The 125,056-nt window shown below is 34.8% G+C and overlaps 2 protein-coding genes across 3 annotated transcripts; one reads left to right on the forward strand and one right to left on the reverse strand.

The window, feature by feature from the left end:
* Window positions 1–30,545: 30,545 nt before the first annotated feature.
* LOC150102332 (retinol dehydrogenase 12-like) lies at window positions 30,546–109,904 on the forward strand. 2 transcript variants are annotated; one of them, XM_090399518.1, is made up of 7 exons: window positions 30,546–30,627; window positions 99,380–99,529; window positions 102,377–102,568; window positions 103,405–103,563; window positions 107,176–107,295; window positions 108,112–108,319; window positions 109,485–109,904. In XM_090399518.1, exons 2-7 carry the CDS (start codon window positions 99,403–99,405, stop codon window positions 109,603–109,605), a joined length of 927 nt encoding a protein of 308 aa, XP_090255644.1. In that variant the 5' UTR covers window positions 30,546–30,627; window positions 99,380–99,402; the 3' UTR covers window positions 109,606–109,904. The 2 variants fall into 2 exon arrangements, with proteins under 2 accessions (XP_090255644.1, XP_090255643.1); XM_090399517.1 differs by lacking the exon at window positions 30,546–30,627 and adding an exon at window positions 97,879–97,911.
* On the reverse strand, window positions 36,100–66,266 carry bs (serum response factor blistered). Its single transcript, XM_090398917.1, has 3 exons — window positions 65,858–66,266; window positions 40,855–41,115; window positions 36,100–39,245 (listed from the first exon to the last, which is right to left on the reverse strand). The coding sequence occupies exons 1-3, from the start codon at window positions 66,191–66,193 to the stop codon at window positions 39,171–39,173; spliced, it is 672 nt and encodes a 223-aa protein (XP_090255043.1). The 5' UTR covers window positions 66,194–66,266; the 3' UTR covers window positions 36,100–39,170.
* Window positions 109,905–125,056: the final 15,152 nt, after the last annotated feature.

The raw sequence follows: 125,056 nt of genomic DNA on the forward strand, positions 1-125,056 counted from the left end.
TCGTAGTCAACTCTTCTTTGCAAGTAGCCGAGGATATCAGACCACTTCCTGCGTAATTTTTCCCAAGTGGTCCGGGATAAATACATCACAATGTACGTGTCTTCTAAAATAATAATCGGTTTCCATCCTTTTAGAGCTAGGTGAAGAGTTTTGTCTCATGCTATTTTCCTGAAGAAAGAAAATTTCAATGACTTTTGTGGCTCACCCATTATTTTACTTTACTTTACTTTCCTGGATACCAATCACCACAACACAATACGATAACTTCAGAGGATGAACGAATTGTCGTAACTGCAAAGACACTTGACTCGTTTATTTTTCCTTATAGTACTGTTTACCTGACCCTTAACCCTGACCGTTCCTTCCAAAATGAAACTTTTGCGCAGATGATTCACGGACATGTTTCTACATGGTGTTGGATAAACCATGACGACAATGACGGATGTGTGTCACCCTGGGAAAATTCCAAGATATCTTATCTCAAAAACATCACCCACAATTCCATAGCCAAACAAAACATGACAACAATGTCGTTATGTGTTTGGATATTTCTGGGGAACATATGTCTCTCATTCTGTGATATCACAGAGGGTGACAGATGTCTTCCCTGCAATGCTCCCCCCCACCTAACCTCATCACCCTAGTCTCTCACCATCCCCTCTCCTCCAGAAGATGTCTGCTCAGCCTAGTGAAGATAAGTGAGCTCATCGTTTGCGGATATCTTTTAGTGATGTCACCTCCAATTGATACTGATATCTTTTTTGGGGAAAAAAAATTTAAAAAACTGGTTTTTTATGATAACTTTTTAGGAAAAAACGCGTTTTTTATGAAAACTTTTTTGAAAAAAAAATAAAAAAACGCGTTTTTCTATTTTTTTTTCAAAATAATATTATCAAATATATAATAAGAATTATATATATCTTATTTCTATTATATATAGAATTATATATAATAGAAATAAGAATATTATATATCAAAATATATAATAAGAATCAAAATTTCTTATAATTTAATTAAAATTTGCAGCAAGTGCATTTGTTCTGCTTTTGACAAGTCTTCGCTTGATTTTAATTACCCATGCAGATGCACATTTTCAGAACAAAATCCCACTGTTAAAGGGTTAATTGTCTCTCTCTTTCTGTTAAAAATATAGTCCATGATAATTTTTCGTTAACTTATGAATTTTCATTAGCTAATGCTACTATTCAGAATTTATTATTATTATTGTTATTATTATTATTATTATTATTATTATTATTATCATTATTATTATTATTATTATTATTATTAAGAGAGACCTCCAGGGAGTCAGAAACTCATCGAGGGAGGCCACATACTACACACCAGCTATCATACTTATTCTTGAATTCATTCACACTGCTTGCATTCAATTTGTAGCATCATCAAATAGCTGTATGTCGCTTGTCAAAACTTCCCAATATTATTCAACCTGCACATTAATGATCCTTGTGGTACACTACTTGTTATTATTATTATTATTTTATTAATCTTTGTACTGGTTATGGAAAGTACTACCCTTACATCACGTCCAGACATCTCATCCAAACTTGATATAGGCCTAAACCTTAACAAGTGTTTTACCCTATGCCTGTTCTAGTTATCATTGTAGTCATTCTCTGGTGGCAACGCCATGCCACCAGTGTGCCCTGTAGGGTCCTCAAGGAAAGAACTTTTATAACTGCGTAAGCCCAAGCTGCATAAGTCCTTAAACCTTGTAGGCTCAGATCCTCCGTATACCACTTTTTGATACCTGTCAGTCAGCCATCAGCCATCCTCTTATCCATGCTAATATTGTATAATCCAAACCCATTTTCTCCAATTTATGCAACAGTCTACCATGATGTATTCTGTCAAAAGCCTTAGCAAAATCCAACAATATCATGGTGTATCCATTTCCCTTGTCTAGTTCAATGGTAACATTGTTATAGAATGTGAGCAAGTTGCTAAAACTGACCTACCCTCAGTAAACCATTGTTGTTCATTGCAAAGTAGAGATTCCCTGTCAACTCATTTCTGAATGCGGACCGTAATTCACCAATTTTTCCAAAATCTTCACCACCACTCCTGAGATACTAATTGGTCGATAGTTGGATACATCGGTCTTTGCACCACCCTTGTGCAATGGAATTACCATATATTCCTTCCATTTCTGTGGAATCTTCCCTGTTCTGAGACTTATATTAAACATCCTGGTCAAAGGAATGGCCAGTTCAGCTCAACACTCTTTTAGCACACGTGCTGATATTCCATCAGTCCCTATTGCTGAATTCTTATTTAATTTGTGCAATAGCACTAAAACCTCGACTTCACACATCTGTGTTTCTTTATCTAGTGAAGAGGTAACAGTGAGCTCAATGTTGTGTTCACCAGGTTGATAGCTTTTAACGAAATGGGCACTCATTAACTGAACAACCTCTTCTGCATCTGTAACCCTCACGCCATCTGGATTTAGAACAATTATTCTTTCATATTCATTCTTTCTTTTACTTGCACCATATCGATAGAATTCTTGTGAGTTGTCTTTAGAACGTAGAGCCAGTTTCTTTTCATACTCAGACATTACTTTCCGTACAACAGTTGTGACTATTCTAGTCTGTTGCTTATAACGTTCATAACGGACGTCATCCTTATGCAAACGGTATTCCTTTCACATCGTCCTTTTCTTACGAATTTCTTGCTTAATAAGACTACACATCTATTTGACTCCTACTGTATTTATTCTTCGAATTCTCGGGACACATTCTGATATCGCACCATTTAAATATTACTTAAATGCTTCCCATACACTGTCGATATTCTTTCCATCTAGCAACCGATCCCATTCCACCGAACTCAGTATACTCCTAAGTTGGTTATTATTTCCTGCTTTGTAGTTCAGCATGTAACCTTTTCTGAATGGAACATTCATAAACTTAGTCTCTTCCCAAGTGAATACCGCATGATCACTGTCACCAACCGGGGGGGGGGAAGAATAGTTACGTCTTTAACTGAAACGCCCTCTGATATTACAATCAAATCTTTGACCTCGAGTTTCTTCTATCACATGCTGCTTGAGGAAGTTGTCCCGCAACAGCTCAATGAATGCATTTTCATTCTTCTTAGGAGATTCTACTGCTATCCAATCAATATTTGGATAATTAAAGTCTCCCATTATGATTACTCTTTTCGCGCTCATCTTTTCTATTTGGTGTTGCATTTCTTCGTCACTAGCAACCGATCCACCAGATCAGTAACAACAACACTATGTAATTGATCTTGTTAGATTCCACCCTCACACCAGCTGGCTTCAAACTCACCACTACATGAAATATTGTTAGTAGTATTATTACAATCATAGGTCTCAACTCTAACTGGATTTAAGTCATCCGATATCACTAGCAGCATGCCCCCTCCTCTCCTATCCTCTCTGTCCTTCCTAAAAATACTATACCCATGACACTCGATACCAGTTAGTAGGTCTGTTTCTGATGGCTAGGTCTCACTAATACCCACAATCTGCGGTCGCAACATATTGACCAAGACAACAAACTCTATCCCTTTGTTTCTGATACTCTTAGCATTCGTGTACAGACATAATAATCTACCTGTTTGTTCTTTTGTATTGTCTGCAGTCTGCCTGACAGAGTTGGACAACTTGCAGATCTCTATTATTCTCTAATGCCTTACACATGTAGACATCTTTGCACACATACGATGGGTCCGAACCGGACGAACACAAACCCGAAATCGTTCTCGACTTGTCAGCATTTCCATGACAAAGCCCATTCCCGTCATTAACGCAGTTATATAACATTAACATTGTTGCTCTTACACTCACATTCACACCATTTCTCCCATTATAATTTAGTTTCCTTGACTCTCTGTGTTAGGTCTCATACCAGTTATTAGTTTTTCTAGACTCCTGATACCAAACTCATTCAAGTGTAGACCGTCCCTCTTATACAAATCCAACTTCCCTCAAACTCACTCCACACATCCAAATACTCTCATCCATTCCTTCTACATAGCCTACGCATCGAATCGTTTGCCATCATTGCCCTTCTTTTTAATTCATTTTTATCTGAGAGAGGTAAAATACTAACGATTTTCACTTTCTTACTCTTCACTCTCGCCTCTTCCAACAACCCTTTCATATCCTCTCTCATACTGAACTTATCGCCAGTTAAATCGTTCGTACCTAGATGAGACATGTTTAAGCCTAGCCTAACATCATGGCTTCCAAAACATCATTAAAATATTTTTTTAGAGGGAAGGGCGGCAAAATATGGTATTGCATGGGATGACAAAGTTCCTAGGGATGTCCCTGACAACACATGTCAGAAATATTCACAATTTATCAGTGTGGTTAATGATAGCACATTAGATAATTTTTTCATTTTCACTAATTAAAAAGAAAGAAGTGTTGAAGCAGAGGAGTATTGTCATGAGGATTATGGACATCATAAAAATGTTAGACAAGCAAGATTCCTTTTCGAGGTCACAGAAATGAATCGGCCAACACTCTGGTTAATGAGGTTCTGAATCATGGCAATTTTTAGCTAGAGTTGCAATTGATGGCAAAATTCGACCCCATTATGGCAGCTCACGTTTCCGCAGTACAAAACAAGTCTAACAAACAAGATTTCACAGTAGAATATGGGTGGAAATCAGACATTGGAAACTGACTCTTTGGAAACAGCATTGTCAGTTTAAGAGGCAGAGGAAAAAGAAAAGAATGGCAGATGAGCTTATAGATGATGAAGGAAATTCCTCAGATTCTTTAGCTGATTTTCGAGTAAATGTGTTTAACCTAATAATGGACCGCATTGTCCAGTCACTAGCTGCACGCTTTGTACAACACAAAAAGTTGTATAAAGATTTATCTTGGTTGCACCGAGCAAAGTTTAAAACTGTTGCAGAGAAGGGCCTTGAAGATGAAGCATTGGAAGATATTATTAAGCTGTCTCCACAAATCAGCAAAGATCAAGTAATATTGGAATTGTTTTCTTTTGCTTCGAACTTTGCTTAATGATGGCGAGAATATGGATTCCAGTTGCAGCAACAAGGCTTCATGACAAGGCATATGATAACTTTTATGAACTTTATAAAGTCATCTGCACACTATCAGTTACTCAGTCCAATGTGAGAGGACATTTTCAAAGCTAAAGAATCGTAAAGACAAGGCTAAGAATTTCACTGTCTGAGGAGAACTTGGACTCATTCATGTTGATATCCATTGAAAAGGAATTGTTAGATGAATTGGGTGCAGACGCAATTATTGACAGATTCGCATAATCATCTAGTGAATTCAAACGATTGCGCATAATATAGTGGACTGCATGAAATATGCTTTTGAACCACCTGTTAATGTGTAAAATGTTCAGTACAAACAAACTATTTAAAAATATTCACTATTTAATTAAAATTTAAAAAAAAATAAAAATTCAGTTATAACAATCTGTACTTACATTTACTATATACTCTTTACTGCCAGTAATATGTACAATATATGTACACTGTAATTATTAAAAATTATACATTTATTTCGCAAAAAAATTTAATTGTGCCTTTTTTCCAGTTATGTATTTTTTGAAAATTACATTTATTTCTTAAAAAAATTAAATGATAGCCTTATAGTTGTGGGTGGGCCCCCCCCTTGTCTCCTGGCAACCAATATTTTAGATACAGTCCGCCATTGCATACACCATACTGCATAAATTTGCCTAAACAACCTGGGGGGGGGGGCTTGCGCTCCCACATTAAGGACATCTGCTCTGGGCTTCGTCTACTCAACTGTTGAATACTGCAAAGCTGTCTGGCTGAACAGTGCACACTTTAAATTAATTGATACTGTCCTGAATCAGACAATGCATATCATTTCTGGAACAATAAAGACTACCCATCATGTTGGCTACCAGTTCCGAGCCGTATACAACCGCCACAACTATGACACCAAGACAACTTGATTCGGGAATATAACAAAATTTGCCACAACCCACTGCTTCCTATACACTCTGATATTGAGAGCTTTACATCACAGAGGCTTAAGTCAAGACACCCGCCTATTATAATGGCACAACACTTGTCACTGAGGGCCATGATGCAACAATAGCATGGCACACGGAATGGACAGCCCAAGCCCCAGTAATCTGGCAGACTGTCTTTAACCCAAACAGCCCTCATCAGAGTTCGACCTACCTCGAAAAACATGGACCTCCTTGTTTATTTGAGGGATAAGACCAAACTCATCTTGTGACTGTGACGAGGATAACCAAACTATACAACATATCACGTTTGACTGTCCTCACAAGAGCCTACATGGGACCAATATCTGACTTTATAACAGTTTCTACAGATGCTGTTGATTGGCTTTCGAACTTAGACATTCAATTTTGATTTTATGTTTACTTTGTATGTTTTATACGTATATATGACTATAGTGTCGTCTCACACTATTGTATCCTTTTATACATCTCTTATATGCTTTATTGTCTTGTATATCCTTCTTTTGTGTTTCTGTGTGGTGGCATATGCATGTATTCGTCTTAGCCAAACGCTAAATGAATACTACACAAATTACTACTTCTACTACTTACGATTAGAAACATTGGCTTTTGCTTAATTACGTTATTCGAATGGAATCCACCTTGATGATGATGAAATGAGACCGATATGCTTACCGATTTTTAAAAATTAAGGATAAATTATTGCCAGTTAATATCCTGGAGATTTTGATAAACAAACGTTAGCAGAAATGGACGGCGATCAGTTTATTTATTTATTTTTATAATACTATATAAGTTTATTTGATGTCATATGTAATTATGCATATTTTTGTCTCGTTTTGCCCATAAAAATGATCCGATTTAAACTGAAATTAACATTTAAGGTTTAAATGAACGTACCCAATACAAGTTCATACAAATCTGTCCACTCAGAATAGAGATTTATATGTGTATCAATTTTTTTTTAAAACGCTATATATTTCTATTTTTTTTTTGGTCACAAAGAAAGGAGTACAAACGTTCAGAAAAAAAAAAAAGTATCATTATAGAATAACTCCGTATTTCATAAAAAAGCATATAATAATCATATAATGATTTTTATAGGCCTTTTTCTCATCTCATTTACCAATCCGAATACCCGACAATCCCCTCCACTTATCCAACACTCAGGATCCTTTTTTTTTTTTTAAAAAAAAAAAAAACTAGTTCTTCCCTGCATATACTGTTGAGGTGACCATGGTAATTCGGATCAAGTCGCATCCAAGTCTCGTCTCATATCGGCCATTCACAACCTTCTATCCTTTGACCCTACAGTAATGACGAGGAGGATCTCTGAGACCTCTTTTCATGACCAGACTACCGTTTCCATTCCCTATATCCAGATATTATTATGATATTGTGTGAAATTATCCATGGAAAGCAGGCCTTCATTCCCGACTCTATTCAAAATCCCCGCATGGTACCCAAACCATGGTTTTCCAAGAAGTGTGCTACGGCAATCCAAGAAAAAAGTGTTTATCCTAAGTGGCTTGATACACAAAAACTCCAGTATTATTCAGAAGTCCCACAGAACTTGCCAAATCCATCATTAAACAGCCAGTTCCAACGAAAGGTGATAAGCGTCTATCATCAATCTGTAGCATTCACCTCAGACCTCAATGCTGTCCAAAATAATGGAAAACCTCATCAACAGTCAACTTTTTCAGCACTTAGAGAAATGTCACCAAATCAGTGACCAGTGATATGGATTCTGTCAATCAAGATCCGAAGCTGATTGCCTCGCATACACCACCCAACTCTGGACACGCGGCATGAAAAGGTTTGAAGAAACCTGTGTTGCTGTTGCATTCGATATTTCTAAAACATTTGATAGAGTTTGGCACCGAGAGCTTCTCAGCAAATTGCCATCCCATGAAGAACCTTCTTTGCTTTGTAATTGGATTGTCAGTTTTCCGACTAATGCAGCTATTCCTCACGGCTATTTTATTCAACCTACTATCTTCCTTGTATAAATAAACGATCTTCTTTAACTGACTTCAAATCCTAGCCACAGTTTTGCTGATGAGAGCGGTATTCTCCACTTATGATATTCCTATGACACACCTTGTGGTGTTCAAACATTTTGGGGTTCAAGATCATCTAGAATAAGTGCAAAACCGTTTGTCCTTTTTTTTTCTCGCAAAAATAAAACAGTTCTTCCCCTCTTACGTTTGATATTGCCAAACTTAAAGGCTAAGACCAGATCCGTCCTCAGACTGACACTTACTCCTAGCCCTTCCTGAGATAAAATCATTTGTAGCTACCTACAAATCCAAACCTGGAATACTGGCCGCATATTTGTGATGAGATACCTAAAATCTCCCTAAAATACTTTATGCTATTCAGAAGAAGGCATTTCTGCTAATTGACTTCTCTCACAGACTGTCTTCAGGTACAGTGTCATAGACGGTCAGTTTTCTGCATTGTGTACTCTATACATACATTTCCATGAGCGCTGTTCAGCAGAACTGGCATCCATCATGCTCCCACCCACCCCCACTTCTGCTAAACCTATAATAATAAAAGTAATAGCAGACTCCCAGCATCCTTTTACATTTGAATCGCTGACTCGCCGATCTACCTCGGCTTTGTATAATTATAAAATAATTTCCCCCCCCAAATATATTTCTTCTAGACATAACTTTTCTACACACATATTTATATACGTGTGTAGAAAAGTAATGTGTCTCTTTTATTTTTATATATTTTATTTATTTATTTTATGGATTTTATCATAATTTCCTCACACACACACACACACACACACACACACACACACACACACACACACACACACACACACACACACACACACACACACACACACACACACACACATAAAGTTTTTTTACCTTGGGTATAATGCATGTTAAAGATACCAAGTTATTTTAAATATAAACCTGTTTTTTTTTTTTTTTAATCCACTTTCCAAGTAAGCAAACAGACAAGTCAGTCATGTTTGCGCCTGCAAGAAAATTTACTTGGGAAATGGAGTAAAAAAAAAACAAAAAAAAAACAGGTTTATATTTAAAATAGCTTGGCATCTTTAACATATATTATACCCAAGGTAAAAAACTTTCTACATATCCCTCATCCTGAGATTTTTATTTAATAAGGTCAAAGCACCTTATGGTAACTTGTGTTGGTAAAATATTTATAAGCTCTGTATTACTTAAATCCTGGTATTTCTAAGCCTGGCTCCCACTGATGAGACCTCAATAAAGGTCGAAACCGGTCTGGGTAGTGGCCCCCTTGCCTTTAATACAAAATATCATACATCTCCTCCAAGAGATGTGCTTTGCATTAAGCGTAAATATTAAGAATAATGATCAGAGCTTATTCCACCTTTACCACGAGTTGCCTTGACTTGCACTACTTTGCGGGTCAGCTAGACTTGCATTATGTGCAGGCGCAAACTTGACTTTTTGTCTGTTTGCTTACTTGGGAAATGGAGTAAATAATATAAAAAAAAAACCAGGTTTATATTTAAAATAACTTGGTATCTTTAACACACACACACACACACACACACACACACACATATATATATATATATATGGTACATACAACATACAACATTACTGACCTAAGGGGGTGAAGCAAATGCTTTTCATATTCCCACTATCTTGAGAGAAACTGTGAGTGGAGTAAACCTGAGCTAATTGCTCGCCCCGAGTATATATATATATATATATATATGTTTACATATAATTTTATTTATAATCAAGTTAAGGAGATAATAAATCCCTCATTATTTTAAAGCCGGATACGTCTTTATTTATAATCATTATTTGTGTGGAATGGTATATTTTAGACAAGTTTTTTTATTATTATTTTATCTTAATAACAAACGTTTAGACTTGCACATACGGGAAAGAACGAAAAAAAGTTAATTATTTATATATACAAAAGTTATTTTGTAGTCATGATTTGTAGTTATTAAAACTGTGAAGTAGGAACGAGAAAAAGCAAGTCATCATCCATCTCACAACAGTATCATGAGGGTTATGACTGCGTGAAAAACACTTCACTAGAACAGTTTGGCCTCGTGCTAACAATAAGCAGAAAAACGTAGCACGTGTTAAAATCATGATAATAAGGAAAAGCGGTCCGATTGGCTGGCGCCATTGTGATAGGTTTTCGGCGGCAGTCGACTCCACCTACTTAACCGTAGCTGCAAGCAATGGCGGGTGGTATAAAGGGTGCAGACAACGCTGATATTTCTCGAAAAGACAAGCCTCTGGAAAAGGTCACATGGGATGCTGTGTCAGGGCAACGTGGGACAATTTTTTTTCACCACTTTGAAACGTGTGTGTGTGGCCGCAATCCAGATTTGGCCCCTCAGGTGCTAGCTAACATTTAATGACTCATACTCAACAAACGTGCTTAGATTACTAAGTTAGCTTGTGGTGATCCACGATGTCTCTTTGCCTTGGGCAAGGCCGCCATATTCCCCAAACGCTTGCTTTCCTTATATAGGCTATTATACACATCCGCATGGTGACTAATGGGAAGGCTATTAGCCATCCCTCTCGTACTTGAAGCCCCCGCCAGGTAGGATCGCACGCTGAGGTAACCCAAACCATGAAATGTCAAATTTTACACTGTGGAAATTCATCGAATCAAGTTGCGTTCCTAGTGAACACCGTTGACTGTGAAGGTTCAAGGGTGAGCAAGATGAAATACGTATCAATGAAGGACTGGAGATTCAGTGAATATTTTAGATGCAGATTTGAATGGATGGTGTGTTCATGCGTGGCAATTCCGATCAAAGAAACGTGGTAATAATCCACACACTCTGTTCCATTCTTGCATTATTTATGTGTTTATTGTTTGCTACATTGGAATTAAACTATCAAAATGTCCAGTTTGTTCTTGGAAAATACCAAGAATTCTGATTTTTCTGGTATTCTCAACTGTTCAAAAGTACAATTAATCGAATTGAAAATAACCCAAAATATCCTCATAGTTCATTCTATAATATTACGATATTAAACTTTTAAAGGTATATGAACGCTATTTATAATTTTAGAAAATATTTTTGTATTTTTTGAATACTGAATTAAGAGTTTTAAATAAAGTTACAGTATTATTTCTAAGATAAATTATACAGTCATTAAAGAATGCATAATGTCACATCCGTCTTGAATTGTTAAATAAGAAAAAAGAAACATGAAGTAAATGTTCTCCTTCCATAATTTTTTAAATATACTTTTTTTTGATACTTTTTCCCCCCGGTTATATCAAAGTTAATCAAAATTGGTTTTAGTCACATTCATGAGGTGAGTGGCATCTGAGAAATAGACTTCAGAAAAGTTAGCAACTTTCAATTTCATGTCATCAGACTACGTTACACCAGGTGGCAAAATACTCTCGAACTGAGACAAAAATGATAGTTTGCATCCTTTTGCATGGATAACTGCCTAATGCTATTTGGTTAATTTCAGAATATGTACGAATTAGCATGTTTAAAAGATAAAATAAAATGCCAGTTTATCACATAGCTCCAATTCAAGCTGCTTAATTTTGGTTTATTTTATTTTACTTTTTTAAATAAAAGGTTTACTATTCAAAGAAACAAACAAAAAAAATAATAATTTAAATGTCAATTTACTTTCCGTCTATACAAATACAGTTTGTGAGCTGACTTTTTATCTGTTTGGGTTTTCGATGCATATTTTCAGTCGAAAATTCTTGAGCTAAAGAATTTCTCGAAGTAATGCTCGAAATCGTGCGATACACTCAAAATTTTGTGCACGCATGAACAGTCCTAGTTCAAATTTCAATATCGTTAAATGTTTCTAAGACGGATTTGCCGAGTTTAAAATAAAATTTTGTTCTTTGTTCCATTTTGGAATTTTCGACACGAGGCTCGGACGATATCTCTCACTCAAACATCATTTACAGAGAACTAATGAAGCTATCGCAACGCGCATATCCTCGTTGGAAAGAGCACACTCTAGCGGTCAAAACGATATACTGTTTTTTTTTTTTTTTTGCAAAGCTGGGTTTGTATGGAAGAACAACTACACAAAAATCAAAAACCTACCACGACAAATCCGCAGATCAGGCTACACCAAACTTCAGGCACCCGAGCACAAGACAACTATGTCGGGTGCTTGAAGTTTGGTAGCAGAGGTATAATAGGGCAGAATTTTAACTCCAGTATGGACCAGGATCTTTGATTGTATAGCTTAAAAGCATCAATGCTAATTGATATTCAAAACTTTTTGAATAACAAAATGCTTCCTATGTTACCGCAGATTTATGGAAGAGACCCACTCTCTCAACTCGGCAATGTATCTTGCCATTCTACAGGGGATTTTCAGACATAATTTGGAAAAAAACATGTGGAAAAACTTGATCCATCAGAGTTGTAATTTCAACCCAACAGAACACCTTTGGGACTAACTAAAACATCAGTGGAGACCACACTAGTGCACCGTTTGGCGATACATGGACTGTAGAAAGCTTTTCACTTGGTTATAAAGTAAAGTACACCAAAGAATATATTATATTATTGTTATGTATAAGTAGAAAGTAGTGTGGCTTAGTAATTGGATATGGAAATATGACATCTCGTTTAGCTCTCAGTATCTCTACGGATCTAGCTTCTGCTAATGAGTCCTCAGAAAGATCAAAACAGTATCTGAGTGAAAAAAAACTTTAGGTTTTTTCCTTCTTCACTCAGATGCAAATACTGAGCAAGCAGGAGATTTTCGCTATTTAAAAGTGGCTATTTAGTGATGTTATCGTTTTGACAACCGAGAATGTGAATTCTCTTGTGAAACATCAACAATAACACACCACTAGTGCAAGTAAGAATAAATCAAAAATAATGATACTGTCAGGTCGACGCTTCTAAGCCAGTCAAACGCTTACTTTCTTAGTTCTTGGCTCATTTAATTTAATTAATTTATTTCTTTATTTTGTTCCTGCGTAGTACGTGGTCAATTTCATATTAGTTCTTCCAAACTTGTATAAACATCTCTAAAATTAAAAGTATGAAGAATTTATTAAAAAAAAAAATGTTATTTTCATTACTTTTCCATAAATTTTCAAACTATTATTTCCAATTAATATTATTGATTGCCTGAATATATAGATTGCCTGAGCAGCTGTTTACATCGATTCCTGCTACTAATCCGAATCCTCTCAAAGTATTTGTAAGCGTGGTGAATCGTCTCCACATGGGTCTGACAAGATTTCCTTAAGTATTTAGCTTCCTTGGTCTTCCTGTGCAGTCTTTTACTAATGTCATGGTTGTTTCATTGTTGTCGTTCGCTACGATTATTTGAAAATAATATACACTAGTGGCCAAAATTGTGGAAACCTTTTGGGAAAAGTGTATTTTTGAGGTTTGATGGCTCATAACACCACTTTTTTGGGTGTAATACCATAAAATTATATATCAATGGAAAGATAATTTAATCAAGAATGTAATGCAACAAAGTTTGTTCAATTATCTGTATTCTATGAAAAGTTATAGCCAAATAACCAGATAAAAAAAGCACAACTTGCTTAAGTTGATACGAAGTAGCTTTCCTTCATTTGAATGTAGCCAATGAGCTTGAGTGTTTAGAGAGCAAATCAGGTATCATCTTGTTTTAGTAATGAGTCAATATGGTCACAGTAGGATTCAGCTATTGATGTCATGTATTGGAGCTGAGAGGAGGACATTTGTCAGTGTGTTATGTGAGTGATTGCTATCAAGTTGGTTGACTTTTTTGTGTTCTTTCATTTAGTGAGCTTGTAAAACGTAATAAAATTAAAGAAATGGCGCAAAGAGTTGACTGGTTACCCAGAAAGCGATGTAAAATAGTACTATTAAGTGAACAAGGCTACAGTTATGAAGAAATTAGAAGAAAATTGGTGGAAACTTAACCGAAGGTGGCATTTCTAAATTTTTAAAGAGGTATAAGGAGACCCAGTCACTACAAAACCAGACTGGTAAAGGCAGGAAAAGGTACACAACAGCACGTGATGATAGAAGAATTGAGAGACTGTGCCTACGTGACAGAAGAAAATCATCTGTGTGTATAGAAGATGAAATGGCGCAATACAATGTGAAGTGGAGTGCAAAGACTGTTCGGCGCAGACTGCGGGAATTTGGTCTAAATGCTAGAATTCCACGAAAAAAGCCATTTTTATCTCTCAAACAAAGGTTGAAAAGATTAAACTGGGCTAAAACCCATGTTAACTGGACAGCGGAACAATGGGAGTGTGTTATTTGGAGTGATGAGACCAAAATCTCCATGTTTGGTAGTGATGGCATAAAATACGTAAGGAGAAGAATCGGAGAAGATTTGTATCCTGATTGCATTACATCTACTGTGAAACACCCACTTAGTGTTATGATCTGGGGTTGTATGACATCAAAAGGTGTGGGCAGAATTTGCGTGATTAATAGGAATATAAATGCCCCAAAATACATAAATGAAATACTTGAGCCCAAACTGAAGCCTTCCGCACGTGATCTTTTCCAAGATAATGAAACATTTATATTTCAACAGGATTCAGCTCCATGTCATGTTGCTGCTGTGAGCAAGAAGTACTTTCAAGATAATTATATTCCACTGCTGGAATGGCCTGGGAATAGCCCAGACCTTAATCCAATCGAAAATCTATGGAGCCGACTAAAGAAACTTGTTAATTTCTTTAGTTCAACCCACCAATAAAACCCAATTAATAGAAGCAATAATTCAATCTTGGTTTCACATTATAACAGCTGAAGAAAAGCTAAAAAAAACTTGGTTCACTCCATGGGAAGGTGCTGTAAGGCCGTAATTAACGCTAAAGGTTACCCAACTAAGTATTAACTCACGTGAGAATTTTTGTATATCTCATCTTTTTTGTGTTTCACTTTTCTTCTTTATAACTGCTGTTTTAATCAAAAGTCCTTCCTAAAAGTTATTGCATTATATTCTCGATTAAATTATCTTTCCATTGATATATAATTTTATTGTATTACATCAAAAAAGTGGTGTTAGGAGCCATAAAACCTTTGAAATACACTTTTTCCAAAAGGTTTCCACAATTTTGGCCACTAGTGTATATATATATATATGTATATTAATTTGCCAAAATATTTTTTATTTAAAATAAAATTATTTTTTAATCTACAATTAATGAGAAACTATATATATATATATATATATTAGCGAATAAACCATTTCCCTTTTGAAATGGGATTTCGACTTTGAACGGATGTACGCGTATGTACATTTTACTTAGAATGTATCCCTTCTCTTTCCATGAATTTTCCTGTGTGTACAGTAACAAACGGGCTTGTGTGATTGCGTCGCTTCCTTTCAACCAACGCTCTTTCTAGTTTATTTTTGTTATTTTAACTGGTAAATAAATTAGACTGCGTGGTTACCCAAGAAATTTACGAGACGTTCGATGACGTCATTCTTTCTGGGCCTTTCAAATGGTGATTAAAATGTCTTTAGTTATTTACTTCGTGTGGGTGTTGATGAGGCGTTAGTGTGATCAAAGGATTGTTTAAAAAAAAGAAAGAAATTAAACTAAGACAGAAGTCATTAATTTTAGAACCTGCTTTTGTAACTGGAGAAGCTTATCCAGTGTATTCTATTACTGTTCTCTAGAAATCACTGCTGATTGGTGGAGATTTTTAAATGCGTTTTGGAATTTTTAGTACTAAAAAACAGAATTCACATAGAATAAAAAATAATCAAAATAAAGGTAAAAAATAGTTTATAATATAACTTATAATATAACTTAAGAAACGCTTTGTTTATCATTGTGAAATAAAATATTTTCCCAAGCCACTAGAGGCATCTAACAAACAGGACTGTAATCTCACACCGTGCGATAAAAATCATCTGCCACCTAAACACATTATCGAACATCCATACTCTCAGTATACTCCGAACCCACGTACGGTATGTTTGATAGTAGAGACACTGTCCATTTGGTTAAGCAGGCTGATCATATATTGGATTAAAAATATATTATATCAATCTTATTGCTTTTTTTTTAATGAATATTCCTATAGAGGAAGTAGCAATATTATGAGAAGATAAACCCTTCAGTAAAATTATGTTCATCGACTATATTTCATAGATTCGAGTCATTTAGCATATTAGTCTATAAACAGAATATAAACCTAGCAGTGGAATGTTTTCCATCTTCGCTTGATCGTCAGCATCTATATGGCATATTGTAGATATATTTTCAATTTGAAATGAAGTAAATATATCTCTCCAAGGGACTCATACTCATATATTTAAAGTATATGATAAAATAAATATACTGTTTCTGGAATTATGTATTGCCAAAATTGTTTGCACGGTCTTCCTTTACTGCGTTTGCCATCTTCTGGTTTGTACAGGATGAGGGATTCCAAAAAGGGCGAGACTTCTGTATGTCTGAGTTGATGTCCAAGCCATCTGAGTTGTAGTTTTTTGACTATACTGACAAGTGGTTCTTGCTTAGCCAGATTTAGCACAGCAGAGTTAGTGACGCGGTGTATCCAAGGATCAGTCTGAGACATGTAGTTCCAAAGGAGTTAATTAGATCTGTAGTTTTTTTGGTGCTTATTGTCCAGTTTTGAGAACCATGCAAGAAGATGGGTCTACTGGTTGCATGGTATAGTTATTAATGTTACAATGATGATTTCCAGATGGGGCGGAGTTTGTTATGAAAGACTAGAGCCAGCTATTTACGTTTCTGATATCATTTTCTGTATTGCTGATGTACGATCCAAGATATTGAAAGTTCTTTACTCTTTCTAATGGTTTATTGTTGATATGAAGTATAAAGGAACAACATACAAGAATAAAATGGATGCAGAACCAGAAATGCGCTTGCAACTGTCCGCAATAAGACTGCACATTTTCTTCGTGGCAAAAAAACAAGCTCATCCAAGTCATTAAACTGAAGTATGATTTTTCGTATATTTGATCATGTTATAATAAAATTTATTTGTATGTATGCAGTAAATTTATTATTATTAAGTTACTAAGTAATAAATAGATTCATTAATGCATTTATAGTTTCCCTTTACATCGTATTATTGCAATATTAATTGTAGCATTTTGTTCAAATAAAATTTATTATATGAAAGGTATTTCTTAATGTGTTCCGTACCGATTTTCACACTGAAAAGGGTTCCTATGGTGTCTCAAGTTCGAAGACCACTACTCTAAAAAAAAAGGCAGTATTTACTGTCTTTTTTTTTCTTTCTGTATTGCAATAATCCTTATTACGAAAAAAATATAAAATGGAAACAATATGTACATAATGCACAATGCCAAGAATATCAAATAAAGAAAAACTCAACCTTGCACATCATGTCACTTTTAAATGTGAAAACCAATTGTTTTAAGTTTACTCATCGAAAAGACGTTTTATCAACTCAGAATATTTGAGACTATTATATGAAACAAATATCCATTTTTATCTTGTATATATATATATAAAATATAATATAACTTTTAAGATTATATTTATATAAATTATTAAATGTGTATAATATATAGAAATCCAAAAAGAAAACACACGAAATCTTGATATATAAGATTTGAGTGAATGGACATTTTTGTTTCAAGTTGTGAAGCCTTTTGTTTTACGAATATTTATGAAGAAATATTGTTTAAACCATGATAGAAAAAAGGGTTGTCTTTTTTGTTGTCACAATTATTTACTACGTATTTTTTAAACTATACATATACATATACATGTGTTTTTTTTTTCAGTTTCATTTATTCGCACTTTATTAAAATACATTTTTAGTCTTAGTGTAGTATTTTAAACAAATATAAATTATGCTCTAATTTCATTCACGTGAGGATAATCACTTAAAATCAATCGCGAATTTTTATTTAATTTAATAAAAGAGATGCGATGTACATTCTCTTTTTTCTCGAACTTAAAACAGTCCTATCGCTAAGAAAGTCTTGCATTTTGATTTGTGTAATCGTAAAGCGAAACTAGAATTCTCTCTCTGTCTATCTCTCTGTAAATTTGTTTCCTGTAAATGCACGTCACATATTATCTCAACTATGCTCACGTTATTAATATATCTGAAACAACTCACTTAGGTGAAAGGTTATCTTAATTTCTAGGCTTGGATCAACGGGACGTCTGTCAATGACTTGTTCTGTGTCCTTGTGATGATGACATCTGGTTATAGAGCGAGAGTTATCTCAATTAGAAGAAGTTTACGAAAGTGTCAATGATGCACAAGAATTTTTATCTGCGATTGACTAACTGATTTACATCACGGCAAGTTAATATATCTTTTAGTTACTTGAAACAGAAATCAATGCCCTTATCATATTATAACTTAAAAGCTCTCTCTTTCTTACCCTTTCTTTTTCTTTGCATTTTTAAGTAACAACTAGCGTCTCGATTTCCGTATCAATGCTTGGAAGAAGGAAAACAAATATACATTGTTAGACGGGATTGTGCATGGCTCTTTGAGAACAATCCTTCACTATTTCTTTCCATCATGCACTTGTAACACACTTTCGTGGTTTAGCACCACCCTTTCATCACGAAACTCCGTTTTTCTTGAAGTCTTTATATTCGTCAATCCTGAGTAACTTCTAGCGTCTTGCAGCATCCTTATACTCAATAATAAAGTGATTCTTCAGGGTGTTTCCTGTCCTGTTCTGTTCTATTAATTATGTCACCCAGTCATTATTGTTTAGTCGATTTCTTCATCCCTCCCCCCTTAGGGTGTTGCTTCTCTTCCATGATTACAATATAATTAGAACAATACTGCCTGAGGAGTATAATGTGATGTTTTCTGCTTAAACCGGAATTTAAAATGAAAACAAACAAACAAAAAATACCTTACGTTATCCATTTTCAGATTATTGAAATTTTTGACAAATTGTATTCTTTAAAAATGTCTTTTAAAACTAGTTTAGCTTCTAGTTTTTGTAGTATTTGGAGTTACATTCAAAATCATTATATTTCAGTTAGAATATAGTTTTATCACTTGGTAAAATTTCTAATAATTTCTCGGTTAATTTCTAATATTATATTATCAAAAGACTTTAATTATATAATATTAAAAATTATAAAGAAATAACTTTTTTTCCTTCTGAGCGATTAAGAGTTGAAAAATACTGAGTCTATTAATTTTTTAAATCCTTGAAATTTAAAATTTTAAAATGTCGAACTTTTAAAATTCAAATTTATCATCGGTACTAGCGAGAAAAATAATCGTTCTACTAACTTGTTATGTAAATCCATTATTTAACAAAATGTATAAAAGGAAGAAAATTACCAAAATATAAATTGTTTATTACATTTGTTATAATTTTATTACAAAGTATATTTTTTTAAATCAGTGATTGAAGAATCTACATTAGTTAGAACTAATTCTTATAATTTTCCCGTAACAGTGATTACATTTAATCATGTAATAAAAATAAATAATATTAATTCGTCAGTAATTAATTTTCAAAAAGGATGAATAGATGCTCAAGAAATTGAAACTTACACATGTTAAGTTATATAGTAATATGGACACCAGAGGGCTCCTATTCACTAATGACGTCTGCCTCGGGTAAGTATGTACGAACTTTATTTGTCAATTTGGTCAGTTTCATTATTTTTTTAAGTGTTCATTACTGATGATTTTAGCAATGAAAAAATTAAGCAGATAAGCATTAAAAGAATCACACAAAACAATGTTTTTTCCTTTTTTAAAAAAAAAAATTAAAGGAAGCCGAGCCAAGTTTGCTGAACTGTCACTGCAGTTGAGTTAAAAATACTGTATAATAATAATTATTATTATTGCTGTTTTCCAACATTGAAAGTAAAAGAAAGTATAGAGAAAATATAGTTATATGTAATTATAATGAGTTCCCTTCATTGTCTCTAACTATAACCCGCTAGAGGTCCGATCGGTTGTGCAAAGTGGAGTTCGGAGCTGTAATTTCTTCACTTAAAATCATGTGGCAGTTTAAACCTCATAACTATCTATGAGGGATATACATATACATATAAACATACAATGTTAATTATTTACATTAAAATTGTAGAGACTGACAAAAAAATTTCAAAAATTAGGACTTAGTAACCTTAAAATATGAATTTTAGATTTCCCGTCTTGAGGTTCATTAACATAGATTTCTTGCTGTGCCCAAAAGCATGCTACACACTTAACACAATTAAGAAAGGGTTTGCCCCCCCCCTTCCTTTTCACTGATGTATCCGACAGGGGTCACTCTCCATTGTCCCTGTAGTTTACGATAGTGTGCTCAATTCTTGCCTAGCCTGTGGGCTACACACCTTACCTACTTGATGTGACGGCTGCCGACTTTGTAGGCACGTGTAATTTCTTCCCCGTACCTACCTTAAGTTTAAAATTATAGGGCGCTCACCCCCTCCTCCCAAGGAAGAAAAGTTTTCCTGTTTAGAAGTAGGTTAGTTGAATACAAACAGCCGTGAATTACAGTCTGCCACCACGTTCTCTTTCGGGACTACTTCCTCCAGACTCAGAAGCGTCGGTTGTGTAATTATATTAAGGAACTTGTATGGCGTTGTACTTATAGACGCCATTCGCGTATTAAAGAGTCATCACTGTTGACCGGATGACCCGCGTGACATAACCTATCAATCCAAGGTTCGTGGACGTCCATTTCAAAGAAGTACTGTCATAGTGTTTACCCAGCAATGATTTACAAGCCATAAATGGACATTTGAAGCTTCTGTAGTGGGATGCGAACATAAAACTCTATCGTTTATGTTGACGTCGTCTTCATAAATACTAACTCCTATTTGCGCGATAAAACTGCATTAGGTTGTCTTGCTTGATTGGAATGAAAGTATAGATTGAACCTTAATCAATGCTAGAGGGTTACAACTTGAGTATCCTCATATTATACATAACGTCTTCAAATTATTTCTGTTTACCAATGCGGTGTAGCGTAGTTAACGTTTTGTAACACTAGAATAATGACTGTTTTTCTAGTCGCTGACTATCCGAACTTTTTCTACACATTTTTTTCAGTCGATTCCCCAGTTATTTGATTTTGACACAGGCAAATAGGGTTTATCTTTCCCCGTAAACTCAGAAAAAACTTACCATAGTGTTCACGATTTTTAAAACAATTTAAGATACCACTTTGAGTTTAGGGACAACAGGGGAAGCATTTGTCTGCTTTACTCTCGTCCCGAAGTCTTCAAAATCATCGGTAGCTATGAACTCAACTATGGTTGAGTTCATAGCTACCGATATATATATATATATATCGGTAGCAAGACAACCAGTTACCTATTGATTTCCATAAGTTATACTTCGGAGAATAGAAGGGTATTAGAAGATTGATGAATGGTCAAGTACAGCATAATAAAACTTACACTAATTACTGATTTGGCTATACCTGACGAATAGGCTTAGATAGCTGTCGTCAAGCATCATGGTTTAAGTGTGCGATTTCAGAGTTTTTTTATTTTTTTTTAATTAGTGTTTCAAAACTCTCCTATTGGGATTGTTTCGGTTCTTTAAAACAGTTTATAGGTGTTGTACTGTAACAGCCCACAGTTATAAATAGCCCATGAACATTTGAGTTCTGAACTGCCACAAGGTATGCAAATTAAAAAGTGGATATGTATTATAAAGTTCGGAGTTTGACAAATTCTAGCGGGTCTCCACTTTCTAAAGACCAGTTTGGAATATCATTCACAACTAGAAGGTGAAAGGTTACCAATATTAAAATGAATGCCTAGGAGCGATCATATGCGCAATTGCATCTGCAGATTGCGTTAAACGTATCTAGACTAGAAGGCCAGTTTATGTACTGTAGCCACAGCATTGCTAATAATGTATAATGTACAATGCCATGGCTAACGTACAAGCACATAAACTGGCCTTCTAGCTATTTTGGAATTACGGCTGAAATAACTAAGGATATGAGATTAATGTGGTATTATGTGTGTTGACTGAGTGGGTCTTCCAGCTGTTTCGAAGGGGAAACAAACGAGTTTCCGGGAAATCTTCAACCTCCACATGAAACTACAGACTTGCCTTCATTTGAAAAGGTTGATTGATAAAGGTTTTTGCATCTTAGACGAGATTCGAATTCAGGTTTTTCCAACCAAAGAGCTGTCACTGCCGACTGAGTTGTGAAAGCTTTGTCTGGAATGATGAATCTTCATGTTTACTGCAATATTTTCATCTGATTGGATCTGAACTATATAAGATTGACTCTATTCCAGCTGTGAAGCATGGTGATATGGTATTAGATTGCTGGTTTATGGCAACAGCACCTTGAGTGTAGTGTTAATATAGTGTTAATTTTAGGTATTGCAAAATTATACCGAAATTATAGGCTAGGGATTTTTTTTTATTAATTTTTTATATATTTTTGCATTTTTATTTATTTTTTACATAATACCTTTTGACTAAACATGAAACTTTTACAAGCCACCTCAGGCCTCCAGTAAGCGGACGGTGGTCGCTCACCAGACAATGAAATTCATCTATCACTAAAGACAATCGCAAACATTCATGCTCATTGCGGGATTAGAACCCATAGCCTGTTTGGAGAGCGTAGATTAGTTTACCACTTGGCCAATAAGATAACAGTGAAGATACATATCGTTATTCTCCAGTGCATAGCTGAAATTAAAATTTCGTGTGTTTCAGATGGGACTCAATCCACACCGAACTCAACGATTCAACAAGGGACATCGTTCGTGTTCGGATATTTTCTCTCTTCTTACTTTTCTTTCTTCTTTATCAGATAGGGAAAAACTCCCATCTGATACGTTGGTTAGAAGCGAGAAAAAAATCCGAACACGATGATCCTTGATATCGTGGGTTGAATGATATGTTATAATAAGTGACACGAAGAGCTTTAATAACTAAATTTACTCTTTACTATCACATAAAGTTCAGTGTTTACGAAAATGAAATAACTGAAAAGCAAATCATTCAAACAATGATAACTTAGTATTGGAAGCTCTATTTGTCGCTTGTGTTATTTTGGTGTTATTGAAATTATTTTGTAGATTCTCATTCATTCGACCCACCCAAACTACTAATGATTACAGAACTATTGAGGATACATACTTGAATAGGATCAAGAAACTTATTCAATTATTAGCCATTCAAGGACTCATCAAGTGATCTAAGATGTCGAGGATGACATGGACGAAGAAACTGGGTGTCTCGTAAGATAATACGTTTTGGAATGTGATTTTTTTACACCAATTTATTATTAGCGTTCTTCGTAATCTTCGAATGGCATCTTCTCGAATGTTTTACAATACGATTGGTGACGCTGTGCTCAGATAAAAGTCCACTGTACAGCAATCGAGGAGAAAACTTGTAATCGAAGAACTTCTAGTGATTCATATTGAAGAAAATTTCTGCTAATGAGAACTCAACAAAGGAATCGATAACAAAAAATTTATAGATTTGATTTTGTTTTGGAAAACTGGGTTGACTAATCGGCATGTAAATGAGATCCAAGTATCTGGCTTTTTTTATATCACTTGCGACTGTAACATGATAGAAAACCCATTGTGTGCGTCGTAGATACTATACTAGGTAGGCTGTTTAAAACTCTTTTGCGGGCATTCTACGTTCATTGACTTTTGTGTAACAAAAGTTTATTTATTTATGATCATCTTTTAATGAGATGCATTATTTGCTTATTATGGGGATAACAACAGAATGATAGCGCTGCTGTACCATTCCATAGTTGTAAAAACTAACATATCAAAATTTAATTTCTTTGCTGTTGAAGTAATGATAACAGCTTTTGAAAATGCAGTGGCATATTATTCGTTAGATTTTTTTACGTTAATATGAAACTAAAATAGATATCTTTCTGGCACGAACAATGAAATTGTTCATTGAATATCGCAATAATACTTTGCAAATGTTGACAATATCGATGTACCATAGAGGGGCGGCTCGTGCATAGGTACTACGGAACTGCAGCACCCCCAATTTTTCTCGATATATAAATATATTTATTAATTTATTTATATTTGCTTAATGTTTAATTTTATCATCAACAATTCTCTTATTTTGTATAAAAAATAATAAAAATCCATCTTGTGGCACTTAGGAGGGCGCAGCACTGTGTTTACCAGAGTGTCATATTGCTAGTATTTGCTACGCGCGCAAGCATATTCACGTCATAATGAGATGCGAGCTAGCGTAATGCGGCACTGTCCGTCGCGCAGTTTCATTGTTGTTTATATGCAGTTTGCGCCAGTAGTAGAATGCTCGTCATGGGGCCCCTACAAGGGTGGGGCTGACAGGGGTCTAGCCTGGGGTCCCCTCTTGTCGGGTGGTCCAGTTAAGTGGGACTAACAAAAGACAAAAAGAAACTTTATAAAATATGAATGAATGTGTGCCAAGATGGACTATTAGCTTTTGCAATCGTTTCCAACCCATTATTCATCTTTTCAGACTTATGGTTACGCTTCTGAAGTTGTCTTTCGAAAGGATTTACTTTTGTTTTCGGTTTTCATTCGCCCGTCTCGCTTTCTCCTTCAACACTCAACACAATTAAAGGCTTGAAAAAATATTTCAGATCTTATAAAGGTATTCTAATGACAATGTTTTGGCGCAAAATAGCAAATATTGATAATAAGAACATTATTATACAAAGTAAAGGAATATTTCTTAAGGTTGAGCCAGCACTTCTAAGAGAATTAATGCAAGAGATACAACACTTACATGACTCGTGGGAAAGTGTTGTCCAAGAAGCAAAAGTGGTTATTGAAGCAATCGGTGTGCAACCTCAATTTTCCGAAAATCGAGAAACTACTGTAAAACTTGAACAAGATTTAAAAATTTTCGTAATTTATCCAGTATTGGATTTCATTATGAATGATTTGAAAACAAGGTTTGAAGCAGCAGATAATATATGTGAATTATTCTCACCTATTTTAAATTTCCACAACTCGGACGATGGTCAACTGATCGCAAAACTTATGAAAAAGATCTGTCAGAAGAGTTATTGAATAAAATTCTTCACCTTAAAAGTATTCATAAGATAGTTTTTGGCACAGAAACAATCCGGTGAGACTTCTGAACGCAATTTATGACAAAAACCTGTAAGGTATATTTGCCAATATCTGCCTCGTCATTAAACTATTTTGCACAATACCGGTTACTATTTCTTCAGCTGAGAGATCATTCAGCAGACTGGCCAATCCATTGAAAACATGGCAAAGAAGCACAAGTAGCCAAGAACGACTTAATCCCCTTGCAATTTGGTGCATCGAAAATTATTTGGCTAAGCGAGTTAATTTTACTGACATTATTGATAAATTTGCGTCGACAAAAGCTAGAAAATATACTTTGAAGTAATTTTGAATATTATTAATAGTTTGTATTATATAAATGTTGGTAGTTTTTTAAATAAATATTACTTTTGTGTTATCATTTAAACTAATTGATCCTAAACCTTGTAGACTGTATAGCAATGTGTTGTCCTTAACCCGAGCGACAGGTAGGGGCCCGCCAAAAACCCTGACCTGGGGGCCCACTTCAGGATGTGGACGCCATGGTGTTCGTAGTGCTTATTGTTTACTCCGTCTCTTTAAATATTGATCAATGGACATTAATTGTAATGTCCATTGTGATCAATGGACATTACAATTAATTAAATCCATTCCTTTAATTATAATTAAAGGAATGGATTCGTAATCAAAAGTAAGCATATGCAGATCTACACTTTTTGAGTTTACTCTGAATGATGGCATGTATTCAGTGGTATGCCGGAGCCAGCTGTTATAGCCAGTGGATATAAATTGTAAAGCAGCAAGCACTTCAATCCACAATGGCTAGCAAAATTTGAGCGAAGATGGCGACAGGGAAGATTCAGCAAGGGGCACTCTTATTTTGGCATCTTTTGTGTTTCTGCTTTTGAATATTATTATTAGTTTGTAATAATAATATTCAAATACATATATTCGCCCTTATCGACTAGGCAACCTGTGTATAAGTTTAGAGGAATATTTTTCAACTAACATCTGCTTAATTTTACTTGGGCAGCTTCTTCTAAGGTAATAACATCCCCGTGCTCTAAATCTATCAAAGATTTCACGTTTCTATAACTATAGTGAAATTAATAAGATCATTATCCTAAGAAGAAGAAGCGACCAAGGTAAAATTAAGCAGATGTTTGCTGATAAGGAAATTAATAAGATCATTATCCTAAGAAGAAGAAGAAGAAGCGACCAAGGTAAAATTAAGCAGATGTTTGCTAATAATGAAATTCGGAGGGGGGAGGGGATTCTCACAAAGGAAGAGCCCACCACTTTTTTCTTTTTCTTTTCTTATAAAAATATTAGCATAAAATGATAATAATGTTTCTATTATTTTGGCATCGCATTGGAAATAAAAAAAAATATTCTAAAGGAAAATCTTCAGTTAGTCTTGAACCTAGACCATTTCAATAGTTTACATAAAATGTAATTTGAAATTTTTTAGAGTTGACCTTTAGTTTGTTAGTATTTTGTTCCCCCCTCCCAAACTATCATTTTTCCTCTGAAATATTTACGTTATTCAGAGACCTCTACCGCGTGGTGATACTTTTGTGAAATTTCTACTTGTGTTAAAAGTTTTAAGAGCTTATGAAATGTTGATTCATGTTTTAAGCTTATACCTCTGGATGATTTGTCTAATCTTCCCAGCACAAATGATCGATTGAAATCAAATTTTAAATGACATAACACATTTTAATAGAGTCCTATATATATCAGCTGCCCTATATATATATATATATATATATATATATTCATATTTAGCGCAGCTGAAAAGTCATTTTTGTTGTAGGTGTTTTTTCTCAGAGGATTGCAAATGATTCAGCAGCGTTTTAACAAGTGGCGAATATGCAGAATAATGTGTAAGTTACGTGGTTCTACCTTAATTCCTTCATAGTGATTATCACAACTTCTCAGCACACCCTCGCATAAATATATGCATATACATCCTTAGCGGAGTTTGTTTCATAACCTGTTTTATTTAGGTTTCTTCATTAGTGCTTTTTAAAATGTATTAAAGAAATATTTCTTACTTACTTATATTATTTATTCTATTATTATTTATTTTCTTTAATATCCATGGAAATACACTTTAATTTTAAGGGAAAAAATCTGTAATTTCCCTAAATTTATCCAACGAAAACTTATTTCTTTTTTATGAAAATCAACCCGATGCTTTTGCTCAAAAAAATTATTTGAGGTGCAGTAATTCCAAGCGTCCGATGATACATGACCAATCTCATACATCATCATCATCATTTGATGATGATGATGATGATGATGATGATACATGCGAGTTATCTGGAATGGGCAAAAATTGTGAACAGTGCCCATAGGTGTAGACAGAAAGCTTCATTTTCATTTGAGCATCAATCAACTTTCCCCCTTTTGGTCTTTTTCAATCAGGTTTTAAATTTATTCATAATCGTTAACAATCTCATAGCAGTTAAGAGTCAATGAACACACACCGAAAGAAAAGCTAAGAGTCAGTTATGCATGCAGGCTCTGGGTTCACCTTTGTTGCGAATTGCATACTCGTTGTTGAACGAAGACTTGGAGAAAAGAAGCAGAGTAGAACAAGAAACGAAGGTACTAATAAGCAGGATTGAACCTGGAAGTTTCGTTTTCCTAGCTGATATCACATTCGAGCTGAAAAATAAAAATCTAGTAAAATATGAGACTCTTCCTAAAAATCTGTCTCTTTTAAAAGTGCTCTCATCTATCGTACCAGCCCTTTCAGGTTCACAATAAATCAGTGATGCATTCAGAAAAAAAAAATGTTAGGATGGAAGAAGTGAAAACAGTAGTTCAAGAAAGTAAATAAAGAACAGGTCCTTGTAAATGTTATGGGGGTGGGGGTGGGGAATGTAAGTTAAGAGGTGCCTTTCTGCGAAATCTGTTAATTCGTAATCTGAGTTTTCTAATCCACTTTATTTTACATTCGACAACAGCAAAACTGATTTTTTTTTTTTTAACGGTTCCATGAAAGATTGGAAATCTAATACTACATTAATACCATTGATCGGTCAATAATTGAATAAGAATTTGGTTTCTTTTCTAGAAATCAGTCTTAACTTTATACGACTTCAGGGCTTTCAATAAACAAAGTGATGGTGGTGTAGTAGCGGAATTTAATATTCACAAATATCCATGTCAGAGTTCAAAACACTGGTGTGAGGACCCCAGCTATTCGGCTGTAAGACCGGCATTTGATATATGTTATTTTAATAATTTTTTATAATAATAAAAAAAATACCATTATTGCAGTGTAGGTTTTCCATAATAATGTTGAGGAAGGTCTGCACTCCCAATCGATTTTTTTTTTTAAATTATTACGTAAGGCTGAATTAATGGCATAACAGACAAAACGATTCAGGTATACACATAATCAACAAACACATGCAGATGAATTCTAGAACTTGATTTGAAATAAGACGGATTATACCTTTCATACAGGGTTCGTTGTCAAATAGTTTCAGTAATCGCTAGTTCAAAATTTTTTCCAGGATTTGTTTACTAATGAAATGTTAGAAAAAATGTTCAACAAGAGATTAAAAGAACTTATTTCGATGACATGATCACAAGTTATTGAATTTTAGTATTAAAGATGTGTACCAAAATGAATATGTTATGGCTTAATAAATATATTTAATAGATTCACTTGTATTTCTGTGGTCTGTATTCATGATGAGGTAATTTATTTATACGCTGGTTTCATCAGAGACATTTTCTGGCTGTTTTATTAGAGAACTATAGTTTATATGCAATATACTGGAAACTCTTCATTATTAAAATAAATTCAGTTTTGGAGGAAATCAGCGTGGAATGAAAAAGAAAAAGTAATTTCTTCTGTCAATTTAAATAATTATAAGTGACTTAATATGGCGAATATGCCATAAAGACGATCTTTTACTGCATGGTATTTGCAAGTATAATAAAATGACAACAAATTACCATCCTCATCCTTTACAGTAATTTAACTCTAATTTTGCTACATTCCCCCCCCGCCTAACCCCGCATTGTTGTATTAATGGACAATGTGATGCATTCATTATGAAAGGTTTGTAGACGAAGAAAAAAAAATCTCGACATCATAATTGCTGCTAACGATGGTGATAATAGACCCAGTGTGTTTTTCGTGTGTCCAAACCACCCACTACGGGTGGTGACCTTGCGTCTCAGTCAGTGTGGTCACCTATTTGATGTGAAAAGTCGAAAAACAATCATTGTCCTCGCCGCTGTCCAGACAAACCAGGGTCGAATCAGTTGCGAAAGTTAATGGAAAGCGGGACAATTTGCAACATCATTCACACCTGGTGGACTAACCAGTAACTGTCAAGAGTGATGTATTGTGGCAGACCGCATCACCCCACACACAACGCCTACATCAGAAGGTTGACGACTTGTCGCCCGCCACATTTTTTTTTTCTTTTATGTGGCGAGCGACCATTTAAACCATACGGCCTCTTTGGTACAAGTTCGTCACATGACCTTGAGTATTAAGGCGTAACAGGCAGAATTTTGCGGCACTGAAAAACACACTTCGATTTAAAGTCACCTTGTAGGAAGTTCGATGAAGCATATGGGGAAAAAAAAAAAAAAACATGAAATAGAATTAAAAAAAAATGATTTAATGCACAATGTTGGTTCGGTTCTACCGGTCTCATTAACAAAATATAAAAAGAATATGACGATAAGAACTTGCTAATTTCTGACTTTTCCAGATTTCTTAATAAAATCAATATAACAGAGCAATAAAAATACAACTATTACATACAAACGCCAGTAAGGTTGATTCTTTTACGTTTAGCGTGTTTATCACAACTTGTGTGGAATACTAGCTGACTGAATAATATTGACTAAAATGAATATAAAACCCAAAAAATTACAGAATACTCTTTTGCAATGGTACATCAGAAGTACATAAAATCTCCACTTTTTATTTGGTGTTATATAACTACCAACATGAATGAACATTAAAAAATAAATAAATAAAATAAAAACCGGTAAACTCTCGGATTTTAAATATACTTGACCAAAAATCCATTTCCACTGGTCCCGATCCAGTGATTTACACACTGGTCTGGCTAAATTAGTTATCCGAAGTTTTATATGCACAGTTAATTAATTTGAATTAAGAGTATCCTATTTAGGATACTCTTAATTCAGGAGTATTCTTGTTAGGATCAACGAGTTAGCTGAATTCGCTAGATTCTTTTGGTAGTAGCGAAACAAAGGTATAATATATATCTGATACGCACAGAAAGTCATTACAAATTAATTGGCAGCGTATTCCTGTGAAAATAAATTTTCTGTATATGTACTTTCTGTATTTATAGCAGAATAAGAGAATAAAAATTCATTGCATAGAAGATTATTCAATTTCAATATACAGTAATTACAATTTATTATTATTATTTATAATAAAAACTTAGCAGCATTTAAAAATGTCCTGAAGGGGGCGCAGAGCTTCGGTTATTCAACTGAAGTCGTTTCTGAAATGGCTGTGCGCATAACTTTAATCAAGTTTGTATTATCTACCGTGGAATTGAAACTATACAGCGCCCAGTTATTAGCGACCACTGACACTGTAAGTACTATTATTGCTCATAACATAATTCAAGCATTTGTACTTGACTAAATCTGAAAAGTAAACTATAGATTTCTGTTACAAATAAAACATCCTGAATTGAAAGCTCAAATATGTTGACAATTGACATTTATGTCTTTAAGGGTGAAGCAAAATGCTTTTCATATTCCCCGCTATCTGTTGTGGTTACAGTGAGGGTAAAATTTTGGATTTTACTTTTAATTTAATAACTATGAATAAAAAAAAAAAAAAAAAAAGGTTTCTGTTTAGCCATTAATTTTGTCTCAGTGAAGCGGTTAAAAATTGTTTGGCCATGAACGTTAACTGTCATAACCATTAACTCGCAAAAAAACTCTTTAATCAGCATATGTTAACAGACAGCATATAATGATTAACTCGAAAGTATTTTATCTGCAGCTGTGTTTACTGGTCACTGCGTAATGCGTGATTTTTCAGAAATGCTCTGACGTCTGTATACGTTACTGACGTCAAAAATGTATAAATAAACAACAGAGCAATATATCATAGTTTTTTAACCTTTTATCAAGTTTGCGCCTTCTTTTTTAACATTTTCTTCAGAAAATAACTTAGCGAGCCAATCGCAATAGTTGTTCCGTTTCTAGAATGCAAAAGAATATTTACACAGTTGCTTTCTCTTTTCTTCTATTTTGAGATTAAACAAGGGCGACACGATGAACAACGTTTGTATAGGGCGGATTCCATACATCGTTTAGTGAGTCAGCTGTTTTTTTAAACTATGTAGCATATGTCTTTCGAGGTCAAGATTGGAGTATTACCCTTGACAGTGAAGCTGAGAGAAAATCCAGACTTCATATTATATTATAGTTAAACTCTGCAGTGATTAGTTCTTTAAAAAATTAAAAAAAAAGTGCAATCCAGATTATTATTTATTTATGGGACGATTATGGCTGCTAAGAAATCAACCACCAAAAGATTTGTTGCTGGGCAACCATCCGAGTTTGCGCAAATGCATATATATATTTCTTACGTCTTTGCATTCTGCTCTCACCACTTTCGTTTCGATTTTTTTTTTTTTTTCCTTATGTGTTTATTACTGTAAAAATAAAATTGCGTTCCGTTATTATTATTACTCAATGATAATAATAAATAATAATGTTTTATTTATAGTTCAATATACTTGTAGAAATTTTACTACGGCAATATTAATAACCTTCTACAGTTATATCTTATATATTACACAGAAATTATAACTGTTAAGTTAGAAATTAGTAATTAATAATTTCTAGTGATATTTTAAGTTTGCAGGTCTACAGAAGGAGAAATAATTTTTTTTTTGGATTAAACCTCTGAATGGTTGTACATCTGACTCAGGATGACATAAAATAAAAATAATTCTGAATTTACAGATATTTATCTGCTCCTACATTCAGATTACAATAACAATTTTTATGTAACGTCCACTTTTAGTATTGCAGGTATAACTTGTATTTACTGTCTTTTGTGTAATAATAACTCTTGATATATCATTTTTGTTAATTAAAACATACTCTACGAAATCATTTTAAAGACTGAAAATCTACAGGTGCTATTGAACATAAATGAAAAGTTAGCATTAGCTCTTAACATGAGACCCTTTGTTTTGCTTGCATAGTCCAAATTCACGTATGTGTGCATTATACAATGCTGCTCCAAATAAACTGTAAAATCTCTTTTTAAAAGAGACTTTTAAAAAGAGATTTCGGTTTCTTTGAAGTTCCTTCCCTAGAGTTTTTTGTCATGTTTATTTATTTGTTTCTCTGATACCGAATGCAAGCCTATAACTGATTAGGAAATATCATACGGTACCTAATTGGGTAGATGGGGAGAGAGATAGAGAAAAGGGGAAAAAAAAGAGAGTAATGGTCAGCCTCTAATAAAATATCTTTCAAAATAGTAATGGGCCAGCAATTCATTATCTGATATCAGTATGGGTAGCGTCAACAGTACAGATATTGGACTGCTTTCAGTAATGTTCTAGTTGCACACTTTTCATTTTAGACCGATATCATATTTAGCTGATTCTAATCTCTTTGTGTGTGTGTGTGCGCGAGAGAGAGAGCAATTAATTCGACATATTTTGCAATGAAATTTCCTCACGAATTACAAACACGTATATAATAAATTAAGATATATTCTTTCTTGAGCATTTTTCCTTTTGAAGATTTGTTTATCTTCCCTAGAATTAAATACGAGTGGCGTCATCTACATATACTGCATTATTAGCTACCGCTAGATAAATTTTATGGGTTAGAGATGATTGGATGCTGTTATCTACAACTAGGCTCTTATCCGGTATACAACATGAGAGCAGATCTGTTCTGCTGATTATACTATCCAGTCATTTGGCAAGTCACAGACGCTGACTTTCAACTAACACAATACAATTCTAATTTTCAGTATTCGGTATTACTCCAGTAATTTCAGTATTAAGTATTACTCTAGTCCATTTTGCGTAATAATTATACTAAATAGCTCAACTAACGGTAATGTTTTTTCTTTTTTTTTTCTAAGCTACTGAATTTTACTTTATTTAATCATGTGAATACATTTGACAACCACTGTTTTCGGGCTGTGTGCTCATTTTATTCTGCTGCATCTTTTCATTATCATATTTTTATAACCTTTAGTCACTGTCTTGATATTGAGTATATTGTTAAATGTCTATATACAGGAAAACCCTATTTAACGCGAATTCGATATGCGCGATTGAGTGAAATGACACAATTTCTCGCTTTACGCGAGCGATTAATCAGTTAACGCATTTTTTTTTACGTTATGCGAAATTTTTTGTCGCCAACCTACAGCGAGGAGAAAAGCTGGAGGTCATTGAGACATGAAAGTAGCGCTAGTAATACAATGATTGTGCAAGACCTGGGATACAGCGAGTCTACAGTTTGGACTGTATTAAATAAGAGCAAAGAATACAAAGAACAAGGAAAAGTTGCTACTGCTTCTTTAAGTATACAGATCACCCGAAATGGAAGCCACTGATCAAGGTGGAACATCTATCACTGGATTGATGATTATAACCAAAAAATAATACCTCTTAGTACAGGGAATATTCAAGCAAAAGCGCTCTGTATTTTTACCTCATTGAAAGAGACTAAATTTCAAGAGGAAGGTGAAAGCTTTACTGCGAGTTTAGGATGGTTTGACAGTTTTAAAAATCGAACTTAAAAATGCAATTCGTAAAGAATTGCAAAGGATAATTCAAGAAGGTGATTATGACGATCGGCAAATATTCAATCGACGAAATTGACCTCTTTTGGAAGCGTGTGCCAACAAAAACTTTCCTAGCTAAAAACTGAAGCATCTCAACCAGGATAAGTATCTAAAGATCGTCTTACGCTTTTATTAGGAGGCAATGCAGAAGGTGACGTTAAACTCAAGCCTATGTTAGTTTATCATGCTCAAAATCCAAGATCTAACATTATTGAAGAAATCAGCACAATTGGAAACGAACTTGGATTTAATGAACTGGATAATAAAGATGCGAGAAACTTGCTCGATTCCCATTCAAAGAGTTAAACGAGCATGATCTCCTTCAATTTTAGAAGAACAGCGTGCATATGAAGAATAAGATAAGGTGTGTGGACAAGAAGAGAACGATGCGACTAAGAAGCTAACTGCAAAAGAACTTGAGCTACTTTTCAATCACATTGAGCATGCTAAGGAAATTTTGTTTGATGCTGATCCTGATATGGAAACGAAGCTTCGAAGTCCGCAGAAATTTTGATAAAGCGTTCGCCAGCTATCGCAAATTGATGAAAGTCGAGCACGATTCAAACATCTTTACGTATTTTTTTTTTTTTTTTTGTAAAAAAAGTAGCTCAATCAAATGTTTAGTCAATGAATAAAAATTTAAGCAACTGCGTTTTATTAACTTTGGTGATTTTATCCTCTAATATAGCTTATAGTGTATTTTTTTCTCCAAATTTACGCTACTAATGGATGAATTAATATTATTCCCATTGTTTATTACATTCGCTTAACGCGATTTCGCTTAGCGCGCATTAACTGATGGATTAATTAATCGCATTAATTGAGGTTTGCCTGTACACATCAATAATATACGCCTTTTTTTTTTTCTCTCAAGAACACCGGAAGCTAAATTCACAAGCTTTTAGTTCTCTTCAGCAAATAGCTTAAACTGCGATTCTCGTCCTTAACTCTCAAGAGTCGAACTAATTGATTACAACTTTGACTTTCGAGCAGACATAGAAGTAAATTATCACGGGTCTAAATTATTCAAAAATTGGAACTAAAATTTTCATAGTCCAGAACTAAACCTCAAATTAACCAGAAATAAGCAGTGATTCTATTGCATCCCCCCCCAAAAAAATTCCAGACGGTTATATTTTTCTTTTTTAAAGAAAAATGATCAACCTTAATTATGTTTCAATTTGATTTTAGATAAATGTCCTGACATAAAAAATGTGATCTCATTTCCATACCTGATTTGTGATTCCAAAAATCTTTTTGAAATTATTAATTATGAAAGATTCTTTTATCTGACAATAAATAACTAAGCAATGACATTATTATTATGATATCATAATTGTATATATATATATTTAATAAGTCAGGAAATTTAATGACCTTTTTTAGTTATTTATATTAGCTAACTTGGTGGCACCTTTCTGAATTGTCAGTTATTGTTCGATTAACTTTTTACATGTACTGAAGATGCCTTTGATACTTAGGCGAAAATTATACTAATAAAAAAAAATAATTTACCTGAGTTTATTTCGTATTATAATTTATTTAAATAAAAGAGAACTGATAACTGGATTTCCATGGATTCACTGTTTATTTTGTTTACCTTTTCTGATAATAACTGAAGGTGTGCCGATTGTAAGAATAATTGTGAGGATTAATTATTTACTTGCTCGACAGGGATCTTTATTGCATCTGTTACTTTTACTCCTCCTCGCTAAAATATATTTGCGAAAAAGATTTCATCTCTGTGCAAATTCAATAGATAATTTTAAGACACCGATGCACCTACAAAAGAAAAGTTCAGGTTGGCGGAAAGAATTCAGACCCAATTAATAGTGTTTGGTTGTTCTTTCTCTGTATTCCACAAAAATTACGATGGTGTAGAACTAATCAAAATTTGTTTCAGTGAAAAGAAGGAATAAAAACAGCAGATAGTCAAAATGATCCCATAAAATCAACCAATATTTTAGTCATTGTCCATAGATTTGTTGAACTCTATTTTATACCAAGACATTTTGCAGTTCTCTTTACAGTGTATAAGTTATTTTTGTATGCCATAGCTTAATGTTTTATAAGTAAAGAGTGAGTGAATAAGTGTTGGATGTAGCTGAAATAAATAAATAAAGCTGTCGAACAATTTTCAAATTCAAAGAAAAATATCACAACAAATATAAAAAAAACAACCTTTATTCCCTTTTTTTTTTTTTTTTTTTTTTTTTTTTACTGGTCAAAATGCAATACAAAACTTTCAACCAATAAATGTTTCCATAAATAGAATATATATTCTGTAAAACACTGGATACCTGCCAGCCCATTATAATGTACAATATATGTAACCTCTACTATAGCACTCAACATTCAAATGATTTAACATGTTAAGTACATCGGGATTATCTCTACATTACTACGTCACATTACAAGCAACTACGATTAGGTGCACTTTTTTAATTTTTGGCACTAATTGTCCGCTTTAATTTCTACTACATATCATTCTGAACAGCTGGAAAGTTATATACAGTTATTATTGTAAAAAAAAAATAAGTTTGTTTATCATGAATGAAATATTAATGACTCTTAACGGGGGGGAAAATTAATGAAATATACTGAGATTGAAATATGGTGGTCCACAAATATTTTATTAAGCACAGAAAACCAATAAAAAAACAATAATTGCGAAATGTAATTGAGCAGAAACTGAAACGCGTTATATTTCGAATACTAAAAAATGCTACTGTAATCCAGTTTTGATTACTGCTGCATATCATAGTTACTTGTTTTTAACTTTAAATGGAAGGCATATTTCTTGTTATACTTCGAATACTAAAATAAAAAAAATGCACTGCATATTATTCCAGTTTTGTTTACAATTGCATAATCGTCTGCATATCATAGTTTATTTATTTTTTATCCAGTTTTGATTACTGCTGCATAATCGTATGCAGATCGTAGTTAATTATTTTTAACTTTAAATGGAAGGCATAAAAGCTGCATTAAAATATGCGCAAGGAAATTTTACACTGGAGGCATCACGAAGTTAACAAATGATCTCTACTTGCACTCACACAAATATGCTTATCCCATTCTTATCTGATATCACGAGCGAGTTACAGACAAGAAAATCGCATGCTTTACAAAAATATGCAAAGTGTTGCAAAAATATTTATTATTATTTTAAATCAGAATAATTTATGTTTTGATTGAGAAACTCCGTATTTACATATTTTCATCAAACCCTACAAGGTGCATGAGAGAAGTATTTGGTCTGAAAATTCTTAATGGACTTTTTTCTTATTCTTTATGCATAATCTACCTAATATTTAAACAAGTATTTTATAATGGATAGTCGAGTTTACTTCTGGACTCGAATCTACCATAAACATTTATATTGATCGATGAAATTTTAAATTATTGATATTGCATAACATTTTGGAATATAAAAACTCATTCTAGTTATCAAAATTAAATAGAAGGCAGAATTCCATTTTTTTAAAGTTAATCTTCTTGCATTTGTAATGATAATGAAATTGTAAAAAAAAAAAAAAAAAAAAAAGCTTTCTTGAACTGTCACATCATGATAGATGAAATGTCTTTACCATTTCACGTAAAATTCCTACTAAATTAAACGGAACTGTCTTGCTCCATAGAGCGACCTTAATAAAATAATTCTATTAAAATATACACTTCGGGACGCATTGATTCTTACAGTTTTTCTGTTGATACATACCGAATGTTTATATCGTTACATAAATTGCTTTACATGAAACACAAACAGATCTGATCAACATTTCAAAGAGGTAATTTTTTGTTAACATGATATCAAAAAATATTCCTTTTCTTTTCCCCGGAAATGAATCAATTACTATAATAAAATGAGATTAATGTTAGAATTTTAAGTCCTCTCTCTTCAATGAAATGCGGAATTTAAAAAAAAAAAAAATTCTAGTCATTAATAATGTAGCAAGAAAAAAAAAGTGTGTGTGGGGGGGGTCGATTTATTCGGTTCAAGGCTAACACGAAGGTTATGATTTAAGTTGTGACATTGAAGGGTTTGTTTGGCTAGTAATAAAATCACTAATTTTGGCAATGAAAATAATGTTATATTAAGACTGGTTAAATAATGTGAATTTAAATTGTAATCGTAATATATTAAATAATGTTTTATTTATAAAAAAAAATTAGATTACCCCCCTTTTTTTTCTTTGCATACGGTAGATTATTCATTAATGAAAAAATCCTTACTGAAGATTTTGAAGAATCTTTTTCGAACCTTTCAGAAATGTTAATTTGAACAGAAACTAGTTATTTGTTTGCGCAATCAAGAAAAGATGAAATAAATGCGGCTTCTTAAGCAAATATATCTATATCTTATTTTTAAATATACATTCGTGACGAAGCAAATTGGTAACAATATTCATCGTAGAATTTTGGACACCTAGCTTGTACCAGGTGATAGCAAGTAATAAATGCTTCAATGAACCACCATATGATTGACCTCGTGCTTTAGTGCTAATTGCCTAAGAACTACTGAACTTATGAGTCATGATCAAAACCAGTTAACACTGGGTAGTTTCCATATTCCAAGTTTCATTTTACAGCCAACAACCCAATATTAGCATGTTAAAATACTTAAAATATATTAAAAAAAAGAAATAACCTGATTGGTTGCCCGATACATTCCATAGACTTGTAGTGAAGAAATAGACAAGACGATCCTGTCCATTTAAATGGTACATAGGGAATGTGCGGCGTGGAGCCCAGCTCCGGCAACTTCCATATATGGCACAGATATTCTTCGGACTAACACAGAGAGCTGTCACCTGTCGATGGCCAATCGGAAAGCAAGGAGCGTACAGTGAAAATCACGTGATATTTCCAGCCGGCCGACTTGCCTTGTTGGGAGAGAAAGTCTACGTCATTACAGTCACAGGTTTCCTCCTTATATGGACAGGCTGCCTTGTAATATTGGCAGGCCCCTCCAGCAAGGCCGACTATGACAAATATAGGCACAATGTTCACCTTAAATGGAAGATTACGTCTTCCCACTTGCCAAATATGGGCACTTCGGTGAAAGCCCAAAGGAAAAGTTGTCAATGAAACAGCATCATCGCATCTCATCACAGTTGACTGGATGAAGGGAGAGTGCTCGAGAAAGCACTACTTTTTTTAAATTCTTTCTTTTTTTTATTTTATTTTATTTATTTATTTTTAGCTTGTCGACAGTGCTGCTCATTGTATCGGACATAGCCTCTCCGGAAGAAAACAAAAGACTATCAGGTAATGCAGTACGAGCTGAATGCTCATTGCTATATCATGTAAAAGGGAGGAAGTTTCTGTGTGTTGTATTCAGAAGGTTGCGTTATCGAAGGGAACTGGACTGGCTGTAAAGAGAGAGAAAAATACCAAATCATATATTTATAAATTTTAGTTTCAATAGATATTAAATGTAAAGTTAAGATTATCAATTTACGTTTCCTACAATAATCTCCAGATTTCGTTCCGCATTAGGATTATGTACAATTGCAGATCGTGAGTAGATATATTAAATTTAATTGGAATATATAAAATGTAATTTAAAAAACTGCCTGTTATTAAAATAAATTTTAATAAATTAAAATTACTTTAATTCCGAATAGTCGTCTCAGTGGTATTTATAAAAAAATTGTACAGTTCTCAAGAGAATACAAATTATCTGTTTTCATAGAGGGATATAAAGTAAATTAAGTAAAGAACTCATGATTTCTGAATAACAAATACTAACATCAAAGAACAGAACAAAATAAAACAAACAAATGAGAGTTCTTTGAGGTCATAACTTTTGTTTTGAAAATTTTCCGTCTAATCATTATCGTCCGAAAATAATATAGAAATAGTCTTCTGAAAGTTTCTAGCGGAAAAGATTCTAATTCTTAAATATGTATCTTTTTCCCCCAGTAATTTCCTCCTTCCTCCCTCTCTCCGCACAGACTGAAAAAAAAAAAAAAAAAATCTTGAAACTAGCCGAAGTTGCCCAAACACGATCAACACTTGTATGAAATAGTAAACTGTTATTTATACACCCTGCATGTTTACATTAAGTTCCGTTTATTTAAACATATTTATGCAATTATAATACAGCACTTTTATTATGAAATAAAAAACATACAACTTAAAGGAACTTTTAAGTTCCTTTAATTTCTATGTTTGAAAATCTCAAATCCAATAAAGAAATATACTTGCAAATAAATTTAATCTATTTTTTAAGTATAACTTCTGATATCACTAAGAACCGTTCGAAAAGTAAAAATCATATTATATTAGTTTATCAAAATTTTAGAGTTTAGTTGTAATTTTAGTGACGGTGTAAATAAAAAAAAAAAGCTAATTATGACGCGAACGTTAAAGGAAAAACTTCCACGCTGTATAATAAATAAAATAGCTTTAAAAGTGGCATAAAGGAAACATTCAAAAAAGACAATATTTCTGAATAGTGCTTATCAAAAGTAAAATTATTTTTGTGATAGCTAAGACTCGAGAAATGTTAATTAATTCTAAAATTGTGTCCAACAAGTTAAGTTAAAAATTCCTTTATTTAGTGACACCTTTCTTCATGCTGTGCAAAATCATCTGCGTGAAACCGAACCAAAACAATAATAGTATCGTAAAAACCTAGCAGAATTTAGGGAAAATATATAATCTATCAAAAATGAACATCTTTGAGCTCGTAGAAGATATCATTCGCTATTATAGAACAAAGATGCTTCAAAATAAATAAATACTCAACTCTAAATGCATTTGTGAGCGAATCGATTCAGAATTAAACATATAAAATTAAACTAAAGATATATATAAAGTCGTACTTCCTCTATATTATATTCCATTAGTGCTACGGTTGGAATAATTTCATAGTTGATTCATTTACTTACATAAATCCAGAAATTTTCATTCAGATTACTTCATTTCTCAATGATAAACATATAAGATACAAGATGAAGTACCTTCTTTACTTACCTTAATGTCTTGTTCTTCTCCAACTGTATATGTGAGCTCTGTTTCTTCGAATCCTGTAGCACTCATACGCTGATCTATGCAAGACGTGCCTTGGCCTAACAGGGGATCTGGGGAGTTGAGACAAGTTTGAATTAAAGCTTTGCCAGCATCACTCGTAATCATAGGTTGAAGTTTCCTTGTGGCAAATGTATATACATGACCTGTCTCGCTGGCTACAAGAAGCATCACTTGGGTCCCTGTTAGTGTCGACAATTCGTAAGCCTAACAAAAGAATTTATGTATTTGAAAGAGGTGGACAATTTTCACAGCACATTCTTTCATAACTGAGATATCATTCTAATACGAAAACGAATAAATAAATATGTAAATAGCCTATCTACATATTTGCTATATCTGTATACTGTAAATGTTCTATGGCTGGTTTGCACGTTATGTGTATAAAAATGCCTATGAAATCCGAGTGAGAAGGCTAATCACTTTCACTTTAAAAGCATTTGTAATGGCTCTTCTCCTTCTAGACGGGATTCGAACCCAAGTCAAAAATTAAAGTACGCCGTCGCCTATAAACGGAGCTACGAAAATCGAAATGATAACAATACCATCAAGCTCATTACTTGAGAAAGAAGTAATAGTTATTGGTTAATAAACGCATGCATTTATAAGCATTCCATTTAGACTTATTTTTGTAGACAGAAGACATCTTAAGCTTGCGCGGCAATAATCGAGCTTTGCGTTATGTATCGAAGGCTGATGCTTGCTCGTCTAGTCAAAACTACCTTGGCTTGCTCGGTTGTCGGAGCTTCCAGGTTCTCGCTGCAGCACTGTGATTTCATGCGCGCGCCATTTCCGCTCCCTTCACGTCGTCTTAAACACAGGCCATACGCAGTCAACGTAGCTCTAGCCAGTGAGCTTCAGCCAGCCTTTACAAATGTGCGTGTTGCTTGGGAAAATTAAGTTACAACCAACTTTTTATGACGATGTTATTGACCAGTTCATAAAGAAGAACCGTAGGGTAGAATTTGCATTCAAGTAGCTAAATTGAAAAAAGATAGAATATCATTTGTAAAATAAATGTTGTATTTGTATGATTAAATGTACATAAATTTCTAATTATATAGTTTTAAATGGTCAGTAATTCATTATTCCGGTAATCAGGCTTCAATCACACCTCTCATTCTCTGAATGATAACAAGAGCAAGCATGAATTTCAAGACCAGCATTCGCCCCTGATATCGACAGTATGCTAATTAGGAATATATTAAATTATCACTATTGATAACATGCTAATTTCTAATTACTTTGAAAATATCCATCAGGATTTCCTCTTTTATGGCAGTTTGAAAAAACCACATTCGCAGTTTTCAACCAGTACAACGAGTCGAAAAGTGGAAGGTTGAAAGTAAAAAACGACTTATTAATAGTGAATTTTGTTCAGGTTTAAAAGGACAACATGGAAATTAACACCGTCGTATGAGAATGCGACACTAGTCGTTAATCAACCTAATTACGCTGTGCTGTACTGGATTCTGTCTGGAATCCGGTATTTTTAAGGAGTACTTATGAGTATGGGCTCATAACATAAAAATCACAAATCTGTCCAACTTCGATGGTTGGACAGATTTGTGATTTTTATAGCATTAGCAGCTATTCAGAGTTGAAGTAATGCTTTACGCAAAGCGAAAAGCTAATTTCTCTAAGATCGTGTAATGTTTATGCAAAGAAATTGGAGGTTAGGGTATCTCAAAAAAGAGAAGAAATCTGGCATTCCTTAAACGATTTGAGTATCAGTATCGTGAAAAATAAGCGTGGAAAAAAAGAGTGGAATAGTTATTTATTTTTATTAATATTTATTTATTATTTGCGAAATAGAAAACAGAATTAAGGTATACTAAGAACTTAATGATTAGGCATGAGTTAGATATCAAAATTTAGGATTGCGAGAGTAGAAGTTCGTGAAACGAGAAATGGAGTATAAGGTATTACCATCGGTAAAACCGATTGTCAGTTTTCATCCCGCAAAACAGGCAAACCGGCCTTGAGAACTCAACACTACGGACATAGGATACACCGGGGCGTAGGGCTGACCACCTTATCCTGTGAACGGTTTGAGGTCCGATGATTAATAAATCCTCGACACCGCAAGGTAAAAGAGGGGAAAAGGAAGTTGAGAGGAGATCAGAGACCAGAATTTAAAATTGAATGGGAATGAATGTTTCAGTAATAATAATAATGATTACTTTAGTCATATACGTTCAGCGCAGGTGTTTAAATCAGAAAAATAGAAACAATGATCCAACTAAGTACTGATAGACAACCACCGAGAATGGTTGTGTGATGGTGGATCCATGAAGATCAGTTTCACATCAGATCTCAGATCTGATGTGAAATTGAAGAACTCTATTAGAATACTAGATGATCATTTTAATTCTATTGGAATACTAGATAATCATCTTCACTTTTTATTGCGGATTAGTGTATCGTCTTTGGAACACTGATTTTGAAACATTCCAAAACAAATATACCTGAAACAGCAAACATTCCATTTCTATGTTTTGTAATAAAATAATAGTATATAACTAATACAGAGCTAATTTTTGACATTTTTAATTAAAAAAAAATAATCAAAGATGTCTTTTACATCTTTGATTAAATTACATCTGCAGAAAATCAAAATTTAAACAAAAGAAATCAAAATATTCCAATGATCGGTGGCATTAAGAAAACAATGGGAAACAGAAAATAATTATAAAATGACATCGATATTTTTAGTCGAAAAAAAAATATATCAAAGAGGATCTGACGGAAATTCTCATCTGACGGAAAATCTGGGTGTACATACACCCAGATACCAGGCCGATCATACATGTATGATCGGCCTGGTAGCTGGGTGTATGTACATTGTGATTCAATATATTTTCTACATGACAAGTTCTGCGAATAGTAAAAACTTGTCAAAAAACAATTCTTTTGTGGAATTGTTTTTGAATCTTGGCTCCATCGAACTTCTGGTTATTTGAGTTCGATGGAGCCAAGTCCGGGCTACATGGAGGATGTTCCACAGCGTCAAATCCTTCAGCATGAATAATATTAATTCGTAGTTTTAAAACTTCCTCGAAGTCTTCACATAGCCCTGGGTTTATGAATTTATTATTCGTTGCCTTCACTATATAGTGAATTTGCTGTCCTAAAAGAATGCAAGGTCAGAATGCACTTTTTGGCGAAAGGTTGAGTATTGAACTTTTTTTGGTTCTCGTTGATTTTTTTTCTTCTAAGTCTGCCTTCTTGCTATTTCCTGAATTGAAGGCACATCTCAAAAGGTAGCCATTTTGAAAATGTCAACTGAAGCTGTGAGGAAATGGTTCCGATAACAACCTGAAGAGTTTTACTACGACAGCATTGAAAAGCTTTTACGAGGTAGAGAAAATGTATTGAAAGGAAAAGAGATTATGATGAGAAACAATGAATGAAAATAAAGTAGAGCTTTATCTTTCAGTATTTATTTTTAATATTCTTGCGAATAGAAAACCGATGTATACATTTATATTAGTCCACTGTTATGAATCGATATCACTCCAAACCGACAGCAGGCATAATGATCGTGCCAAACCTGGACACACACACACACACACACACACACACACACACACACACACACACACACACACACACACACACACACACACACACACACACACACACACACAAAGGATTCATAACCCACAGCACGTTAGTGCCCATCTGTAGACAACGTTGAAAGAGAAGAAACGGAACTCATTCATATTAGTTTTGAATTACTAAAAATTTGTTTTCCAAATGATTGTTGTCCTTTGGGAAAAATTTCGTGAAACAGGCTGCTCTAGATAGAGGCAGACAGAATGAAAGAAGAGGCTAGTTCGGTGGGTTTGCCATTGGACTGTATGACTGAATGGATACTGAGCAGCTTGAGACTCGGGACTCAGAGTTCAGGACGCGAAGAACTTTATAAGGGCTTTTCATCTGCAGATGAGTTAGCTAGTTCTCGTACGGAGGTAGGTTTTCTCCTGGAAACGTCAGTATTTTATCCTTCATAATAGACAAGCATGGCAAAAAGAACACACACACACACATGATTAAACTATAAACCAGTAGATTCGGATGCTTTCGTCGGTAACTATGAGAGAAATAAACAACAAAACAGTCGCGCATTATCAACTCGTGTTATTATAGGCTTAACAGAAAGTGGAAGAATAATGGACTTGTTGAGTGGAACAGTACCCATAGAAGTTCCTGCATTAAAGACATGAAGCAGAAATACGGCGTATATGAGATAGCACTTGGACTGTGGGAGACAATCATCCGGTTGCATTAAAGACTTTCTGAGAGCAGACCGTAAATGCGAGAACGGTATTCCAAGATTAGGTGGATTTGGGACTAGTACAGTGTTAGCAGTTGAACAGGTGCATTTTTCCTGAACGGGGAGCAGGACACACTAAAGTTTATGGAGGCGATTGATGTAATTTTGTGCCAGGAGGGGCTAGTCAGCCGAAAAGGAGAAGTCGGATCTTGTTCTGGCGATCTAGATATTATCAAAATTAAGGGGGAATAGACATCTTTTTGCTAGAAAAATTGGGTTTTGTTGAATTAGTAGAGGGTAAGTAATACCCTGAACAGGGGTGAATGCTGGTCTTGAAATTCACTTTTTGCTCTTGTTATCATTCAGAGAATGAAAGGTGTGATTGAAGTCTGATTAGCGGAATAATGAATTACTGACCATTTAAAACCATATAATTAGAAATTTCTGTACATTTAATCATACAAATACAACATTTAGTTTACAAATGATGTTCTATCTTTTTCAATTTAGCTACTTGAATACAAATTCTACCCTACGGTTCTTCTTTATGAACTGGTCAATAACATCGTCATAAAAAGTTGGTTGTAACTTAATTTTCCCAAGCAACACGCACACTTGTAAAGGCTGGCTGAAGCTCACTGGCTAGAGCTACTTTCACTGCATATGGCCTGTGTTTAAGACGACGTGAAGGGAGCTCATAGTGCTGCTGCGAGGACCTGGAAGCTTCTACAACCGAGCAAGCCAAGGTAGCTTTGACTAGACGAGCAACCATCGGCCTTCGATACACAACGCAAAGCTCAATTATTGCCGTGCAAGCTTAATACGTCCTCATCTATAAAAATAAAAGCTTAAATGGAATGTTTATAAATGCATGCATTTATTAACAAATAAATATTCCTTCTTTCTTAAGTAATAAGCTTGCGCAGCAAGCATGGAGAATTCGCCCCTGACCCTGAAGTCAGTATAGTCGTTATATCTGTTACCTGCATGTGTGTGTTCTGAAGCTGATTTGTAGATTGTACATTTTAACCCTGCGGAGGTCGCCGTCAAAAAAAATTGCAGCGTAGGTCGCGTGTATCTGAGAGATACATTCATTACTAATATTTGCTAAAATGCGATTAAATTTAAACAAAGAAAAAAAAAAACAACAACAACGAAACCAATACTATACTGACATCGGAGTTCGCGGTATCTCTCAGATACAAATACAAAGTGATAATATCACTTTCACTTTCGCATTCGACTCTATCATTCTCATCATCGGACTCGAGTAACAAAATCGCTGAATCTCTTCAACATCTGCTGGATTACCAATCGATATATTTCTCCAGCCATTTTCAGTGGTAAATAAAATAAAAATAAAAAAACTAAACCAATACTATATTTACATCGGAGGTCGCGGTGTCTCTCAGATACAATTTACTGTGAACTATCACACACCTTTACATAACACGTGTTAAACCAAAACTGATCGCATAAACAGTGTGGAATATCACTCGTAATATATTACGAGTGATATTCGTTATATCACTCGTAATATATTATTACGAGTGATATAATATAAATTAAACAACAGGGTTAAAAACAAATAATTTTAAATGCGAAAAAAAAATTCGAATTTAAATACTTAAAAATCTTTTCAGAATACTGTACTTGAATATTGCCAGAGAGATGTCTTCTACTTTATTTTTTACAAAACACGTAAATAAAAAAATAATAAAATCGACAGCGCTAGCGAATTCCGAATTACAAACAAAAACCTTAAAAGATGTATTTCTGTAGTAGTATAAAATAGAATTTTAATAGAAATAACTTTAAAATAGAATCAGATTTATTTATAGTTATTTCTTTATCAAAATTAAATAACAACTGAAGTGAATTTTATAGGAAACCTTATTTATTAATTCAAATAATAACAAGGCGTTTTTTTTAAGAAAAAAAAAAGTAACAAATATATTTTTAGTCTAAACAAGTTTTATATCGTTCACAAGCAACTACATCACTATTTACCTTACTTAGAACCGATTAATAAATAAGCCGTCTCTTCTAGAATGTTGAAAAACAAATAAATACTATGGCTACATATTTCTTTTGTTCAGACAGCGAGATTTTCAGGAAATGTTTGGCTGGTAGCCAACAGCTTGAATGTGAAGTCACCTCCTGCTTGCAAATCGTTTTCTAAATGCATGTCTAGCATAAAAATTCGCATGTGTCACTCATCAAAGATGTTGAAATAATTAAGCCGTTCTCGAAACGGAAGGTGAAACTAATTTGTTACATAATACTATTAGCAACTGTCACAGTATTTTTTTTTTTACTTTTTTTTTTGTAATTTTTTCATTAATATGATACGTTAGTAATTTAAAGTTAAGACGTAGTTAGGAGTTTTGCATTTTTATTAGAGAATACATTTGCAGTGAGTTTTTAAACTAAATTCTTCATTTTGATTCGTTATAAATGTAGGCAGTAAATATCAACAGGCTTGTTACAAGAAAATCCAATACATTTCAGCAATGTTTTGCCGATTCATTGCGCATAATTATAGCAAGAATAAATGGGGGGGGGCGGGGGAACGGTCACGGAAATGCACATAAAGTGCTTAACCTTTAATACTTGTGCTGAAATAGCGGCCATTAACTCCTATCGACATTCCTCGTTGAGAAGTCGGTAGGAAGAGAATTCTCTCAAAAACATGAGGAAACGTTATTGTATATTTAATATTTTAAATATTAAACTTGAACTGAATTAGTTAATCTTGAATTTAAAAAAAAAATGGAATATTTCAGCGAAAAAACATTTAAAAAAAATTAAATTAAATTTTTAGCCAGCAAATTAGTAAATCACTATTTGAATCTGAACTGACAAACATGACGTGGGACATTTCATGGGTCTTGGATAGGTACGGTCTCGAATATAGCAAATGAGGGGCCCAATTGGGATCGTTTTGGTAGGTTTCTAATTTAAGATTAAGTATCAGGAATCAGCAAAATCTTACCAGATTTTAAATTTCTTCGTTTTAGTCGCGATTGGGCTCAATCAATTCACTGCTTAGGATAGGTAATCCGACTGCAACTATAACCTGTAAGTGCGATGACTTTCGGGGACTTGAGTTTAAATTACTGCTGAAGCATCTAAGCCCATAAAGTTCAGTGTATGTGTTTTCCGGCTGGTTTGTATTGTGGGATAAAAAGAAGAACAAAAAAAAAAAAACAGTTTCCAGGAAGGAAAAATTCCTGGCCATCGTATCAAACTAACTTATTTTTCGTTGAAAAGTCCTTAGAATTGTTCCTCGAGTTCTAAACAGGATTCGAACCCAGGTCTTTCCAATTAAAAGACAAATGATGCATCGTTCTTGCGACTGTGTTACCATGGCGATAACAGGTAATTTTTGACTTCTACCAGTTTTAAAACGGGTGAGAGGTCCTTATTACAACCGAATTCTACACCCTGCGCGGTGACTTAAAACAATATTGGGATATTTTCACTGCTAATAAATATCATACGGAGCTTAATGTTTGGAGGATGTCACCATACCTATAAGCGTCCTGTCGGAGTTCAAGAACGCGAACCGTGACTCACTCACTACACATTACAGGTTTCTGCATGGTTTTATGTACCCACGTCACAGTTTTCTTTAACAAGATAATTCATAACCAATATTCGCAATGAGTTTTTCTTCTTCCCTCTATCGCGCAACACACACACACGGTTTTTTCAATAAAAGAAATAAGAATAAATAAATCTATGCTGAAAACAAGCTGCCCACAGTCTTTACATGTTGAAGGAGAGGTAATTGGGTATAAAAACTTTGAGGATATCCTTATCTGTTCGTGGTTACTGATTCGTATTCCGTCTACGCCCTACGCACGATTTAAGTAATGTTAGTTTTGTAAGAAATGGGATGGGAGTGGAAGGGAAATGGAGCAGATAACTGTCTCATTTTTTATTCCCTAATAGACTGATGTAATGCCAATTTGCCTGTTACTATTCAATACATCTAACAGCGTAGGAGTTTAAAACTTTTAAGTGGTTTAAGCGTCGCGCTGATCGGTAATAAATATTTTATCGTTGATTGCACAATAAGAGACGTACAGAGTATTACTCCCAGCCATACTGTCCCCTGGTTTTGAATAGGTTTAGTTCAGCAGCGTACATGCATTGAATGCATGTAGAAAGGGGAAAAAAATATTGTAAAGCCAAGTTTGCTCTGCTTACTTTATGTTTAGATTGCTAGCAAAATGAACTAAATCCCTCGTGAGTGGTCGAAACAGGCGACAGACAGTGTCTTACACTGTGTGTGTAAGACACTGTAGAATTGAACCATAAACAGTACTATCCGCAGCATTTCCACGGTTCTGTGGTACTGAGGGAATGGGCGTTGTCATGCCACAACTTTTTGACTCCAATTCTGGAAGGGGGGGGGGGGAGATTAATCCGAATAGTTGGCTTCAACTTATCCGGCATCGTTTGATTGTACATGCACGTAGGTGCACTGTCTACAGTCACGCCCTTCTCTACTGATAATGATCCTTGCTCATTCATCACCACCTTCGGCAGAAAATAATCACTTTCTCCGCTAAAAGTTGTGATTTAGGGTTTTTTTTTAGACAAGTTTGTTTGTTATGCATCCAAAGCTATCAGAAGGCCAATATGCTATGCTTTTATGTGGCGTGTGTTCTTATGGCCGGTTTTTGCATGTTTTGTGGGATGAACAACCTTGCCGCTTCCGTATGAGACTGGTTCTTAGTCAGGACGTCGTGTGAATCTACTGAAAACTGCTTTTTCAGGCAGTAGGAAATACATCATTCATCAACTATGACGCATATCAAGGTACACGTCTCCTCTTGGCAGGATTGGTTCGAAATAATGCTGGATCTAATATCTACTTTACTTATATAGTTTTCATTATTATTATTTTTTACTGACCCCATACACGAGAGGTTGAGGGACCTATAGATGAGTACTGAGGTAGAAGTTTATTTATTTATTTATTTATTTTTTTTTTTTGAAGAGTTGCAGGTTCTAGTTGTTTGGAATACTTCTTGATAATGGTCTTTCCAGATAACAGAGGTGGACGGAATGAAAGAGGATGAGCAGAAGCAGGTTCAGTGTGTTTGCAGTTGCACATTAAAGGAGTGTTGGGAAGCTGCAGTTCTTGTATTAACAGGTGTAACAGAAAGTGGAGGAATAATGATTGCCAATTCACTGAACCATTGATCATGAAAGTATCTGTAGAATACGCACAGTGCCTGTGAGATGGAGGTTGAAGTGAATCTGTAAGAGAGGGATCATCTATGAGCCTAAGTATTTGCTGCTGAACGGTGTCCAGAATTTTAAGGTAAGTTTTAGGTGCACCACCCGAAACATTGAGCAATATTCTAATCATGGACGGATTTCGGATGTGTATGTAGTGAATAGTTGATTGGGTATAAAATAGGCTCTTGAAGGAAAGAGGATGCCAAGTTTCTTGGATGCTGAGTAGGCTATTTGATGTGATGTGTTTATGCCAGGAAAGACTGGAGGTAAGCGTGTGTAGTTTGTGTATTACTGAGGGTAAGGGTAGGTGAGCCGGGATCTCTTTTGCGCGCGAAAAGGCAAGACTGCGTTTTGGTGGCATTGAACATGACAAGGTTGTCCTCGCCTCAATGGAGGATAGTATATACATAAATGTTTAAGGCACTAGTTGTAGATGATCTTGTAGCCTAGGATGTAGCAAAGTACTGCATGGTTTATGAAATTAGGATGAGTGGAGAGTACTATCGTCTGAAAAGCTGTGGATGGTATTAGTGGTTATTGTGCGTAGTTCATTTATGTACAGGAGAAAGAGAATAGGTGATAGTGGAATGCCCCTACAAATCGTTTTTTCTGTGTTCGTTTCCGAATTATTGGAAAACTTGCACAAATTTTATGGAATTAGTATACTGGATGACTTTACAGGCAAGAATATTATATGTGAAGATTCACATACGACAAATCAGCACTTTATTTGCCTCCATCGGCGGTCATCTTCCTGTTATCAAGAGCTGTGTGGACTTTTTTTTTTAATCTTCACAGTTTTTGATGACGTGTGCTGGCCTGATCGTTCTTCGAGATACGTATTCCATCGTTTTTGAAAAAAAGATGAATTCATTGGTATACATATATCCTCCCGTCGCTCCTATAACTCTCAAAATACGAGTACTATCATTTGACTCTCTTCTTCTTTAATCCTTGTAATCGCTTTGGTTGGCTAAGTGGATGGCGTGTCCACTCTCCACCCAACAGGCTGATTTGCAAGTTCGATCCCGCCGTGGACCTTTATGATTGTGTTTAAGTAGTAAATGCATTTCAGTGTTTCGTGTGCGGCAGTGCTGGCTACTGGAGGCCTGAAATAGATGAAAAAGTTCATTTTTATCTGTGGAGTAGGATTTTCGAATTATGTAAACCCTAGCACACCTGTGGTTCTAATGCATCACAGGTTTATAACCTTTAGTGGGTATAATTCACATAAAAAAAAAATCATCGCAGCGGGATGAAAAATCTGAGTTTCTGTAAAGAAGAATCATACCACCCCCCCCACCCCCCATACGAGACTGACTCAAACATCTACAGCTGAAAAGTTCCTATAAGGATTTTTGATTTTTCGCGTCATTAAATGGGATTCCAACGCGGATCTCTTTCCAACCAATGGATAGACACTTTCAATGACTGAAATTCTATTCTTAAAATTCTGGAATACTATTCTTAGAGTAAAACAAAGATTTTTGATCGAACTGAGATCTGAATTTTGAATTATTGTTGGATGAAGTATATTTCGGTGTTCAAGAGAAAACTCTCAGACGAGAATGTCGCAAAATCTGATACAAAGTACCGCTAATCCTAAAATTTTCTTTGCTTTTATAATACTTTTAACAGGATTTTTACTAGTATTATGACAAAAGGAAATCGACGTAGGCATATTAAAATAAAATAAAAAAAAAATAGCAATGGAAAATTGCTTACACGAGGAAATCTATTTATGTAACACTTTCAACGAAGTATCAAGGACATCTACAGCATAAAATTTAAAAAGTAAACTAGGCACAAGCAAAATAAAAAAAAAAAAAGAAAAGAATCAGCAATGCGAACGTCACCTGACAGTAACACGTGGCTAATTCAGAGTAGCAAGGTTAGAACTGCACTAAGGTCCTAACATTTTTTTTTTATTTTTTTAATTTATACTTAGCTAGGGTGGGTGATGGTAAGAACAACTTCCCATAAAAGGGATAACTTTGGCTCACCAGTTCTATTCAGATTAGGACGATGTAGCAAGGTTTCTCATTTTTCTTTATACAGTCATTCTCTGAGAAAAATGCAGTCTTCTGCCGAAGAATCCAATGTCAATGTTTGGAGGAGATGGCATGTTTGGCCAGTCCAGCTTGCTCAGGCTCAGGAAATTTAATATGTTTAGATGTTCCTTACAACGAACAGCGGCAGATCTGTCGGTTTGGCCGAAGTAGGACAGAGCACAGGAGTAGGGAATACGATGAATACCAGGGTAGGCCAAAGGGAGAAGTGTATCCTTTGCAGAGCCCAGAAAGACGGCAAGTTTGTTTATCGGCAAAAGGCTACCTTAGATACCAATGAGTCAAGTAGTTTGGAGATGCATTCGGATATACTTTTAAGATAGGATGACGATACAGCTGCTGATATTTTCCTGAGAGACTGGCTACTGGGATTCAGTGAAGTCTAAGTAGATAGAATATATTTTGTTGGAATGTAGATAGAATGTGTTTTGTATTATGTCAGTAACGCTTCAGTGGAGAACTGAATGAGTTCAGTGGATTTTAATGGTGCCCGATTTTTGATAAAGATGATCTTATAAGAGCAAGAATGTGTTGTCTAGTGTAAGTTTTCTTTATACGCGGCTCTCATGTCACAGATGAAGAAAAGGAGGAGGTCCATGAAGAGGAGTTTCAATACGTTGGTCATATTCTATTTTTAGAAAAAAATTATATCGGACGATGAACAGCATTGATCTTCGTATACTCTTATGATACATGGGTTGGATATTATGGAGTAATTGTTATTCAAAGTGTGTCATAAAGAAATTTTCTAGGGTAGGAGAAAGAGGATTATCCACGGTCATATTCTCTACTTGTTGGTCAAATTCATTCTGACACGTGAAGTAACTTAAGTGGATGACAAAATCGACATTAAGCTGAACCATGCCTGCAGGAAGGTCTTGTCGAAGTAATTCCAATGTTTTGTCTACCAGAACATTTGTGATCAGGCCAAGATTAAGTGCTTTTCTTTAAAATCCCAGCTTTTTTTTCTTTTTACATAAAAAGAACGTGGATTTCCTTCTGAAGGAGGAAGATATTAAACTAGTGTGAAGATTAGTTTAAATATTATATTCAGTAATAGCAGAATTTGAAATACATTTGAAACTTCTGTAGACGAATCTTTATATATTCACGTTATTATATTTTATTTTTATTTTTTTAAGACGGGACTTGTGATGGAAAAAGAATGTTGGTATAATACCTTTTGAAAAGGTGGGACGGGGGAAGAGAGCCAAAAATGTTCCGTGAAAGTTACGAAGTCATTTAAGAATGACCCTTATAATAGATGTTATTTATTTATTTATTTATTATTTTAACATACTGATTTGACAAATTTATCATTTTGCAGTAAAAGTAAATAGTTGAATATTATCCACTTTCAGTCGTTTCAATTCGAAACTATTGAAAAGCTAAATGCAAAATCATCTGCTTTCTCATCATTTTTTTTTTTTTTATAATGAATACTGCAAGAAAGAGTGTTTAATGTTGGAATAAAGAACGTTATTACTATTGTTATTATTAGATTAACATTCAGTATAAATTATACTGATACATTTTAAGACTCGATGCCTTAATTAAATCAACAAAATCATTATTTCGAACTAAGTACTGGTCCTTTTTCTTTTTATCTAGTGCAAAATAGCGATCTGTTCAATCTCCCATGCGTTGTAATATATCAGTAAATCGCCATTAAATACAGCAATGTTTCTTTATGATGAAGTTAACTTTTGAGAGTTATTACATCTTGTGGCTTTTACATAATAGGCAGACACGGAAAGTAGTACATCTATGAATCGTACTTACGTGGCAAAAAATATTAAAAGAAAATATTTGTTTAATATTCTTCCCCAAAATCTGCATTGGCAGATCTATGAAACATAGACACAGAATTAAATTATTATTATTATTATTATTACGAAATAAACAATTTTAAAATAAAAAATCATGCTAAATAGGATTGAGGCCAAAGTTGAGGCAGAGATGACCGAGGAACAAGCAGGTTTTAGGAAAGGTAATGGCACCAGAGATCAGATCCTTTGCCTTAGACAAATCATAGAAAAATATAAAGAATTTAGAATTCCTCTGGTAATGTGTTTCTTCGACTACTCTAAAGCTTTTGACTGTGTTCAGCATGTGAAACTGTGGGAAGTAATGAAAAGAATGGGTTCCCCTCAACACACTATCTGGTTGATAGCCAACTTGTACAGGGAGCAAGAAGCCACAGTAAGAACAGGTGTTGGATTGACTGATTGGCTTCAGTCAATCCTCACTTGTTTAGTATATATACGGAGGACATCATGCGTGAAGCATTGGATAAACCCAAGACAGGAATTGGGATAGGAGGTAGATTGATCAGTAATCTGAGGTATGCTGATGATACAGTACTCCTTTGTAATGACATGGAAGAACTAGGACAAATTCTTGACATAATTAACAAGATTAGTAATAACAGAGGACTTCAACTAAATCCTAGCAAGACTAAGATTATGGTTCTCAAAGGAAATACAAACAGGGAAGCTCTTGAGAAACAAGTTTGCCTTAATGGAAAAAGAATTGAGGAAGTCAGCAAGTTTAAGTACCTGGGATTCATTATTAATGTGAAGAATTGCTGTTCAGAAGACATCAGAAGAAGGTTAGGAATGGCTAAAACAACAGTCAGAGACTTGTCTAAAATCTGGAAGGATGGATCTATCTCCATGGGAACAAAGTTGAGGATTTGGGATGCAGTTGTTTTTCCAACAGCGACTTATGGATGTGAGACTTGGAATCTAAAGAAGTCAGATAAGAAACGGATATCTGAGATGTGGTGTTACAGAAGGCTGCTAAGGATATCATATAGTGAAAGGCGTACAAATGAATGAATGTTAGAAAACATCAGTAGAACTTTAAGGCTCCTTAAGGATATTGACAGAAGAAAGTTAAAATATTTTAGACACATTGAAAAGATGGAAGGGAGACTTCTCAGAACAGTAATAGAATATAAAGTTCCTGGAAAAAAGAGGAATGGGTAAGCCATCAATGAGATGGATGGATGGTGTGTGTGTGTGGAGCAACTAATCTTCAGAGAGTTGAAGTCTCCAGAAAAGCAAACAACAGGACTACATGGCGAGGCCTGGTGTGGCACATCACTGAGCATCAGAGTGACCATACGGCATCTGTGGATGTCCAGTGAACATACGGATAGATAGAAAATAAAAATAAATGATTATAGTAATATAGAAATGAAATTGTTATCATATATATATATATTGGATTGTTTAAATCCAGCTTGTATTTTATGCATTACGATTTTTCTCCCCACTTCTATTTTAGATTAATTAATAATTCTTACTCATTTGTGGCGAGAATGGCGTTTATGACTGAATGCATAAATATCAATCAGACCGCCTCTGAATGCTCCCAAAATAACAATATTAAAAAGAAAGCATATGCAAAATATTAAACTTTTTATTTTTCCTGGAAATAGTTAAAACACCAATTTAATATTAAGCATATCATTCAATATTAAGCATAGGAAACAGGGCAGATGACTAATAGCATCTTGTATTTTTTAAAAACCTTTTTATTAGGAATGATTAGTTTCGTATACCTATATATTTCTAAGCACGTTGCATGACTATGCTTATTTAGCTTCCGGTGTATTTGTATGGTAATATCGATGGTTGGCCGAGTGGATTGTGCTTCCATTGAACAACCCATTAGACTGTCAGTGCAAATCTTCCTGAGGATGCTTGTTGTGAATATTAGGTGATAAATGAGTGTCCTGAAAAAGGGTTCCATTCTGGTCTCCAGAGTTTCGAGATTATCTAATTCTTAAGTTAAGTTTTATAACATTTCATGAATGGGATTCACATAAATAAAATAAATAATTACATATACATATGCGCATGTGAACCCTAATTTACTTCTGTCAGCTCTTTAACTGCTGGCAACATTAAAAAATAAGGAAATAAATTAATTAAGAAATAAACTGAAATCACTATTCGACTATGTACACGTATAATGAGATGTAATTCCCTCGAATAGTAGCGTGAATTTTTATAGTTTCAAAGAAACTATCATCTGGTCAGTCTTGTTTGTTTGTATACATATGGCACCTTCGCTTTGGTTGGACGGATTTTGAGGAAAATTGAAATTTCATCAAAATTTAAATACTTAAATTACTTAAAGTAATATGGGATTATATCCTGGAGTAATACGTAAAAATCTAAACGTTTAGTGAACAATTAAAAGCGTTTCTTGTCTTTTAATGATAATGATTGTCCAAAAACATGATAAGTTGTTCAATGTATGCTAGTACTGTGGATGGTCTGAAGATCGACAGTAAAGAAGGGGAAAAAATGTTAACGTAAGATCTGAAAACCTGTCGATTATGTCTCATATACGAAGTGAGGGAAGATGTTCTAAATGATATCAATAAAGGGATAAACGAACTGTGAATGGTGGGAAATGAATAGTGAATAATCTGATGACGATTCTGATGAACACGATCATGAAATATTTGAGGAAAATGTATCGAAGAAAAACTGACCATCTGTGCGAAAGAGAGGTGGAGTGAATTAGAGAGGGAGAGGGGCCATTCATCAACCTAATTGTTCTGTACTGAGTCAAGTATTCTTAGAGTGTCCTTTAGGGCACTCTAAGAACCACTCCACATGTAAAAATAGTATTCCGATGGATTTGTGATTTGCTTATAATTAATAGCTATTCAGATGTCAAGTAATACACTGAGCGAAAGAGCAACCCACTTTTTTTTTTTTTTTTTTGATACTGATGAGGATATATTTGCGATATCTTTAGGCCAAAACAAACCGGAAGTTAGCATTATCAGAAGAGAAACCAGAATTCTGCTAAGTAACAAGGTTATCAAGAGTGTAATTGATGCGACAATGAATGACGTGGAGTGCTCTTGCACTATTGTCCAGTGAACTAACCAAGTCAATCCAAACTTTGGGAATAATCGCAGCATGATATAAACAGGCTGTCATGGGTTTTTATTAGTAAATAAAGCAACTTTTGTGTAGTCTGCTAGTAAGTTACGTACTTCTTTTTAGACTGAGATCTAAAAGGATGCACACAATTTTTTACATGCAGGCTATGGTTAAAGTAAATTATTTTCTCTTTTTTTTTAAAAAAAAAAAAACTGTTGACGTGTATGAAACGCATAAAGGAATGCGAAGAAGGTTGCGATGACTCTTATAGTGCTAAGTTACGATTAGTTACGAAAATTCAGTGTAGTTTTGGTTTGAGAAAATATAAGAACTAGAAGATAAAAAGATGGTAAAGAGATCATACGGTATAGATGCAAGTGAAATTTTGCAGCCCGTGGTCGATGGCAGGTGAGGAGAGAACTCGGGTCATCTCTAGAAAAGTACGAGTATGGTCAGGAGGCATGCGAGGTTCTTTTTATAGAATAAATGTTTTATTATTAGTGTTTTATTGTGATTAGTTTTATTACTATTTTATAACAGTAATAATAATACTACCTAAAATTAAAACACAGATTGATCTAAATTTCACAACAGAAATTTCAACCATTAAAAAAAACAAACAAAAAAAAAAGAACGTACTCATTCAAGTTATTAGAAATTATTCATACTAGTTACAATGTTTTTATTCTAGGTTAATAAAACAGTCTATCATGATAAAACATTTTTATGACTAGTCTTAGTGAGGTCATTGAATTATACGTATCTGGATCAGCTCATCTGTGCAGCCTGGTATTTCATAATACACTCATAATAAAAAAAAGTGAGCAGTAGTAAGGCGGAGGTCTATTGTTCGTAAATAAAATCTTTATTTACGAACTGCTGTTATGCTAACGCGTTACAGCGACAGCGGAGGTAAATGCTTACGACTAACTAATTTAGAATAGTAAATTCAGCTGAATGGCTGAATTTACTATTCAGACATTTATGAACATGAGAAACTACATTTTATTATAATGTCGATTCTTAAGTATTCAAAAAAAAAAAAAATATTATTTAAAATACAAACAAACAAAAAACTTTCATCCCTAGTGGTGTTATGAATGCTGGTATCACGGTACCCGTAACGCAGTCACTACGAGAATTTGATTGAAGACCTTGCTTTGGAGCCCAATCTTGGAACCTCTGCTTTTCAAGTGAAAGGCGAATTACTAGTCTCTTTTAGCAAGATTTTTTTTTTACTATGTAAAACGGACAAACCGCCCTAAAGAACATACGCAGCCAAGAAAGACACTGGTCTCATAGCCTCAGTTGTCTCAAATTAAAAATAGCATAACTAGGATTTAAGACCACATGGCTTAGTTTACTGTCAATCATCGAAATCATTATATTATCTTAAAATCGGCAGACCAGATTCTAAAGCATCTTCTGATATTATCTATCATCTATGAGGATATAGAAATGCAAGAAGCTATTATCTCGAATCAAGTAACTTTTAAATAAAAATGCATCTCGAACAATCCATCATATTACTCTCGAAGTTTATTGGTTATTTTGATTTCAAAGAATAACGAAATCTTCACTTCCTGGATAATTTTTGCACTTATTTATTCACTATTGTGGTATACTGTACGCGCCATTTGGGCACAGATAAATCAGGCTGTGTATATCTCTAACTTCCTGAGGATTGAAATGTATTCAAAAAGGACTTAAAACACAAAATTAAATAAACTGGGTTTGACTTTCTGAGGGATTTAATCAGAGTAGACGGACATCGAAAATGAAGATAAACAGAAATGGATCGAATTTAATAAGGGTATTTCATGCATACCATAAAAAAAGCTCGTTCCTTCATTAGCTGAAAGATTTTTGATGGGAGCATAATGATTCCTCTTCTACTACAATATAAAGTTTTGCGCAGAAAATAATAAACATGCTTCGTATACACAAAACTTTATAAACAACAAAGAAAAACATGAAGTATTTATGGAGTTGGCGGGTAACGTAGGCCATGAAGTGTCACCATATTGTTTGTCGAGTACGTATTTCACTGGACTTTTTTTTTTTTTTTTAATTTGTAACAGGAATAAATCCTTCCACCTCCGTCTAATAATGGCCTGGCTTAGCTTCGTTTACAAAGAAAGATAGAAAACTCTTTCCATCACGCATCTGTGCGAAGTTAAACCGATAGAAAATTTCTAAGCACTATATCAAAACTCTGTTGGTTAAATGCATATTTATTGAATTGAAACACGCACTAATGCGAGTATAACAAAATTCCTTTGCTGCCAATTATTAGCCAAATCACACATAAATAACAAATTGTTTCTCTTTATTTATGTTTTAATTATTCAAATAAATAAAACTCCTTTTATTTTGGCTCAAAATTCCTCTACCAAAACAACCTATCCTTTTCATATGCTCTCTTTCTGTCTGTCTCTCTCTCTCTCTCTCCAGCATAACATAACTTTTAAAATGAAGAATTTATTTTATACAAACGTTTACATGCGTTTTAGGTTGCTGGATCTACCTTTAGTAGGTCTATCCATTGCATTTGTTCAATCAACTGACAGGGTTCTTAAAGCTTTTTAATAAAAGAAAAAAGCTCGTATATTTTCGGCAGTCATATTTTTGCAAGTAACGCCAGCCTCGGTGTGTTTTACGATGCTACAATATTTCTTTGACATTTGTGGTGTGAATAATATGCAGAATAGCTTCCAAGGTGATGTTAACTAAGCTTCAAAATATATGAGTAAAGATTTTTCTTTTAAAACTAAGTAAATGATAATTAATTGAAGAAATTATATGTTTTAGTACTAAAAGTCACATACAAAAATGAAAAGAAAAAGAAATGCAAATACAAAATCAAATGCACAAAATGGGTTGGCTTAAAATGCTCAATACCGTATAAAATTTCAGAAAATATTTTGTAATGAAAATAATAAAAATGAAAACTAATGGTTTTGTTAGTATCACTGTTGCAAACGGGGAGACTTTCTTACATGTTACTCATACTTCTTTCATTTTAAAGTTAATCCTTAGCAGAACTACTTAAATTTATGTATCGAGGTGATGAAAACTTAACCTTGACATAAAAATAGAGTCCGAGCCAAGTGCTACTCAAAATTCCTTACTTTTTTTTTTAAATCTGTCCACCCCTCCTCCATGTTTACTTTAGTGAACAGCTGCCAGAAGTGCTTAGCTTTCTTCCTGAGCGGCTTTCTGTGTGTTCATCCGATGTCATAATTATTAACAGAAATAACACACACACACACACACACACACACATACAAATCAGATACAGAAACTGTTAAGCTTAGAATTTACTTTACTTTGATATTTCGTAAAGTTAAAAGAGAGAAATAGAGATTATATTAAGTCTATAGGTGATGGAAACTAGACAAAACAAAACAAAAAAAAAAACCGGATCTTTTTTTTTTTTGTTTTGAAGTGCGAAAATAGGAAATAATTTTAACGCTGTAATAATTCTCATTAGATTTTCATTCCTTGTTTAAATACTTTCTTCATCCATCTTCTGTTAATCTAAAAATTACATAACTTTCTAGAGCTTATTTCTCTTTCCTCTCCACTTTGTTTTATTTTATTTATTTATTTATTTTAAGTTTACTGCCCACGTTTGTATGAATCATAGCTCCACCTTGTTAACTATAATGAAATTACTCACCTGATTCGTTTTTTCCTTACTACTTTTGAAAAACGTATCAGGTGACTCGCTGAAAGTTTTTAACAAGGTTTCACATGTTTTATCAACACTAGTTTTCCATATTAGCAATAATATGGAAAATTAACAGTTTTTTAATTTATTATAATTAACAGTTTATTGATACAAAATATTAACATTAGTTGAACTTAAAATTTCAAGTTATTATTTTTTGAGCATTATCCTAGTTTGATTTTTTTTTCTTCATTTTTAATAATGCTAAGAAGTAATATTTGAACACAGAGGTCGCTTTAAGCTGCTCCAAAACAGTGACAATAAAATGGAATATATTAGCTGGATACCACTCTAGTCGTCTGCTAGTACCCGAAAGAATTTGTAATCTCAATTCAAAACGAAAGTTAACCTTCCCAGAATTTAACTTAGCTTTATAAAGGAAAGGTAACACCTTTGTCACAGAACTTAGTATTTAGATTTTTATTTGAATACAAATAGTTAAAGGAATGTTAATACTTAAATTATTAATATCTGTAATTATACTGCATTTTTAATAATATGATTATTAAAAATAGTATATAACAGCATCCTTTAGAGTAGAATGAATTAATCGCCGTTGTGAATGAATGAGACTTCATTCAGAATTTATAGTCTAGTGTCAAATGCAATAAAAAGGGTTGAAGATCAAATCAGGTCTAGTGAAATAAATTTGGTAAAATAAATTCATATCACTGCAACTCTAAAACATTACGGAATGAAACGTTATATCTCCACTTTATCTTCTAGAACACGATTTATCGTGCATATGGTTTAGAGATTTTCATCCCCCCCCCCTTCAGAAAAGGGGGATAGAAAAAGGAGATGAAGTTCCGCCAGTCACTTAGAGGCGTCTGCTTCCGTCTTACATTTCCCCCTATTTCTCCCTCTTAAAGTACGGAAGTAATCTCGCTCAGCGAGTGCTCCTCCCTTGTCTCCCATGCACACTAAAAGAAGAATCTTAACTCGGGGAATGGCTGACCTGAACCCACCCATGCACACGTGCAATAAATGGTCGCTTAAAATAAGAACATAGATGGAGAGGAAAATTATCTCTACCTCATAATTTGCTGGCAGAAAGATGTAATGCCACATCATGTAAAGGGGTATTATTAATGGCCCAAGACGGCTCGAGGAGCGGAGACCTTGTCCCACTACTAAACGCATTAAATCAAGCCTACCATTCCGTTCGTTTGTGAGCACGTTGGAGACGATGTGAGCTTTCTGAGTTTTTACTGTACTAAAGTTTGCATGTATGCAGTATATGCGAACTTTGATATTTTTTAAATAATTTTATTTTGGGTAGCAAGCTTTCTAGAGATCCATAATATACATTTAAAGGAGATTTCACTTTTTTTTTTCATTTCGTTTAGTAAGTATTTATAAATTAGTATAAATAATTCTACTTAGAAAGTGATTTTTAATCCTATTTCCCAAGTGAGCAAACAGACAAGTATGTCAAGTTTGTGCCTCCACGTAATGCAAGACTGAGGCAACTCGTGGTAAAGGTGGATTAAGATTCGATCACTTTCCTTGGTATTTTTCCCCTAATGCAAAGCACATCCCCTTGCGGAGATGTATGATGCTAGCATTAAAGGCAGGCGTCACTACCCAGACAGGTTTCGACCTTTATTGAGGTCTGTGGGAGCCAGACCTGAAATACGAAGGTTGAAGTAATGCAGAGCTTGTATGAATTTTATCTAAACAAGTTGCCACAAGGTGCTTTGATCTTATTAAATAAAATCTCAGGATGAGAGATAGATGTAGAAAGTTTTTTAACTTGGGTATATTATGCGTTCAGGATACCAAGTAATTTTATATAAACCTGGTTTTTAATCCTATATATATCCTATATATAATCCTATATATATATATATATATATATATATATATATATATATATATATATATATATATATATTATTAAAGTTATATTATCACGAATCTAAGATTCAAAACTGTAATAAAATAAATAACGTATTTATATATTGGTAAATGACAAACTGTGCCATGTTTCATTTTAAATAAATGTATGAGTAGAAAAAAATAATGATATAACTTTAATTGAAATTTAATAATGTATACCAATGTTAAATTATATAATATGTAATGACATTAAAATATTAATTTTGCTTAATATACAAATAATAATTAATCATCACTGTTATTAAAAATAGTGTTTAACATCTTAAATTGGCACTCAATAAAACTATATATATTTGACTATGCGAACAAGAATGAGATTTCTTGCAATCACAAATTACATTAAAGTGTGTGTGTGTGTGTGTGTGTGTGTGTGTGTGTGTGTGTGTGTGTGTGTGTGTGTGTGTGTGTGTGTGTGTGTGTGTGTGTGTGTGTGTTCGCGCGCTCGGTCTTTAAAGAATTAAGTGCTGAATGGCATGCAATGGAGCAAAGCCCCTTCAAATAAAGTAATTACAGAAGATTCCCATTGAATCGCCATGTTTATCCGTCCTAGAAAAATGCCATGTGGCGAATTCAAAACAGATGCTCTATTTCGAGATGGACGAAAGGCCTCCTGAACAAACACACCTTTCTCCTGTACCCCCCCCCCCTCCCTTGTCAGGATTGGCCTTAAGCCGATTAAGGCACAATCGAACCCCGTGCTGATGAAGCGATAAAATTTAATTTTTGAAGATTTTGCTCAACAAAAAAAAACAAGAAAAATACTTTTACAAAGCATAATCAATAAATGCATTATTTAATTTTTAATAGTGTTTAATACCATTTATTCCCGATACCTAATTATCTGAATTAGGGATCCCTACCATAACGATCCCAATTGGGTTCATCATTTGCCGCGACTGCCACTGTCTCTTGCACTTTCTAATTGTGTCCGGTTTCCTCTCTGCTCACCATGCGTAAGGATCACGCTCTCAGCTGCGAGTGCAGCAGGAAGAGCGTCAGCTTGTTTTCGGAAGCTTTGCGCCAAACTCGATCATAACCTCGCAAATGCCGAATTGTCTTTTCCCGGTCCGAAGCATTTGTCCAGATGTAGGCAAAATAAATAAGAGGGCCTCTGTGAAAGAGCTCCTTCGACGGAGGATTAGTTTTTCTTGTCTTCCAACTTCTTTGCCATTGCTGAAACACAGGTTCTTATACTACATATAAAGAATCTTTCACTGGTTGCAAAGGCTGTTTGTTTCATTCATTCAGTCAAGATTTTTGGGTCTCATGTCACACCATTATATAAAATCGCTGATACCAAAAATCATGAATTTATAATCAGTATAATAATAACGAATTCTTTTGACTTTTGGGATCCTTTTAAATTCGGGTTGGAGGAATGACCTGGATCCTGTAAGTCCATGTGAAACACCTGGCTTTGATTCTGTACATCTTCTACAGATTTTTCCACCCGATAGTTGTAATTCTTCATTCTTTCAAATTCTGTTTAAAACAGCGCACCAATGAAACAGAAAGTCAGAACAGCCAGATTCACCATAATTATCCTCTTCATTAATTCTTGCTATATCTGCTCAATCTGCAGTGCAAAATAAATATTAATTTATATTGGTCCATGCGGTACTCGTGTTATAGATTTTGACACTTTGGTAAATGAGACTACTAAAAGTGACAGAGATTCAGTGCAAAAACTGGAATGCTTTGCTTGCTGTTTATTTATTTCTAGTGAAGCTAATGCAGTAATCAAAAACACGTGTGCAAATGTTTGCTTTGAATATTGAAATATCAATAAAAATAAATAAAAGAATAAAATAATAAACAAACATACATGAATTTCATCACCCGTTATTATGATGAGACCGCTGTCCCGCTTATTGGAGGACTGAAGTGGCTTGAAAAAGTTCCGTGTTTGGTCTCTAGAGAACGGTTTTCGAACTATGTAAAAAAAAAATAAAAAATTACAATTCCTCAGTCCACCCACTGTATAAATGTGCTATAGGTTTACTAATTCTTTCGTGTGTGTGGGGGGGGGGGGCATATTAAAAAAAAGGAGACTGATTGGAAACTAATGGAATCCGGTCATAGGAAAAAATTGGCTCAATAATTTTTATAAAATTATGTTTTTTCCCCCAAAAAAATGCTATTCTTATGTAATCTAGAAACAAACAGATCTTTTGAAAGCTCAGAAAACTAAGGCTTATATGTAATATCTTTCTTTATACTATTATAGAATATTTAAGTTTACTCAGCATAAGGTTGAAAGCAGTATGCTACTGTTACTTAGTTTAAACTCGTACTATTAAAATAAAGAAGTAAAAAAGGAAAGATTTAGAACGTGGTATCAGTGAAATACAAATAAGTATGATATAATAATGATCATTTTCTTTTATTATTTGATTGCCAATTAAAGATAGATTGGCCCCCAGCATGCAACTTTGTGAATGATGATAGCGTTATGCTAAATAACACTGGAACTAATTAAATGGAGCTATTTTATTCAGTTATAATTAAGATATATTTTATATATTTTATAGAAAGCATGCCCTAGGACTAAATTCTCTTATATTATGTATTATGTAAAGATTTTCGGTGTTATTAGACTGGTAAGTAGCGGGATGCTATTTATTGATCATGCTACATATTCTAGTTCTGAAAGACATTTTTCACAAATCAAAATTTTTAAAAAAATCAAATTCAATTTAACGTCGAATATAATGAAAGAGAGAGAGCTTTTGTATGTATGTGCCGAGAAAATTGCGGTTTGCCAAAAGCTTAATATTCCATAAAAATAAATCATACACACCTTTTTCATTATTCCAGTTTTTCTTTTGCTAAACGTTGTGTACCGTCGTAGCTTGTTGTCAATAAATTCCATCTTTATCTTCACACGCCCTTTAGTTTTTTTACCATTTGGTGGGGGAGTCTTTTTGGGTGGACTGGACGGGTTACTAGTCTCCTTTATAGACAACTGAGTGGCCGTGTCCATTCCATCTCTCTGAAGGTCGTGTCCAACACCATTGCTTTGAACGGAAACACCTCCCATATTTATTCCCAAAGTGCTGTTCTCTTCCGTCAAGGTCCCTATCCTTTGTAAGCAACCCTGGTCACGACCCCTTTCTCTAACTGACGGACACTGCATAACGGTAAGAAAATCGCAACCATCGGTCGTTTCACAGCGTCCCGCCGATCATACACTTCCACATGTACTGTCATGAAGCACGCGGTGCGTACGAATTACTCGTTTGGCAATCGCAAACTTTCGTCTGTAGAACGTTCGCCTTAAAATGTAGTCCCGAGAAACAGACGCACCCATTCGGGCTCTGGTTATTTGGAATTCCCTGCCAAACGACTTTTCGCTATTCTAAGACTCTTTAACTTCATATTTTCAAGAAGTCGTTCTTGTTTGTTGGATTTTGTGATATCATTTGCTGGCACTCATAGCGAAATGCGCCACGATACATTTGAACCAATAGCGCCGAAGCTTGCGTTGCCATATATGGTAATCAGAGTTCCCAAATTTGGAATGTGTGACCATAAAAGGCAATGACGAATCAGTAGCAGCAATCATTCAATGTCTCCTCACGTCTGTCTTCCCCGGACAGCAGTGATAATGAGAGCAAAGTCTGAGGGGGGGGGGGGGAGTTAGAAAAGTTTGTTACGGAAACTAAAATCTCAACTGTCACTAAAGGCTTTCACGATGCCAAGGTCGTACGGAAAAGTTGCGGAAGTCAATAACTAGTAGCCCGCTGAAGTGGCTTTGGTGGAGGTTTTCCAGGATCAAGTTCATCACAGGGAGTAGCAACAGCTGATGGTCTATATCTTTGCCGTTTACGGGCTTTTTAAGCTGTAAAAATCTAATTTCTATTCAGCCAACATTTTAATGCAATTATAGGAGGAATAAAACAGCTCTACTCTAATAAGTAATTTCAATAACATGAAATGTGAAAGAAACTTCATTTCTTTTTATTAACACACAATAGCCGAAACGTTTTTTGCCATTTGTCACCATGGCAACAGGTTTAACGTTGTTGCTATGGTCGAAACTTTATGCGCTTGGCTGTAAACGATAATGAGAGAATATTCTCGGCCTTAAATTTAGAATAATTTTAACATAATAAGTAGGTGAGGAAGAAACTGTTGGCGATATTTTCTGTCTTTTTTAAAAAAAAATAAATAATAAAATAAAATAGCTTTCCACCTTTATTTAAAATGGTTTATATTTTAATTTATTTTTAGAATATTTCTTCCTTATCAGTTTTTTACCAGCCGCATTGCATATTATTTCAATTTTAGAATATTTTTTATTTTTCTCCCTTATAAACAACTTTTGACACGACAGATGTCTTACTCTGCTAAATACTGATTTTATTTTATTCCAGAGTAATATAATACTTCCTTATCAATGGCTTCCTGTCAGAAACATCGTACAACAAACATCTCGCTTTGGTAATATTAATTGTAACATTAAAAATGAAAAAAAAAACTGTATAAAGGTAATGCACTAATGCATATATGCGTTTGGCGAAACTGTACAGCCGAGTTTGCGTTGTCTGAATGATTTCTTTTTAAAAGAAAGAAAATTACCTGCATAGAAGCCTGCCGCTCAGGAGGGCCATAAACTATATTCCAGAATTGAATTTAAAAGTAGCTGTCTAAAAACTGACAACAACCTGTGGTATGTTAATTAAAATGATTTTTTTTCTTTTTGTATTCATACCAGGACGTGTTTTGGTAGTTCAGAAAAAGGACTTCACAAATAGTGAATGAAATCTATTTTATTCAGATTATTTATTTATTTATTATTTTTTAAATCTAACAGTGCGCCATGTCTATACATGTATTTGCCTTTTGCAGAAAATTCACACACACGCATATTAAAAAAAAAAAAAAATGCTCCGTGGTATAAGCTGAAGTACAAAGGTGGGAGGAGAGTTAGATGGTGGTGATAAACAGTTTTAATAAATCAGGTAAAATTGATTAGACATGCTTGAACGAACTAGAAGAGACGGCACTTACGATTAACCTTTTGATGGGCGCACCACACCCAAAACGGAATTATAGCTGCGATGCATCTTTCACTTGTAAATGTCAAATTAAGAATGGTTAAGACAGGATAGTAAATAGGACCCAGCAGGAATAGCGAGCGAAGTCGAAACCAATTGTACCCGGTGTCAGCTCCGCAAATGGCTTTACTGTTTCCATTCTTGATTTCTTTTATCATGAGGTTGAGTTTTTTTTTTTTTTTTTTTTTTTTTTTTGTAGCTAGAATTAACCGCCGTATTCGCTTCCCGCCTTTCAATAAGTGGCGTGCCAAGGACGATTGAAGTCAGCGATAATCTGGGATAAGTCGGAGTCACGCAGATTAATAAAGGAACGTTACCAACTACCAAATTGCGACTTCACATGAGAATATAAAGTGTACTGAAAATCACAGCTATTCAATCTTCAGAATAGATTGCTGCTGGCATATTTCAACGGACATTATATATCGTTATATCATATGCTTGAGCAGGGCACGAATAGAGTCCATAATTTGTTTAAGCATTTTTGCTTGAATGGTGAAGTTGTAGAATAAAAATACTCGCATTCAGATTAGCGAAGTTAAAAATGATTGAACTTTAACAAGTTTTTTTTTTTTTTCAACAAAAATGATTTGGTACAGATATTGCAATTGAGAAGAACTTCGAATAATACCGAATACCATTCAGAGTTCCCCTAAACCTACTGGATTGACTAGAGTAGGTACCGCTTCGGCTTTCCAACTGATAGATCGTCGGTTCGAATCTCAATGCAGACACTGATGTTTGTGAATGTCTTTAGGTGGTAAATGAATTTCATCGAAGGGTTTCTGAGATAATCCAGCTTATTGGAGGCCTGAAATGGCTTGAATAATGTCCCATCCTTGTTTGCTTTCTCTAGAGAAGTGTTTCCGAATTACCTTAGCTTACTCACGGTACTACTATTCAACAGGGTTATAGCCTTCATGGGTGGGATTCACATCATTTATTTTTTTAATTTATAGCAGTTACTATATCAAACTTTAGATAATAGTTAAATGTTATTATAGTTACGTAGATGATTTTTGGACAAGGAAATACCAGATATTTCTTACGTTTAGAAGTTTAGTTTCTACACGGAACTAATATGTTTAGTTCCGTGTAGAACAAAAAAAAAAAAAAAAAAAGTGTTTTTTTTTTTTTTCTTGGGAAATATTTTGTCCTTGAGAAGACCATTCTAAAAGGAAGAACAATAGCAAATACAAGGAGTTCATTTCGGACTCCTTTCGCAAAATGTATAAGTGCTTATTAGATTTGTCTGTTCATATGTATGGACGAACAATGTTTGCCCATATGAACAGTGGATGTCCATACATTGAATCCCCGCAAAAATGTCTGAAGGCATCTTAGGTTTGATTTAAATCAGACCATTTTTAGTGGCAAAACGGAGCCAAAGTTTTATGTTAGAAATGGCGATAAATAAACTGTCTATGGTGCATTAAGAGAAAAAAAAAAAAACCTGGGTTCAATTGCTGTGATAATGAATGACATTTACTCAGATCATCCATGCTCCTTCTGTTCGGGTGAAGAATATGGGAATTTTCTTCCCATATTCTTCACCAAATTCTTCATCAAACAGGCTATAGAAGCAGTGAATTTAAGGAGCGTCAAGGAGAGAAAAATGCGATTATTGTTATGGTCGAAGGGTTGATTAATTAATATTAAAAGATGTATAATAATCATAGTAATTAACACTGCTGAATATGTTAATATTGTTTTCGAGTGCACATATAAAGTTATATTAAAAACAATAAAAATTTAAAAGAAACTAAAAAAAAATTATGATAATGAAGGAACGGGATAAGACAACCAGTGATTGTGAATATATCGACAGGACAATCTGTACCTGGGATGGGGAATCTCATGTAACCCGTATCTGTGTGGATATAGAGATGATTATTTAGCATACTATACTGCTCAATCCAATCGTTCCTTTCCCCCCCCCCCCCTGAAATAAGTGAATCGGTCTCGTGCTGGGGTGTAGATTTTTCGGTTTCCCGTCTCAAACAAAAAAACGACCTTCAACACATCCACTTTGCAATAAATACAATTGGCATCAAAACAGGTCTCACTTATTAGGACAATAGCTAGCCCACACTATTAATGATAGAGAAATCGTACCGAATGGCCTGAATGACAGCAACAACTACCCTTCGGAGCATGCTTTCAACCAATTTCTGATACGTCGCGACAGGAATCTTCTTTCATTCCTCGCGCAAAGCTATTCTCATTGCTGATGCCGATGACGGCCACTGTGGTCTGGAGCGAATTCGGTGTTCTAATTCGTCCCAAAGATGTTCGATGGGGTTGAGCTCTGGACTCTGAGCCGGCTAGTCCAACGCTTCGATGATGTTTTGTGGAAACCACTCTCGAACACGCTGCGCAGTATGGCATGGAAAACATTGTCGTGCGGAAACATGTAAGGATCACTGCCGAAGTACTTCCACAGCGTCGGAAGGATGAAGTTGTCCAGGTAGCCAACTGACGTCATGGTTTTGGGCACATCCACCAATGAACCAAGCACCACTGAAAACTAAAATATCCCCATACCATTACCGAGCCTCCACCAAAACTTGACAGTTGGAATGATGCAGTCCTGCCGGAACTGTTCTCCGGGTAATCTCCAGATCCTACCGCGACCATCAGAGTGAAACATTTGGAAGCCTGATTCATTGCTCCACGGAACTATTTTCCAATCAGCTACGGTCCAGGAACGTTGTGAAAGACACCAGACCAATTGTCGTTTGGCGTTGAGGGGGGGGGGGGGGGAGATGTGTGGCTTGTTCACAGCAGCTCTGCGTGGTAACCTAAGGCATGAAACTCTCCGGGGACAGTTCTAGTGCTGACAGATATACCTGCATTTTCCAGGTTGACTGCGAGGTCGTGCGGGATGCTCGAACGTTCCCAGACAAAGTTCGTCGATTTCGGTCAATGAGTGTCGGTGGCTTCCGAGGTCGTTTTCCTGATGTGGTAGCACTATCCACTTTCCATCCACGAATGACATAAGCAACGGTGGATTTCGGTATCCTGAGACGGATAGCAATGTCACGGACACAAATACCACAGATGTGACACCAAACGACCATCCTACGTTGGAGGTCTGTCAGTTCTGAACGTGGCAGTTGACATCGAGTACAGTGCAAAGCATGCAGCATCCAGCATACGCCATCTTTTATTATCAGATTTACGCAAACACTCCCTGGATATTTGTATGTGGTAGAATTCGAAATTTGCAGGGCACGTAAGGTGTACAAATACTTTTGTCAACATGGTGTAATAAATAGTAGAAATATTTAACACATCAGTTACGTTAGGTAAACAGTAGTATCAACTTATGCAAAAAATAGCGTGTGTGTGTGTGTGTGTGTGTGTTCGTGCTTGCGTTACGTTATGTTCACTATACCCTGATCACTGTTTCTCAGAGCAAAACATTTAAATCAGTTGCTTATACAGGGTATAACGAAATTTCGATTATTATAATTTGTACGGATTTGATTTCTTCATAATTTTACTTTTATGTGCAATAATTAAACGTAAAAACATCCTCCAGTTTTAACTTTTTTAAGAGAAGAAATATAATGATCCAATAAATAAATATAACGCGAATGTCATATCTGCAAATTTTTCGTTAAGAGGATGTTCATAAGACGAGGGATTAAAACTTGACATTGCCTTCTTTTACGGAATTACGAGGGAGCTTTCCTGAATTCCCTCCAAACACATTAACACAGAATGCAATTAGGGGATGATCCAGCATATTTTTACGAAGCGAGCAGACCAGTTAAGTCACGCAAAGTAGAAATCAATCAAAAAAAAGCTCTTCCCATCTTAAACTCTCTTGCCACAGATGTAAAATATTTTAAGTGGCAAAGTGTAGTCTGAGTGGAAAGATAGTCACAAAGACGCCGATTTTCCCTCAGCTGTTTGAGTGTAATCCTTTTTTTTTTTTTTTTTGGTTAAAAGAAAGCAATAATTCCATTTTTTTATTACCCCCCCCCCTGTAAGTACTCTCTCTCCATAAAAAAAAGTGAATAGGGGATGCGCTTACATTCTTAAGATTACTTAGTAGGCTGCTCACGTACTTGGCTGTTCTTTAGACAGACTGCAGGATAAAGACGACAAAAGGGGAAGTTCCCTTCAAGAAATTCGAGTTCCGAATCCCGATTTCATTCTCTTTCTCTAATAGAACATTGTGATATTCTAATTCGCGGAAATATATTATCAATTCCTTTATTTCTTTGAAAGAATCTTTTTTTTTTTTTTTTTATTGCTAAGCTATGCATAATCGTCTGTCTTAAAGAGCACTGAAGGAAATAATAGATTAATATGTTTCAAATCATTCTTGGCTTACAAAGTGAATGATTTGTTGATAGAATGTCAAAACAACGCGCAAAGGCAGCTGCTCTATCACGTGAGCGGTAATGCTGATGCTGACGACAGAGTTGTAAACTTCCGTCATAACTGAGGGAACAGCTGTGTGATTATCTTATTTTGTTGCTCAGGTTCGTGCTTGAGATGTTTTCTCTGTGAGTGGCCATAACACACTAGTATAAGCAACGGATGTTTCCAAGTTCGAGGGTATGACTGCGAAGAGGCGGGGGTGGGGTGTTGAGAAAAAAAAAAGTATAGCGGGGAAAGAAACAGCCAACACTTGTTTAAACGCGAAGAAATATTTGAAGACTGCGCCAAAAAGAATTCGTGAAATGTCATGCGGTACGTACAAATTTTGTTTATTAAATACATTCATATCCTTCACCTTCATCAAGAAATAGGGGTTGTAGGAAATTTATAAATTAACCGAAATATGTGTTTTGTTTGAACACATACAGTATATCATGCTAATCAATCGAATTTGTATTTCCATTAACAGAAATCACGATTAAAAATTGTATTTGTAAGGTAGTATTGTTGAGCACCGAAAACTAAAAATCCGAAGTATTGACATGACATATCGTAATATTTTCAAGTATTGCGATAAATCGCTCCTGGTAGATATTTATTGTATTGATTCAAACCAACACCGTTAGCAAAAGTTTTAGAACACAGAAAAATCAAACGTTAACTAAATGCATATTTTTAACATGGCGTAGACCTGCCGTTAACTTCCAAAATGGCACGATAACCACAATACATATTTCCACGAATTAGGAATTTGTTTTCTGGTTGGCCAAGTGGTTAGCATATCTGTTCTCCAACCATTGTGAATGCCTTTAGGTGAGAGATGAATTTCATTGCCCAGCGTGAGACCACTGCCCTGCTTATTGGAGGCCTGAAGTGGCTGGTTTTGAAAAACGTTCCATGTTGGGTCTTTAGAGCAGGGTTTCTGGACCATGTAAAAATAATAAAAATTAGAATAAAAAATCCTTAGCCCACTGACAGTACTAATGTATATAGACTTACAATCTTTCATTAGTGGGAACCACATAAAAATAAAAAAAAAACCTGTTTTATAATAAGCACGGAATCAGGCACACAGGCACTTCAGCTGTTACGGAATATTTCACGTTTCGCTCTCCCTCTTCCGCTATACTGTATTTAAGTTAAACCTCGATTTTGTTCACTAAATGGGTTTTAATTTACGAAATGGTTAAAAATCTGATTTTAAAAAATTCCGCTACTTTATAACTTGCCAAAAAGCTTAAAAATACAAACATTTTATACTTTCTCTCTCTCTCTCTCTCTGGTGAATTAAGGTGATCCAAACAGTGTAAATTTAATAAATAATTTAATGCTTGATAAATGTCGTAAAGTAATTTGAAATCATAGTTCATAAAGTTTTATTTCTGATGAAAACAAATCAGACGTAAACTCTATGAAAACAAGAATGTAGTTTAGCAGGTTTAATACGTTATTGAAGCAGAGGTGACAGACGCGAGATCACCATTTTATTGCAAATATTTCTATTTTGTATCAAGATTCATCCTCGGTGTGTTTTTTTAAGCTGTGAATTTCATATTTCATATTTACTAGATGTGCTGCACCTTTCTGTCAGTTGGCAGAGAAATGTATATTCCTGTTTAGGCTTATTTTATTTTTAATCAAACATTTCGAAAAGCGACTTTTAAACGCTCTCACTCCCTCAATCATCAGTGATATTTGGTTGTTCCCACGAAGTGACTTTGCAAAATTCTTCACCCTACCAAACCAAATCGAGCCAATGGTTTTCCCATAATAAAAATTACATGAAAGGTCAAATCAGAACCCGAACAGCTGCTTTCCATTGCAAAAAAAAAAAAAAAAATCTGATTACATCCCAACCTTAAGAAAAACACATCATTAAGTAAAATGGCTGTATACAGAACCCCCTCTCTTTTTTTACAATCCATTCTCTTTGCTCATCTCAGCTAATCTTAGACCCGCGTGAGACCCTCAGTAAAGATCTCTTATTATAATAGCTTCCATGTAATGATAATCTGCAACGCTGTGACGTCATTCAGTAGCCAATGACTCGCCAGTGAAAGTTATCCATCATATGATAGATATCTGAGCTCGATTAAAATCACCTCCTCGCTCCAAGGAAATTGTAATCTCTCACCTACGTTATTATTTGCCTCTTGTGAAGAAAAAAAACAAACAAAACAAAACAAAAAAACACTGCATGTGCGTGTTACGTACAATAGAAAGACCGTTCGATTCATGTCATTACGCGAGGAATCTTTATATCGACTTTTCCATCATTTAATCTCGGCACCCATTGCAAGATGTACTCGCACCGAATAGCTGAATTGTACTCTGGTGTATGTTCACTTTTTTTTTTTTTGCATCATGTTAGAGCCTCCTTAGCTCAACCGATATCAATGATGGTGTCATTTGGATGTTAAAATCTAGTTCGAATCACTTATATGCGAAAAACCTTTATGAACTTATATATATATTCATAATATATATCTCAGACAGTGGGGTTTGAGGGTAAAGCGAAACCTTTCCATCATGATATCGTTTCGTGCATTTATTCGAGGTGTTGATTCACTCATTTCAGTGCTATCAGTTGTAACGTATATTTCCTATGATAAGCGCTGATTACATTACACTTCCGTTACTTCTCATTTAATTAGTCCTATAGCATTTTTTCCTTCTCATTTCCGGTCATTCTTCTCTTTATTCATTGTTCTCTGTACGTGGCCATAGCATTTCATTTCCCTCTCGCAATCTACTTGATCACTCCTTTAATGCTTCGTTTGCATTTCTTCTACAGTTCCTGAAACACGATTCAACCATAACGATCCGAAATTCATAAAATTATTATAAAACATTTTGTGCACTGTTTTAAGTTCTGAACAAACGGCACGTCATTATTAGATTCTAATAATCATGTGAAACGCTACATTAATATGGTCAATACTATGTGTAACTATTCCGGACGATGTATACTGGGACCTAGTGCATTGTCTTCTTGGAAGCGTCCTTCACATGCGGAGTAAACGGTCGATATGAATGAATACACTTGACGGGTAACAATATTCAGGTAGGCCATATAATTCCTTGTATAGCCTACCTGAGACTTCAGCAGTACTAGGAAACCATTCGCTAGACTATTACTCCACTGACTTGAACTGTTGTGACCAAGCATGATGGGTCCATGAATTTATGTAGTTGTCGCCAATGTCTTTAGGTCTGCATGAGATGAGTAAGCAGCATTTATCATCCAACGTGACCTTTCTTGGTGTACAAAATGTTGTTTTTTTTTCTCGTCTTAACCTCCCAACCGGCCAGAACATCTATATTGTCATATCCCACGTGTCCCGATAGCACATAGGTCTGATACGTCAGTTTGAATGGCCAGTCCTCAGCAGAATGCCAACAGCATCAAACGATTGCGATCCCTTCCAACTACTAACCGCGCTCAGACTTGCTTAACTTTTTGCGGGAGCCATTAGTAGCAGAGACTCTACCAATTGACCAACCTTTGCTGCAGGACGTCTATATACGTCCAGCAAAATCTGAATGCGATGCATGCTTTCTGTTGAAAGAACATGGATAGGAAATACAATTTGGCTGTCATGTCCATTTAGAAGGTGCGACAATCCTTCACACTGAAGAGAACACTTAACCAGATTACCTCGCAATCATAGGCTGCTTCTCAGTTGCCTATAACAAGAAACGCAATTCCTTGTTCTTTCTGGGTAACTGGACTTTTAGTTGTATTGGATAGACTTAAAATATAGAAATCATTTTTATTTTCTCCTTTTATTCTGCAATTTTTAATGCCAGGACAAAATAAGAGATCCTTGCATACTTTATTCACTTGAATATTGCATTACTGTACGCCCACAGATACGAGACACTTCAACACTTCTGTGCATGTCAGAAGAAGGAGAATCCATTCCGATAATAGTGTAATCAATCCGTCTTGTGGAATGAATTGTTTACTATTACACGTCGGAAAATTAACTTTTCTTTTATGAACATTGTTGTTTTTAAAAGTGGTAACTATTTTGCTTGTATAACAGTTGGAAAATTTTACGTATAAAGCACGTAATTTGGCGTGTTTGTGACCAATTCGTACATCAACCTATTTCTTTTTCCCCTACAGTATGAATTGACTCTTCTTGGCACGTTGCCAGACTACTGTCTCGAATCTGTGGTCGTATCTCCCCTAATGCAAAGCACATCCCCTTGCGGAGATGTGTTTCCTTTAATGCATAGCATAGCATCATACATCTCCACAAGGGAATGTGTTTTGCATTAGGGGGAGATACTAAGGAAAGTGATCAGAGCTTACTCCACCATTACCACGAGTTACCTCAGACCTAAACTATGTTCAGGGGCAAACTTGACTTACTTGTCTGTTTGCTTACTTGGGGAAAAGGATTAAAACCAATTTTATAAAATTGCTTGGTATCTTTAACGTATAGTATACCCAAGGTAAAAAACTTTCTACACACACAGTGCACTACTGCTTGAGGCTCTGTAGTGCGACTTCTGAAAAAGTGGTCTTTCTTTCTCAGTAGCATCATTGAGAGTTATCTAAGCTTTTAGCCTTTACCTCCAGCTGAGAAGATTATTGTCTAGTATTTCTAAGACAAAAGTTATTTCCAACAGTAGGAAAAGTCATCATATGTGGAATTTTTTAAGAAACAGAAAACTAACACTACTGAACTTTCTTTTTTTGTTGCATACATGTAAACAGTTTTTATATGGTGAAAATATAGAATAGAATTTCTAAAAAGAATAATGTCAACAGACAGCTGAACAAATGATTGGGGAGTACAAAGAAATAGTCCGGAATTAGAAGTACTTCTGCGGATACAATATTCTTGGCTTATTTCTTTTATCAAACGGCAAAATGAAGTAATAGATATTGAATGCTGTCTGTGAAAACTTTCGAACCAGTAAAAAATTAGATAGAGTAGTTATTTATAATTAATTTCCAGGAGTTCCATTCTGAAAGAAAAAATCCATTGAACAACAAATTTGGTAAGACATAAAAAATAAAAATAAATACTTAAAGAACTGCATAAATTTTTCTTTACAGACAAATCGGCCCTTTACAACACACGCAATTTACATACAAAAAAATACTAGTTGTGGTGGTGGTGGGCGGTAGATGGCGTTGATGGAGATGATTGGTAGTAGAGGTTGAAACAGTTGTATAACAGGTGTCCTCCCGCGATGAAACAGGTGTCCTCCCGCGATGAGTCTTCGGACTCCTTGGAGGTGTCATGAATAATAATAATGATAATAATAATAATAAATTTTTCTTTGATTTGTAAAGCTTTAGGCTAAATTTTGAATCTGCTTACCTCAGTGTGAATTAACTACACATTCACTGTGTGTTTAGCAATCAACAATTCGATGTTTTACGAACAATGCCAATGTCACTTCGTAATAGAGTTTAAGAGCCTCCGTAGCTCAGTCGGTGTAGATGAAGCCCTTTGGTCGAAAAGACCTGGGTTCGATTCCCTTCCATGACGTGAGGAACCTTGATCTGGTCTCTTTCGACTAAAGGTGAGTTAGCCGGTCTTATACGGGGATGGAGGGTTTTCGTCCCCCAGAACAGACAAACCGACCCCCTGAGCACACGCATCTGATAACAACCTTATCCTCGATACTTTAGCTTAAAATATTCTCATAATGGCTATCGATAATACAGGGCTGAAGTTTTAACGTATTTACATTAAAATTGGAATTCGGCGAGCACTTGACAGACTTCTATAGTTTTTTCTTCCAAATAAATTTACTCAGTCGATTTTTCGAGCAATCGATTCTTGTTTGAGATTTTTTTTAAAGATTTTGCCATTCTTAACAGATATGCGCAAACTTAGATTTGATCTCATAGGTAATGAGGCATGATTAGATTTTATTCTATTCTCTAATCCACATCGTTCCACCAAACAAAAATTTAATGGCAAGAGAAATCCAAATATATTCATTCAGTCGTTATAACTTCGAATCAAATAACAAAGGAAGTATTCCTCGATTAAGTTTAATCATATGAACTCTTACTTTTAAAAGGACGTTAAAAGAAATATCATCAAAATGAATTATAACGAATTATAATTATACAATTATAATTTATAAAATTATATTAATAATTTTTAAAAATTGATAGAAACTTTAAATTGGAATGTATTGTTATTGTTAAATCACTTTTAAATGATTTAAAGCTTCAGGCATAAGTTACTAAGCGGTAATGAGAACATTGCATTCGTTTCGTTATTTTATTTTATTTTATTTATTTATTGTTTAGGCTCTATAATTATGCTGACCATAAGTTCCTTTTTTCAGAAAAGTTTTGTTATAAAGATTCTGTCCGTTGTCTCTATAAGCCGTCATCGTTTTACTGGAAATTCCAATATTACAATAAATTGTAATATTGGTAAGTTATTTATTGGTAAGTAAGGTAATTTATGGAGTAAGTCCATAAATCGTTACAAAAAAGAAGTCTACATGTCACAAAAGACGACATGTAGACTTATTATTATTATTATTATACAAACATATCCTGGAATCAAGACTCATCAAGGGAGGCTATAGTAAGATGCATTCTAACAGAGATAATGTTTATCATACTTCATCTTAAATTGCTTCAATGTTTCCGCACTCACCATCTCATTTGGCAATAAATTCCACCCACCAACCACTCTCCATGCAAAAAAGTCATGATGCACTCTCTTACGCACCACACCTTTATACAACTTCCAAGAATGACTTCTTGTCTCTATCCCCTTCCTTCCTTCAACCCTTTGAAAAATATCCTCGGTATCTATTTGATAAGCACCTCTTAGCAATTTATGTCTCAATCGTATCGCCCCTCTTCCGCCTATTGACTTACGTCTGTAATCCACATTCTCTCAGCCTGTCTTCATAGTCAGTATTCCGCACTCCTGATATTGCTTTTGTTATTCGCCTCTGAATTTTTTCCACAGCTTGCTTCTCACCTAGGAGCGCAGGTGATCAAATCGATGCCCAGTAGTCTAGATATGGTCTAATCAAAGCCTTGTACAGAGGAATGACCACATCCTTATCTTTACTTGTCAGTGTTCTTCTTAGTATACTGGCATTTATTTGTGCTATTTTTATTATTTTGGCAATATGTCCCTTGAACTTCAATTCTTTATCCACCTATATCCCAAGATCACACTCTTCCTCCGCCTCCTGCGATACAACGTCTCCAATATGATGCACAGCTCTACTTGTTTGAGATCCAAAGTGCAAAACCTTACATTTACTGGTATTAAATTGACATCGTCACATGTCTGCCCACATAGCCACTTTATTCAAATCGCTCTGAAGCACCAGTGCATTTTCATCATTCCTAATAACATTTCCTAGTTTAGCATCATCCGCAAACAGCTGAATATCAGCTTGCAGACCACTCGCAATATCGTTAACAAACAAATTGAACAGCAGTGGTCCTAGAACAGAACCTGTGGGACTCCACTGGTAACTCTCCTCCTGAGAGACGTGGCACCTCTATATACAACCGTTTGATATCGATTAGAAAGCCTGCTGTCCAATCAACTAACTGATTTTCCAATCCCATTTGCCTTAACTTATATACTAGTTTATTATGTGGTAGCCTGTCAAATGCCTTTGTAAAATCCAGAAGCATCGCTGTATATGAATCACCCTTATCTAGAACGGTAGTCACCTTATTATAAATGCAAGCAAATTTGTAAAACAAGCCATCCCTTTAACAAACCCATGCTGACTTCTATACAGAGTTTTGTCCTTGTCCTTTCCTTATGTATGTATATATGGGTTTTCGACTGATCGTTTTTCTAGTTGCAACGCCTACGAACAAAAATTTATTAAGTTATCGGGCAAGTTATATGCACTAGTGCGAAATATGACATTAAAAATTGCTTTAATAACTGAATGAGAACGTTTTTAGTCCGCAACTCACAGAGCTATTTATCCTCATATCTATCATACCATCTTTGGGCTTCAAGAACAAATTGATATATGAATATGAAGATTTTGTGGAAATACTCTTCATACAGCTTGAACTGCTCACAACATATGCGGCACTAACTTACCTAAGAAATCGGAAGCATAGCTATACTGTAAAAGTCATATCACTAAAAAAAAAAAAGTGTACATTTGAAATGTGTTATATAAATTAAAATTTTATTATCCTATCCAATGCTATCTCCATCTAGGAAGTCAAGTGTAACATTTGACTTGTTCTATATGGTTTTCTACTCTGAGTTTTAACTTGCAGATTGATTTTTCTCTTCTTACTATCGTAAATATTTTGGGAGGGGATTTAATGTAAGGCCATATTTTTTTACTTTGTATATTTATTTCTTGTATTAATTTTTGCAAGTTTCCTCTCCTTCATCAGAGCAGTTAACACGATATCTTCTGCATAACGAAGATATTTATATTTATTCCTCCTATTTTTATTCCGTCCATTTCTTCCACGCTTTCGAAAATTTCTTCATGGTAGAGATTGATCAGAAGAGTAGAAATTTAATTAGGCGATTCAATAAAATGTCTTCAAGAATTGATATTCACTAAGCAAGTTACTTTCGTATTACACACTCTGTTGAAAGTATTTTGGATAACCACTGTCGTATGAGGAAATATCTTCTCTTCTTCTCATAGTCTCCTTAATAGGACCGATGAACAATTATCAGGAAACATTCCTCACCGAATTCCTCCAGTCGCTTCTTGATCAACACATAGCTTTCAGTTTGGTAAATGAAACATTTGTCCAATTTTTTTTTTTGTGTCAATACGCTTTATTCTGGGTTTTCATGTTTTTCGACTTTCTGGAATAAGTTCTTGCATGAAGGTCCATTAGATCTGCTAATATAGCCAAACAAGATGATTTGTTTCCTTCACATCTTTGTTGATGGATCGACGCAAGAACCGGTTCTTTCTTTCCTTCACGTACGAATTTGTAATATGATCAATTTGTAGTATTTTTAAGAGACATCTATAACACATCATTCATAACGCCTCCTGTCGTCACACATTGCTGGTAAACATATATATGTCTAAAATATATAGTTCTGGGCATCTGTGTATTGGCAATGACGTGCCAAAACCGACTTCAAAAGAGACATTATCATAAATATGTCTTTTCGGTGATCTGTCTGTTCATGAGACTGGTAAACGACTGCATTACACAAAGCAATTTTAGGTGACATTATCAGCCAGTCGAATTATGAGGGCACTATTTCAGCCAAGAAACGCCCAGAAAGAACCCATCGAGCTACAAGTTATTTTGAAAGAGACCAAAGGGTATTCGAATGGGGACGGAATGAAAATCTTAGCAGTCCGATATGGAAATTCTTAGTTGGATACTGGGAAAGAGTTGTACAGTCTCAGTTTTTATGGCACGGTAGTTGCATATAGGTCAAACACCACACATGGCATTCAATAGTGCAGACAGCATTGGCCTAAGGAACACCGTGACTGGTTCGCAGAACGCTGAAAGTCCGTTCTATCGAAAGATGAATCACACTACATCCTTTTTCCGATTGGACGAGCGAGTGTGAGTGGTAGATGTCTGGAGAATGCTTAGAAGGATGAACATCAATCAATATGCGACGCTGTCTACGTGTAGCAATAAAAAGGAAAAAAAAAACCCGGATCCATGTCTGTTCCAACTAAAATACTGTGCCATACCAGATCTGCTACTGCGGTGTAGTGTAGAGGAAGGTAATGTGCAAAAACTTGGCTGATGGGCACAGAGTCCTGAGCTTGACCCAACATGAAAGCTTTGGGGGATAAACGGGAACTTTGAGTGTGTACAACAGAACTACAGTGGTACCTCGACTTACGAACTTAATTCGTTCCTAACCGCGGTTCGTATCTCGAAAAGTATGTATCCCGAAACCCAATTTTCCATTATATCTCATGGGAAATCAATTAATCCGTTCTCAGATTCAAAAATTTAAAAAAAAAAATTAAAAAACTATTCTCAACTAAATGAAGAAAATGCAAAGAAATGGAGGAGGAGCATTTTTAATAAATATGCATTTTGTATACCATTACATGTTAATTTTTATTTAAGAAATCTTTGGTTTTACATGATTAGTACGAAAATCATCTTCCGTTAAATTGTAAAAAAAGTCAATTTTCTTGTGGCTGGTTTTGTGGTTCAGGAGTTTTCGATTTGTTGTCATCAGTTGCTCCTTTTTGTCTCTTAGGTGAGGGAGGTTTAAAAAACCTATCCAACGTTCAGTGAATCTGTCGTTTCTTTAATACCCTTCTAAAGTGATTAATGACATTGTCATTGAAGATATTGGCGACTCTAGAAACCACACCTTGATTTGGATGCCACTTGTTAACCAATTCTTGCAATTCGCCCCAGTGCTGCAAGATGTGTTTTACGTCACTTGTTAGAAGTGCTCCCTTTTTGTTGATGTCTTCTTCGTCCTCTGAAGACATTTGCTTTTCCTCCTCATCCCTTTCTTTTTCCTGCTCTCTTCTTAACTCTTGTAGCTCTTCGGTGGTCAGCTCAACGTTGTGCGCCTCTACCACTCCTCTATGTCTGCTTCATCAACTTCCAAATGCATGGTCTTGCCCAGGGAGACAACTGTACCTACAATGTCAATTTCGCTTTCAGGTCCTTCCAGTGCAGTTCCTCGGACACAATGGGGCCATAACGTTTTCCAGGCTGATTAGAGTTCTCACAGAAACATCTTCCTATGCCTGACTAACAAGACGCAAAGAATGAAGAATATTGAAGTGATTCTTCCAGAATTCCCTGAGGATTAATTCTTTGTCGGTGATAACTTCGAAACATCTTTGGAAAAGAGCTTTGGTATAAAGCTTTTTGAAGTTGGAAATAACATATTGATCCATTGGTTATAGGAGAGTGGTGTGGTATTAGGAGGCAAGAACTTAATTTTGATGAAATTAAACTCTTCATCCAAATCTTCTTCCAACTATGGTGGATGTGCTGGAGCATTGTCCATCATAAGAAGAACTTTCTCAGGCAGACCCTTTTCTTGTAGATACCGTTTCACTGTGGAGCAAAGACCTCTGTTCTCTTTGCAGAGGTCTTTACCTGGTTACCCAGGCTCTGCTGTTACCTCTCCACATAACGCTGAGTTTGTGCCTGTTAACTTTCTGCTTTTTAAAGACTAGGATTTTCAGAGTGGTAAACCAACAGGTTTTATTTTCAGTTCACCACTGGCATTGGCACAAAAAAGCGAAGTTATTCTGCCTTTTATTGGCTTGTGTCCTGACAATGCCATTTCCTCCTTAGTGATGAACGTTCTCTTAGGCATTTTCTTCCAGAAAATCCCAGTTTCATCGCAGTTAAAAACTTGTTCTGGTCTGTAACCTTCTGATTCCATCAGTTTCTGAAATTCCTTCACGAACCGCTGAAAAGTTCGTGAAGGAATTTCAACCTTTTAGCACCTTCTCCATGTTTAACAATGCTATGGATACCGGTTCTATTCTTGAATTTCTCAAACCATCCTTTGCTAGCTTTAAACTCTTCGCCGATGTCTTTGCTACTGCTGGTGGATGGCAAGTTCTGCGAAAGATCTTTGTAAATAGTTTGAACTTGTAAACAGATCATGTTTTGAGATACACTGTCTCCTTTCAATTGCATGTCATTAATCCAGACGAGAAGTAAATTTTCCATTTCTTCCATAACTTTATTTCTTCGAGATGACACGATAGACACTCCTTTGGCCACATCCAGTTCCTTATAAAAATCTGCTTTCTTCACAATTGTAGCTATGGTGGATTTGGACAAGTCATATTACTTGCACAGATCACTTTGCCTGACTCCTTTCTCATATTTTTCCACAATCTCTTTCTTAATTTCTATTGTGATTTTCTCCTTCTCTTTTTTCTTAGTTTTCTTTGGCCCCATGTTGAAAATAATACGCTAATCAGTGAAATGACGCTTTTCTGGTAGATTATTCAGAAAATAATCGTGAAGCTACAATGAAACACGTCACTTATAAAAAGAAATAGATACAGTACACATAATAAATACAAACCTAAAAAAAATCTTCACGAAGTGTATTGTTTGTTTACACAAATACCGAAATAGATAAAAAAAAAAGCAAAGTGCAGCGTTCGTCGTATTTCAGATAAATACGACGTAGTAACAACAATCGTTACACTAGAGACGGTTTAACGCTCGCTCAGCTAAACGTGCATAAAAAAGTTAAAAAAAAGTATAATGTGAAACAGGCTTTAGTTCATTTGAAAAGAAAAGCATCACGGTTCGTATCTCAAGTCTAGGTTCCTATCTAGAGGTCAAAATGGGATATGAAAAAAAGTTCGTATCTCGAAAAGTTCGTATGTCGAGCGGTTCGTAAGTTGAGATACCACTGTAGTTCGTTCAACAACAGTACATGAACTGGCAGTCATGGTGAAGGAAGAGCGGGTCAAAATGCCTAACTCGTATTATTATTATAAACTAGTGGAGAGTATACTGAACGGTGGAAAATGTGTGATCAAGACCAATGAAGGGTGACCCAGAAATTATAGTTATGCGCAATTTGAGATTTTCTGATATATAATGTCCCAATAGTTATTCAATATTCCGTTTATGACACATCTAAAGCTTTAATTAAATGTTATTTTATTTTTTTTATAATCTTCCCTAAATCGATCCGAGCGCCATCTTATGCGAGATATACTAAATATAGCCTTTTGAAAAATCAGGACATAAATCATGTATTTGTATTCTGGGATTAAGTAATGTCTCTATAGCTGCTGATTATTATTATAGTATGTATTAAGAACTGTAAACACATTGGTTTAAATCTAAATATTTAAACATAATTATTAATATTTTATGACGAACAAACTCAGCAATGAGAATAATGATATCTCATTAGTTGGATAATAACTCTTTGAATATCCGGTGCTCTCTTTGCTAAAATCCAAGAAAGGCTTTGAGAAAGGCTTTTGCAGTTCTAAAAGATAGAAACAAACATTTCACAGATTTCTTTAATAAATAAATAAATCCTATTCTGATTTACGCTCACGCGCAGACCCACATTGCACCGCGTAGACATTCGAAACTGAAATCCTACAGAATAAGTTGGTTAATCCTTATTCAGGGAATCTTATGTCTGTCGATGTGTGTATTCACGGGGCCAGTTTGAGGGACAAAAAAAAACCGATTTTCCAGTTTAAAAAATCCTCCACCTCGTATGAGACCATCTAACTTACAATTTGATTGAAAACACCTGATATAGGTTCCTCACGTCATAGACGGGACTCGAACTTGGATCTTTCCAACCAAAGGACTCGTCTAAACCAACTGAGCTGAGGGTAATAAATCACAATAAAAAACAAGACATTCGTAACTATGCTAATATAAAACTTCAGAACTAAAAATTTCCTGTTTTAATTTTAGTTTTATTTTTGTTCTGCTGTGTTATTAATTTAGGACTTGGAAATAAATTGTGCATCGTATGGAGAGTATTGTTGTTGTCTGTTACGAGTAGTTTAGAATGGTAGCCGAAGCGACCAAAGCTATGAAACCAGTGTATTACATCTGATAACTACGTGTGTGCGTATTCTTCTGGCCATTTTGTTTGAGGGGAAACAACTTTCAGGCTAACTCATTATTGGAAAATAATTGTAACTGTTTTTTGGAACCTAGACATGATTGGAGCCTCAGTATCATATTTAGAAGAATTAGGCAAGATCCTGGCTTGAGTCGATTCAGGAAAATAGGCGATTGGCTGACTGGAGATAGAATTAACCTACCTAACCTGGTAGTACTTTAGTAACTAAAGTATTACTTGGCTGTGATAGACCGTTGCATCTGATATGTTAATGACAGATAATGAAGAGAAAATAATTTTATAGACAATTTTTAATTTATCATTCCGCTATTTGTTTTAATTCATCGTTCCTTTTAAAGTGTAATTTTGATCCCTCCTTTTTTTTTTTAACTTTTTTTTTCTTCTTTTTTTGAACCTTCTTAATAACAAGTGCTTGGATATACATACATACATCTATATACAAATGCCAGGAGCATTAGAAACAAAGGGGTTGAAGTTGTTGCTTTATTGAATGCGATGTGGCCTAAGATTTTTGGCATTAGTGAAACCTGGCCATCAGAATCAGATATGGTAAGTGGGATCGAGTGTAACGGATATACTATTTTTTTAGGAATGACAGAAGAGATAGGAGAGGAGGAGGAGTGCTACTAATGATATCAGATGACTTAAGTCCAGTTAGGGTAGAAATACAAGAAAACAATAATGGTAACAATGTCCCATGTAGCGATGAGTTGAGCCTATTTGGTGTAAAGTGGAGGTTAACAGAATGAAATATATGGTGGGGGTGTTGCTATAGACCTGGCAGTTCAGTTGTAGGGGACGAAGAAATGCTTCGCCAATTTAGCCTTATGGATACCAAGCGAATGATCATTATGGGTGACTTTAATTTTCCAAACATCGATTGGGTAGAAGAGAAATCTCATGATCAGAAAGAACAGGAATTTATTGAATTGTTGCGGGATAACTTTCTCAAGCAGCATGTGAAAGAAGGAACTCGAGGTCAAAGAGTGTTGGATTTGCTCTTAGCGTCAGAAGGAATCTCTGTCAAGAATATAGCTATTTTACCACCAATTGGTGACAGTGATCATGCTGTTCTTTCTTTGGAAGTATCTATTTACATGCTGAACTACAAAGCTGGAAATTATGATCGACTTAGAAGAATACTATCTTTGGTCCCACAGTATCAGTTACTGAATGGAAAAAATGTCAGCAATGCATGGGAATCTTTGAAAAAGTGCTTGAATGAAGCGGTATCTGAATGTATCCCTAGTGTTCGAAGAGTAAATATGTTGGGTGTGAAATGGATGTGCAGCCTTATTAAGCTAAAAATCCACAAGAAGAAGATGATGTGGAAAGAGTATCGTGAGAATAAAAGTGAGAGGAGTTATGAAATATATAAAGCTCAGGTCAGAGAAGTAACGAGTATTGTGAGAAAAGCTAAAACGGAGTATGGAAAGAAATTGGCCATGCAAGCTAAAGGCAATCCAAAAGAATTTTATCGTTATGCCGCAAGCAAAAGAAAGAATGAATGTGGAAGAATAACTTTATTGAATGCAGATGGTACACGAGTGTCGGAATCTAAGGAGATTGTTCAGTTAATGAATGCTCACTTTGCTAAGATATATCAACCAGGTGTATGTAGCATGGTGCACAGTGCTACTGCTATGTTGGATGAAGAGCTAGAGGTTCATAAAAATGAGGTTGAAGAGCTTTTGCATAACCTGGATAAGAATTTGTCAATAGGGACAAGATGGAATATCTGCCCGTTTGTTAAAAGAATGTTCAGCTGAATTGGCTAGGCCTTTCACACATTTCTATAACTTGAATCTCAGCTCAGGAATGATACCACAGGAATGGAACGAATGTAATATAATTCCATTGCACAAGGGTGGTGCAAAAACTGAAGTGTCTAACTACCGACATATTAGAATCTCTGGTGTGGTAGTGAAGATTCCAGAGAAGTTAGTAAGAACTCAATAATAATAATAATAATAATAATAATAATAATAATAATAATGGAGACAAGTTTATGAATAATTATTATGATATGACACCTCCATCCCAGGATCAAAGCAGAAGAACACTCACTTTACAGACATAATACATTAGCCTCATTGCTTTAGCTGCTTCGGCTGTAATTTGAACACCCATCCAGGTGTTTTTTCCATCGTAGGGAGCACATATCGTGTCGTTTTCCCAACTGCATTACAGAAGTGCTGTATGAGCATCCTTTGCGTTGAAATTTCACTACAGCTCTACTTCATCAATACCTTTAAGGGTTTTAATATCTCTAGGATGATGTTTGTTAACGGTTCCATTCAAACTTTCAGTTTTTTCTCTTAAAGAACGTTGTTAATTTGTGCTTGTCATAATTATATTGTAATATTATGATAAAGGATAATATATAGCATACTATACTTTTAGAATTTTAGAAATTGTTTTGTGCTGCATTTTATTATAATTTAAGTAAAATATAAATTACATTATTATTACTTAAAAAATACTATCGGTTTTCAGAGCGTAAGTTTAAAAAAAATAAATAAATTAGAATATGATATCAGGTTTGGAGGCTGAAACGTAAAAGTTTCGATGTACTACCATTCATCCCATAGTATTGTTTAAATTTTTCCCAAAGAGCTAGATTACGATGACTCGATAGATAAAATTACGTTTCTGTAGTAAAACTACAACAAAAGTACAAAACTACGAGCAATAAAGTCATAATCCCCCCCATCTTTTCAGCTGGTAACGAGCCCAACAAATATCAAACAACAACAAAAAAAAAAAAAAAAAAAAAAACGCACCCGTTCCTTATATGGAAAATAAGGCACTAGGTTACTTAAGGGGGAAATATACCACCTGAATGTTTTTTGTTTTTTTTTCTCTTTAGTGTAATCTCTCCTATATCTCCATGTGATATGAAAGAAATCTTACAGAAAATAATAATAAAAAAATGTGGGTACCTGATTTTTTTTCTTAGTTGCTTACGGTTAAAATAAACATTTTACATGTCGAAAGTATTGTTGTATTATTATAAAAACATCAGTTACGAGATGCTGACAGAGGGAAGGAGGGTGGGAGTTAGAAAGTGCAGGTCACGTACATGCACGAAAAGTGTACCGCAAGATCTCCAATAATTAGCCTATTTTCCTACTGGCAGCCACCGTGGTGCCAGACATCATTGACCGCCGTCTCCTAAGTTGAGTGGACAAATAAAAAGCTGCTAGTTAAAGGCCACGTTCAATGAAAGTAATAATTACTTTGTTTATAGGCCAGAGCTCAATCATCATCATCTTATAACTGCATATGATTAATTTGCAGAGTGACTTTTTTGATTTTCATTATCATGTATTTCCACTTGATGAATTTCCGATAGCCAACGTGATAACGATCGTGGTTTGAATGAAAAGTTGAATGCAAATGAGTATATTACACAACTGTTGATGAACTAATAGAATGAATAGGACTCATATTAATCGGAAGTATTATGCTAAATGTAACGAAAGGAGGTCATTCTTAAATGATGTCACACTGTTAGGAGAAAGAGGGTTCAAGATATTGTGAGACTGGAAGGAATGAGGCTACATATAAAATCACAAAGAAAACTAAAAAGTTGAAACATTTTTAAAAAGTTAAAATTAGAAAAATAGATTTGATCGTCAAAGTTTTAAAAATAATTAAAGTGATTTAAAAAATATTTAATGCTTACGCACCACATACAACTTCTCAGTAAACATAAGCTTGTTCCCGTTTTTGTCGATTTTTGGCAAGCAGATTTTTTTTTCCCTCCTGGAAACTCAAGTTTTCAATCCCGCATCGCAGAATTTCCGACAAGCACGTAAACGTTAGAGTCGAGTATCGCGAGATGGCCATAACTGTCTGCAGTACTCTTGTCTCGATGTCTCTAAAATAATTGATAGCCATGGGCTCAGCTACAATATTAGCGAAAGCTATAGATTATGAAACTTATAGATTTCATACTAGTCACTAACTAGAGGAACTTTTTATTCATTTTATTTTAGTTTTTATTTTTTTTTCATATGCTTTTGTAATGTGCTCACCTGTTATATGGTGAAAGATGATGACTGGCTAACTTAATAATTTCCAAAATAAATTACCGAGATTACTGATGAAAAGGAATTGGCGAGTTTTTTTATTTGATTTTTGATGAGGCATAGAGAGGGAGGCGAGGGATATGAAGCTATGGAACATTCTAAAAGAGAGAGAAGGCCAGAAGAAAAAAGTGATATTATTTAAGGTTATCTCTAATTTATATTTCGGATTATTAGTACAATTTAAATATACTTTGAGTTTTCTACCCTGCTTTTGATTTTGAGTTACATAGAAACTGCTTAATAAATGTATATAATAATATCGACTTTATTATTATTTTTTATTTCCTAAAGTGAAATTAAATTTACTCTTCTAATTTAATTATCAATAATGCATTAACATGGAAGAATTAACAAATTAAACAAACAAACAAAAACACGAATTTTTTCAGATTAAATAGTCCGATTTTATTTATTCATTTATTTACAAATGCCCTTTTCTTTTAATTCGCAAATATCATATGGAATTTTTTTCCCCTCATTATTTGGGCTGAAAGAAATGAATAAATATCTCGCTTATACTATCCTCCTATCTTTTTGTATCTTTAAGAAAATGAGCGGAAAGAAGAATGAACAAATGTGACCTGTTTTTCGCAAATTTTATTGAATCTCCTGTTGAAATCTTTTGTATTGTCCAATATGAACAAAAGCAATAGTTACGCGTATTTATATTAGCTGAATCGTATAATTTTGAGTCCAAAAACATCACTGAACTGTCGTTGTCATCTGCACTTCGTGGTGGGAACAACCCTACCTCTTGTCAATCTCCGTTTCAGTTTCACGTCTGTACTCGCGAACTGTTCATTTTGGAATGCACGCGCGTTTTCATGGGTGGCACACTCACTTAGCAGCAGAATTGAAGTACAGGCAATCCTTGTATAACGCGGTACTTATACAACGCGGTCTAAAATTGTAGTAACCTTTGTTGAACGCAGTACTTATACAACACGGTTCCGACAAAAACACGGTCTACAAATTGTAGTAACCCTTTATCTTTTCATATGTTTTTCACCGCGCGACTTAAAAATCACATTTTATCTTCGTTAAATTTGTGTCTGCCTGTATCCCGCATGTAATTATAAGTAAAGAATTTATATTAGGGGAAATACTCTTTAGCACGCGTGTACCTCAATTGTTTACCGTATAAAACGTTTATTGTTGAAAATTGTCCTCGTTTCTGCCACGAAATTTCATTAAAAATCATGTGTGTTCATCTCAAGCTGAACACTTTATTTTCTGGTGAGTTACATACAATATGCAATGCTTGCTTTATTTGTGTGATAAATTATTTTTATAGTAATGGCCACAAACTGTAACCAAAAGGAAAAACCAACACTGAAAACAAAATTAATTTCTTTCGAAGAAAAAAATTCAAAATCTTGGATCGGTTGAAAAATGGAGAAAAACCAGAAATTTTTGCAGGGACTTTGAATTTAAATGAATCAACAATTCGAACAATCAAACAAAATGAACATAAAATCCGAGAAAGTGTTTATTGCTGGGTCAACGATAAGTGCAAAGCGCGTTGCTCGTGTACGCGATATTCTAATGGAAAAATGGAGAAATCTCTAATGATTTCGATAGAAGATTGTACCTCAAAAGAAAATCCTATGGATGGAAATCTTATTAAACAAAAAAGCTCTCTAAGTTTATAAACATTTATAGTGCAAACCAAGTGTTCGATGCGGATGAATCCGGATTATATTTTTAAAAAAATGCAAAAACGCACCTATATTTCGAAAGATGACGGATCAGCTCCTGGATTCAAAGTTTCCAAAGATAGAATTACCCTACTGTTTTGTAGTAATGCATCAGGTGATTACATAACAAAACCAGTGTTTATTAACCAATCCTCAAATCCTCGTACTATGAAAGATTAAAAGTTGCACTATTTTATTCTGCCTAAAACATTTATGCATTATGTGCAATGAAGTTTAAGTACAATTTGTAATTTTTATACTTTTATACTATGTATTTGTATCATAGTTTATATCTTTTCTTAACTTACATGAATTACCTGAATTAAATAAAAATATATTTTTCTTGGATATGTTTGTTGTTTATATAATTAAAAAAAAAAAAAACGATTTCGGAACATAACCCTACTTTTTTCTATTTGATCTGAGACTAGCATAACGCGGCATTTCTGTGGAACCTTACATGCGCTTTATACGAGGTTACCTGTATAGTACTTATACTAAATTAAACCACCAGGTTTAATTTAGTATAAGTAGTATATTTAATGTTATGCCAGGATTTCTGCAGTTAAATCAGTTTCAACTAAGTTATTGCTCAATAGTTTTTATATGCGATCTTAAACAAGTTAAATTCGAATTGATGTGTTATTTCAAACCAAATGACTTTGGTATGTTCAAGAGCTGGAAGAAAATACAACAAAAAATTAATCTACGATTATTTGTATGGAATAAATTCAATAATGTATGACGTCAATAATGACCCTTTCGGCTTCATTCGGTAATTAGATCAGTTTCCTATTATAATTCTATGGAGATATTCTACATAATTAAGTATAATTTTAATAAGAGGTTATATATCATGGCTTAATCACCACTTGTAAAAGAGAAATATAAGATCAAGCTCGCACAAGGATAGCCAAGCAGAGATAAAATCTAATCGCTATAGGCAACAAAATCTTTATTGAATAGCTAAATTATCTTCGCGGAACTGCCAGCTGAATTTGCATTTCTTTCGTCAGCTGTGTGGGAGTTAAATTTTGCTCGTAACATATTATTATAATAATTAAAGCAAACAGAAAGAAAAAAAGAAAGACTCGCCGACCTTCTTAATTTGTTTCCATGAAACAATTCAACTTTGACAAATGAACTGCAACATTTTGGACAACTTGCTAATTGAAAAAACCTTCAATAATATATTCGACGTATGCTTGACCTCCATGCTTACAGCTGCAATCCAACTGCAAATTATCCTTTGTGTTGTCCTTAAATCTTCCAGTTTACCAGATAAGGGCGTTATTAATAACTAATAATAACATAACGTGAATAATTCTCTTTGCTATTCCCTCAATGAAGTTAAATTTCTTTGCATAAGTTCAGAATCAGTTTTCGGCTCAACTGCTCCTGCAGACTGTCCAAAAACAGCGCTCTAGGTTCATTGCAAAGTAATCAAGAATGTTATCCAATTAGATTCTTACTTCTTTTTTATTGTTTCCGATGATCATTTTCACACTTATCTTCAACAAAACTAAAAAAACGATCAATGTATAATGACTACGTCAAATATTATGAAGATGAAGTTCCAAACAACCTCCATAAACTTCAATCAGGCGAAGGAAAACGATGTCTGGACTTCTCCAAACCCTGATCAGTCTCTGGTATAAAAGATAATCTTCGAATTAGAATCCATGATAGAGTTGTTATATGCACACGGACAGACAAATGCGAATATAACAGGCGACATTTTGTGAAACACCCCTAAAATTAAGAATAAACGACGGAAAAAGAGCGTGCGTGTATTTTTTATTTGGGATATACAGAAGTGTATGGAAATGTCAGGTGGATGGTTGGTTGTTCTGTGAGGATTACTGATGTCTACGAGCATCCCTCAGTTCCAACTTTCACTTATTTAGTTCCTGGATTAGGTTTCCGATGTTTTCTCAGCTTTCAAATACCATCCTTTGACAACGTCATATATCGAGATCTGCGATCTAGATACAAAGTTCTTTAAATTAGTACTTGCCCTCAACCTTCTTACGGATCCATTATATAATTTTTTATTTTGTTTATTGGATATGAAGGGAAAAAAAATTGATTGTAAGAAGATATTTGCAATGCGTATTATCTAAGGGAAAAAACAACAACTGAAGTTTACAATTTTAAACAGGCTTTTAATTATGAATGCATATTTTGATCTAAATCTAAAGAGCCTAAATGAGATCATCTTTATGATAATAATTTCGCCTCTAAACGACTTCGATTGTAACATTAACGTCTGGTGTTTAATTCAGTCTCACTAAGAAAAACTACCCATCAAAATCAACTATTGAATTGTAAAAAGGGTTTATGTGTGTCTGCTACAGTGATCGATCTTCGTGTGGACATGTTATTACATTCTGACACGTGCTGTCCATTTGATAGTGAGAAATATCATTATGACGCTGTGGAGGTCTATATTTTAATGCGAAAGATGACAGCAACTGGAGGACCACACACATCCGTGAAGCGGCACTTTTCTAGGAGGTGACAAACAATGATCGGTGACGCCAAGCGAAAACAGTACATAATTGCCCTGGTCGGATTATTGTCCCTGAAATAATTCGTCCGGAGAGGAGTCTACAGTTAACCTGAAGAAAGCAAAACACTTTTTTTCTGCGGTAGCGCACATTGATGGACAACTTTATGAGTGGATGCGATTGTCTAGAAAATTTTAGTCTGGAAAGGCTTTAGTCTTGTTGTAAATTTTTCTTTTTCTTTTTTTCTAATAAAAATTCCTTCTCTAAAGAAGCAGCAGAGATCAAAAAAGAAGCATTGAATAAAGTCAGATGGAAGTTAATGCTTGAGGCCCTATGCTCTGCAGGGAGCGAAGAGGATAGGTAAGGTAAGGTAAAGAAGAAGCTTTGAGGAATTAAATTTTTTTTTTTTTTGAATGAAGATGATTTCCATTCGTCCTAGATGGGATTAGGACAAAGGACTGCTACCTTTAGGCATCATACGTTTAATTATAATTACAATAATACATGTGTGTCCCCATGTATGTATCCATATACTGCAAAATTATAATGGCAAAATGTTTCACCAATCCTTGATTTTTCACAAACGTCGCCAGATCTTCCTTCTCTTGACTCCCTTTTGGCAATGATCAGGGATGTCATTCTCCTAGATATTTTTCGATAAGCATTGATGAAAGAAGAACACGAGTATTTTAGTCCATCCCTCCACCAAATCACCAGTCTCTTCTAATAGAAGTTGTATGTGTTGGTGTGACTGTGAATCTACGTCTTCTCCACTGAGATGTTAGGATTTAATACAAGACTCTGTGCTGAATGTAATCTCTGCATTCTCATCTCGTCAAAGCAAGCGATGGTGATTCTCTAGCAAATGACAAAGTAGATGTCATGTTCATAATCAAAGGGCTGTTTCGACGAAAGCACCGCTTGTAGGCAACAGAATCGTGCAGACTATTATCAACATAATTTCTGTGTCATTTTTTTTTTTTTTAACAATACAGCAAGGAGTCCTGGTCCAAACTAGGAGAAACATTCCTTACCATAATTACACATAATAGGTGGGGCATTACACTTAATCAAATATCTCCTGATTATTTGCTAAAGTGTAATGCAAGCGTAAATAATCTCCTGATTATTTGCTAAAGCTCCTGAAATAATCACCATATACAAATCCTTGCATCATGAAGGATGCGTAACGTGATTCGGCACTTAGTAAAACAGCTTTGATTCGCTACGGCTTTTCAATGATCTGTTGTCCGGTCTGAGTCAGATATCCATCACAAGTTGACCCGATCATTCTTTTGGTTATAATGTTTGTTTTGTACGCAGCTGTAGCAGCACCAGAGCATGTAGTTCGGTACATAATGTTCTGGCACAAATATTCTGTAGATGCACAGTGAGAGGTACTGACACACTCAATTTCGACACTCTTTTATATATTTCCGTTAGTTTGTGTGGTTTCTTTTCATCATTACACTTCCATATTTGAAAAATATGAACAGCAGTGATAACATTGATCTTCGTTTGATAACTTTTAACTTTAAAGAACGTCCCATTTCAAGTAGAGTGCTGTCTTTTGCCTTTGTACCTTGCTGTGGTTTGTCACATAATTATAGCAATATTTGACAAATGGAGTGTTCCTCTAACTTTGCAAATCATGACATAAATACTTTATTTTCAAAAGTATGAGGCTAAAATTAGAAATTTAAACAAATGACTTTACACACATATATTTTAATATGGTGTGGACATATTTAGGCTACAGCACAGCAAATAATCTGTGTCGTCACATGCTGCCCTAGGGTATATTCTACATACTATCCCCAATTTTTGACAAGTTTCCGTGGAAATACATTGAATATTCCTCACACGGAACAGTGTTAAAAACAATGAAGACAACCTCAGTGATGATCTTTCAAAGTGACTAGCTTTTTTTATCATTCCTAAAAGTTGGTCAGTCCTGTACCACGTTGCCTTTAGGTTTATTTAGCACACAATTTTTGAAGGGGAATTTTTCTCGTAAATATGAATCGGAGAGTACCGCAATCCATAAAATCGTTTAAGCAGTGTACTAAGTGAGATACATCGATTGGTCCCCTAGTATACACGCTTCAGCGTGAATCTTTTTGCAACTGTAGTGTTATTTTGTTTGGTAACGCATGACCACACTTGGCTCTTTAAAAATACGTCTTTGGTTGTTTGTCGGTCCAACAACTTCTTTTCTGTTTATTTTTTTCTTTATTAAAAAGGGACATGTTCTTTGTTCTCATACTTGTCTTATCGTATTTCATACACGGGTCATTGAGAAAACGAGAACCTTCGATGGCTATCAAAACGCTTGGACCATCTGATCACCTTTTGGAATCTGAGTCATTTCGAGTGCAAATGTGAGAGCTGAAAAAAAAAAAAAAGTCCTGTGCTCTGCTAGACTTCCAGGTCATAATAAAATATCAAAGGACGCAAGACAAGCCAAAAATGATACGATACCTTATCAGCTGTAAAACTGACATTTCACAAAGAATCACTATGGACATCGTTTTTTCAGCAACTGTCCAAAATAGCTACTAACCATCTTTCCGACATACAACCCAAAAGTGCAAATACCTTGCACACAGTAGTCCATAGGTGTTCTGATGCCAACATGATATTTAAAACTGTGTAACAGTTACTGAACAATCACACACTTCCACCTTCAAGTATTTCAGTCCTAGGTGTACATATTATGATATAGAACTATAGATAATGTGTATACAAGTTATAAGAGCTTAGAATATGCCGGTACAACATACTATCGGTGTACTCTAAGCTCTTATAAGTTGCATATTATTAAAATTATAACGGTAATATGGTAATTAGTACACAAGGGCGTAGATTTAGTGCTCTCCCATGAAGACTTTATGATGGTAAATGTTATCTAATCGCATGGAACATCAGCTTAGAAACGAGAAAGCAAGTAGCTTCATCATTTTCCTAGATAGGATGTGTTACTGCCGTCCATAATGTTATATGTTGTATCTCTGCAGACAGTATTATTTAAATGAAACGTTGGAGTCTCAAAATTAAATTATCCCCAATACTTTAAATCGTTTTGTGTGAGGGAACTGTCATTGTTCGAGTTATGAACAATTACAGTTAATTTTTAGGCATTATAATTTCAAAAAAAAAAAAAAGAAGTTCGATCTTCACCAGTTTTCTTTGGTTATTTTGTGCTTTTTAATAAAATTGTTCTCTTTAATAAGTTTTTTTATTGTTTTTGTGCTACTTAACTTTTGCTGCGATTGTTTATCATTTATAGCCATATGAAAGACAACCAGCATCTGAAATGTTCCTTGTTTTAAAAAAAATACATGAAGACAGTTATTTCTGTTTAATGTTAGCTCCCTTTCAATAAAGCCTGTATCAAGTTGCTGAATAAACAAACTCCAATTATAATTAATTCTAGTAGAGGGCGCTATAGCACAGTATTAGCTTGGAACCTACAGTTTAATTTCTTCGCGGAAATCTTTATCGCGTGGCACAAGTTGTGTAAAGTGATTAGCGTAAGTAGGAATTGTTTTGTATTTTAAATTTTGTTTTGCTTTTTTTTATTAATTAACAGTTAACGATTATAGAAAAGTGTGAGGCTATTAACTATTTAATTTCTTTAAACTAAGATAAAAGCTTCTGTTCTGAATACTACAAGAGAATGACACATTCAAACTTGCAACACAAATTTTGAATCTGTGATTATAAAGCATGTATTCTGAAAGTTGCAGTTAAAACAAAATAACTGATTTTTTTTCTGTTATGTTTTGTTATAAGTTTCCTTAAATCTAATATATATATATATATATATATATATATATATATACACAGTAATATATCTAGGAATTTGAATTTATCAGTAACTACTATGAACACTGCTGCCATCTATTGACAAAAATTTCAAACCATTAATTATAATGATTATAAAATTCGTATGACAGATTTCGTATACTATTATGCAATATAACTACATGGTATTATAAACAATAGATAAAAAGCATAAATAATCAAAGAGAAGGATAATTAATATAGGAGGATTGAGATTGTTTTGTATAATCATCTTTAAAAAAAAATGTATGCTCGCCTTATTTTTGAATTATAGCTTTATACTTCTAAATACATGATTAAAATTTACGATTTTGTTTACCGCTATTTTTCCCCCCCTTCGGTTAGTTGTTCCATCAAAATTCTCTATTTCTGGAGGATGACAGATGAGATGCTTATTAGTGAGCTAACATTATTAAAGTGTCATGTTTGAATAGAATGGTATATTTTAATTTTATAAAAATTAAAATATACCACTCTTTATCTTGTTAAATATTCATTGCTTCCCTACTCATCCGTTACAATTTCAGAAAACAATAGACGCGTGATGTCTTAATATATTCCAAATGGTTCTTTATAAAGACACTCCAGTTCTCCCCTCCCCTGAAGTTCAGTGTGAAGGAATGATTTGCGTGTGCGCAAATAATAAACCTGACGTTTTTCCTATGAATAAAAATGAGTCATTAAGATTAATTTTTCCATTATCCCGAATAGCTTCGTTCAATTACGTCGAAGTTATTACAGTACTCAAAGAACAAAGCGTCCATGAAAAGCTGTAAACAACTTCGGGTAGAAGTCGTTTGGCGCTACCCTCCCTTATAATACACACCCGACAAGACCTGTCAACCATAAGAAAGAACGAACAATGTCAATTTTAACATCAGCCAGAATAAGCCAATAATGATTAAAATTTTCGTTCCGTTTAAGTCAGAAAAGAAGAATAAGAGAATATAATTGCTGATTAATTGGCAAATTAAATATTACCATTTAAACGCAATTCTTTCAATGTTAATATTTAAACTTCCTGAATCGGTTATATTAGAGACACACACACACATCAAAACTTAACGGATTACATCAGTTGTTTCTGCAAATGTTACAATAATTCGGCCTGATATTGTTAATTATAAATAATTAGTTGTTTTTTTTTCCTTGTAGGCTAATCCATTCTGATATCAGTAATGCTACTGGAATGGCTTAATGGTAGGGAATGTCCAAGTAATGAAAGGCTAGACGGCAAGACTGTTATCATAACTGGTGGAAGCATGGGAATAGGCAAGGAGACTGCGAGAGAATTACTCAAAAGAGGTAGGGAAGGCAAATGTCCTCTGCAAACCTCATTCTTAAGTAACCAGGATTCTTTCGTACTAATTCCCGTCCCCCCGACTGGGTTCGAGATAATGCTGTTTGAAGTTACCACTAATTTTTATTTACTTAATAGAAGTTCTAGTTAATGCTTGGACAAAATTTCTTAAGTTTTATTTAATACTTTTAATGCATATTTCTTTATCTCGTCAAATTGATTTCGTCTGCTACCATACTCCGTTATCAGAAATAGTATTGCGTAAATAATATTACACAAACGCAAAGGATCAAATTCGTCATCGATTGTATGTTTGCGGTGGAGATTGGACTCCCCTTTTCAAAGTGGAATGGTTGGTTGTTTAGATTATTTCAGAGCAAGTAAGGATTGAAATAAGTTTTTTTTTTTTTTTTTTTTTTTTTTTTTAATCACTTGTGCTATTTGGCTGGGGTTTCTTCGTAGCGCGGTCCCAAGGAGAACGGGACGTTTATCCTTCAGTTACAAAGACCTCGGGAACCTTGTTATAAGGGTTATCAAGTGAAGATGTATCCAGTCTTGCACGAAGGTAGAGGGTTTCCTCCAGGGCCGGCCATCTCGGGGGTGCAGTGGGTGCAATGCACCCGGGCTCCACGATCGAGTGGGCACAGTCGGTACACATTTGCGGAAACGTATTATATTTCGAATGCTTTTTTTTTTTTTTTTTGGTTTTCTTGTGCAAAAATCATTTGCAGGTAAGAGGTTTTACAATGCGTTTATTTCGAATCCTTTAATTTTTACCTTTTGAAAAATATTTTAGGGCCCCAAAAGGTTTCTTGCACCCGGGCCCCTTTGTAGAAAAGGTCGGCCCTGGTTTCCTCCCACAAAATAGAAACGCCATTCGTAGAATACGCAATTAACGTATATGCATAACGGTCACTGAGTTATAACCTTTGTGCAGATATACGCAGGGTTGTATTTATGCAAAGGTACACGAGGCTCCAGCCTGGAACCTCGAAAAATTAGGGCCAGTTACAGGTACCAAACAATGAGGGAGGATGTCCCCGGAGCACTCTAGCACGTCGGACTCCCCCTACCTTGGGAAAAGTGTAAGTACAGCCCTGGATGTACGTAAACATTACTCACGCAGAGTATATGCAAAATACTTGGTTATGTGTTGTAACTATTTAAGAATGCTTCTTAAATAGTTGCAACACATTTCTGATCACAATGGGAAAAACAAAGGATCTTTCGGAGTTCGATAAAGGGCTTATTGTGGATGCCTGTCTGGCTGAAGCCACGATTTTTAAAACAGCAGAGCTGACTGGTTTCTCAAAAGGTGAAATATCTCAGATGTTTAATTAGTGATAAAATAACCCACATTGCTTGTCCTAAGAGGCAAACTGCGTTTCTGCAAACAGACTGTCTCGTTCCTAAGACAGTCTGTCAGGAACGAGATCGTCGTCATCCGAGAAGGCTTGTACGGACAAACAAATTCTTGTGCGCAGCAATTGACTGAAGCATTTAATGAAGGCTGTTCCCGAGTCATATCTTGCAGAACCATGCGAGGGGAATTGAAGAGGATCGGTATTGGCAGTAGCATGCCTATACGGAAACCACCGATTTCTGCGAAGAACCGGAAATTCATTTACAGTGGTGTCAGGAACATCGTGACTGGACCCTGGAAAAAAATCATGTAGTCCGATGAGTCAGGTACATCTTGTTCTGTACCTGCGGTAAGCAGAAAGTTGGGCGGGAGCTGCATAAACAATGAAGCTATGCGGCTTGCCTTGTAAACACAACTCAAGGTTGTGGAGAAGGCGTGGTGTGGGACTTGTTCTGTTGGTACGTAACGGGTCCCTTGATATTGCTGGAAGGTCGGGTGTCCTCCCAGGAATATCTAAACATTGTTGTCGACGAAATCCATCCTGCAATAGTGACTTTTTTTTATCCAGCAGATGACGGTTGTTTCATGGATGACAATAGTGCTGTTCAGCGAGCATGACAGTGACTTTCGCCATCTTCCCTGGCAACTCCTGATCTGAACATGGTAGAAAAACAGATCCGGGAGTAAAGTCTTCTTCCATGAGAAGTGAGCCAATTTAGGGACTGTCTAGTGTGAGTGTGTGTGTGAACCCCTAGGTATATTGTAGATGCAGTCCAACACCTCGTGGAATCTATGCCAAACCGCAGATTTGCTGTAATTTGGGCTGAAGGAGATCCAACATGGTATTGAATAAAAGTGTATAATTCAGTGGCTGCTATGTGTATATTATACGTTAACTGCGCATAAGTTATATTATTATACGCAAGTATTACAATATATATTATAATAATATAACGTGCATTGTCTGCCTTTAGGTGCTTATTATTTTTGTAATTCCAATCCAATATCGCTTGTCTGTTAGCATGTTGTGTGGGATGAAAATGCTGCATTTCTGTGTATTGCTAATTTGCCTTTAGGGGAGGTGTCCTCATGAAGGTTTCTCTTGTTAGGATAGGAAACGAATCCCCATTTCTAACCAAAAATTAAAACCGGATTTGGCTATAAAAAAAAAAAAAAAAAAAAAAAAAAAAAAAAAAAAAAAAACACGAAAGGAACAACTTTTACAACAAGAGATTTCTTCTGTTTACTCATGATAGGGTGACCACAAACTGTGAAATCCCCACCGATAGCGACGACACTCATTGATCGAAAGTATGTATGTCGTAAGCTGCTGCATCGCAGCCCTCATAAGGATTCATTTGCCTTGGACGCAAAATATTGTTAACGTTAATCCCATCGGGGATAATTTTTTTTTTCTCATTCTTTAAGAAACCACCGAAATGAACATATTTTTCGATATGAACCTACTTGAACTATTTTATTTTTCTAGGAGCCAAAGTCATAGTAGCGTGTCGTAATATTAAACGGGGATTACAAACAGCGTACGAAATAGCAAGTGAAGAGCACCAAGATTTCACCCGAGTTCGACGATTAAACCTGGGATCGTTCCAATCAGTTCGCAACTTTGTTGATAACATTCTTCTGGAAGAAAAGAAAATCCACGTACTCATCAATAATGCTGGTAAGTAAGCGAATATAAGAAACAAAGGGGGAAACCCTCCCTCTCTTCAACACGCACGCACACACAACCTGTTTTACCACTGTTTTTTTTTTTTTTTTTTTAATTTAATAGCAGTTACAAAATGAAAGGAGGAAAATACTCTGTACGTATAGGTAAAACAAAAAAACATCAATTTCTCGAACAGACATTTGAAAAAAAAAGCTCGTAAAACTGTTGTAGGTGAGAAAAACGATAGTCTGGCAAAGTAATAAACTTATTGAAACGTTTGAGATAGCAGCTGTTTGACCGAGTTGTTGACAATGGCACAGTAGCATTCAATGCGTGGAGTGTCCACAAATGAGGGTTATGGGAGTAAAAGGAACAAAGTTGATCCATTCGAAATGATGAAAAAAAAAGATTCGGGTTGTAAGAAAGCGAATCGATCCCTGACCTAACAGACGAAACCAGAACAAAGCGAAAACATTGAAAGAAACCTGTAATGGAGAGGTTTTCTTTTCTGCTCGTAAGTGGTGATATCTCCAGGAACATCACTGACCTCTCTAAAAACATATAATGAAGTTTTTGTGAAATTTATCTCCCTTTTGTACTTGGAAAGACAGCAATAAACACTGATCGAAGCTTAAATCAGTTTATTGCTGTGTCTGACGAAGAAGTCAAACAAGTTTAGTGTTTGGATGTCTTCGGTTCACCATACAAACGAAGTCAGAAATTCGCGCTATATCAAGGGGCAGTTGAAAACCTCGGTCTGTATTATCAGAAAAACATCAAATGATAATGAATTATTTTTATATATTTTTTTTAATGTTGACATAACGTTTTAGCATTTTTCTTTACAGCTATCGCCTTTTATCCGCAACAAAAGTCGAAAGATGGCTACGAACTCCACCTTGCCGTTAATTACTTGGGACACTTTCTGCTTACCTTACTACTGTTGGACAGACTGAAAGAATCATCTCCAGCACGAATTATCAACCTTACATGCTCTGCTCACAGAGGTGAGTAAAAAGACGTTTTAGCTTAACCGTCGATGTGTTTCTATCCGAACTTCTGCTTGTGAACTTCGGTATAATATTCCTACCGCGAAATGCATTGTTTATTGAAATCCCTATTATTGTAACACACTTTTGCTATTGGAAGTGTGTGTGTGTGGGGGGGGGGGGGGGTTGCTATTATAACTTCGGCATTTTAATGAGAGTTCGGGTATCTCATCCATTTTAGTAAGGCGTTTGATATTGTACTGTATACTCGTCTTTTTACAAACTAGGAAAATATGTCATTTTAGCTAAGACACTGAAGTGGTTAGAAGGGTATTTAGGAAGAGAGTGATACAGAATAGTCATACCTCCGATGTATGAAACCACTCGACTTAAATAGGATATTTCTTTTATCTGAGAAATGGTGCTCAATGTTTAACAACTCCTGTGTTTGGATTAAAAATATAACAGTTGATCAAATATTAGAGACACAAACACGAGTCATGAAAAAAGAGAGGGAAGATAGCATCATTAGCAAAATCATATTAAAAATGAAGTTAGGGAAGGAACTTGACTTTGTTAACATTCAAGAATGTGTGAGCAAAGCTGATCTCACGTGGTATGTTCACTTTTACAGAATAGGAGAAGAAAGGTAAGCAAATCAGATGTTTGATGCCGGAAAAGATTCAAAGGAGGACCCAGATCTAGGTGGATTTATTGATACAGTTAAGAGTGCCTTAGAAAACCGAATTGTTAATTATTGACCCTATTGGAGTTATGGCAACCAGAGGCGTAGAAACACTTTGGCATTGCGGCAGTAGCCAAGGACGCCAGTGTCAGAGGCACGATATTTTACCAATTATCGAAATGGTCACGTTATAAAAGGCACTTAGCTACGAATTTGCCAAGGGCGCTAAAAACCTAGCTACACTCCTGCATATAACAGATTCATTTGGAAGAAAACGGTTAACAGGAAGCTAGTAATATCCTTCACTTGGGTAGGCATCCAAGGATAACGTACTCTTTGCATAAGGATAAACTGAAAACAGAAGAAGATGAAAATGACCTAGGAATAATAGTGCAGTCCACTATGAAATTTAAATAAGTTTAGTCAAGCAACTAGAACGGCAAATGGGATTCTTTTGCAAACAACTCTTAGGAGACTCAAATATGCAAATCATTCTCCTGTACAAAACACTGATTACACCTCATTTAGAGTACTGTTTGTTTTTGGAATCCCTTAGAAACGATATTTGATTGGCTGGAAAAGATGCAGAAGAGAGAGCGACCATGTTGATATTTGAACCAGTGGTGGGTTACCCTTATGAAGAATGGCATCGTGATTTTTGTAAGCTTCAAACCTGAGAGACAAGACGAATAAATTGGAGTTGAAGTTTATCAAGTTGCTGAATGAACAAGCTGAATTATTGGAATAGTTTACATTTACCCAGGTTTCACGCAAAAGGGAACATAGGAGCAGATACTTTAAACGAATTTGAGGAGATTCCAGACAGTTATTTGGAAAGTGGTAATTTAGTGTAATATGACTGGTATTGTAATTTGAGTTTGAGTAGAAAAGAAGGATGGTTTTATTTACTTAGAAATATATTTACTGTGAGTAGTTACTTTTAGTGATACTGGTTCTATGACCATCAAATCATATATTTTAATTATTTGTTATAGTTCAGCCGTAGTTCTCTTTATGGTATATACATATATAAACACTTTTTTTAGGGGGTCTCCGGCCGGCGTAATCCTCTCCTGCTTTGCATCGGATTTTATATTAATCCCAATGTCATGTGATGCTAAATGACTATTCCAATATTTCATTAATTCCCTTAGCGCCATTTTCACCAGGAACTAAGTTAAAATTAAATAAAATAAAATAATAAAATAAATAATGTAAGGCGATAACAAATCTAAAGTAGCGAGAGAATATGGAATAATTAAACTCCTCTAAAGAACTTAATATCTGCTAAAGGAAATACGCAGTTCTACATCTCCGAGAATTTAAGAAAAGGATTTTCTTTCTTTAAATCTTTAAATCTTTAAAAACTAGAGTTAATCAGATTTCTATTTTAACTGGTAAAAAAATATATCATTAAAAACTAATTTCGATAACACAAAAAGCTTTCTTGCACATGCTCAGTAATAAAACTGCTTTTAATAGCGTTTAATTAAATTAAACACTACTTAAATAATTTACCAGTGGCGGCCGGTGAAAATTTTAAGTGAGGTGCTGCATATACAAAATTAAAAAAAAAAAAAAGAAAAATTTTTTTTTTCCTAATCAGTAACCAATTTATTAATAAATAAATTTACATATTAAAAATATTTCACCCTCGCCGCGAACAAACACCAATAATAAAAGTTTTGCATCTCACAGAAATAACGCGCGCAAGCATACGATACACTGTCCAACCGAGCAGTGTCGGAATGACTTGTAACGTGCAATCACAAGCGCAAACGAATATCGGCGAGTCTAGCTGCGATTGGTCGAACGTGATAATTCCGACACTGCATTAAATCGCAGTGTATTTGTTTCGTAATCTAAAGCGTTATTCGAACAATTCCAATTATTAACTATTCATTCTTTAAAGAAACTTGTGCCATTAGGATTATAAAATATATACACGTTTACACAAGAATATTATTTAATTTGCCAAATATTTCAGTCTGAATATTACAAAAAAGAATTCAAGAGCATCAATTCTGAAAAAGAATTCAAGAGCATAATCATCTATTCACAACAAACCCGAGAAATCTGGATTAGCTCAGCACTGAATAGAAACAAGCCACAACATCCTTTGGTCCAAGACTCTGCTCCTACACAGATGTCGCTACAAATTTGAACGTTTATTTAAAGAAAGTGTGGAGGCCCTACTTCAGCGTCCTAACTTGAATCGTAATGACTGTATATCTGTATCAAAAATTTGGGAAGTTTAATCAGGATAACACATTAATTTTTTTTCTTCCTATATCAGTCTAATGTTATTTAAGATTATTACATGAATTTCTAAATTAATATCTTTAATTTAATCACGACTCTGATATATAAAAAAAAAAATGTTTACACTTTTAATACTTAGCAATATGACATCACGTGGCTCGTTCTATATGTGAATGATCAATTGTTCGTATTCCACCTTGTTTTTTAAAACTATTCCTATGTAGCCACTGAAGATGGTCTGTAATATTCAGACTGAAATATTTGGCAAATTAACCATTGAATCACTGTAGAAACATAAGCTGTAACCTTGAACATGTTGTATTGCATTTATATAATGTTGTAAGCGTTGTTATTATTTATAAACACAAACAAAATTTAAATTTTTCATTTTTTCCTTGGGGGTGCTGCAGTGTCACAGTGCTTATGTACCGGCCGCCACTGTAATTTACTTTAAAAATTATAAAGTATATTTTAATATTTATGGTAGTATAAATGTTTCAGTATTAATTGAAATTATTATGTTTATTATTACTATTGGTGTTGGACGGTAGATGGCGATGCGCGTAGTTGATGGATTAAGTAGTGGAGAAATTTTCACTGTTGTTTTATATTATTTCATTGCGATTTTTTAACCTCGTTATTCCAGAATAGGAGTATCGTAAATCAAGTGCTTTTATTTCTAGTTGCAGATCTTAAACTGGATGACTTAAATCTTCAAAGGGGATATAATTGCTTCGACGCATATTGCCAGACAAAGTTGGCAATGTTGTTGTTCACCCAAGAACTCGGCCGCCGTCTCCAAGGTAAGTTGTTAAAAAAAAAAAAAAAAAGTTAAGTAGCTTACATTTTATTAAGTCGTTAGCAAAGGAGGAGGGAACTTTTTTACTTGCGATTCTACAGTCGGTTCTGCTTGATAAAGAAAGAAAAAGAATTTAGGCGTGGAATCGCCATTAACGTTGATTTAAAAATATAAGGGCGACACGGAGAGGAGGTCAGAAAACTTAAAATGTCGGCTAATACGAAGCAAAATTATAACAATAAAATGAAATAATAAACAAATAAATGCGCAAATGTATACAGTCTAGTGTTAGGTTACAACAGTTCGTTTAAGACTAAGAGTTTTGTAGCGTCAATATTCACATTACTTCAGTCAGGAAATGGGGATTTTGCCTTATAAATTTGCTCTTCATTCATAATGTTCAGAATATTTTATTTATTTTTTTGTTGATTATTTCTCTATAAGTAATACATCGCAAGTATTAAAAAAAAAAGAGTTGCCATGGTAGAATGGACAAAGTATCTTTTGTCCATTCTACCAAATTAAATATATATTCTAAAGGGAGCAGTTAACTCTTTTAGTCCCAACTTTCTTGAAAATCAGTGCACATCACATCTATTTCAATATGACTTATCTCTATTAAAGATCGACTAATTCTGGAATGTGTAGGGGGTACACCAAAAGTTTTTAGTGCTTATGGGCGACATAAACTAGTGGCTACTATTAAATGAATATTTTATGAACGGATCGCTTAGTGTAAATTATAGCCATGATTGGAATTTACATTGTGTTATTCCATAATTTCATTAGTACTTTCACAAAGCAATTTCTTTGCGATCAGGTAGTGGTGTAACAGCTTACTGCGTCAATCCCGGACTGGTGAACACTAGTGTGACCGACACACTAGAACGAAGTCTTAGGTTTCCATTCCATTGCATCTTCAACATGTGTTTGAGGCTGCTGTTCCAAACTCCTAAAATGGGGGCCCAGACAATAATATACTGTGCTGTTGCCGATGCCCTTGCAAAAGAAAGTGGACGTTATTACAGGTTTGTAATAATTCTTAAGGTATATCTCTGCTATGATATTAATAAATTTTACTGTGTGATATATTGCTTTTGTGACAGTCTAAATAACGTAGCTTTAATCCATACTATGACGAAGAGTACTTGGAAAGTTATATTATCATATTTATGTTTTCCTTTTCGTTTTGAATAGGGAAAACCGTTTTGCTCATAGAAGAATTACTCATTATTCAGTTGTTTGAAAAATGCTAACAAGTATTTTATGAAATTCTTAATTTTTTAGTTGATAAATGTTTCTGAATAAAGTTTCTATCATGGGACTTTTATCTTTGAGTATTTGATTTTAATACCCTGTACATATACGTAATTCATTTAAATCTCGAGTAAGTTACTTGTGTGATTAAGATAAAAGCGAGATGTACTAAGTGCGAATAAAATATCACCGCATATTTTGAACGCATTCATATCTTTCCAGTCAGAAGACTTTCTTACTGGAGAGATATTTTGGTGCATCAGCTACTGGAGTTGATCGAAGCTATTTGCATGTGGATTATCAGTTTCGCGACAGATTATATCCGCTGTGTGTCACCCATTTCAATATGCTTAATAATCCCATATGGACGGCATCCTTCAGTGCTCTGATATTAAAACGCTGTCTTGGCACACTCTTCTTGATGTAACCATACAAGGGACTGTCACATAAAACCTGGGTTTCTTATTAAAGGTCGAGCTGTTGAGGAGTCTTTTACTCGATGTTTCTTCCACTATTAAAGCATGAGATATTGGGACTTCTTACTCATCTTGTGTATAAGATATTGGGCTAAAGGGCCGAATGAGATACATTCTCAGATGGAATGGTTGAACACACAGACCTGAGGTGGGTTTGAAGGCAAGGAATGGGATAGCGATTACTTTAACGAGTCATAACTTGGAAACCTGAAATAAAACTACGTATTGCAGTGAGTCAGTCAGTTTATTCGCAATGGGTAACAATAACGGGGATGTCCTTGGAAGTCCAAAATTTATTTCGGCTCCATTTACATTTTGAGATTACGTTTCTCATCAATCCGAAGTTGTGTTAAAGCAATTAAGCTAAACATGCCTCAATAAGAAATAAATCTTTCTTTCCTTTAAACTTTAGAAATAAAATGAACCAATTTTCGTCATTTATAAAATTTTTCTGTTTCAGTGGTTGTCGTTCTGTAGCTGCCAATCACATCGACAGTAAAGTAGCAAAGAAATTATGGGTAATTACAGAAGAAATAGTCAGAACAGAACTGATTTCAAATAAAAGAAATAGAGATGTTTGATACTGATTATTTATTTTTTTCTCAATACCAGAAAGATAACAGATAAAATTAAGACATTTCCAGTTTCATATTTTTTCACAGTGACATCATTTACATCATTTTCGGTGCCAAAAGATGAAGACTTCAACTTTATAATATAAAGTTATATTATTTGTATTATAATATTTTAGTATTTCAACAGGGAAAGCAGTTCTTTCTATAGAACAATTACTTAATTCTTTGCATTTGTTTGTAAAATGCTAACAAATTCTTGTATTAACTTCGTAGTTTTCAGTTGATAATAAATGTTTGTAACATGAGTGTTTTCTCTTTGTATGTTTGATTAAATACTGTGCACATGTTTATATGGAGTTAGTAAGTTTTATGATTAAAATTTACATAAAAAGAGAAATAAGTTATGTTACTGTCAACGCGCATGATGTAAAAAACATCAGGTTCTTTAGCAACTCACAAGAATGCCATATATTGAATTCACTAGCTATGTGCAATCCTTTGTTCCATCACAAAATGTCCCTTTAAAATGTGATATCATTTACGGACAAACCTTTCGAAGTTAAAATAGCGTGCCAGTTTTTATGATTAGCAACTACGCATAACTGCTAAATATAAAAATGGTATTTTACTGAATTATGAAAGTTATACATTTCCTTAAAAGCAATTAAATAGATTTAGGTTTAAGATTTGCAGAAAGCGAATGTGCTAAAGATTCTATGACTGAATTGCTTATTACGCATGCTGATTACCCTACCAGCATGCAATAGCAAACTTCGCAATATTTTGTTTGTTATATTTCCGACAGTAGTTACGAACTTGATTAGTCTGCTCTTTCCAAATCACGTAATAGATTTAGTAAGATTTCAAATATAAACTTTTACTGCCTGTCCATATCCTCGTCAAAAAGTATTTTCACTAATTTCAATTGTTAAAATCTTATGCGAGTTCTGGTCCGAGAGTGCATTTTTTAGCAAAGGTGCTAAACTTTAGCCAAAATGTTTACATTATACATTCATTTGGAAATACTCGACCTTGGAAAATAAATCAATTCACCAAAATTACTACGCGGCAACGCATAGTTCTTGAAATAGATCGGCTATAACGAACTTACAAAGAGGAAATCATTAACTTTCTTTTATCAAAGATCTTGGTGTGGTCCTGTTTCGCTTCGTTGACGCCTTTCTCTAGTCACCTTTTGTCTCGAAAGCTTTTATTTTAGTAATTGGGTTAATCGGCACTTTAGCGGCCTCTGCACGTCATTTTTCTTTCTTTGAAACTGTATCGTTTATATGCGTATCTAATCGTATTAATCAAATCTGTTTTTTTTCAGAGATTGTACATCCTGTTGCCTTATTACACGTGTGCTACATCTTATTCACAATGCAACTGTTTATTTTGTATTAAATGTCGTAGGTGGCTCAACGAATAAAGTCACAAATCTCCAAATAAATTAAAAAAAAAAAAAGCTAACGTCTTTTATTCCCTTTATAAGGAGTAGGCAAAAATATAAATTAAATAAATATATAAAAATAACGAAAAGCGCAACATTATTGTATTATTATATTATATAATGGGTTCCAAATGGTGGTACCAATATAATAAACTTTTTTGCAGAAAAAACAAAAAAAAAATATCAACATAAAATGATTGTCCTTAAAAAATTCCCTTTCATTATGCAACTGAGATGACTATGCTACTATAAATAACGAATATCATTTCTGGCTAGATGGATGAAGCAAAATTGCTCTTCATATTCCATTTTGTCTGTAATGAAAGAACTTTGAATGGAGTGTTTGTGAGCTATATGCTCCCCAGTGAGGGCAGTAAAATTAGCTGAACTTAAGATAGACTTAGGCCTTTTATATTTTTAGCTTTCGTCTTCATTATATTCCGAAGCCTCTTTGATCAACAGGTTTTGGTAGTTGCTTGTCTTGGTAAAGAACTTCTCAGCTAGTATCCAGTTTAGTTGGCCTGTTGATCATAGCATAGAGCTGTGCTAATACTTTGGATGTCTTCAAGGTAATGTGTCTTATATGATTGCTGAATAGGAGTTTTCTATCAAGAATCACTCAGAGATATTTGTTAGCCTGCCATGGAATCTTTACTCCCAATAGATAAATGTCCTCCATGCTATGATTTTCTTTCTTGTAAACAGTATGGCTGAGCTCTTCTGGGGGGTTAACTTGGATCCTCCAGTTTGCCAGCCACCTTTCTAAAATATGTATGCTGGTTTGAAGTCTTCTAGTTGCCAGTTTTGGGCTCAGAGATCTTGCCATTAATGCAGTATCATTTGCATATAATGCAGTGAATGTTGTTCTCGGGTTCAGAGGGATGTCTGCTACGTAGATTGAGAAGAGGAGAGGGCCAGAAGAGAGCCCTGAGATACGCCTGCCAAGACCCTGCGTCTCGAAGAAATCGTTTCGATCCTGACCAGGATATATCTGTCTTTCAGGTATGAGTGGAGTATTTTTATTAACTTGATTGGCAAGTTAAATTTTATCAGTTTGTAGAGAAGGCCTTGATGCCATACTTTGTCAAACGCCTTCTCTGCATCGATGAAGATGGTAGCTGTATTGAGTTTAGCCTTTTGTAATGATTTCTACTAGCCGGTGTACTTGTTGAGCTGTACTATGGGCCTTTCGGAAGCCAAATTGTTTGTTAGGCAAAATTCCTAACTTATCCGTTTCTGCTTGGAATCTTGAGAGGATCACTTTCTCTGTCACCTATCTGAGGCTGGACAACAGGCTGATAGGTCTGTAGCTTTCGGGAAGGTGGGGATTTTTCCTGGCTTCTTCAATGGCATGATGGCTGTTTTTCATGTAGTAGGAAAATGCTAGAATCTAAAAATGGCATTGGTAATGTTGAGAGATGGACTATGGCCTTTCTTGGAAGTAGTTTTACTATTCGGTTAGTTATGCCATCTGGTCCTGGAGCCTTTTTAGTGTTTAGGTGAGTGATGATATTATTTCTGCCAGTGTTGTAGGAGTGATAGGTTCTGAATTAAGTGTTCTGTCGTAAAGTTGTCCTAATATGATGGTGAATCTTGTATATAAGGTTGATATTTAGATTTACATAAGATGGATTGCACTGAGATTCAAGGTTATCTACTAGTGCTTCAGCTTTCTCTTCATCTATGTGATGAACCATCCCTTTCTTGGTTTGTATAGGGGTATGAGTTGCTTTTTGGTGCGGATGGCTCTTAGGAATTTCCAGACAGAGTGATCTTCAGTAGTGATGTTAGCCAATTTGGTTTCCCATTGATGGTTTCTGTGTTTTTGAAGAGCTTCACGTACTTTTCTGTTTAGGTTGTACTTTTCTGTTTAGGTTGTTCAATACTGTTTTGTCTTGTGGGTCCCTGGTATTGTGGTATCTCTTTCTGCCCAACATCAGTAAAAAGGATAGAAGTAAGGTTAAGTTATTTACTCAACAGTAAATAACTTAACCTTACAAATTCAGAAAGCAATAGAATCTAATCAGAGCAAAAAATAGAGCACCGGACCAATATAATCAAGAAGAACCTTGGTTAACTTGTCCCATGGTATGAATGTATGCGGAGGAGAGAATTGATCTGATGAACCTAGATTGAGCACTATGGGACTGTGGTCAGAAGATAATTCGTTAACTGATTCCAATTTGTATTGGTATCTTATATTTTTAAAGATGACAATATCTAGTACATCCGAGCTGGCTGAAGTGGGTGGGTTCAGTAGATCTGGCCACAACAGAGTTGAGCATTGCAAAGTTGAATAGCGTGTAGCCTTCGTTGTTAATTGAAGAGCTGTACCAAGCTGTGTTTTGTCTCTTGCTATTATTATGGAGTCATTTGGACCAAGTATGGAGTCCAGATCTGTTGTCAACAGAGGAATGCTCAGAGAATTATAAGCAGCATAGATCTTGAGACTGCCAGCATTGCAGGTATGTACCTCAACACTGATCAGCTCCAGGTTTACTGTTTGGGGCTTGGCTATTGTATTATGATTTGGGTAACTCTTAATATATATATATATGTGGCTGTGTGTCCACCTCTTGCGCCAATTCTGTCATTTCTGTACCCACGGATTTTAGGATTATTAGCTGGTCTTAGGTGTGTTTAACCAATCAAGATGATATCAGCACTGAGATGCATTGCAAATTCTTGAAGTTCCAAGACCTTGTTCATCAATCCATTTGCATTCCATGCCATTATCATATGAGCCATCCACACGGTTAGCCTAGTGGCTTTGCGTTTCACAACCATATGCCTGGGGAAGGAGTGTCCTAGGTTTGATTCCTGTCAACGACATGAGGAGCTCAAAGATCTTCCTCAGCCATGGCCAAGTTAGCTAGTCTTGGGCAGCAGGGTTTTTTCTGCCAGTTTATCTGGTGTTTCTCATCCTGCAAGCAGGCAAACTGGACTGAGGACACACATGCATTACAGTCAGGAATACTGACCCAGCCATAGGTCTGATTTGTCAGCCTATGCTGGTTCTGGAGCCCGGATAAAATTTGGGGGGACTAGATGGTACCGTGAACTCCCATAAAAAGGGGGAAATGCTGTATCATCACACGAAATTTATCATGAGCCTTTGGTTTGAATTTTTTTTACTCATGACAGATGGCTATTATATTGGTTTCAGTACCTTTCCTTTTTCTGGAAGATGGTGAAGGGCTTGTCTTGCTGAATTCCTGCAGCATGGTGGCAAGCGAGGCAGTTAAAACTGATGTTAGGTTGGAGCTTTCTAGCTCGAGATGTAGGAAACTTAGTTTGTGCAGCCTCGGCATATGTTTTGGTTGTGGTTGTTCCTTCCTGTGTGGTTGAAGGTGAGGTGTTTCGGAATGGGGGATAACCTGCTTGGTTGCTTATAGCGTTGTTACGAGGAGCAAGATTGACCTTTGTTGACCTTCGATTTTTGAGATTGAAAAGGCATGCCCTGTAGTTGGCAGGATGAGGTTCTCTGCAGTTTGCGCAGCAGGCAGTAGAGCATGGCTTGGTGCATGTGATGGTCTGGTGTCCCTTTGCCGCACCTGTAAGCTGCCTTACATAATTTTTGAATGTGCCTAAATCTTTGGCACCTATGATGCTCTTTTCCTGAGTGGCTCAGTTGATATTTTGAGTCTGCATACTGTCAGATCATAGATTTACTTGTGTATTGCTGATTTCCACCAGCACCAAAGGCATTAGTCTTTTATCTGGCCTGAGCATTCTGCTCACTTTCTCTGGGGACAGGCCCTGTCTGGAGAGGCCAGTGATCACTTCTTCAGGAGTGATACCTTCAGCAACCCCCATGAAGAACCACCATCAGGTTCTTTTCACTGGGTAAAGTGAAGGTGTGGTATGGGAGATTTGCATTGTCCATAAATCTTGTCATTTGTCTATAATCCATGACTGTAGCAGGTTGAATTTTAACTCCATCAGTTTTTGGCCCACGAGAATTTGATGTTTTGTTCCCTGAGGGATGATGGGACAGGAATACATTCATCTTTATCCCTTAATACAACTGGTGGTACCTTTTATTTAGGTACATTGGTTGCTTTCATCCCTGTTGTTTTGAGTTCTTTGGTGTTTGTAGATATTTTTTCTTCTTTTTGACCATTTGGAATTCTGTGTGTTTTCAAGTATGATAGCTGCTGTCTTGGGATGTAGCATCCTCCTTGGGGAGTGTACAAAGGTTGATTGCATATGAGTAATAAATTCATCACTTATGTCATCCATTTTGTCTTCTGTGACTGCTAAGGGGGGGGGGAAATGTATCAAAAAGCTTAACTTTTCCTGTCCAGGTGTCACTCAGCAGCTTTCCCAATCTGAGGAATTCCTTGTATACCTCCTGAAATATGGCCTCATTCAGAGGTTTTTCCATGACAACAATAAGTGAAAAATCTGTCAAGACAGAGAAAAAATAGAGATTGCTCAGTTGTCTCGAGCAGATTACAGACAATCCTGTGGACTTTTGGGGATCCAATAGCAAATCCCGTAGACATACACACACGTGTCTACCAGCAACAATATATTATAGTTAACTGCCCTAAAATAGGGAAAAGGAGTGTCAAGAATCTATTTGTCTACAGATTGAAGTCCTACCTCCCTATAATACCTTAAATCCACCACTGGTCCTCAGTGGGTGGGACCTGCCGGCCATCAGACCTCTTGCATGTTTCATGCAGAGGGGGAGACAGTAGGAATCAAACTGTGCCAGTGCAATGTGAGATTCCTGAAAAACCTTGTATGCAATCTAATCAGGCTCAATCTAAAATAATACATCCATTCTTGTCAAAAGCAGAATAATACTCACTGTAAAATAAATCAGCTAATGCCCTTTTATTCCTGTTTTAGGAAGCAGGCGAGGCTGTTGGGCAGTTCAATCTCCACTGGTAGCCAATCAGAGATAGCTGGCCCAAGGCTATCACTAATTAAGCGGTGAAGAGACTGCTCAACAAGTGCCGCCACCTCGTGGTCCCAACACAATATTTTTATGTATGAAATAGTGGGTTCTACAGTCTATTTTGAGCTTACAGGACGAAAAACCAGTTTCAGGGATATTTATTGCAGTGCAAGAATCTTAGATCTAGTAATAGTATGTCCATACAAAACTGAAATGATACACATGAAAAACAACTATTTTAGAAAATAGTTTCTTTCTGTATTATTTAATTAGATATTATTTAGCAGTCTTTTAATATTTTATTCTGTATAAAGTGAAATTAATATTTTTTTATGAATGGCTAGTTCTCTCATTTTTGTTTATTTCTTAAAATGATTGTTCACTGAACTAATTTGAGAGACAAAGTGCTTTCAATTATAGAATACCCATCAAATATCCGTGCAGTTAGCCTAGTGGCCATGCGCTTCTCAACCATATGCATGGGGAAGGAGTGTCCTAGGTTCGATTCCCATCGACGATGTGAGGATCTTCCTCAGCCATAGCCAAGTTAGCCGATCTTGAGCGTGGACAGCAGGGTTTTTTCCACCAGTTTATCTGGGGTTTTTCATCCCATAAGCAGACAAACCAGCCCCGTCATAGGATATAGTATGGCAATGGGAAACCACTGTGTTCATAATCATTTCCCTAGTATAGGCTGAGAGAATAGAATAGAATATCAAATATCAATTTTTAAATTTGTTTCTTAAAACACAAGCAGTGAGAAATAAGGTGATGACTGGTATTTTGTACGCAGATGGAAATTTTGCCTTAAGCTGATTTACATAATCAGGATTTATGTAATTTCACTCTCATTTTCATTAATATAATTACTCAAAGGTGCATACATAGTCTTGATCTAGACCTGTAAAACAATAATAGCCTTCAAAATCTCTTTACTAGGCAGGAAAAGTGGAGTCAGTTCCAAAATACAAGAGTATCCTATAATTGAAAGCACCTAGTCTTCTGAATCAGTTAAAAAACAAATGCATCTGAATGAGTGACTTAAGTGTGCAGAAAAATAATTAAAGATACAAAAATAAATGTTTTCAAATTTGGTACACTTACTCCCTATACCAATTTTGTACCAAATTAATATCCCATGTACAGAGCCTGTAGTATCTAAGTAAGAAAAAGGGATTAACATTTTAAGAAATAAATAAAAATTAGGGAACTGATTGATCAGTAAACTACAAAATACTGATTTCATTTTATACAAATTATAAAAAATAATTAAATAATGCAGAAAGAAACAATATTTTTAAAAATATCTCTTTTGCATTTGCTCTTTATATATGTGCATCATTTCAAAAAATTGAAATATTGTAATGAGGAATTTTTTTTTTCAACAGGAATCAGAAGTGCATGGGAAGTTAAGGTAGTGGCTCAAGTAAATTATAACTGACTGCACATCTCCAGGGTTTAGAGAATAAATCTTGGGAGTTAAAAGCTGAAAACTGCATAAAAAGAATTAGATGAAAAGCTGGAGGTATTAAAAATATCACAAGAATCTGATGCAAATATATTAATAGATTAATGCACTCAATTATAAACTAATCTGGAATAGTAATTAGGGTATTAGAAAAATTAGTTCATTCAGACAGCACTTTGATCCTTTATAGAGAGCACTGGTTTGTTAAATTTAGGTAGGTCTTGCTTTAGCAATTTGCACACATTCTTAAAGGTAGAGTGACAGGAAAGTTGAATAAAAGGAATGGCTATATTGTTTACTGTTGTTTCTCCTATAAAGCACGTTTGTAATGTGCAAATTTTTTCATACCTGATAGATAAATAGGAGAGTAAAATTGCTAAAATGCAAAACTGTGTTAACTTATACAGGATTTTTCAAAAGGTGACTATGCTTTGTACTACTGAGTAACCAAACCAAGCTGAACATTGTAATCTGTGGAAGAATATACAAAACACACACCTCAACTTCTCTCTCATCCCAGTATATACTCACGTGTTGCCCTACAAGCGTGTCAAACTGTGTACTTTTTCTTGATAACTGTTTAATACAGCATTCCAAACATGAGTAAGTAGCTTGGTTATAAGGATCCAAGTAGTAAACAAAAAAAAGGAAAGCCTTAAATATTCAGGATAAGTTCAAAATAATAAAACATTTGGAAAGAAAAGAGAACATGTGATATCTTGAGAACAAGCTTAAAGGAATCCATATTGTGCACACTCAAAGACAATGCCATGAAAATAAAAGAAACTTGTTTAGCAAGAAAGAACATGTGCCACACAGTCAAAAGAAATATTGTGTTTACTATAGCTATATTAATTTATTTATTAGGAATTAAAGATGTTTAAAACTGTAATAGCATTTTTACTGAGTTTGTTATTATTTTAGTAAACAGTATAACTTACAACACTGTACAGGGATTTTGGGCATTCTGCCCTAGCCCGTGCAAAATTATATAACTTTGTGATTTTTGGGAACATATATATTATTACAACTCAATTGGATGGGTGTGCAAAATAGGCTTATGATATGAATAAGCGTGTGTAGCTGACTGACAGGTATCCGAAAAGATATACAAATATGCTGAGTCTAAGAAAAGGAGTATGATGAGCAGACCATAAAGGATAAATCTGATATAGAATCTAATGGTTAAATATTGCTAAGTGCAAGAAATCCTATCCAAGGTTATCCATTTTGGCACCGCAGGCTTAGTATTACATTAATGGGAATTTGCTGTAAGTTGTTGATGAAGCTAGAGTCCTAGGGTGTGACAGTATACAATGAGTTAAAGTTTAGAGGCCACACTGCTAAGGAGATTAAGTCATTGCACTGGATAACTACAGTGATGAAGGGAACACTAGCGTGTAAGACTTTCTCCCACTTTACAAGGTTTCATAAGACCACATTTGGGCTACTGTGCTCTGGTATGGTCATCTATCCAGATCCAGCACCAAATAATCAAGATATCTGGTTTGTGAGATTTTGCATGTAAAGACAGACTGAAGGAATTTCCCTCCTATTTCTCAGACTGAAGTTTGATATTTCCTTAATATTTCCTATCCAATCTGTTCTTTGTCTTCCTCTTCAGTTCACTCCAATTTCTAGAGATATTTTAATAATTCATCAAAACACCTGCATGAACATGTTTACACAGCAAGTACTTGTGCTATGGCACAAGCAGCTACTATTCACCACTCATTCTCATTTCAAACACTAAACTCAAAGAACAATTTTTTTTCCCTCTTCATACATTCCCTCTACTGTAATGACAAGTTTCTTCTCAACCACCTTGTCTTGTCAGATGTCATCTCCTTTCAGAAGGTTGACCACCATGTACAGTTTGTGCTTCTCTTTTGCATTCTTCATAGGACAAAAAGGTCCAGTCCTTAATATTTCCTATCCAATCTGTTCTTTGTCTTCCTCGTTTTCCTTGTAGAATCTGTTCTTTGTCTTCCTCGTTTTCCTCATTCCTTCTAGAAGTGTTTTTTGTAGGGATTCATGATTTAGTATGTGACCAAGGTGGTTTTCCCTTTCTTAATGGTTTTCAACAGATTCCTATCTTCTCCAATTATCTTTAATATTTATAAATTAGTTTTTTTGGCAGTCCATGGGACTCTAAGAATTCTTCTGAGAATCCACATCTCAAAGGCTTTTAGTTTATTTTTACAATTTCGATATTATCCAGGATTCTGCTCCATATAGCAGTGTTGACCATACATAACATTTGGACAGCCTAATTCTTGTTTTTGTGTGAATTTCCCTTACATTCTGACCTACTTACATGAGATCAGAATGTTTTTCATGCCAATGAAAATTGATCTAGCAATTTCTATTCTTCTTAATAGTTCCTTATCACACTTTCCATTCTCTGTAATTAGTTGACCCAAATAACCATACATTACTGGATAACCTTGCATTTGGATTATTAAAAAAAAAAAAAAAAAAAAAAATCTCTGGCAAATCTCAAAACTCTATTTTTATTTTCTTTATCTGCTATTTGAGGTAGTTGTTCTCCACAAACAAACTATTCACAATTTTGATTCTATCCTGAACATCTGATGCTGTCAATTACTTCCAAATGTCAGATCATTTCTTTCAAACTCATTTTGCATTACTTCAACACGACTATTTTCAAATGTATCATTAGCAGATAAAAAAAATAAAAATAGAGTTATCTGAAGATATTTGATAATTCTAAAAATAGAATTATCAAATATCTGAAGCTATAAAGAAATAACTGAATCTAGTTCAATTTCTTTAAAAAGGTAATTAATGCCTATTTCTTGTGCTTTCCCAAACAAACATTTTTGCTTCATATTTTTCAGCAAATATGCTATTTGCTGAAAAATACGAAAAAAAAAAAAAAAAAATCTGTGCTTGAGAAACTACAGTACTACCAAATATAGGAATTTACTTTTGCTGCCTGCATGATTGTTGCCTATGCATATAGGATTGAAAGCATGGACTGCTTCTTGACAGTTGTCTAAACACATTAGTTGAACTCGTGTCCTAAACTGATTCTATTTAGGCTGTCTGAATTACTAAGTATTACTTTGAGTGTCTCTCTGACAGATAACAGCAGCAAGAATATGGAGCATAAGCAGATAATACTGTTGAAGCAATATTGTCAAATGAATATGATGTAGGTTCCAGTACTTGAGCAATTTATCAATGACATCCAGAATTTCGAGTCAGGGCAGAATGAATAGTATGGTGCATGGAGAAGAGCAATGACAAACAAAAGACTGACAATGGCACAAAAAAATGCAGAAGCTAAACAAATACTGAATGTATGCAAAGGCAGTGAACAATTTTATCATTATTATTATTATACTTGTTCTTTTTCTTATTTTTTTTTTTTACTCGCTTTATTGCCTATTTAAATTAATTCAAAGCATAACTTTTTACTTAAAATTATGATTAACATGATTTTGCAAGTAATGAACACATCACTGTAATTCTGTTTCCCAACATTTCCACTGTTGCATATCATTTTAAATCGAGACTAGGCAAATTTTTTAAAAGAATGAGTAAGTGAATTTACCATACTGCTAGAGCTTTGTAAATCCCTCTCCCCACTTCCAATGAGATAATACATTTCCTCAAAGCAGTATCCATTTTCCTAATGAAAACAGTTTTATTTCAGTTGACTTAATGTTTAATATTTACCTGTACAATGCACAGAATAAAGAAAATTAGAGAAAAAAAAAAGCATAAAATATTTCAATTGTTAGACTGAAATTGTCTGCATTGATAAAGCTAACTGGTAAGAGCCATCACTTTTTTTGCTGAAAAGACTGTTCAAATCTTGTATAAAATATGGATATTTAACAGCTGCATGAATATGTTTACACAGCTTCTTGCAAGCTTTAAAAACTTAAAATTTTTAAATATCAGATTAATAATTTTATATCATTCAAGTGTGTTGATCATCATTGCACCTGGTTCGGATGAAAATGGCATTCAATAAAATAAAATACTACCAAAGCACTCATACCAGATGGAATTAATGAAAACAACCAAGGCTGTAAAGCTAATATATATAATGTCTTAAATAGCATGTGCTCTGTTTGCTTTCTCTGTTTTGCAAGATCCCTCCCACAATTAACAAACATAATATACTGGTCAAGGTAACCTTAGCCACTTTGACCATAATTTCAATCAAACAATGCTCAACCATTGGTCTGACCTTTCCAGCTGAAGGGCATATGTTGCAATTAATAGAACATTCTGTGTATGTTTATGTTCATTATGTATGTGTCAATTTTGAGCAGACTAGTTTCCATAAACAATAATAGATAATTTTATATAACAATTCATACCAGTTATATCATTTTGGTTTAATACATGGGCTATTAACAAATGAAGATTAAATTAGATAACCAGAGGGTGTGGCATAGTTGGAGTCAAACTGCAAGTGAATTAAGTTACTTGAAGAAAGCTGAAGCTTGTCATAGCAAGAGTGGTTTGTGTAATTTTTAAGAGCCACAAGTATCTCAAAAGAACTGATATCTACAAGAAGAGATTGTTATGAAAAGGAATACAATCCATGAACTTATGGGGAAGAAAAATATGTTTAGTTCATTGAAATAAAAAGAGAATTTGTATTTCCATATTCTTTGAGTGAGAAAATTAATTTACAAAAAAAATTTGTGTTGTCTCTTCCCACCATTGAATATATACAGCAATAACTTTCATAATGTAGTTTCATACATGTTTACATTCACTATAATGCAGTTTGTAATTAGAGTACAATGCATTATAGTATTGTACTCTATAATGTAAATCTTGTAATCTTCTTGCAAGATTTTATATTCATTCAAAAAATGAATCAATATAAAGGCAATTATATTGATAACATTTTACATTAATAGTTATTCATTGCACTGGATAGCATTAAGGTGGAATGTGCTTCCAAAGTAGATGAGCTGAAGAAAGTCTTCATGTAGTAGAGAATGCTTCCAATGTAATTATGAATGGGGATCCTAATTTGAGTGAAGCATGAAATGCAGCAAACTTTAGAAAATGCTATTCAGTCTATAATATATACTGAGAAAAAGGAGAAGAAATACAAACTATATTTTTCTAAGCAATAAAAACTTGTGTATTATACCTATTGTAAACAATAAAAGTATTTAAAATTCTTCTGTTTCTAATCCTTTTTAAATATTGAAATGCATCCTAGTACTGACCAGGATGTTATATCAATCTATTTAATCAATTGTTTAGAACACATCACACAGAAACCCATTATAACTAATGCTCTGTCCATATGGTTTTTCAGTTTAGTACTTAACATTTTGAGCACACATTAACCACTACATGCTGTACTTTCAAACTTGTCAAGGACTGCACATGGTTTGCTAAAACTGATTTCTGTACATGGTGCTATGTATCCCACCATGCATCCAGAAAAAAAAAGCAAATCATTTGTAATGCATAAAATGCTGGGAATTTTTTAATTAAAAAACAAATAATAATAAAATAAATGTATACACTGGTGTCCAAAAGCTAAGGATGAACTATTTTTACGACTACAGCCAAATGTGGATATAAATTTATTGCCAGCATACTAATAAATTATAAAAATGTGTCACAAATTAAATTGCAATACATTTTTGGCAAAAGTTACAAATGTCCCAAGGACATAGTTAAGGAATTAATATACAGTGCTTGCAGAAAACTATGCAGAAAGACATTTCAGTATGGAACATATCCCCCGAACTGCGAGTCAGCTTTCACAACATTGTACTATGCTTAGCACAATGTGATTCAGGAAGTCTCAAGGCAAACTGGCCCACTCCTCCTTCAGAGCAAGGATAAGGCTTTGTTCATTTTCTGGAGGGAAATTTTTAGCAACAGTGCATCTCCCTATTGTGTCCCAAATGTATTCTATGGGGTTGAGATCTGGGGAGCATACTGGCCACATGATTCGATTAATATCCTCGGTCTCCAGAAGGATCTCCACTGCTCCTATACAATGTGATGTGGCATTGTCATCCAGAAAAATGACTTTTTTTGCCTACATTACCATGGAACAATCAAAAATGATGTTGAAGAACTTCGTTTCAATATCGTTCACCAGTAATAGTCCCTTTTTCCAGTAATTGTAGCTCGGTGCACTTATTAAGCATAATGCCTCTTCATACCATGACCTCAGCACCACTGTATCTATCCCTTTCAAGAACATTCTTGTGATGGTAAGTGATACCACTTTCATGCCAGATCAAGTGGTGATAAAGGAAAGACAAACAATTCTCATCCGTAAAGTGTACATTAGTCCATTGATGCCTTGTCCAATTTTTATGAATACATCACCACTGAATATGTGCTCTCTGATGAGCTGTAGATAAAGGGACACAGACTACAGGCCTGCTTTTGAAGAAGTCTTGCCAGTTTGAGATATTGTACTGTGCTTGAATGGAGCTGACTTGAAAGCTGACCTGCTGGTGCATAATTACTTTTTTTTGCTGTTATAACCAAAAGTTTGTCTTTATGCTCCGTGGTCGAGTGAGGGGGGGGTGAACTCTTAGCGAATGTCTTGATAAGCACATTCCACTGGTTAGAAATGCTGCCCAAAGCTTGAATACAATGCTATATGAGATTCCAACCTCTCAGACAATATCAGCAATTCTGCAGCCTTCTCCAAGCTTTGAAATAATTCTTCTCCATGTGAAATCATCTAGATGTCTATGAGACATCCAAGTTTGCAACTTTATTCCTTCACAAAAAGAGCTTCCTTCAAACACAATTTGCTTGAGTCTTTTGCCTTTTATCCTGTTGAGTATTACCACGATTCATTTGTGCACGATTTGAAAATTTTCAAATTGCACCACAAGATGATTCATCTGAATTTGCAGTTGTAATCTTCAGAAATAGTGTTCATGCTTAGGTTTTGGACACCAGTGTATATATTGGAAAGAACAGAAAAAAAAGAGTTAAAAATCTGCTTAGCTTATTCAATTCAATTCAAGATATGTTTACCTGATATGCTAGTATGCAGGCACTACAATTCACTTTAGATCACATAAAAACTATACGATTTATCCTTTTTATGATAAACTTATTAAAACATGTGTCCAATCTTCACTTTTCCTCACAAATTACTTTGCAAGGAGGCTGTAAATTTGTGTTATTGCACATATACCATGAACACTACACATGTTATGATGAAATAAGCACTGGAATATCACTATCTTTTGAAGGAATCTAAGCTAACATAATCTTAATGATAGTGTCAGTTTGCCTATTTAGCACTCATCAAGCTTTTAATTCTTCTATGCATCATCAATTTACAATATATGCATCTGGTATTTTGGACTATTTCCTTTCATCCTAACCAATACATCCCCAGGCTTTAGATTTAGTAAAACCGAGCAAAGGACAGATCATAAGATAATAATAGCTTGGTAAGTAGGTTTCTATGCTAGACCTGATTAAATGTCAAGAGCATATGGTTTATATTCAAAGGGTGAGAGTGCCCAAGAGATCTGCTGCAGAGTGAGAGAAGTTTCTGAGGTGAGGTGAGGGATGATAGTTTGATGGCTGACTTTTATTGTCCTTTTTGATTGATGATATATATAAACTATTTCTT

The sequence above is a fragment of the Typopeltis vanoorti genome, chromosome 10 (assembly GCF_054136105.1).
Source record: "Typopeltis vanoorti isolate ZY-2024b chromosome 10, IOZ_Tvanoo_1.0, whole genome shotgun sequence".
NCBI lineage: Eukaryota > Metazoa > Arthropoda > Arachnida > Uropygi > Thelyphonidae > Typopeltis > Typopeltis vanoorti.

Bases quoted from the DNA above. Each gene is read 5' to 3' on its own strand.
- bs (XM_090398917.1), bottom strand. From the start codon at position 66,193: ATGCAGTGTCCGTCAGTTAGAGAAAGGGGTCGTGACCAGGGTTGCTTA. The intron at 41,116-65,857 runs GTGTGTATGATT...TTCTTTTGTTAG, and splicing joins AAACTGGAATAATGAAAAAG to GCTTACGAATTGTCGACACT. The intron at 39,246-40,854 runs GTAAGTAAAGAA...CTCTCTTTACAG, and splicing joins GAGAAGAACAAGACATTAAG to CCAGTCCAGTTCCCTTCGAT.
- LOC150102332 (XM_090399518.1), top strand. From the start codon at position 99,403: ATGCTACTGGAATGGCTTAATGGTAGGGAATGTCCAAGTAATGAAAGG. The intron at 102,569-103,404 runs GTAAGTAAGCGA...TTTTCTTTACAG, and splicing joins CGTACTCATCAATAATGCTG to CTATCGCCTTTTATCCGCAA. The intron at 107,296-108,111 runs GTAAGTTGTTAA...CTTTGCGATCAG, and splicing joins ACTCGGCCGCCGTCTCCAAG to GTAGTGGTGTAACAGCTTAC.